This window comes from Uloborus diversus, chromosome 5 (assembly GCF_026930045.1).
Source record: "Uloborus diversus isolate 005 chromosome 5, Udiv.v.3.1, whole genome shotgun sequence".
Lineage (NCBI taxonomy): Eukaryota > Metazoa > Arthropoda > Arachnida > Araneae > Uloboridae > Uloborus > Uloborus diversus.
The window spans coordinates 102,312,823-102,457,001 of record NC_072735.1 but is presented as its reverse complement, the minus strand read 5'-3'; the positions used below and the strand labels follow the sequence as shown (position 1 = coordinate 102,457,001).

Sequence of the window (144,179 nt, the reverse complement as noted above, 5' to 3'; positions counted from 1 at the left end):
AAATGTCGTACATTTCACTCTGATAAAAACAAATCAAAAGTTTCTTTTCTTCCAAAACAAATCGCCGAAACAATGAATTACATTTACGATTGCTTTAAAACAATAATCCTAGACTGAACTGATCAGCTCCTAACGCGCTAAGCGACCACGCTACCGGAACCCAGCCCTTTTGTAAGTGAAGCGGATGTTTTTTCTTTGGCAAAGAAAAATTTAAACTATATCACTCATTATGCCTCATTCATTATGTGCTGGGGGCCTTCGTGGCTTTGTTGCAGAAACTTCGCTTCAAATGCCGGTAAACGTGGGTTCGATAACCTGGGATGCTCTGAGTGGTGTATTTCCTTTCTTTATGCTGAAAATCTTTCTCATAATGTCTTATGTGTGAATAAATGAAAAAAATTCCAAAATCTCGAGGAAATGGCCCTGAATCCTTCCATAATTATTAACTATGGACACGTAAACAACAACAGCAGTGTCATATAAGTTAAAGGCAAGAATTTTCAACTTAATTAAAAATATGGTCATTTTTATAGTAATGAATGAAATTTAAAAGCCACCCCACCGCAGTCATTCCGTCAAAACGCATAAACTTGAATTTGTCAGCCTTTTGCATGAAAAATTATTTAAATTAACTATTTCTTATTGTTACTTCTCTATCACGAAAGTATTCGTCAGTTAAAAGATTGAATTGTTACACAATTTCACAAAAAACACGACTTCACTTGATACCTGGACCGATTATTATGAAAATTGCTATATATATGTATTTTTCCACGGAGAAGGTGCATTGTATGCTCATTGAAGCCACTCGCCACCAGGTGGCACTGCAGAGTAGCAACTTCTGCCCCGTTCAACCGATTGTCATGAAAATCAGTATAATGATGTATTTTTTTGTTGGCGTAGCAACGAGCGTCGGTACAGCTAGTTTTCTGTATAAATATATATGTAGTATACTTATAATTTTGAAATTTGAAGATTTTCCGATTTCCTCTTAATAAAAATAAGAAATGTTAGCTTTTGATTTAATTGCTTGTACATTCAACCTTTTTATTTTGAAGAAATAAATCTTTTTACCTTTCTTGAAAAGTTAAGTGTTCATATTACCTTCCTTCAAAAGAAAGGTCATTTTCAGGGCCAAATATTTTATTCTATGTTGAAGGTGAAGAGGTAAAAAGCAATACAGTATCAAATGACGCACTATGACAAAAACATACCGCCATATAAGTTGCATCATTAATTAATATTAAAAGTTTCATAGAAATGTAAAAACTCGAAAAAGAGGAGCAAACGTAAACAATATTTTCTTGTTTCAACAAGGTAGGAAATAAACAAGTTGCCAAGTAAAGTGACACACCTATAATAAAAAAGTCTTCTTGGCGGATTATTATTGATGGATTTTTTAATGTTGGTTTGTTTGTTTTCAGGTTTATTTTAATCAACTTTTATGTTGCTTAATGAATTAGTTTTCACTTGGCGGATTTTAAAAACTTAATTTAATTGTTTGTAGGATAATATTTCATTGTAACGGAAAATTCAGTCTCATTTTATTGATTGTTTTGTTAAAAATTAAAAAAAAAAAAGAAAAGAAAAACGTACATAGATTTGCTAAAGTAGTTCCTATGTAATTTAGGCTAAAAATATAGGCAAAGACATCAAAAATTCTCGCCAAGTTCAAAATTTTGTCAAACAAAATCACTCTAAAATTTTAAATATTTTACATTTTTTTTTTTTTTTTTGTAAATTTGGGAAAATATTACTTACTACGGATTTTGAATCCAACCTTGATTTTCTGTTATGAAATATCAAATACTTGGAGATTAAAAGGAGCGGTGATATGAAAAATTTAACATGTAACAGGATTTCCGTAAAACAGTAACATGGCTGATGATCGGCCGATGCATGATGACGTCATTTTTCAGTTCACAGGCATTGATTCTAGCGCGGTGATGGTTCGGGACGAGTGTTCAAAAATTTTGGCGCTACAGCCATAACAAAAGTTGCATTAAAATGTAAAAATTCCGCCAAATTAATTTTAGTAAAAAGGTCATTGAGTACTATGAGTATTGACTCTAGTATGGGGATGGCTCTTTTCCTATCGCAGATTGTGGCGCCATCTCAGTTTCTGTGATTTTCTGCATCTTACTACTATTATACATGCAAAAGTTTGTCTGTATGGATGTATGGATGTTTGTTACTCTTTCACGCAAAAACTACTGAACGGATTTTGATGAAACTTTACAATAATATAGCTTATGCACCAGAATAACACATAGGGTAGTTTTCGTCCCGTTATGGGGGGCAAAACCCCCTTAAGGGGGCAATATAACACAATTTTCGTATAAATTCTCTAATATGGGGATGAAAAAATACTTGCACATATTTACATAATAGTCCATCGAATTCTCTGATTTTTCTGCTGAAGATGGCACCTGTTCGAAATTTCTAAGTAGGATAAAAAACGAGTTATGAGCTTTTTAGTTCCATGTTCAAAGGCTTTCCTTAACTCAATACAGTATTTAGTGTATCATTTCAACTCCCTGTCGATAGCGACAATTGTTGTATTATTGACTATCTTTGCTTTTCGTGACTGTTCAAGGCTTTTCTCAACTCAAATCTGGAAGTAAGATTTTGCACAAGATTGGCAAATAATGTATGGATTTGGCTGATTATTTTTCATTTTAATGCAACTTTGAGGCAGTTATTCCTTTTTTTTTATGTATTTGTGTTGACTGGGTGTTTAATCGATCAGTAGAAATCTAGCCAAACTTTTTTTGTGGAATCATTTCAATTCGCAATTCCAACAAACTATAGGGGGCGCTGCAGTCACTGTCTAATGGCGGATGAAAAAACTAAAACAAAAGCACGCTGTAACATATAAATTGCTTCTAAACTTACGAAATGAGAGACATTTTTGTTTGCATGCATGATTTTTTGTTCTTTATTCATTTGAAAAGATTTTTCAAAATCTTGGTTATTCTGACCCATGTAGAAAGAGATTAGAAATCAAAAAGTATTACGAAAGTAAAAAATTAATGCAGGACACACAGTAAGTTGTTCTGAAGCAGCAATTTTCACGATGTTGAATTCGGAATTCATAAATGTTTGGTTCGCTTCGAACAGCATTTTCATTTTGTACCGTTTTTCTATACATTAGTACATATTATGTCCAGTTTCGTGACATTTCCGGCATTTGTTGACATTTTTGTCACATAGTACACAGACGTGACAGACTGTCAAGAGTAACATTTAACACTAGATAATTTATTTTTATGACTATGTGATTGGATATCAAAAGAAATCATCATGCATTTAATTCATTCGTCATGGAAATGATTTAACTGATATGCGAAATCTTGTCAATATACATTATTCTTTTACACAATTTTAAAACCATAACCCTATAAACAGATTTTTTGGCGAAACTCTACCACCGATAATGACAGCTTTTGGAGAGCAATAAAGTTAAGTTGGCGCGATATTTTAGCGATAATAATTCCAAACTTTTATTTTTTATTGTTCAAATTCTTAACATTCTTTCTGGATTTTTCAATATGTTCTGCGATAAATATTTTCAAGAAAATTTATTTGCATACTGTCCATTTCAGTTGGATGCTGTAGTAAGAAAGGTTATTTAAATCATTTATGTGGAATTAGGTTAAGGAAAATAGTAATTTTTCAGCATGGCCCTAGTGTCCAGTCAATGTTGTTAAGTCCGCTTTTTTTCATCGAATTGAAAAACTGATATTTATTCAAATTCACTCAGAACAAGATAAATAAAATGTGTACTCACAGTTTATATCAGATATTTTTGATGTTACGCTGTTGCGAATGACGATTCTAAATGATGAATTACGCAAATAAAAAAAAAATACACATAACAAATTGCTTGTTTTGCCCAAAATGAACACATGGAACGCAATGTTTTAGTTTTTTCGGCAGTTTTGTAAATATCCGCAAGGTAGCGTATTCGAGCTCTGGAGTTGCGAATAGCTAAGGCATTTGGCAATTTTTACAACTGTCGCTGTTTGTGAAGCTAAAGAGTACGCAATACTGTTTCTCGGTTTTCACCATGTAACCAAATATCGCTGTTTCTTTAATATTTCTTTCTTCAAATTTGTTAACACGTAAAATTATTCGCCAACTAAATCCAGAAATTCCATAAACAGCACAAAAAACTTCCATTAATTTGTCTTTGCGCACAATTTCAAACAGTTGCCAAATTTTTACTATTTATTGGAAACATTTCGGGTAGCAACATTTTATAATCACCAGATGTATCTCAGTATTTGGCGACATTATCTCTTCGATGAAAATTAGTTAACACACAGTTTTACAAAGTAGGGAGGGGAAGTCTCATTTAAGGTATCCCAATACTATTAATGCAAATGTAGTAACATTTTAAATTGCAGTAAGAAATTACGGGCGGCTACGTTTTTTAAAAGTTTGTACTGCAATAGCAATGTACAGAAAATCTTAGACTATGTTCGAAAAAAAAAATCTTTTTAAACAAGTGAAGTTTAAATACATGAAATACACTGCCTAATTTCATATTTTAGAAATTCGTCAAATTTGTACATGTTAAGCATCGTTTTTTTTTTTTTTTCGTTTCTAAAAGAGTACTATTTTGTTCTTCATACTTATTGCCATTTCACTTTTATGGGAGGAGCTCTATTTTTAATCACGTCAAAGCGGTGTGCTTTGAGTTATTTCAGTTACAGCAGAGAACGAATAAAAGTAGCGATTGTTTCTCATAATTATTACAGACCCAGTCAACGCCGGGTATTTTTGCTTATTCAAAAGTTGCTACCTTATCCACTTGGGTAAGTATTTTTGAAGTGTTCATGTTCATATAAAAGTAAAAACTCGCCAATCGACAATGTTATCACTCAATGAGTATAATTTTGATTTTTTTTTTGCTCTAGCCAACAGTCTTTGAACTAATTCATTTCTATAGTATAGTAAATAAAAAACAGTTTTAGCTAACGAAACCTTTGTTGTTGTATTTTGAAAAGTTGTTGCTGTTGCTACGTCTAATAAATTTTAGAAACGAAAGTTTTTGACACTGAAAAAACAGCCTTAAGATTTGTTTATTTTAGTTGGCGATTTATTTCAGAAGAACAAATCACGGTTTTCATTTAGCTTGCTTTTGTTTGGCGAACAAGTTTTTTATTAACAGCTTAATTCAATCATTAGGCGAACTACTTTTTATTTTAAAGCAACATTTAGTCTTATTTAATGGTTCGTTTTATCATAAGTCCTTTAATAAACAAAATAATGCATGGTATCGCCAAAAAAAAATTGATTGTAAATTTGATCAAACTTGGCAAGAGTAAATAAAATGAAAAATTATCGCCAAGAAGAAAAATATACCTTTTGAAGCTATACGTCTGCTACACTAATACCTGCAATACCTTTACGATATATATTTTCTGTATAAATATGTATGTAGTATACTTATAACTTTGAAATTTGAAGATTTTCAGTTTTCCTCTTAATGAAAATAAGAAATGTTTGCTTTTGATTTAATTGCTTGTACATTCAAACTTTTTATTTTAAAGAAGTAAATCTTTTTACCTTTATTGAAAGGTTAAGTGTTCATAATACCTTCTTTATTAAAAGAAAGGTCATTTTCAGGGCCAAATATTTCATTCTATGTTGAAGGTGAAGACGTGAAAAGCAATACTATGTCAAATGACGCACTATAACAAAAACATACCGCCATATAAGTTGCATCATGGTATAACTTTGATATACACCCCCAAAAATCACGCGCCAAATCTGGCATTTCCTACGGACTTTTTAGGGTTGCTGTTTCTTATTTTGGTGTTGCCAATTTAGGTTTTTTCAGCTTTTAGGTTTTTGCTGTTGCCAAATTAAGTATTTTCTTGTATTTTGTACCATTTTTTGAGTTTTTTTTTAAAGTTTTGTGACAACTATTTTTGTGGCAACAAAGTTTTGTGTCAACAAAAGCAAAAAAAGTCGCCAAATTTCCGATTTGGGGGGGGTATATCAAAGTAGTTCCTGCATCATTGATTAATATTAAAAGTTTCATAGAAATGTAAAACTCTAAAAAGAGGAGCAAACATAAACAATATTTTCTTGTTTCGCCAAGGTAGAAAATTAACAAGTTGCCAAGTAAAGTAACGCACCTATAATAAAAACTAGTATGTTGTGGCCATCACGAAACTTTCTTCTATATCTTTCTTATAATTCTGATCCCTCCCCATGCTTAACGAGGAAGCAATATTCCCAACGAAAACAAAATTACACATGCCAAAACTTGATGACCATCCCGATTCCTGATTTATCTCAAAAGCAAAGCAAAGAATGAAAATTGAAAATTATTTTAAAAGCCTTGCTTAAAATAATTAATAACATTTATCTGTTAACAAAATCAAGATGGCAACAGTTAAAATTTTTAAATCATTGAGATAATATTTCGGATCATTTCCATGCAATTAAAAGCACGAGCTGAACGCAGACGACAGTCTGTTACGATTTATCTTTCTTATTGTTGCAATTAAAAAGCTATTTTTATCCACACAAATAAAAAAAATCAGCCCCCCCATGGAGCGATTGGCGCCAAAATTAAACCAACGCCTGTTTGCATATTTATTCATATTTATTCCAAATTTCATCCAGAACGTAGCATTACTTCTTGAGATATGGCACTCACAATGGAAAAAAAGAACGTTCGATTGCGCCACCCCCCTTTTCAGCTGTTGACACCAAAATAGAATCATTTCTTATACCCTCTAAGGGCTACTTGTCGATAAATTTTTGTTTGATTACGTTCATTATTTATTGAGATACAGCAGTCACAATTGACGACAAAAAACGTTCTATAGCTCAACTCCCGTTTGAGCTATTGACACCAAAATTGAATCAGGATCTGTACCTGTTAGGGACAACATATGGACCAAATTTTGTTTGATTCCGCTAGTTACTTCCTGGTGAATAGCAGTCAAGCAAAACTCAAAAAACGTCCCATTGCTCCACCCCCCTTGGAGGAATTCAAGCCAAAAACCAATGGGCACAAGTTCACATAGGGGCACATATGTGTACCAAATTTCGTTCGATTTCATGCGGTAGTTTTTGCTGTAGAGCGACCACAAAAAACTGGTCACACACAGACGTGACACACATACACACACATACACACATACACACACACATACACACACACATACACACAGACAGACATTTTTCAAAAATAGTCGAAATGGACTCAGCAGACCTCAAAACGTTCGAATTCGTCAAAATTCCAAATTCGAAAATTTGCACGAATCCAGTACTTTCTTCTATATATTAGATATAGAAGAAAGTAAAAATGTCTTTTTGACGGAATCTTACTGATAGTTTTTACTTTCTTCTATATCTAATATATAGAAGAAAGTATTGGATTCGTGCAAATTTTCGAATTTCGAAGGATTCGAACGTTTTGAGATGTGCTGAGTCCATCTCGACTATTTTCGGAAAATGTCTGTCTGTCTGTGTGTGTGTATGTGTGTGTGTGTCACGTCTGTGAGTGACCAGTTTTTTGTGGCCGCTCTACAGCAAAAACTACCGCATGAAATCGAACGAAATTTGGTACACATATGTGCCGCTATGTGAACTTGTGCCCATTGGTTTTTGGTGCGAATCTCTCCAAGGGGGGTGGAGCAATGGGACTTTTTTTGAGTTACGCGTGCTTGCTATTCCTCAGGAAGTAACTGGCAGAATCAAACAAATTTGGTCCATATGTTGCCATTAACAGCAACAGGTGCTAATTCAATTTTGGTGTCAATAACTCAAACGGGGGTTGATCTATAGAACGTTTTTTGTTGTGAATTGTGACTGCTGTATCTCAAGAAATAATGAACGGAATGAAAGAAAAATTTATCGGCAAGTAGCCCTTAGTGGATATAAGAGCTGATTTTATTTTGGTGTCAACAGCTAAAAAGGGGGGTAGCGCAATCACCCGTTCTTTTTTTCCATTGTGAGTGCCCTATCTCAAGAAGTAATGCTACGTTCTGGTTGAAATTTGGAATAGATGTGAATCCATATGTAAACAGGCTTTGGTTCAGTTTGGACGCCAATCGCTCCAAGAGGTGTTGATTTTTTTTTTTTTTTTGCGAATAAAAATAGCTTTATTAATGCAACAATAAGAAAGATAAATCGTAATAGATTGTCGTCTGCGTATTTCTCGTGATTTTAATTGTATGGAAATGATCGGAAATATTATCTCAATGATTTAAAATTTTTAACTGTTGCCATCTTATGTTTGTTAATAAATAAAATATTTGTATTTAATTTAAGCAAGGCTTTTAAAAGAACTTTCATTTTTCGCTCTTTGCTTTGCTTTTGCAATAATTTAGACATTGGGATGGTCGTCAAGTTTTTTCATGTGAAATTTTGTTTTTGTTGGGAATATTTCTTCCTCATCAAGCATGGGGAGGGATCAGAAAAAAAAAAGAAAAATATAGAAGAAAGTTTCGTGATGGCCACAACATACTAGTTTAATGTTGGTTTGTTTGTTTTCAGGATTATTTTAATCAACTTTTTATGTTATTTAATAAATTAGTTTTTATTTGGCGGATTTTAAAAGCTTAATTTAATTGTTTGGTGGATATTTTTTCATTGTACTGGATAATTTAGTCTCATTTTATTGATTATTTTTTTAAAAATGTAAAAAAAGAAAAGAAGAAAAAGCACAACGTACATACAGATTCGCCAAAAGAGTTTCTATGTAATTTAGGCTAAAAATTGGGTCAAAGAATAACATAAAAATTCTCGCCAAGTTAAAAATTGCGTCAAAGAAAATCACTCTAAAAGTTTCAGTAATTTACATTTTTTTTTAATGTAATTTTTAGAACTTAATTTACTACGGATTTTTTGAATCCAACTTTGATTTTCTGTTTTGAAATATCAAATACTTGGATATCAAAAGAAGCGGTGATATGAAAAATTTAACATGTAACAAGAAACAGGATTCCCGTAACACAGTAGTATGGCTGACGATCGGCCGATGCTTGATGACGTCATTTTTCAGTTCACAGGCATTGATTCTAGTGCGGTGATGGTTCGGGACGAGTGTTCAAAAATTTTGGCGCTACAGCCATAACAAAAGTTGCATTAAAATGTAAAAATTCCGCCAAATTAATTTTAGTAAAAAGGTCATTGAGTACTATGAGGTATTGAAGTTAAAATTAATCCTCCAAATTAGTGAAACAACACTCTTAAATAACATTAAAATTGCTATTAAAATGTAAATTAATACACCAAAACGTTAGTGCATTGGCGAATTATTTAAAATTTTTATGAAATTTTTCATTTCCTTTTTTTTCTTTTTTGTGTGCGTATTTTTAAGGATTATTGATGCTAATTAGAATTTCATGGAATTAATGTCTCTATTTTAATGGCGACAATGAAGAATATTGTTCTTTCTTTCTTTCTTTTATTTTGCGTTTGTTTTTATATTCTATCGGACCTGTACTGTTGAAGATTTTTTTAAATAATCATGCCTGAGATCATCAGAGGGAAATGTCATTTGAAAACGCGAATAGAGACCACTCTAATAGATACTTTTGGGAAATTTTTCTCTTTGCGAAATGAGAAGTTTTTGTGTTATTGTCCTCATTTGAATGGAAACTTTAAAAAAAAACTGATATGCTTACTCTGATTGTAACGGTATTTTTACTATGAACTTTTTTAAATATTTTAATCAGGCCCGTTTACGTTATTTAGAAACAGTTGATTTCCTTCTAATGGGGATTTTAAAGGTTTGATGTTCTCACTCTAAAGGGACATAATTAGAATCAGGATTTCTAGTGATTGTTGTATTTTGGACGATATCTCCGGTAAGAAGCTATGCATTATACAATAATTTAGATAGCCGATGTAGCGCTGGATATTATTTGACGGAGATCGGGATTATAAGGAAACTGTTTCACTTTATTTAAGAATAGTTGACATCACTCAAATTGGAGTTTTTGGGAATTACCCAAACTAACTTCGTTAGAACTGAACGTTTTCGTGATTTATTTTGTGTGATTTTTTGGGTGTCTTTCCAGTTTCGCCGACATTTCATTTACTCCCCTTCCCCCTGATTTTCAGTTTTAATCTTACCTTTTGATACATTTAAAGGGGCAGGCAATTTGAAATATCGGCGAAACTGGAGACAACCCATTTTTTGGTAACTATTTGACCTCTGCCTGTGTTGACCGTTAACTTGAATCGATTGAAAAAAAAACTACATCAACGTGAGCGAAGCCGCGGGTAAAAGCTAGTGTAGGAAATAATTCCAGCGATTTTTACGGCCAGTTAGTATGAAGTCGATGGTAACCTTTCCATGCCTATCTCTTAATGAAGTGAATTGAGTTCACTGAAATGAAATCAAATAGAAACACGTGACATCAACTGCAGTATCAAAACAAAAAGTTTTCATTGTTTTCCTCAAAATGTACATTTTCGTAATCTGAGTTTAAAAAGTTTTGACATGTGGAAAACGATACTATTATTTGTGTTTCTATACTTCGCATACATAACGTTAGGAGGGATTATTTTTCTTCTTCTTGAACAGGCACGGGAGTTTAATATTACACAATTACAACCACGTAATACAACATACGAGTTTTCAGGTGAGATATGTATATGCATGAAGCTTCCTGTTTTATTTCAGACGCAGAAATATATTGCACTCATAGAAATGTAACGTATGTAAAACCACAGAGCAGGAGTGTTATTCCGACATTTTAGTAGATAAATATTGTTTTTAAAATCGGAAGTTGTAAGAAATATAATAGACTGTAGAATTTTTCTAACTAGAGAAGTTTCCTAAAATGAAAAATGCCAAATTGGCAATAATTCCGTTTCTTAATTTACATTACATATTTTAATTTACATAAAGTTAAACATAGTGTTGAATAAAACCAAACTTCGCTACTTATTTTCGTATTGCAACTTTTCCCGTTTTTTCCGAGAAACAGGAATGTTTGCATTGTTTTAGTGCAAACATACAAAACAAGTTGAGGTTTTGGTAACATGTCTGGCTGAAAATCGGGAAAAAAGCCAAATGTTTCAACTTTTGACAGTTTTCACCAAACAAAATGTCAAGCGTATCTAATCACATTAGTAAGCAATAAAAAGCAAGGAAAGGGATATTTTGATGATTGAGATTTTTGCATGTTAGCCAAGTTTACGTTATAATAATCATTTCAGGCTGAAAATATATATGAGCAAAGCCTAAATACATTACCACTTAGCTTTTGGTAATGATAAATTGAAAAGACTGCAAAATGGATTTTTTCTTGTAACCAGCTAATTTCTGACAAGCTCGGTTACTACTTAGCAATGTAAAGAGTCATTTCCTATTTTTATAGAATTAGCAGTATTATGGCTTCCTTTTTATTTTTCGTATTTGGAACATTTATTGATAAATAAATATTTTCTACCATAGTACTACATTTTGGTGGCTATTTTCCGCTATAGTAATACCCGTTGCGTACTTTCTAAATAGGCGAAAACAGATAATTATCGTTTATATGGTCGAAATTTTTGCCCTTCATGTCTTCATTTTTTAAAATTTATTTTTAAGAAAAAAATTTTCGTTTAGTCTCAATAACTTTATCTACTTAATATACGGATTTTTAAATGTTTTTTTTTCAGCTGGATGATTACTTTAATGAATTTTGTTAAGTTATGAAATGGCTTGCTTTTTAAGTATTTGGCTGATTATTTGATGTAACTGTCATAACGTGTAACACTTGGCGCATTTTCAAAATATTTCGCCTCACTGGTTGATACAAAGCGTTGCCAAAATCCAATATTGCTGAAATTAAAAATTTAGTAGTTACTTTTCGAAAAAAAAAACCTCAAGCCGATAAAAGTTACAAAAAACAAACTGTACAAAAAACCGCTAAATTATTAAGTTATGTCACCACAATATAAAGCAATCTGGCAATTTTAGAAAAGGGAATTTTAACGCAAAAAGTTTCATTAAAATAAAAAATTAAAGGTTGATGTGAGAAAATATTCATATTTATGACTACTGTGCAAGTCTACTTAATTTTTTTTACTCAAAATTTCTGTCACTTAGTAACAGAACATTCAATCAAATGTGACACTTCATAAACTATTTTCTGTATTATTTATTAACCAAAATAAATTTTAATGCAGTAATGAATATATCTACTTTAAAAAAACAGATATTGAAGCTGCTTTGTTGCGAAGGAACATTACCAAGGAAAGCATTGAACAAGCACTAGAAAATTGGGATTCATTGACATCTTTTGGATTCATTGATCAAGACCTTCAGCTGAGTGCCTTAACATGGACTTATTTCAATGGATTTTTATTCGCATTTCACTTGTGCTCTACCATTGGTAAGTTCAGATGCCTTATTTTTTAAGTAGCAGAGTGGGTTTGAAGCTACCAAAAAAATAATAATACGAGAGTAAATTCCAACAGAAAATAAAAGTGAAAAAAGACGCCAAGTTCGGTCGAAATTTGGTCCGTAGTAGTCGTTGTGATCTTCAAAATACTTGTTCAGATCGAACGGTACCAATTCCATAGCAATACGACACAGGTATTGGATTGTCCAATGTTCTTAAATTCATTTAGAATTTTTTTTTATCTTTCTTTACTATCGAAACTAAATTTTTCGGCAAGTTTTAGCTGTCAACAAACTGGACTCAAAACATTTGACTACTCCAATTATGAAGTTGCTAGCCAAGTTGGAAATTTGATTACAAAGAAAGTTAAAAAAAATATTTTCAAACAGAATTGAAGATCATTGGACAGTTCAGCATCTACTATGGAACCTAACTCTCCCCCACATCTACAACCCCCTATTTTCTTCATGGTTTGTTAGGATATCCTTTACTTCTGAACAGCTACACCAAAAGTAATGTTCTTATTTTGGCACTTAAATGGAAAAGCATATAAAAATACATACCTTCTTTTTTTCTTTGCTTATGCGGTTGAACAGGTTGTCTTAATTAGTAATTTCGAGGTTCTTTCAATAACTGGATGACTGACGAGATCGCAAATTTTGGGCAAGAATCGTTTGCTGCTGCCACTGTTAGATCTTGTTATGTAGCATCTTTTTTTTTTTTTTATTTTAAAGATCTTAGTTGAAAAAGGTGATCTACCTTGTTTATTTTCAGCCAGAAAGAAGTTTTCAGATTTTCATTGAAAACAAGAAGATAAATTTCTTTTTAAAAACTAAGTGTGGTGATTGGGAATCATCACCGTGAATTGAATTTCAGAGATGTAAATTAATGTAAAAAAGTGTACATGTTTTGTATGCTTAACGTATGCACATTGTCTCAACGAAGGAAAAAAATTTCACCTGAAAAATTTATCCATTAAGGAAAGTATCCATTAAGGGTTAGGGTTAAAATTCCAAATATCAAAATATCACCAAAAATACCATTGCTTTGTTCAAATGTAGAAGAGTAGAAGCAATTTTCACCCGTCATACCTTATCGGGTGATTTTCTAGTTGAAGAAGATTTTCATGCGAATTTTTATTGCTTACCTCAACATTTAGTTAAGTTGTTGTTGCTTGTCCTCATTTGTTACCTAATTTAAATCACAGCTCCAGTGAATCTGAGCATATCGAGCACATAGGATGGATCCACATGTAGACCCTCTTAAGATAATCAAGACAGTCGAGGACATTTTCTGTTGAAGCCTGGTACTTTGGACACGTAGTATAAATTTTAACTTTGTTTTTGCATGTCATAGATTTCAGATGACCACTGCGAAAACTGGATATGACAGTCTGCTGCAGCAGGGGGACAAGGAACCACCAGGATGTTTTTTCTGGTACCAGGAGAGTGTGTGTGCTGATAGGATCCTAGGGTCACTAAGCTTGATGAAGCAGGAATACAATTCTGAAGGTCAATATGAGAGAACTTAGATAAAGCGTTTTCAGACCTGCAGACCTGCGCCACTTTTAGCAAGTCTGTCAGCAATCTCGTCGCCAGTTTTACCATCATAGAATGGGATCCATTGCAAGTAAATATCATGAGAGATGGAAATATTTTTCAGCTGTTCAAAATAGCCACTACAGTACTGCCTCCCCCCCACTATGCCAATTTGAAAGATGTTGGATGGCACTTCAGTTATCGTTCCGGTTTAGTTAAGTTATTTAAACAAACATAACTTGCAATCTGTTACCCAACAACAAATACGAACTTCAGTCTGATTTTGCAACGTTATAAGCAGAGGTATCCCCCCCCCCAAAGAGAGATAGCGTAACCTAGAGTTCTCCAACCTACGGTCCGAGGGCCGGATCCGGCCAGCGAACTGATTTTGTCCGGCTCGCGGGAAGCTTACAAACTGTATTTTTCGGAGCTGAGACAGTCTCGTTGGAAATATAATTGTGATATTTTTAATTACAAATAATTATTTAAATTATTTTTACCGTTATTTTTTATCGTTTTTAATCATTTTTTACTGTTAACTACGAGTGCAGTACCCATCTCTCTTTTTGCTCTTTCTGAGAACAAATCTCTCCGTGCCATATTCTCCCGTTAGTCCCCTGGCATTGGGCATTTCCTGGCATCAGGGAAAACAGGTACTCCATTTTATTACAGTTTTCTACCAGAAAGAGACCTTAAAAATTCATGCTAGAGCTATATTTTCACTTTTTGCATCCACTTACAAGTGTGAACAGACATTTTCAAAATTTAAGTATATATTGAATCTAAGTATAGATCTTCTTTATCAGACGAGAATTTAAAATCACTCTTAATGATCGAAACTACAAAGTTTGTCCCAGAATGGAATGAAATTTTAAGCGGTAAACAAATGCAATCTACTCATTATTTTTTTAACTTTTTAAAAAATTTTAAAAGCTTTACACGTGTTGTGTTCTTATTTATTTCCAAGTTCTTAAACGTCATTAATTCAATAAAATAAATTTGTAGTACATTGCAATAATTTTGTCTTGTATCACTCACTCACTAGCCTTTTTTAAAAAAACTTCACTTTGTTTTGTGACAAAGAATACTTCTTCTTTCAGTTTCCTGAACCATTCTAAATTTTACAAGACTCCCTATTGTTATATTATTACAGATTTACGGGCACTTAAAACATTATTTCATTTAGATAACAGCAAATATGTATAAGGAAATATAGCAACTTAGAAGAAAGTCCAAAATTTTTGAAAAACCACCACTGAGCGCTTAGTTAAAAAAATCGCAATGTACAGGGTGGAGGGGGGGGGGGGCTAACGCTAAATGGACCGTCTGAGCTAAAATATTATTGGACTGGCCCGCCTCGTCTCCAAAAATTTACAATGTGGCCCGCGAGTGAAAAAAATTGGAGACCCCTGGCGTAACCCATAAGAATGCTACGAAGATCTCCTCCAAGGATGAAACCTTAAAGAAGACAAGATAAAAACTCCATAAAAATGTAGTTTAAATTACTTACACGTTGAAAATTTAAATGAATCCCTTCTTACGGGCACTCTTCTCAAAATCCCTCAACGATTTCGCTTGAAATAAACTTCTAGGCGATATTCTAGTCTACTTCAAGCTACAAGAAACTTCTAGGCTATTTCAAATTTTGAGTGCAATTATTTATCGCCATGAATTTTATTATTTAACGTATGCGTTAATGTTTTCATCCGTGGGCACGGCAGTGCTTCCTGCCAAGTCGAGCAAAAACAAAAAAGTCGAATCAAACAAAAGCACAGCCTTATCTTTCTCTAGAAGAACCTCATGGCCCTTTTGACCACGCGTAGCTTTGTTGTGGATACATCTAGAAGTTTAAATTTTTAGTGACTAATAGAACACGCGATAGTGAGCTGTTATTAGAAAATTTCGTTCTATCACGAATAGTATACAAATCATTGCTGTCGAAGCTCTTGAATTTTGCCACTGACAGGATCATCTAGCAGTCACAAAAAGTGAAATTTTTGATTCAGTCAATAGTTAGCATTTAACGGAAAGGTAAATTGAAACATTTCGAGATTTAACTGACGCGATGTAATTTTAGAGCTGCTTTCCATTATTGTCAATTAGTTATAACACAGATGGCGCTCTCTCAATTATTATCCTCTACTAGCATTCCCGTACCCGGCATTGCTCGGGTAATGGAATTAGCTGGGGTTAACAGTGCTTGGTGCACCTAGTTTCGAAAATCCCCAGTAATAATAATTACTTATCTTAAAATATAAAAATCTTCTGTGCGGACGTTTGTCACCATAAGGCTTTTAAAAGGCTGGACCAATTTTGATCAATTTTTTTGTGTGCAAGCATGGTTTCGAAGCGCGATGGATCGAATCGGAAACGTTTTTGTTAATTAATTAATTAATTAATTTAAACATTGGATGGTTATACCTCCTAAATGATTAATATTTATTTTAACCTATTGTTGAGCGAGAACTGAAATAAATATTTAACCTGTTGCCAAAGGACAATAAGAAAGCCAGTTCTTGTTTTTGTAATGAAATTTCCTACTCTGATATGTCAATTGAGAATAGATAAAACATAGAGGGAGAATGAAGCCTTCCATTTCTTAAAAGCAACGATTTTAGGTCCCGAGATATATTTTAAAGTAAAGTACTGGAAGGTTCACGCAAAACGTGTGTTATGTCGTCGTAGTTGAACCATGTGACCGGATCGGTGCTTTAGATTTTCCTAACCAAATGATCAGAAAGTACCGTCCGTACTTAGAAACATTTGTTTCTGGGCTGAAATCCATCTGAGTTTTGGCACCAATGTCAAGAATACGTTAAGGATTATCTAACTAATCAGTACATTATTAAAGGAAAAGATGATAGAATTTAAAGACGAAACAAATTTTATTTTCGTCCAGATAAATTACAACAGGGTAGTTCTGTACACGAAAGATCAGTGCAGTGGGAGATCTTTATCTTTGGTGGAAAGAACAAATTAGGCAATATATGAAGTTTAAAAAGTTTTCGATCAAAAGATCGGAGCGCTAATCGGTCGGACTTGGCTTCGCTCACTGATCGGCTGGATTACAGTAACGTGGTGGCTTGGCGACTTTGGCTGTAAACAATAGAGTTGTGTGATCATTTGTTTACATTTTAAAGCTACTGTTAATGTAATTTATTGCATATTTTGTTTATTTGGCGAATGATTTCCAATTGCAAATAGTTGCTTTTCGTTTTTAAAGAGTTTTTAGTCATTATAGTTGAAGAAAGCGTTTATTTTACATCGTTATGTGGGAGGGGAGGGGAGGGATGAGTGATTTTCGCTTATTCAGAGAACTGTTTTTACCTTTATCATTTTTTTAAACGATATATGTTTTATTGTTTTATTCTTTTTCATATGAGGGATGTTGCAACGGGATTTCCTGTTTGTTCTAGATGGGTAGTTAGTTTTTTACACTTAATATCTGAGGACGCTTTTTATCCTGTGAGTATGGCTGAAAGAACAAACCATCAAGTACGGGAGGAAAAATAGTTAATAAAACAACTGCTCAGTGGGCATTAGATAAATCAAGTTGTAATAAATATACGCATTCTGACACCAAGCAGCTTAAAACCTTTTCTTTTTACTTATTTTTTTCAACAAAACAGTTCAAACACTTGACAGTTTATTAAAATTTTTTTTACTTTTCAATTTACAAAGTTTGAACAGAACAACGTCTGTCGGGTCCTCTAGTTACCTATAATTTTTCCTAATTTTGGGAGGATCCCGGGGTCCCTGGACTCCTTATATATATGCCCTTGTCCATAACCGATCTTTAACTGTTATTAACGATCCTTTTAAAGTATTGATTATATTTGCAAACACAGACCATCCACATTTTATTGTTATACCTATGTTTAAGCAAGAACTTCTTTGTATACAACATTTTTATTTTTTTTTCCTGGTGCTAAAATCATTAAGCTGCGCTTGATGAACTGACTTTGGAGCAAGCTACATAACATTGGCCGTGTGAAAAAAAGTCTTCTCTTAAATCGATCCTTGCTACTTTTAATGTCTGTCCTTGTGACTTATTAATGGTTATTGCAAAGCAAACTTTAACAGGAAACTGCAGTCTTCTAACTTCAAAAGGATAGTCCGCCTGTGATGATGTTCTTAAAACTTCGTTTCTAGTTTTGAAAAAATGAAAGCAAAAGACAGAAACATTATGATTTGACTTGAGAAAAGCCTCGAAGAATCACGCGAGAAACAAAAACAATATCAAATGTATAGTTCGCTATCGACCAAAAGTTGAGTTGAAGTACTGAATAATGATTTGAATGGAGGAAAGCCTTCGAAAATAAGGGATTTGAATTTCAATGACAGGTTTTAATTTCGCAGAAATTAAGAGGTTTTAATTCACAACTCCAACGAACTGTAGGGGGCACTGAAGTCACTGTCTAATGGCGGAATTGAAAACTAAAACAAACGCACATGGTAACGAAGAAAATGCTAAAAGTGTTGTGATTTTTGTTCGTACGTATGATTTTTTCGCTTTATCCTTTTTAAATTAATTTTCAAAGTCTTGTGGATATTCTGGCCCACGTAGAAAGAAATGAGAATTCAAGAAGCATTACTAAACGTCAAAGATTAATGCAAACTACGTAGTTCGTAGTTCTAAGCAGCTATTTCCATGATGTTGAATTCGATATTTATCAATTCTTGATAAAACTAAATAATAATTGTGGCCTGACAAGAACAACAATTAATGCTAGAAAATTCAATATGACATTACAAATTATTATCGAAAGAAGATGTTACTTCTTTGCCTTGCTTGGCTAGCGCTTATTTTTTTTCAATTTGTAGCTGAGTTATTTCTTTCGAATTCCCGAATCGGTTCATTTAAAAATTTTCTGTTTCGATTTTTCTAATTTCTGAGTTACGATTTAATTGTGTCATGTTATGCAAATCATCAACAAAATTCTCACGGATATATGGTGGCAGTTTTCTTTTCAGTTGATTGACCATTATTTCTTTTCACTTATCGAATTCTGTAATCTTACTACCATTTTATTCCACTCATGATAAAAATTAAAAATGGTTTAACTAAAAACGCGAAATCTCGCCAAGGCTACTTTGCTCGCACAATACCAAAATTATAACCCTAAACAAATTTGGCGAAACCTTTCAGCTGAGAATAAAAGGAATAAAGTAAATTCTTTCTAGGTTAAACATTTTTCATTTTGTTCTACGATAATAAATCCAAGAAAATATTTTGCATACTGTCCATTCCAACTAAATGCTGCTGTAAAATATGATTAGTTAAATTAATTTAACATTAAAAAAAACTCATATTCTTACAAATTCATACAATAAAAATTTTTACCTGGTATAACGTTATCCAATTTTGTTAATCCAGAGTTTTCTTGTTTACGCGTCCACCATTTAATACTTTTTTGAAAAAAATAAGGAAAACTAACATGATTTTGAGAAGCTCGAGAATACTCTTAGGGGACGAATTAATTTCTGTAGCTGAAAGCAAACTAAGACACATCGATTGCGTTAATAAATACTCAGAACAAACTGCCTGTGTTTACGTCAACAGACACACATGGAACTAAAACGTGGCAATGTTTTAGTTCCATCGGCAGTTTTGTAAATCACCGCAAGGTAGCGTATTCGAGCGCTGGAGTTCCGAATTAATTTCTCCCGAACTAATTGAGATTTCAAAAAATCCTTTCTTAGTGGTTACTTTCGTAATCATGCGGACATGTCTGCCAAATTTCAAGTCTGAAGCTTCAGCGGTTTCGGCTGTGCGTTGATATATATATATATATGTATATATATATATATATATATATATATATATGTTATCTCAGGACATTGATTTTTATATATTAAGACTAGCATTCCCGTACCCGGCATTGCTCGGGTAATGGAATTAGCAGGGGTTAACAGTGCTTGGTGCACCTAGTTTCGAAAATCCCCTATAATAATTACTTATTACCTATAACTTTTTCTAATTTGGGGAGGATTCCGTGGCCCCTGAACTCCTTACATATATGCCCTTGTCCTTAACCGATCTTTAACTGTTATTAACGATCCTTTTAAAGTATTGATTATCTTTGCAAACACAGGCCATCCACATTTTATTGTTATACCTATGTTTAAGCAAGAACTTCTTTGTATACAACATTTTTAGTTTTTTTTTTTTCTGGTGCTAAAATTATTAAGCTGCTTGATGAACTGACTTTGGAGAAAGCTACATAACATTGGCCGTGTGAAAAAAAGTCTTCTCTTAAATTGGTCCCTGCTACTTTTAATGTCTGTCCTTGTGATTTATTAATGGTTATTGCAAAGCAAACTTTAACAGGAAACTGTACTCTTCTAAATTCAAAAGGATAGTTCGCCTGTGATGCTGTTCTTAAAAACTTCGTTTCTAGTTTTGAAGAAATGAAAGCAATAGACAGAAACATTATGATTTGACTTGAGAAAAGCCTCGAAGAACCACGTGAGAAACAAAAACTATTGAATTCAAAATTCGCTATCGACCAAAAGTTGAGATGAAGTACTGAATAATGATTTGAAAGGAGGAAAGCCTTCGAAAATAAGGGATTTGAATTCAATGACAGGTTTTAATTTCTCAGAAATTAAGAGGTTTTAATTAATTTCTCCCGAACTAATTGAGATTTCGAAAAATCCTTTCTTAGTGGTTACTTTCGTAATCATGCGGACATGGCTGCCAAATTTCAAGTCTGAAGCTTCAGCGGTTTCGGCTGTGCGTTGATATATATATATATATATATATATATATATATATATATATATATATATATATATATATATGTATATATATATATATATATATATATATATATATGTATGTATGTATATATATATGTATATATATTATCTCAGGACATTGATTTTTATATATTAAGATTAAATAGGAAATACCTAATTAAGTCAGTCAGCGTTGTTACATTTTATTACAAATACAGTATATACGAAAAATGGCGATACCACAAATTTGTCAAATGCACTAATTAGTAAATTATCGAAATAGACCGTTTTGAAGATAGTATGAAGATTTTCTGGTTTTCCCAAGCCCCGGAAACATTTCGATTAATGCATTCTTGACTCCTTTCTTCATTTTTGACAAATTTCTTGGCACCTAAATATTAAGAGCTAAAGTATTTTGTCCTATGTTTTATTGAAAGAACAAAATGAAACTAGTATGTTGTGGCCATCACGAAACTTTCTTCTACATTTTTCTTTTTTCTGATCCCTCCCCATGCTTGACGAGGAAGCAATATTCCTAACAAAAACAAAATTACACATGCAAAAACTTGACGACCATCCCAATTATTGCAAAAGCAAAGCAAAGAGCGAAAATTAAAAGTTATTTTAAAAGCCTTGCTTGAATTAATTACAAATATTTTATTTGTTAACAAACATAAGATGGCAACAGTTAAAATTTTTAAATCATTGAGATAATATTTCCGATCATTTCCATACAATTAAAATCACGAGAAATACGCAGACGACAATCTATTACGATTTATCTTTCTTATTGTTGCATTAATAATGCTATTTTTATTCGCAAAAAAAATCAACACCTGTTGGAGCGATTGGAGTCAAAATTGAACCAAAGTCTGTTTACGTATGGATTCACATATATTTCAAATTTCAACCAGAACGTAGCATTACTTCTTGAGATAGGTCACTCACAATGGAAAAAAAGAACGGGCGATTGCGCTACCCTCTTTTTAGCTGTTGACACCAAAATGAAATCAGCTCTTATACCCACTAAGGGCTACTTGCCGATAATTTTTTCTTTCATTCCGTTCATTATTTCTTGAGATACAGCAGTCACAATTGACGACAGAAAACGTTCTATAGCTCAACCCCCGTTTGAGTTATTGACATCAAAATTGAATCAGCACCTGTTCCTGTTAATGGCAACATACTATTTTTGACTTTGCCCAAAAGGCAGGAATTACCATCGTAGCTCCTCCCACACCTACACGTATCACTGTGACCAGCGCATCTACTATTGACTTTGGGATGGTCAAATTGTTTCCCTACAATTGCGAGGTGACTTCGCTTGCAAAGCTCTCCTCGGATCACAACCCAGTCAAATTTGTCTTTGACACGGTTACAGTGAATACTGCACTTCCACATGCCTCTAAACCTGATTGGCCCAGGTTTCGTAAACTCCTGAGCTCCATTCACTTTGATTTTTAGGACATCAATACTGGGACTGAGCTCGATTCTTCTGTTCACAATTTAACTAATACCATTATTAATATCCATTCCAAAACCTCCATCCCCATTTTAAAGCAAAGCTATGCTAAAGAGCTCCCCCTCCACATCAGAAACTTAATTAGGTCAAAAAATCAGCTACGAAAAACTTATCAACTCCGCAGGGATCCTGCTTCCAAGTCCGACCTCAATAAGGCACAGGAGCTAGTTAAACAAGCAATTAAAAGGCACAAAAATGACTCATGGACTCAATATATTTCCTCCCTTACTGCAGACGACACTTCCATTTGGATAGCCGTCAAGCGGCATCGGGGGACGTATAGACACATTCCGCCCATTAAAGGCAAAACCCTTCCAGGAGGCCAAACTGTAACTGCTGTGACTGATATTGAAAAGGCAGAACTTTTTGCCGATCATTTCGAACAGCAGTTCACACCTAACAACACCAGACATGACGAAACTGAATCACTTGTTAACATCACACTACACAATTACTTCACAACTCCACACGCTAGCAACACCCTTCAGATTCAGCCCTCAGATGTTCTAAGCTATGTCAAAAAGTGTAAGAAAAAGAAAAGTCCAGGCCTTGATAGAATCACCAACTCTCTAATTAAAAACCTGCCAATTCGTACTATTTTCTATATTACCCAACTCATCAACAAAATACTCGAGTTGGGTCACTTTCCGCAGGAGTGGAAAACTGCTATAATAATCACTATTCCAAAAAGGGAAGGAGCAACAGCGGAGCCGTCGGAATACCGACCAATCAGCTTGCTCTCTGCTCTCTCCAAAATTACTGAATTCTGCATTCTCAATAAACTTCTTGACTTTCTTGCGAATCACAACATCATACAAGCTGAACAGTTCGGCTTCCGCAGGAAGTACTCTACAAACCATCAACTACTTAGAGTCACAGAACTAATCAGAGAGGCTGAAAAAAATCATCAGAAAACCATCGGGCTTTTCCTTGACATAGCGAAGGCATTCGATAGGGTTTGGATTGATGCGCTAATTCACAAACTTATACGCCTTGGGTTACCTCATGCACTCATAAACATTATCAGCTCCTATCTTATGAATAGGCACTTTATCGTTCGAGTGAGAGAAACTCTCTCAACACCTAGACAGATACGGGCCGGGGTGCCTCCCCCCCCCCCAAGGCAGCCTCTTAGGCCCAACTCTTTACTCAATTTTCTCAAACGATATCCCACACATGGACAACACGCATCTTGCCATTTATGCAGATGACACCTGCATACTAGCCTCCGCTCAGGGACTTTATCAAGCCTTTTCAGCAATTCAAAACCACTTAACACATCTAGATATCTGGCTAAGGACTTGGAAAATCAAAGTTAATGCCAACAAAAGTATAGCTACCTGCTTTTTTACAAGAACAACTGAGCTCCCTCCTATTAAACTACATCTTTATACCGACCCGATTGATTGGTCTCAGCGGGCGAAATATTTAGGCATAACGTTCGACCGTAATTTAACCTGGCGACCTCACATTGAAGAGGTACGCAGGAAGTACCTCACTTCCAAAAAACCACTAAATTGTCTCCTGCACAAAAAAAGCGTTTTATCAACGGATAATAAACTGCTCATTTATAAGTCCTGCCTAAGACCCATTATTACCTATGGAGCGCCCATATGGGCGACTTCTGCAATCTCTAACTTTAACAGAGTTGAGAACTTGCAGAGAGTGATGGTTCGAGCGGCGTGCGACCCTCCCTGGTACGTCCGTACGGACAAGCTGGTGGAAGAGGTTGGCATCCCGACGCTCCACAACTTTTGCAAAAAGCTCGCCAAGAGATTTCACTACAACATCCCCCGTGTTGGCAATCCACTACTTAACATCCTTCCAAATTACGATCCATTGGATCCGGCAAATTCTCGCAGGCCTCGCGCTCTGCTAGCTTAGTTTCAATTTCGAAACGGGGTGAGTGAATTCCTTATCGGGTTCATACCTCGTTTCGACTCTAGTTATTGTGCTACACTCTGGCTGGGAGCATGCTCCTATCTATTTTTCATTTCACTATTTTCTTTTTAAATTTCTTATCAACATTTTATCATTGTCTTAATTTTATTTTATTTTTATTCATTCAAATAGCCTAGAAATCCCCCACGGGGAAAAAAAAGTATAAAACTTTAAAAAAATATGTAGGAAGCGAAACAAAATAATACTTAAACTTATTTAAATAAAGAAGAACTTTAGTTGAAATTTACTTTGAAGAGCCTTCGGCTAACCATTATGGTACTCCCGTTAGAGGAAGCCACATCTCTCGTACATCCACGCAACCATCTTCTGCGCCAAAATAAAGCCATGGCCCCAACCGGGGAACTATCAACATACCACACCAGAGGATAAGGGGCAGGGCCCCAGGTGCCTCAAGCAACGAACTTATATTTCCGTGGCATTTCCATACAATTAAAATCACGAGAAATACGCAGACGACAATCTATTACGATTTATCTTTCTTATTGTTGCATTATTAAAGCTATTTTTATTCGAAAAAAAAATCAACACCTCTTGGAGCGATTGGAGTCAAAATTGAACCAAAGCCTGTTTACGTATGGATTCACATATATTCCAAATTTCAACCAGAACGTAGCATTACTTCTTGAGATAGGGCACTCACAATGGAAAAAAAGAACGGGCGATTGCGCTACCCCCCTTTTAGCTGTTGACACCAAAATAAAACCAGCTCTTATACCCACTAAGGGCTACTTGTCAAAAAATTTTTGTTTGATTCCGTTCGTTATTTCTTGAGTTACAGCAGTCACAATTGACGATAAAAAACGTTCTATAACTCAACCCCCGTTTGAGCTATTGACACCAAAATTGAATCAGCACCTGCTCCTGTTAGGGGCAATATATGGACCAAATTTTGTTTGATTCCGCCAGTTACTTCCTGAGGAATAGCAAGCACGCGTAACTCAAAAAACGTCCCATTGCTCCACCCCCCTTGGAGGAATTCGCGCCAAAAACTAATGGGCACAAGTGCACATAGGGACACATATGTGTACCAAATTTCGGTCAATTTCATGCGGTAGTTTTTGCTGTAGAGCGGCCACAAAAAACTGGTCACACACAGACGTGACACACACACACACATACATACATACACACACACATACATACACACACACAGACAGACAGACATTTTCCAAAAATAGTCGAAATGTACTCAGCACACCTCAAAACGTTCGAATCCGTCAAAATTCGAAATTCGAAAATTTGCACGAATCCAATACTTTCTTCTATATATTAGATATAGAAGAAAGTAAAAAGAGAAAAAAAGGAAGAATTTTCAGTTTGCTTCGTTATTTCAAAACTTTTTTTTTTTTATGAATATTTAGTGAACCGGTGTCAGAAAAATTGCATTCCATGAGGCAGTCGTAATTTTTGAGATACGGTTTTGTTTTAGAAGGATTCCCATTTTATTGATATTTCACGAAACCGTGAACTGCCGGGAAGAAAAGTGAATCTTTTTTTTTTCAAAAAAAAAAAAAAAAAACGAAAGATTGATGATAATGCAAACATCTCACTACACAGGTTATTTATACACATATTTCACACAAAATTATCTTTTTTATTTTTTTATTCCTTGAGTGAGAAAACTGACATTCCCTATCCCAAGTTCCACGCTTAACGCAGTAAGACGTCTCACAAGGGATTGCTAGGCAAGTTTCATGTTCTCAACTAACGACTTGTAAGCTCTTTTAAAGGCTGCAGTTTTAGGAATAGATTCATTTTATTTCTTAAAATCTGTTAGAAAACATTATCTTGAACTTACCTTATACCAGACAACCAATTTAACCTGCAGAACTTTTTTTTCAGTTTTGAGCTTTGAAAATTTAAAAAAAAAAAGAAGAAGAATTTTCATGTTTTTCCTGATTTAAAAATCATTTTTTTTTTCTTCCTTTCTTTTTTTTCTGACGAATATTTATTTGACCGGTGATAGGAAAATTGAGGCAGTTCCATGAGGCAATCGAAACTTTTGAGAAACGGTTCAGTTTTAGGGGGATTCCCTACTAAAAACTTTGGTGGAAAATATCATTTAATTGATACTAGTGTTTGCCCAGGGGTCGAAATTCGACCATATTCATAAATGAATACTTGAGAAAACTTGTATGAATTTAACTATTTCAAGCATTTTTATTTCTACACTTACTCATATTTACTGCATATCTGAAAAGATACAATTTTTATACGGACACACAATACCACAGTTATAATTAATTCCAATTTTCTTTTTACCTGTAATCTCAAAATAAATGGATGAAAGGGGATATTTCGGTAATGGGATCGTTTCTGAAATTTTCAAAGTATTTTTTACTGAAAGAGGGTGCTTAAAAACAAAGGGTTTAACCATTTTTTAAATAATTTGAATAAATTTAATATTGTTAGAAAACTATTTTAATCGGTGCGCAGATTGAAATTAATTTTTTGGCATTAAAAGCGATAAAATTCCACTCATTGATGCCATTAGCACACAGCGCAAATTATCATAACCCGAAAACGTGGTTGAGAACAAACCGTAAATATTTAGCGCGGCAAAGTATATCACTCATATTCTCATAAAAACCACGCCTTATTTCTAAAATCAGACATTCAAAAAAGTTTTAAAAAAAAACTGTTGAGAAAATAAAAGTTTTTTTCTGGCTCAACATTTTTTCCCCTTATTCTATCTATTTCAGTAACTAAAAGTAGTACTTTTGATTGAAGGAAACAACTCCTTTGAGAAATTGTGTGATCGACAAATTGATGGCTTGAATAATTTTATTTTGGATATCATGTTGCTTTGTGTTAACCCTATGCAAATAAATATTTCCCCACTCTTTGTTTACATATGCAAAGGTAAAACAATTTTCACGCTGTTATTGGAAACAAAACGAGCTGTTATTGGAAACAAAAAGAGCTGATATGTGCATCACATGACTTCCTTTTACTCCAATTTAATGTCATTTCCACATTATTGGCAATTTTAATGTGATTCAATTGTTTACACTCAAATATCACCAACAGTGGCCAAATTGAAACCAAATTTAAAATAAATATAATTAAAAAAACATCGCCAAATTTGTCGCTAAGTTGGCGACAAAACTTGTCGACCAAAAGACTGGCGATATATTGCCAAGTGTCCAACAAATTATAACACCACTTGAGTTTACATCGAAATTAACAATGATCTCCCCTCAAAAAGGGGCAAAAGATCCCCTTAGGAACATCCAAATGCAACCAAACGGTAAGGTGTACAACTAGGCCCGACTAGGAGTCTACGTACCAAATTTCAACTTTCTAGGACATACCGTTTTTGAGTTATGCGAGATACATACACTCATACATATACATACATACGGACGTCACGAGAAAATTCGTTGTAATTAACTCGGGGGTCTTCAAAATGGATATTTCAGTTTTCTGTAGGTTCCTAGGCATATATCCACGTGTGGTCGGGTCGAAAAAAAACTCAACATTCATTCAGGGGTGAGAAAAATGGAAATTAAGGCCGATTTTTGAGTGAATTTTTTCGCGAATACAATACTTCCTTTTTTGTAAAAGAAAGTAAAAACTGACGCCGATGGATAAAAATCACTAATTATCCAATTTTCAAAATCTCCCCGTATGAAATGAAGAATCACAAAACTCAATTTATACGTAAAACTTCTGTGTGAACAACGTTACTTATAAAACGTCTACTGTTATTGAGTAAGTTGCTACTTCGTCATTAGAAATATAAATTTCCAAGTATCAAATGAACGAACTCGACTCTTGTCAACATATAAACTGTCCATTCAAAAACACTGGGCTGGTAATTATAGTACAATTTTTAAAAAAGGTCGACTTTGTGATTTGTTTATAGTTAAGGGTGGTGCATAACTGATGTCATAATTTTCAACATTTTCGACCCTCTCTCCCCTTTGTCACCAATGTTTTGCACTTCACTATTCCCCCTCTTCCCTTTGTCACATGTCACACTGTTTTTCATAAACGTTCCTATTAAAAAAAGGCTTGTTGTCACGTTCACACCATTGTATGCTTCTCTTGTCATGTCTTTCCTCTCCCTTGTCACAAACTGTTACTATTTCGTGAACCCCACCTTAAACCGGGACTTCATTTGTGGACAGCCCCTATTTTGTGGCAACCGTATGCAAATATACATTTTCCTACTTTTTATTTTCGTATACAAAGTAAAAACATTTCTCGAGCTGCAATTGGTGCCAAAAATTTGACGCCAATAGATGAAGAGCGCCCGCAAATTTAACAATTGTTGAAATCTCGCCGAATGAAATGATCCTGCAAAACTCAGATTATATGTAAAACTTCTGCATGAACAAGGCTTCTTTTAATAAGTTGAATATAATTGAGTAAGTGGCCTTGACCTCTGCTGTTAGAATTATTAAATTCCAAACAGTCAAATGAACGAATCCTATTTGCTGCATTAAAAATTGTCCACTCAAAAACACTGGACGTCGCACAGTGGTTCAAAACGACAAAAATGCGGAGAAAATTCAATAACTTTGAATGATCTCAAAAACTGCTATGGAAAATTCTTAAAATTATTGTATGGTAATATTTATCTTCCTGCTGGCTGATCGTAATCAATGCGAAACCCCGATTTTACGTCCGCCGAATCAACGTTTCCCCGCGTTTTACGATTTCTATCATCAGATCCCAGTTTTTCCGTGTACTAATAATATTAATTAAACCCGGATGGAAAGTTTGTTATTTACGAATTTCCCGCATTTTCCGTTTTCCCTTGGAAGTTAAAAAAAAGAAAAAAAAATGTTTAAAATTAAGCAACGTGTTTACATCTGTCGATTTTTAAACATATTCCACTCCTTTGAAAGTTAATTCATGAAAACAGAAATGCTACTGCTTCATCCGGTAGCCGACCTTGTGGACCCTTCGGTCGCCAATGAAGATGAACAAGAATAGACCAGTGCCAATAGCTTTGAAAATGGTAAAAAGTCGGAAAAATTTAGAACAGGATAAAACCAGTTAGAAAGGTAAGAAAATCTAATAACATTAATAGGAAAAATAAATTACGGGCGAGCTGAGTTCGGGAAGGGGGGTGTAGGGGGGTTTAAGGGGGGGAAAACGGTTTATCACGATTTCCGGAAAAACTAAGAGTCCTATCGAAAAAAACAAAATTGCAAAGTTGTTGGTAATAAAAAGATCTACAACTTTTGTATTTGCACTTTTTTTCTATAACCTCAAAATATATGCGAAAAATTCAAAAAACCGACCTTTTGGTTTTTTATTTTTATCTCCCACAAAAAAAATTTTTTTTTCACTAAATTTTATGAAAACTTACCTTATTATGTCCAAAATACACTGTAATTTTTTGGATTTAAAATATTTATTTTTTCTCCTTATTTTGATTCAGTTGTAAAAAAGCATCAGAATTTTCAATCAAAAATTCTCACGTCAAAATATCTGATTTTTTTTTAAAAATCGGAGCAAGTTTTCTTCGTTGGAATCTCTACTTTTTGATGGTATAAAAAACAACATACAATACTATGGAAACTTTTTGCAAAAAATGAAAAAAATCAAAAAAACTCGAATTTGAAAAAAAAAAAATCATCACTATGTAAAAATTTTAAGCTCCTTATTAAAATGTACACTTTAATTACTCGAAAAATGAAATTTTCCATGTGACATTGTCACAAACTGAAAATAAAAATATATTAAAATAATTAAAAATCAAGCTACAGCATGCATTTGTTTTATACCCTTCTCATCCATCATTAGACGGTGACTGCAGTGCCCCCTATAGTTTTTTGGAGTTACGAATAGCAAGCTACACTGTAGGATGGGATAAATGAGTAATTTCCGCAATTTCGAACTGTGTAACCTTGAATATTATGAAAAATAATCAGTTTTCCAATTGTGTTTGCTGTTAATTATTGTATTTGCTGTTAATTTAATAAATAGCTTAAAATTTTACATAGTGATGATTTTTTTTTTCAAATTCGAGTTTTTTTGATTTTCTTCATTTTTTGCAAAAAGTTTCCATAGTATTGTATGTTGTTTTTTATACCATCAAAAAGTAGAGATTCCAACGAAAAAAACTTGCTCCGATTTTTAAAAAAAATCAGATATTTTGACGTGAGAATTTTTGACTGAAAATTCTGATGCTTTTTTACTACTGAACCAAAATAAGGAGAAAAAATAAATATTTTAAATCCAAAAAATTACAGTGTATTTGGGACATAATAAGGTAACTTTTCATTAAATTTAGTGAAAAGAAAAATTTTTTATGTGGGAGATAAAAATAAAAAACCAAAAAGTCGGTTTTTTGAATTTTTCGCATATATTTTGAGGTTATAGAAAAAAAGTGCAAATGAAAAAGTTGTAGATCTTTTTATTACCAACAACTTTGCAATTTAGTTTTTTTCGATAGGACTCTTAGTTTTTCCGGAAATCGTGATAAACCGTTTTCCCCCCTTAAACCCCCCTACACCCCCCTTCCCGAACTCAGCTCGTCCGTAATTTATTTTTCCTATTAATGTTATTAGATTTTCTTGCCTTTCGAACTGGTTTTATCCTGTTCTAAATTTTTTTGGTCTCAAACATTATTAGCACTGGCCTAAAGAGGAAACACAACTTGTCTCTTCTTTCCATACTGCATTTAAGAGCTTATTAATAGTGAAAGACTATTTTCTTTATCATAAAGAGCATGAAAAAACTTTGCAAAATAGTATTTCAATCCTGGAAACTGCTGTACTTACTACTTTGGATTCAATGATTCATTATTACTGATTATTTTCAACTTAAACGCCCGGATTCGTAACTTAATGTGCTGGAATGACCTAAATTGGTATGTACAATAATGTTCTTTTCGTAAAATATCGCGTTTTTACCTTTTATAAGCGTCATCGTAGCAACCTTTATAATTATTTTTGTTTCCTTATCTGATTTTTGCTTTCTATACCATTCCCATATTTAATGTTTTTTTTTTTATTTGAATTGACGTTTTCCCATAGTTTATGTATTTTATGTTTGATTCAGGCCACTGAGAAACGTGAAATTGGGGTTTCTGTATAGTTCAAATTTATTTCTAGGTTTAAGGAAAAATATAAATTAAATCAGTTGTATGCCACACGCAAGGTTTATTTATTGCAATTGATACCCTCGAACAATATTTTCTGGCAATGTTGACAAACTGAGAACATCTTTATATTAGAATGATTTCGAAAAGAAATCGGAAATTTCAAACGTTTGATGATTTTCTAATTTCATTGTTTTATGAATAGAATGGTTATTTAACTTTTTATATATAATTATATATGAGTTTCGAAAATTTCTTTCACATATATCTTCTTTAAAGTCATACTAAACGGGTCCGAAAATTGTTATTTCCAAGTTACTAATGCATTGCATGTAGAAAAATGTTCCGCATTAAGCCATAAAGACGTAAATCTGTTTAAAAAAATCCTCAATATTTAATGATGAATATTTCAAGAGCCCCAACTTTCGGAAACAGTAAACAAATGTTTTTAGGCTCTCCTGCAAAGTAGTGAAACTGTGGCATACGTTAGTCTGGAGCATGTCAAGTTTGATGACCAATTTCTTTGATAAAACGCAATTTAGCCCCGTCATAACGTTACGGGTTATTTTCTAGCTTACTATATTGGTGTTTGTAAATAGCGAAAATCAAACAAAACATCTGCCACAACTGCAGTCGCAGCTAAAATGTTGTTGTTTATTCACAGGGAGGATTAAACTATTGATATATGTAAATTTTAGCCCACCGAAGCCGCCGATAAAAGTATATTCCACAATATTTTTCAATATATTTTTTAGTAAATAATGTTTTTTTTTATTTTAGGTAGTTCTCAATTTTCATGAATTTTTAATTTTTAACTACGATGTAATATGCATCCTATAAGTGTGAAAACCCAATTAGAAATGACTTTTATTAAATTTTATTCCTCCTTATTGAACGAATGCATTAAAACTGAAGTATATGAAGCGTACGTCCGAAAAAAGGAAAAACATAATTGTTCTACAAACTTGGTTTATTTTTGTAAAAACGGTTTTTTTTTCAAAAAGCTCTTATGGAGTAAGTTACTACAACTCAAGGGCTAAGTACTTACGGCATAAAATATTTTTTATCTTAAAACTTAAAAATGTTTTTTTTCCGCCCTTGAACCACTGTGCGTCGCAATAACAGTGTAATTTTTTTAAAACTCGTTTTTGTGATTTGTGTACGGTTTAGGGGAAAACTGAAAAACGCACTTTTCAAAATTTTTGATCTCTCTCCTCTTTGTCGCAAAGTTTCACATTTCACCATAACACCTATTCCCTTTGCCACATATCACACTGTTTTTAATAAACGTTCTAACCAAAAACCAAAAGCTTGATGTCCCTTGCTACCCACTGTATGTTTCTATTGTCATTTATTTCCTCCGCCTTGTCACAAACGGTTACAATTTAATGAACCCCACCTCAAAGAGGGACTTCATTCGTAGTCAGTTCCTTGCAAATAGACATTTCTGTACTCGTTTCTTACGGATGCAAAAGAAAGATATTTCTCGTCCTGGCATTGGTGCCAAAATGGATAAAGTTCGCCAATTTCACAACTATGGAAGTCGTTCTGAATGAAATGATGCCGCAAAACTCCCTCAATACGCAAAACTTCGTACAAACAATATTTTTTGTAAAAGTAGGCATGATCTTGCCGCTAATATAAAATTTTCAACAGTCAAACGAACGAATTCTACTTAAGTCAACATATAATTTGACCATGCGAAAGCACTGAATGTCGTAATAATGCGCCAATTTTATCAAAAATTTCACTTTGAGATCTGCAAATACAGGTTTTATTGGAAGCTGGAACTGAAAGTCGTCCCTTACTCCGTAAAATAATTTATTTAAATATTAAAATCGCGAAAACATAATCAAAATGAAAATATTTTAAATGCCCGTAGTTATCCAAAAAGCCTCAATAATAAAAACAAATGCAAGTATTTCATTTCTTTATGCTCAAACAAGAATAGGCAACACCACACATTATCCAGCAATTTCTTCACGCTAACTATATGTCGCGTGAAAACCATATAAAAATGAATTTTCACTAACTTTTAACTGCTCCTAGCGGTGCTTCTAACCAACATAGCGGTTTCGATTTTCGCGCGGTAAAACCGGGTAAAATGTGTTTCAAAGCATTTTTCGCGAGCTTTCCAACCATACCAAGCTCGAAGTATTAAAATGCATTTTTCGTGTAGAAAAAGCGGTTTAAAAAATAAATTAAAACTTAATGTTTCACGCTTCCAACAATGAATTTCAGCAATGGAAAAAAGATAAAATTAAAATTGAGTTTCGCTAACTAAGAAACGCTTATAAGTTTTTTCTAGTGGCTTAAGGTTCTTGGACCTTAGGCGCCCTAACAATTTTTTTCCGCTAGGAGTGTTTTTAAAGAACTTTCCAACCATATTAAATTCGAAAAAATTGGACATCCGTTCTCGTAGAAAGAGCCCTTTAGTACGAAAATGCGTTTTTTATTAATATCTACATTTATTAGCGTTCGATTTCAAAAATTTTTATTGATGACACTAAAACTCAGCAATAGCTACCGAACAAAAAAAGAATGAAGGAAATCGGTTCAAAAACAGAGGAGAAATCGACACCAAAAGAAAACGGCTTGCCTATTAATACATAAAGAACGAAACCATAACCTATTAGTGAGTGCAACAGAAACAGCACAGTCTAGAAATTTTGAAGCAGCAGAATTTAGCATAGCACATGACAGCGGGCAGGAGAGTGATTTATTTTTATTCAAATATATATATATATATATACACAACTGGCCATTAAAATTGCTACACCAAGAAAGTGACATGGTACAGACATGAAATTTTAACGACAGGAAGAAGATGATGTTATATGCAAATGATTAGCTTTTCAGCGCATTCAGACAACGTAGGCGCCGGCAGCGACACCTACAAAGTGTTTAAATGAGGAAATTGTACAGTCAATTTCTCACGTGCAAATTCAATTTGAACGTTGTTGCGTGCTGGAAAATTGTTGTGATGCCTCGTGTAAGAAGAAGAAATGTGTACTAGCTCGTTTCTGTCTTTGATAGAGGTCGAATTGTAGCCTATCGGGATTGCGGTTTATCCTACCGCAGTATAGCTGCTCGCGTCGGTCGAGATCCAATGACAGTTCGCAGAATATGGAATCAATGGGTTCAGGATGGTAATACAGATCGCCGTGCTGGTTTTCAACGGCCAGTAATCACTAGCAGCTGAGAGGACAGGCATGTTATCCGCATAGCCATAGTGAATCGTACAGCCACGTCACGAGCCTTGAGTCAAGAAATGGGGTCATTTGCAAGACAACAAGTGTCTGCACGAACAGTTCGGCGACGTTTACAGCAGCATGGACTGTCAGCTCTGAGACCATGGCTGCGACTACCATTGACACTGCATCACAGACAGAAGCGCCTTTAATGGTGTGATCAGCGACGAACCTGGGTGTACCAACGGCGAGACGTCATTTTTTCTGATGAATCCAGATTCTGCTTACAACATCATGATGGTCGCATCCGTGTTTGGCGGTATCGTGGTGAACGCACACTGGCAGCGTGCATTCTGCATTGTCATACTGATGGCCCCTGGCGTGATAGTGTGGGGTGCCATTGGATACACATCTCGGTCACCTCTTGTTCGCATTGACGGCACTATGAACAGTTAGCGTTACATTTCCGATGCGTTACGACCCGTGGCCCTACCCTTTATTCGACCCCTACGAAACTCTACGTTTCAGCAGGATAATGCACGATCGCATGTGGCTGGTATTGTGCAGGCTTTCCTTGATGCGGAAAATGTTCGACTGATGCCCTGGCCAGCACGTTCTCCAGATCTTTCACCAATAGAAAACGTCTGGTCAATGGTTGCTGAACAACTAGCTCGTCAGCAAACGCCAGCCACTACGGTCGATGAATTGTGGCATCGTGTTGAAGCTTCATGGGTGTCTGTACCTGTACATGCCATCCACTCTCTGTATGACTCAATGCCCAGGCATATAAGCACTGTTATTGCTGACAGAGGTAGTAGTTCTAGGTACTAATTTCTCAGGATCTATTCACCCAAATTTCTTGAAAATTTAATCATTTGTTATTTCCAACATTATAAATGTGTCCAATAAATATTACTTTGCTATCTGCATTTTTCCCTAGTGTAGCAATTTTAATGGCCAGTAGTGTATATATATATATATATATATATATATATACATATATATATATATATATATATATATTTCGCTAATATAAGCATTGTTGCAACACATTCAGTCCCTCATTGTAGCGCTGTAAGTGTTGCTGAAGCGTTTCATGAGGCAATCGTAATTTTTTGAAACAGTTTTGTTTCAAAAGGATTTCCTACTCAAAACTTTGCTGGTGAATATCATAGAATTGATATTTCACGAAACCGTGAACAATCAATAAGTGCAACAGAACTAGCACATTCTAGACATTTAGAAGCTACAGAATTTGGAATAGCATACGCCTGTCTGGAAGGAAAGTGAATCGTTTAAAAAAAAAGAAAAAGGAAAATTAATGATAAGGCGAATACCTTACTATATAGGTTATTTATACAGATGCTGCACACAAAATTATCTTTTACAATTTTTTTAATCTTTGAGTGAGAAAACTGACATTCCCTATCCCAAGTTCCACGCTTAACGCTGTAAGACGTCTCGCAAGGGATTGCTAGGCAAGTTTCGTGATCTCATCTAACGACTTTTAAGCTCTTTTAAAGGCTACAGTTTTAGCAATAGATTAATTTTATTTTTTAAAGCTCTGTTAAAACATAATATTTTTACTTTGTCTTACACCAGACGAACAATAACATGTAGAACTTTCTTTTTACATGAGTTGAGTTTTGACATTCAAAAGGAAAATGAGAAGAATTTTCATTTTTTTTTATGATTTGAAAACATTTTTTTTTCTTTACTTCTTTCTCTTTTTTTTTTGACGAATTGCATTCCATGAGGCAGTCTAAGCTTTTGAGAAACGGTTCAGTTTTTGCGGGATTACCCACTAAAAGCTTTGCTAGAAATTTCATTTAATTGATATTCCACGTAAACATAACCTATTAGTAAGTGAAACAGAAACAGCGCATTCTAGAAATTTTGAAGCAGCAGAATTTAGCATAGTACATGACTGCCGGCAAGAGAGTGAATTACTTTTATACAAAAAAAAAAAAATATTTTTCTAATATAAGCATCGTTGCAACACATTCAGTCACTCATTGTAGCGCTGTAAGTGTTGCTGAAGCGTTTCATGAGGCAATCGTATTTTTGAGAAAAGGTTTTGTTTTAAAAGGATTCCTTACTCAAAACTTTGCTCGTAAATATCATATAATTGATATTTCACGAAACCGTGAACTATCAATGAATGCAAAAGAACCAGCATATTCGATAAATTTTAAAGCTCTATAATTTGGAATTGCACATGACTGCAGCAGGAAAGTGAATTTAAATAAATAAATAAATAAATAAACGAAAGATTGATAATAATGCAAACGTCTTACTACACAGGTTATTTACAGACATGCTTTTCCAAAATTATCTTTTACATTTTTTTTATCCCCTGAGTGAGAGAACTGACATTACCTATCCCAAGTTCCACGCTTAAAGCAGTAAGGCGTCTCACAAGGGATTGCTAGGCAAGTTTTGTGTTCTCAACTAAAGACTTGTTAGACTTTTTAAAGGCAATAAATTTCTTTACAAAAGGTAATAGATTTCTTTCTCCTAGCAATAGATTTATTTCATTTTTTAAAGCTCACTTAAAATATAGTATTTTCAACTTGTCTTATATCAAACGAACTATGACCTGCAGAACCTTTTTATTTACATCCTTTAAGCTTTGACATTCAATAAAGAGGGGAAAAAAAAGAAAAAAAAAGAATTTTCCACTTTTTTCGTGATTTCAAAATGATTTTTTTTTTTAAGAAGAAAAATTGCGTTCCATGAGGCAGTCGTAAGTTTTGAAAACTGGTTAGTTTTAACAGGATTCCCTACTCAAAATTTTGCTAGCAAATGTCATTTAATTGATATTTCACGAAACCGTGAACTATCAATAGGTGCAACAGAACTAGCACATTCTAGAAATTTCGAAGCTACAGAATTTAAAATAGCACATGACTGCCTGGAAGGAAAGTGAATCTTTTTTTTTTTCAAAAAAAAAAAAAAATGATACGGCGAACATCTTACTACATAGGTTATTTATACACATGCCTCACACAAAATTATCTTTTACATTTTCTTATTCCTTAAGTCTAGAAATTTTAAAGCTACAGAATTTAGAATTGCACATGACTGCAGCAGAATTTTTTTTTTTCAAAAATTAATAAATAAATAAATAAATAAACGGAAGATTGATAATAATGCAAACATCTTACTACACAGCTTATTTACACACATGCTTTTACAAAATTATCTTTTAAATTTTTTATCCCCTGACTGAGAGAAATAACATTACCTATCCCAAGTTCCACGCTTAACGCAGTAAGGCGTCTCACAAGGAATTGGTAGGCAAGTTTTGTGTTCCCATCTTAAGACTTGCTAGCCTCTTTAAAGGCAATAAATTTCTTAGCAAAAGGTAATCGATTTCTTTTTCTTAGCAGCAGATTCATTTAATTTTTTAAAGCTCTAATAAAATATAATATTTTAACTCCTCTTATACCCGACGAACTATAACCTGCAGAACTTTTTTTTATATGCTCTAAGCTTTGACATTCAAAAAAAAAAAAAAAAGAGGAAAAAAAAAAAGAACTTTTCATTTTTTTCATGACTTAATTTCTTTTTTTTTTCTTTTTTTGAAGAAAAAGAAAAATTGCGTTCCATCAGGCAGTCGTAATTTTTAAAAACTGTTTAGTTTTAACAGGATTCCCTACTCAAATCTTTGCTAGCAAATGTCATTTAATTGATATTTCACGAAACCGTGAACTATCAATAAAAGCAAGAAACTAGCACATTCTAGAAATTTAGAAGCTACAGAATTTGGAATAGCACCGACTGCCTAGAAGGAAAGTGAATCGTTTTTTTTTTCCAAAAAATAAAAAAAAAGAAAAAATAATGATAATGCGAACATCTTACTACAGAGTTTATTTATAGACATGCCTCACACAAAATTATCTTTTACATTTTCACATTCCTTCAGTCTAGAAATTTTAAAGCTACGGAATTTAGAATTGCTCATGACTGCAGCACATTTTTTTTCAAAAATTAATAAATAAATAAATAAATGAACGGAAGATTGATAATAATGCAAATATCTTAATACACGGGTTACTTACACACATGCTTTTACAAAATTATCTTTTAAATTTTTTATCCCCTGACAGAGAGAACTAACATTACCTATCCCAAGTTCCACGCTTAACGCAGTAAGGCATCTCACAAGGGATTGCTAGGCAAGTTTTGTGTTCTCATCTAAAGACTTGTTAGCCTTTTTAAAGGCAATAAATTTCTTAACAAAAGGTAATATATTTATTTTTCTTAGCAGCAGATTCATTTAATTTTTTAAAGCTCTGTTAAAATATAATATTTTTAACTCGTCTTATACCAGACGAACTATAACCTGCAGAACTTTTTTTTTACATGCTTTGAGCTTTGACATTAAAAAAAAAAGAGGGGAAAAAAATTCTATTTTTTTCATGACTTTTTTTTTTTTTGAAGAAGAAGAAAAATTGCGTTCTATCAGGCAGTCGTAATTTTTAAAAACTGTTTAGTTTTAACAGGATTCCCTACTCAAATCTTCGCTAGCAAATGTCATTTAATTGATATTTCACGAAACCGTGAAATATCAATAAGAGCAACAGAACTAGCACATTCTAGAAATTTAGAAGCTACAGAATTTGAAATAGCACACGACTGCCTAGAAGGAAAGGGAATCTTTTTTTTTCCAAAAAAAAAAGAAAGATTAATGATAATGTGAACATCTTACTACATAGGTTATTTATACACATGCTTCACACAAAATTATCTTTTAAATTTTTTTCTTCCTTGAGTTAGAAAACTGACATTCCCTATCCCAAGTTCCACGTTTAACGCAGTAAGACGTCTCACAAGGGATTGCTAGGCAAGTTTCGTGTTCTCAACTAACGACTTATAAGCTCTTTTATAGGCTACAGTTTCAGCAATAGATTCATTTTACTTTTTAAAATGTGTTAGAAAATATTATCTTGAATTTCCCTTATATTAGACGAACAATTTAACCTGCAGAACTTTATTTTATTTTTTTTTTTCAGTTTTGAGCTTTGAAATTAAAACAGAAAAAAAAGAAGAATTTTCATTTTTTTGATTATTTAAAAACCTTTTTTTTTCTTTCTTTTTTTTGGCGAATATTTATTTAACCGGTGATAGAAAAATTTCATTCCATGAGGTAGTCGTAATTTTTGCGAAACGGTACAGTTTTAACAGGATTCCCTACTAAAAACTTTGCTAGAAAATATCATTTTATTTATATTTCATGATGCCATAATTTATTATTGAGTGGAACAGAAGCAGCACAGTCTAGAAATTTTGAATCGCTGAATTGTTTTAGGAGGCAATCGCAATATTTGAGAAACGGTTTTGTTTTAAAAGGATTTCCTACTCTTAACTTTGCTGGGGAATATCATATAATTGATATTTCACGACTCCGGGAACTAGCAATGAATGCAACAAACCAGCACAGTCTAGAAATTTTAAAGCAACAGAATTTGGAATTACACATGACTGCAGCAGGAAAATGAATTTGTTTCAAAAAATAAAAAAATAAAAAAATGAACGAAAGATTGATAATAATGAAAACATCTTACTACACTGTTTATTTACACACATGCTTTTTCAAAATTATGTTTTACATTTTTTATCCCCTGACTGAGAGAACTGATATTACCTATCCCAAGTTCCACGCTTAACGCAGTAAGACGTCTTACAAGGGATTGCTAGGCAAGTTTTGTGTTCTCAACTAAAGACTTGTTAATCTCTTTAAAGGCAACAGATTTCTTTTTCTTAGCAGTAGATTCATTTCATTTTTTAAAGCTCTGTTAAAATATAATATTTTTAACTCGTCTTATACCAGACGAACTATAACCTGCAGAACTTTCTTTTTTACATGCTTTGAGCTTTGACATTCAAAGAAGAGAAAAAAAAGAGGAAAAACAAAAAGAAGAATTTTTATTTTTTTTTCGTGACTTCAAAATGATTTTTTTTTTCTGAAGAAGAAGAAGAAGGAAAATTGCGTTCCATGAGGCAGTCGTAATTTTTGAAAACTGTTTAGTTTTAACAGGATTCCCTACTCAAAAGTTTGCTAGTAAATGTCATTTAATTGATATTTCACAAAACCGTGAACTATCAATAAGTGCAGCAGAACTAGCACATTCTAGAAATTTAGGAGCTACAGAATTTGGAATAACACATGACAGCCTGGAAGGAAAGTGAATCTTTTTTTTTTCCAAAAAAAAAAGAAAAGAAAAATTAATGATAAGGAGAACATTTTACTACATAGGTTATTTATACACATGCTCCCACAAAATTATCTTTTACATTTTTTTATTTCTTGAGTAAGAAAACTGACATTCCCTATCCCAAGTTCCACGTTTAACGCAGTAAGACGTCTCACAAGGATTCAGCGGTATTGGCTGTGCGTTGATATATGTTATCTCTGGACATTCATTTTTATCTTGATTTATTAATAGGCAAGCCGTTTTCTTTCGGTACCGATTTCTCCTTTGTTTGTGAACCGATTTCCTTCATTTTTTTTGTTCAATAGCTATTGCCAAGTGTTAGTGTCATCAATAAAAATTTTTGAAATCGAACGCTAATCAATGGATATATTAATAAAAAACGCATTTTCGTTTTAAATGGCTCTTTCTACGCGAACGGATGGTCCATTTTTTTCCAATTTGATGTGGTTGACAAGGTCTTTAAAAAACACTCCTAACGAAAAAGTTGTCAGGGCGCCCAAGGTCCAATAAGCTGAATCCACTAGAAAAACGGTCATAAGCGTTTTTTAGTTAGCGGAACTCAAAAAATTTAATTTTGTCTCTTTTACATTGTTGAAATTCATTGTTGGAACATCAAGTTTTAATTCATTTTTTAAACCGCTTTTTCTACACGAAATATGCATTTTAGTGCTTTGATCTTGGTATGGTTGAAAAGCTCGTGAAAACTACTTCTAATAACGTTTACCTCTCGTTTACGGCAAAAAAAAAACGACATCCTGCTAAAATGACTAGAAAAGGATCTAGAAGCAATTATAAGTTAGCGAATATTCATTTTTATTTGATTTTTCACGCGACTTATTTAGCGTGTAAGAATTGCTAAATAATATGTGTTGCCATTTCTCGCTTGACCGTAAAGAAATGCAATTATTGCAATAGTTTTTATTATTGAGGCTTTTTGGGTAACTACGGGCATTTAAAATATTTTCATTTTGATTATGATTTCGCGATTTGAATATTTAAATAAATATTTTTACGGAGTAAAGGAGGGAGGACTTTCAGTTTCGATGAAATTGCCTTCTTCTCATAATAATACCTGCATTTGCTATCAGTACAAACAAATCTCAAGGTGAAACTTTTGATAAAATTGGCGTTTTATTACGACGTCCAGTGCTTTCGCATGGGCAATTATATGTTGCCGCGAGTACAGGTCGCTCATTTGACTTTTGGAAATTTTACATTTAATGGCAAAGGTCATGCCTACGATTACAAAGAATATTGTTTACACAAAAGTTTTACGTATTAAAGGAGTTTTACGGTATCATTTCATTCAAGGAAGACTTCCATAATTGTGAAATTGGCGAACTTAATCTACTGGTGTCAAATTTTTGGCAGCAATGCCAGCGCAAGAAATATTTTTCTTTTTCATTCGTTAAAAAAGAGTAGAGAAATGTCTATTTGCAAGAAGCTGACTACGAATGAAGTCCCTCTTTAAGGTGGGATTCACTGAATTAACCGTTCTTGACGAGGGGGAGGAAATAAATGACAAGAAGGACATATAATGGAGAAAATGTGACACCAAGCCTTTTTTTTATAAGAACGTTTATTAAAAAAAATATGACATGTGAGACAAAGAGAACAGGGAGTATGGTGAAGTGTGAAACTTTGTGACAAAGGGGAGAGGCATCAAAATTTTTGAAAAGTGCATTTGTCAGTTATTCCCCAAACCGTAAACATATCACAAAAACGATTTTTGTTATAAAATTGCACTATTATTGCGATGCGCAGTGTTTTTGAATGGACTTTTAATGTATTAAGTACCATTCGTTCATTTGTCTGTTTGATATTTTATATTTCTAATGGTCAAGGCAACTTTTACTTATTAAACTTTTTAGAAGAAATATTGTTTATAAAGAAGTATTACGTATAATCTGAGTTCTGCAGCAAGATTTCATTCGAGAAGATTTTGATAATTGGGAAATTAGCGCTCTTCATTTATTGGCGTCAAATTTTTGGCACCAGTTGCAGCGCGAGAAATGTTTTTTCTTTGCATACGTAAACAAAGAGTAGGGAAATATGTATTTCAATACGGTTACCACAAAACAGGGACTGTCCACGAATGAAGTTTTTAAGGTGGGGTTCACGAAATATTAAAAGTTTGTGACTAGAGAGAGGAAAGAAATGACAAGAGGGACATACAATGGGGAGAATGTGACAACAAGCCTTTTTTTAATAGGAACGTTTATGAAAAACAGCGTGACGTGTGACAAAGGGAAGAGGGGGTATGGTGAACTGTGAAACTTTGTGACAAAGAGGGGAGAGGTTCGAAAATGTTGAAAAAATGTTACATCAGTTATGCACCGCCCTCAACCATAAACAAATCTCAAAGGCGACCTTTTTTTTAAAAAATTGTACTATTATTGCGACGTCCAGTGTTTTCGGATGGACATTTATATGTTGCCACGAGTACTTGGAAATTTATATGTCTTTTGAGGAAAAAGTTACTTATTCAGTATTAGTAGACGTTTTATAAGTAATATTGTTCAGACAAGTATTTCGTATAAACTGAGTTTTGATGCTTTATTTCATACGGGTTAGATTTCGAAAATTGTATTATTGGCGATTTTTATCCCAATGGAGTCATTTTTTTTTTGTTTCCAATGCCAGCACAAAAAATGTTTTTCCTTTGCATACGTAAGCAAAGAGTAGGGAAATATCTATTTGCATAGGGTTAGCACAAAGCAACATGGTATCCAAAATAAAATTAATCTACCAAGAATTTGACGACCACACCAATTTCTCAATGGGGCTGTTTTCTTCAGTCAAACGTGCTACTTTTACTCACTGAAATTGACAGAATAAGCAAAAGAAATAACGTGGATCCAGAAAAAACCTTTGTTTTCCCGAAAGTTATTTTTTATTAATATTTCAAACGTTCGATTTTGGAAATAAAGTGTGATCTTTATGACGTTACAAGTGATGTACTTTGGCGCGCTACTCCATTGCCGTGCTAAATGATTACCCTTTGCTGTCAATCGCGTTTCCAGGTTATGATAATTTGCGCTGTGTGCTAATGGCATCTGTGAAGGGCATTTCATTGCCTTTGATGCCATGTGCAGAAGCGTAAAAATTGAATTTCAATCTGCGCTCCGATTAAAATAATTGTTTAGAAATATTAAATTTTTAAAAATTATTTGAAAATTTGTTTAAAACGAATGTTTTAAAACTTTCTCTTTCAGAAAAAATGCTTTTAAAATGTCGGAAACGACCTCATTACCAAAATATCCCCTTCCGTCCATTTATTTTGAGGTTAAAAGACAAGAAGCAAAATTGAAATAAATTATTACCTTTTGTTATTGTGTGTACGTATAAAAATTGTATGTTTCCAGATATGCAGTAAACATGAGTAAGAGTAGAAATAAAAATGTTGGAAATAGTTAAACTTATACAAGTTTTCTAAAATATTCATTTATGAATATGGTCGAATTTCTACCCCTAGGCGAACACTAGTATATATAGATAAGAAAAAGTAACATTTAAATTTTTAAAAATCTATACCAATATTATAAAAAGAGCGTGCGGAGTTTTGTGTGTTTATATGTTCGAGGTAATCTCCAAAACCACTGCACCTATTTGAAAAATTCCTTCACTATATGAAAGGTGCTTTCTTACTGAGAGACATACGCTGTAATTCGAAAAAATCCGATAATTAGTTCTTTTTTATTCCAATTTAGGCCCAAATTTCACATAATTTCCCGAATATGGGAGTAAAAAATTACATCGATTAATATTATGTATCGTTGAGAAGGCAGACTTTTCCGCGTACTAAACATTTCGTTTGAATGCTCTAACTCAATTACGGTGGGAGTGATTTGCATTTTTAGCTCGAACTTTTTCAGGGTTAGCTGAAGTTTAGGCACTACTTTCTTCATTAAATCTATCAACAAAAAGTGAAGAATTTTCTCACAGTTTTCTTTTTGACAGCATTGGAAAAAGCGAGATTTTTTACTCCAGATCTGTCTCGACCTATGGTCGAAAAAATTAGCTTCTATCTTCAAAGAAAAACAGTTACAAGCGTCTTTAAACCAATTTCGAAATATGTCATTTTGATTCAGGTTGTCAACCATTTTATTTTCGCGTTTCCATGGTTACTATTTTGATTCCATTGTTTATTTCCTTATTTTGCATATGATTTCTTAAACTAATTTTATTTCATGTTTCCATGGATACGCTTTTAAAATCCATCTTTCGCATTTTAATTTCTAAAAAGTATTTTATTATCTGTCATCATTGCTTCAAAGGGTAATTTTGCATGGTGTTTTTTTTCTTTTATTTAGGCTTGATTGTTGAAAATATGTCACTTGACACAATTTTTATTCTCAAGGTAGACCGCGCAAAGGAGGGCAACGCAGTTCTTAATATATAAAGATTTGAAAGCTTCTGTTAATGTGATTTTATACTTTTTTGTTTGTTTGGCGAAACATTTATTATTGCCAAAGAAAAAACATCCGCTTCAAGCTGGGTTCCAGTAGCGTGGTCGCTTGACGCGTGAGGCGCTGATCACATTAGTCTAGGATTATTGTTTTAAAGCAACCGTAAAGGTAATTCATTGTTTTGGCGACTTGTTTCGAAAGAAATGGAACTTTTGATTTGTTTTTATCCGAGTGAAATGTACGACGGTTTTTTTTTTTTTTTTTCTGACGATGATTGTTGAATGTTCCACTGAATGTTTTTTTTTTTTTCGTTAGACGGATGGATTATGATAGCGTAGTTGCTGGGCGAGTTTGGCGATAAACAATAGAGTTGCGGAACTATTTTTACATATGAAAGGTATTATTTGATGTCTTTTTGTTTATTTGGCGAAATATTGTAAATTACAGTAAAAACCGCTTCACTCGCTTAATATAGTTTTAAAGCAACCCTTAATCTAACTTAATAATTTGACGAAAAGTTTAAAATTCCAAAGAAACTTTAATAGTTTTTTTTTTTTTTTTTTTGAAAAGGTGTGTACTCATTTTATACAAAGAAACATTATTATTTCACATCAGAGGGGGAGGGGGCGTCAATTTTTTTTATTCAACGGACTTCCATTAAATTTTTAACACGGGCATCGCTGTGCGGGTACTGCTAGTAATTAATAAATTCGAATGATAACTGAAATCGTTTGCATTTTATTCATAAATTGTTTGAACAGAATGCGGACGGATAATAGTGTTGATGGTTTAGGGGGAGCTCATGTGCATATGACCATCCCCTACTAGTACCAGCATGAGCAGTTGCTCAACTGTGCCAGAACGCAAGTTACAACGCATAACGAGTTTGCTTGCTGCTTTTGAAGTCGTAACACGCCAATTTCAATCACTAAGTTTGTTTTACCAGAACTTTTTTTTGGCGCTCTAATAAACTTTTCTAAAAGATGAGACCAAATTATAATAACTGATATCATATATTTTAAACAATTCTATTCATATTCATTAACATTATGAACTTGGCTATATACCATACTTTGATATAATACTCAATTTCATTACATAAACAATTAGCAGAAACCACATTTCAATTTTGCGTAGTATAATACGCAACAATTTATGATCTTGTAATTTTTAATTAGAGTCATATTACAATGATTCCTATCACCATAAGTTAAATATCACATGAACCTTTTACAACTATTAAGAATATTAATTAAAATATTTTTGTTAAAGTCATATTGCATAGTGATGTGCAGGATCGTTTAAAATGTAGATCCGCGGATACGGATACGGATCATTTGTGTCTAGATCCGCAGATACAGATACGGATCTCAGTTTTTTTTTTTACACAATTCAACTATCCAAGTGTAAAATTTGTTACGGAAGGTATTCCCGTCAGAATAACTGTTTCTTCAAAAAATGTCATCTGCGACGAAAATATAATCAAGACTATAATTTACTCTTTAAAGAAAACTCCGTTAAAATTGAGGGAGAGTTGGTAGGAACGGGTCAGCGCTGCATTAATACTTGGATATAATGTCAAAAATTATTTCTAGCTTGCTCGGTAGATGTAGGATACACGAGCAAGAGTGCAAAGATGCTACTAGACAGGCTAGAAATAATAATTAGCATTTTATTTCAGCATAAATGTAGCGCTGACCCATTCCACCCAATTTTCTCCACCCGACGGAATAACAGAGCCGGGAACACCTTTACAAAAGTAAATAGAGAATTTAGTCTCACTTTTTTTGAAGGGTGCGAAAAAAAAACCAAAATTTAGAATAACAGAAACCCCAAATCAATAACAAAAACTAATATTAGACTAAAAGTTAAAAAAAAAAAAACACATGTCCCAGAGGGCCGACCTCATATCAAGATGGATTTCATAGAGAAAAAACTTTGTTAACAAACATGAACTGACAGCGAATAGAAATTTAAAAAATTAAGCTTTTTCTCCTTATGTTCCGACTATGAAATCGCTACCAATCACGCGCATAAAGTCTTTGAATTGTATTTAAAATTTACTGAACAAGATTATAGCTCCAACTTTATACAACTTGGAAGTTCTAAATAAATATCAAACGCGGAAAACTTCCTTCTTTCAATTTTTAAGTTTTTACTACCATAATTCTGAAAAACGATAAGTTGACTTTTATCAATATCTCCGGTAATTAAAGTTCCACAAAAAAGGAGGCCAAGCTAAGAACACTTTCGGTCAAGTCATCTTTTGAACGAAAAAAGAACTATCGAAAACAGTTGATCTGTTTAGGAACTACGATGCCACAAATAGACACACAGATAACACTTTAAAAATTTATCACCCGTTCCTTTCGTGACGGCGGGTACAAATTGGCTTCTGAAATGATGTAATGATACCTTATAATGTAAATAGGGAATAAAACCTACTTTATGCGGAATTTTACAATCTTTTATCGAAATATTTGAGAATTTTTAGAATAGAAAAGATCCGTTTAAGATCCGTCAGAAAAGTAACGGATACAGATCTTTATTTTCTCTCGGATATCCGCGAAAACAGGTACGGATAAGGATATCCGGAAAATCACTAATATTGCACCCGATTCCTATCACCATAATTTCCTATCACATGAATCTTCTACAACAATTATATTGAAACCTTTACTGGCGTGTACTGGAGCTGCAACTGAGAACATTGGACTATAAGTGGATCATTTAATTATTTAAACTGTAACTAATTAAGCAAACCTATATTCTCAAAACAAATTTAAAAAATCCGTCAGAAACTGAATGAAATTTTCGAATAAACTACTCCCATGTACTTATAGAGATAATTTGAAAATTGAATACGTACTTCCAGTTTTTAACACTCCGCCGGGCGCAACTGATCTATTAGGCACACCTCGAGTTCTTTAGTTAGCCACGCCCCCTCAATAGCTTCAATCAATGTATATTCATTTTCTCAAATAAACTTATGTTACATTCGAAAATCATGGAAAACTTTTATTTCTCTTCTTTGGTGCTTGTAGTTGACAATTTTTTCGTAAGAAAATGTGAACATGCGTAGAAAAGATCAGTAGATCAAAGTGTGCTTCCCAGGCTCAATGCGCCCGATCATGTTCTACAACATATTGCGCCCGACGCAGTGTTAAAAACACGTCGAAATAGCTTACTTATCGTAAAAACTGCTCAGAAGTGAATAATACCACCCTATAAATGAATTTGAAGCATGCTAAATTTAAATACTCTCTTATTTATTTATGTGTACGTGAAATATACTAACACGTTCAAAGGTTCCCAGAGCCTACATTTTGGGGAGGGGGGGGATTCTCAATTTGTCGCGAATAAAATTCTAAATTTTCCCGAATGTAAAAAAGAAAGCACTTGCATACATAACGTACATACCAACATATATCCTCAAAACAAATAAAAAAAAATCCATCAGAAACTGAATGAAATTTCCGAATAAACTACTCTCTCGTACTTACAGAGATAGTTAATTCGAAAATTAAATACGTAATTCCAGTTTAAAAACACATTGAAATAGCTCACTTATCGTAAAATTTGTTCAGAAGTGAATAATACCGCCCTATAAATGAATTCGAAGCATGCTAAATTCAAATAATCTTATTTCTTTATGTGTACCTCATATATACTAACATGCATTCAAAGGTTCCCGGAGCCCAAATTGGGGGGATGGGGGAGAAGGATTCTCAATTTGTCTCGAATAGAATTCTAAATTTTCCCGAATGTGAAAAAAAAAAGAAAGCACTTGCATACATAACGTACGTACCAACATTAAATGAGAAAAAACATTAGGCTAAAAAATAATTTTAAAAAATTGCAATATTACAATACTGAATTAACAGGATTTTCACATTCAAGTTCTCGGACATGAACTTTAAATTATCATTACATGTTGTAAATAGGGTAGAACCTTGATAATCCAAACTAACAGGGGATTTAAGTCGACAGAATTAGAGAAGGGCATGGATTAAACCAAATAACCTAAAAATTGAGTTCATGTTCATAAACAAGCTACTCTACACAGTAAAAATCACATTTTAAATTTTAGGGATTGAAATATAAACTGCATAAGAGAAAATGGCAAACTAACATTAAAAAAATACCTTATTGTGCTGATTAGCCTTTGATTTATACAGTTTGTGCTTTTACATGGTGACCGGATTAAGCGAAATCAGGTTTAATGGGAGTCCGTTTTGACGAGAGTTTACTCTATTATCAGTTATTTATTTTTTATAAATAAAATGAAATTTGGTCCAGTTTTTCATCACATTCTTAAAGGCGGGAAGGGGGGGGGGGTGCAAAGAATATGCAAAAAAAAAAAATACGCACACATATATGTGTACAGCTACAAGTGGATTTTTTTTCAGTTGTTTTCATACTATTTCGAGCAAGACAACAAATTAAAATGTTTTCACATGCTTTTGAGGGAATGTGAAGACTTGATTCAAATGTCACTCAATTACCGTTTCTAGATTTTATTCAATTCGAAGCATTCATGTCTTCTTAAGAACAATGATTTTTTGCGAAAGTGGAACATTCTATTATACTTCCAAATTTGCAGTTATACATAGTCCGCTAACATGTTTTAAGGTAGGGCAAAACATTTCACTTAAGAACAAACCATTTTTGTCCAAATACTCATACCATTTATAAGTATTAAGTTATACCATTTTTGAAATACTTCTAAAAGCCTGGAATAATTAAGAGTAATTTCAATCATAATCGATCTTCTCGGATAATAAACACAATGATACAGAATCGCAACAGTTAATTCCCAAGATGAGTACGATAAATTACGTCTACAATCAAAATTAAAATAAGAAATGCGATCAAAAAACAACTGAATACTCTCAGTAGAAAAATGTCCACTTACCATGTGCTGCTGTAAACTCTGCTAACTTCATACCAGGAAACGCGTTCAAGTCTTCACACACAGCTAACATTATACTTGAATAGCTGACACTGTGTTCCAAAGTTAATGTCTGTCAGCAGTCATAATAATTATGTCGTATTCTTCTTGAAACGTTCCATCCCTGCACCTCTGAGTCAAAATCCAGTTATTAAAAGTATCAAGTCTCATAGAACCATTTCAGTTCGAAAAATAAGCACGATATCAGATCATAAGAAGGAGTCTGCGTAAAGGTGCAAGTGCAGCGATCATCACCGAATCTTGGTAACACAGAACTGAACATAAATTTCATTTTATTCACAAACTTACAGATTTATCAATCTGATTTTTTTTCCTGCTCAGAGCTGTTTAAATTCATTTTATGCTTGAGAGCTGTTACCCTATTTGAACAATAAGCTGGAAATTTTTCAAATTGACTACGCCATCTTGACTGACGAACGATAGCCTAAATTCAAAGAAGCACCCGCGTCTTCTCGCTGGTCTGACAGCAGGGCGGCCAGTTTCTGAAAAAGAAATTACGTGAATTTAGTAAAGAAAAAAGCATTTTCAACACAATCTCTTAAAATTCAAAATGATATCAAATTGAGTTTGCATTTTACTATTCACTCTACTTTGGATTGACCGATAAACCAAATGAATGGAAAAGCAAAAATCCACGCATGCGCAATAGCTTTCTACACGATATCTAAAGCAGTAATTCCCAGTGGAGGGGATGGCAATTTGACTCTCTAAAGGGAGAAAAAATCGTTAGGGGCGATAGGGGGGGGGGGCTCTGAGTATGTAAGACAAAGCAGCAAAAATAAAAAGCCAGTCAATATGAAAGCTGAAAAATTATACGAAAACGATTGTTAAGAATTACAAGTTAAACTAGAAGTTCCGTCTAGAACTAAACGAACCTACTATCCCGTTTTCACTATCGACTTTTGTTTTAACTAATATTCTAAAAATCAGCTAAAATCCGAAATTATTTCAAACATATTTTTTAAATATTTTAAGCTGATTTCCAGAAATAAAATTCTAGAAATCAGCTGTCTTAAAAGTTAAAGTAGGTGCTAATGTTAAGTTTTTTTGAACTTTTCAAAACTAAAGAAAAATTGCTCAAATAAAAAAAGGAAATATGAGAATGAAGTGTCCTCCCAAATATCATTCGAGTTTTTTTCGAGTCAAACTATTCCTTCAAGAGTTATTAGGGGGAGGGGAGAAGGAGAGGGGCAGAACGAAAAATTGACAGACCGACAGACAAAAGACCGACAGACACATTTCCCCCATCACAATACCCTACTTTTTAGTTTTTAATTTCTCGAAATTTTTTTAATTTATTATTTTTTTACAATTTTATGCACTTTTATTACATTTGACCTGATTGTCGCGGAAAAATTTGAGGCCTACTTTTGCTTGTATCTCAGCAACTAGACCACTTAGAGGCTTCGGGATTTCACCACACGATTTGCTTAATTTTATGGTACAACTTAAAGCTAAAAAATTAAAATTCTAAGATAAAATTATTATTTTGGTTAGGATGGAAAACATGTAGTTCCCCATGAAATGTTTTAATATAAAACCCATTGTTACAAATTGTGCTGCCTTGCAGCAGTTATGTTAATGGTAATCATAATGGAAATTTTGACTCAATGCTTCTCTGGAGCAAGCATGAAATGTATTTACTATGATTGCACTTATAGGATATTTGTCCTCAGCTATACCAGTAGTAGATAATCGGGATAAGTAAAGATACATAGGATCTTTATCACGAGTAACTTGCATGTTTTTAAACTTAAATAAGTTTGAGAAACCTTAATTTTTAAATGGTTAAAATTAAATTAGCACACAAATATATCTTAGAGAGGAACAAGGATTCATTTTTAGTGCCAATTGCTTAAAGTTTTAGATACGTACACAGGCTATTTTTCTTTTAGTATGGAGCATTTTTTGAAAAAATGAAGTGAAGTTTCGTGATGGTAGTATCTTCGTACTTTTGAAATACATTTACACTAAAAAGAATAAAATAACATAATTTAATAGAATAAAAAAAATACTAAGCAGTTTTCTAAAGAAAAAAAAAATTCTGGGGCAAAATGGACAATTTAGTATTCCTGTAGTTTTTAACTACTCCAAGTAAATGACACCACAAACGAAGAAAAGTGCGGCTCAAGTCATTTGAAACCATACTTTTTCCGATAAATACGCATGTTTTAACACTCAAATTTATGAGAAGATAATATAATGGTAAGAAATTCTCTACCTGACTTGAGTCACACTTTTCTTCGTTTGTGGTGTCATTTTCTTGAAATAATTGAAAACTACAGGAATACTTAAATTGTCCATTCTGCCCCAGAAAAGTTTTTTGCCCATTTGAGTACATTATAAAAAGTGCTAAGTATTTATTAGAAAATTATGTTATTTTTGTTTTTAGCCTATATTTTAAAGATACATTAAGCCGTCTTTCATGTTATTTTCTTTTTTCTTTGATTTTTACTAGGAAATTAGGCTAAAAAAAGAAAACAAAAGGTTTTGATATTGAAAAACTGTTTTGTTCAAAAATTACACATTCTGGAGAATACCCATACACACCATGTAGACTTCGCGAGATAAAAAAAATTATTTTAAAATGATTTTTTGAATTCGGGAGACATGACGGTAACCGTTTTATAAGAGATTTCGTGGTACACAGAGTCCAGTATTTTGAGATTTTACTATAGGTATGTAGCTTAAGCACTGTTTAATCCATTCTTCTGAAAAAAAAAAAAACTTTTTTTCTAGGCTACGGGAATATTTCTCCTGCAACCACGCACGGTCAAATGCTGGTCATCCTGTACGGCATCGTTGGTGTCCCTCTTCATCTATCCCTATTGAAGATTTTGGTGGAAGCTTTTTCAGCCAAATTTGAGCAATTATTGTTTTTGATCGAAGGAGAAGAATCAGAAAATTTCAAGAAACGTATCATCGCAATTCTCTCGTTTTTCATACCATGGATTGGAATCCTGTGGATCCTTCCTTGCATTACGTTTATGTTCACGGAAAATTGGAGCTTTATTGAAAGTCTTTACTATACTATCGTTACCTTAACCACGGTAGGACTGGGTGACTACACTACAGGTAAGTTTCTCGTACTAGCAGGGTACGTTCTGTTCTAAAGCAGTTACTGAACTACACAATGTTGTTTGCTGGGAAAATTCATTTTAATAGATTTACCAATTGTTGCACAAATCACCGTGTAAAAACACCAGGCATTATCCCGGTTTCACTGCATGACCTTTGCTACGAATATGGACTCTACTTCTTGTTCTATCAATAAATTGTGAATATTTAGAGATGCAATGCACGAAAACCGAATTCGGGCTCAGTAAAGGACGTATCTTTAGATGTGATCGATACTGGACAAAAAAGTAAATAAATGTTCTTTCTGTAAATTTTCAAAACTAAATTTCTTCATATAAGAGAAAGAACAGGTAGATTGCTGTGAAGGAAAACCACAGTATCTGAACTATTTTATTTATGTTTTTATTGCTTCCTTTTACAAAAAAGGAAGTATTGTATTCACGAAAAAATTTTCACTAAAAAATCGGCCTTAATTTCCATTTTGCTCACCCGCGAATGAATGTTGAGTTCATTTTTCAACCCGACCACAAGTGGATATATGCCTAGGAACGTACAGACACCCGAAATATCCATTTTGACGATCCCCGAGTTAATTACATCGAGTTTTCTCGTGACGTCCGTATGTACGTATTTATGTGCGCATGTGCGTATGTGTGTATGTATGTCGCATAACTCAAGAACGGAATGTCCTAGAACGTTGAAATTTGGTACTTAGACTCCTAGTGGGGTCTAGCTGTGCACCTCGTTTTTTGGTTGCATTCGGATGCTCCAAAGGGGGTGTTTTGCGTAGTTTTGGGGGGAAATCATTGTTAATTTCGATGTAAACTCAAGTGGTGTTATAATTTGGCGGACACTAGGCGATATATCGCCAGTCCTTTGGTCGCCAGTTTTGTCGTCAACTTGGCGACAAATTTGGCTTTTTTTTTTTTTTTAATCTGGTTTCCATTTAGCCACTGATGGTGATATTTAGAGAGTAAACTATTGAATCACATTAAAATTGCCAATAATGAGAAAATGACATTAAATTGGAGTAAAACGAAGTCATGTGATTCACACATCAGCTCGTTTTTCTTAAATATTTTCGTCATCTGTTGTATCTTAGCTTTATTGTACAAGCTTGCTTGCTTGATTTTTGCAGAAAAGGAAACACGAAAAAACGTCCAAGTCCAACATTTCCCTATTGTTAGTATGGAAAGCAAAACAAATTTATTCAACTGTCTCAGAAACTCATTTCTGCAGATACTGCGCTTCACTTTAACACGACAGTAACAGTCCATGAAAGAGAGCAAGTAGAAGCCATATTCCTCATAAAGTTCATGCGATGAAACAAGGCTCTAACATAATTCGAGTTCTGTAATGTGTTTTATGCAACAATTGATCAGTTTGCTACGGTGGAATTACCTTGCTATTAAAAACTAAAACTGAAAAAATAAACAACGAAAACGTGGAGAAACTATTAAGCTTTCATGTAGTGTATTTCTAATACGTTAAGCAACGACTTTGAAAATGTTTACCTTTTCGTCGGGTAGGAGTGGAGTTGGTTTACTTTCGAAGCAATTTTACCAAAGTATCTATTCTAACTCAATAACATTGTGCTTCTCACTGAACTCCTTAAAAAGGCGAAAACATTCTCAAAGTCGTAGCTGAATCTGCCATAGTCGCACTATAATTCACCTAATCTATTTAGTCTTTAGTACTATAGTTCGCAGAATATATTTTTGTATCTATTTATGTATGTCATTTTAACTCCACGATAACGGTAGTAATTTGAAGTTCGACTCAAATGTAGAAAAATTCGTTATTTTTCTGAAAACCTGATAAAACCAATATCAACTGTGAACGACTTAAATTAGATTGAAAAGTGTTTTAAAACGTCAATTATCTGCTATTTTTTATTCTCGGTGACGCACAAAAGGGTATTTGAGCCAAAAAGCTGGCCAAAAGTCGAATTGTCAAGTTAACCGATTGGTGTCGGCCTTAAGTCTCAAAACAGGTGGATAAACATGCCATTATGTGGAAGTGTGAATAGAATGAAAGCTCAAGAATGATATTTGTTTTCAAATTCTGTTTCCATATAATTATGTGACAATGGAAAAAATGTCGGTGAAAAATTACTGCCTTCAACATTAGGAAGTTCTTTTGAGGAAGTTAAACTTTAGAAATAAGCGTTCTGTTCAGTTTTCCACAGTTTTCACCAGGATGCTGCTGCTTTCAAATCAAACGATAATTTGCGAGATCATCTGAAATATGAATTAGCCCCGCAACTATCCTGGCTTTTTGATTGGGATTTTCTGAGAAACGATAAAAAAAGCAAGCGTGGCAGCTATCAATGAATCAGTGGAGCCTTGTGTTAAGCCACCACCAATCTATTCGTCCATTAAAGATGAAGAATTTCTTATGTACGCATGAGCATGGAACGAGTCATACATATGAAAAAAAGACATATGCCTCAAATATTTCAGGTGTCTTGAGAAAAAATTTTTTTTTAGTGTGAAGCAGTGATTTTTAATGGATACACTGGTGCATTACCGACTAACATTGGGAAAAAACATAGAGTGATGTCGCAAATGTCTGAGACTACTGCTTTCTGAAGTAAATGTAGTGGAAACGACTATATAGACTAACTTTTTGCGAAATTCTGAGAAAAAATCAAGATTATTTCAAATTATGATGGAATACATCCGATTCGAAGGATCACTCTTGTACAACTGGATTGGGACGTCTATGCATTAATTTGCTCAATTGCCATCAAAACATGCCAGAATAGCTCCAGACCAGTCACAGTCAGGTACTTATACAGATCTGCTCTCGATTTAATTGAAAGAGATATGTCTGGGACATCGCTGTACGTTTTAATCCCGAATTTATTTAGTACAAAGAAAAATGTTTCAAAATATTGAAAATACAAGAAATCCCTTGAAGGATTTTCTTCTTTTTCTCCATGCAGCCACAGGACGTGATTCCACGTTAGCAGTATTCAGAAAGGGGAAATTTGGAGCTTTCAAGTTGCTACAGGAAAACCTCAATTTATGCATTTTCTGATCTCGCAGTTGAATAGTTCCAGCGTGATCCAGAAAAGGTCACTCAGACCGCAAAAGTGTTCCTGAAACATCTTTTTGGTTGGCGACGACTTAATTCGCTAGACGCCTGACGATACAACCACAGTAATAATTAAGTAACCAAAACTCGTTCTTCGAAATCAAAAACCTGGCAAGTCTTCCACCTACAAGTGTAGCAGCTTCACAGCATTTACTTTGTGTATATCCTTAACTACAACAATGACTGAAGAAAATCACGAATCCATTTGAATGGGGATGTTTTATGAAAGAATGTGGGCTATGCACAATGCTTTCGTCCTTTCCCGTTTATTCGGTCGTCCCCTTCTTCTTTACTTAATGTTTTGTGACAACAAAAGAACCGTAATTATGTGAGACTGTGATGCTAATGAAAACGCAGATCTTTAATGTTCCAAGTTTTGCAAGTACTGTTTTAGTGAAACATGTGAAAATTTAATGTCTGTGCACAGTTTCGAAGATGAGGATGATGACGATGTTGAATGATGATGCTGCTTTTTTTTCTAGGTTTTTACTGAAATTAATATCTTCTCTTTTTATATTTTACAAGTTTTACTGTAAGATATAACATGGCAGTTTTTGAAGTAATAAATAAATGATATTCTGTATTTTTTTGGAAAATTCTTTAAAGGTCACTTATTTTTCCTTATCATATTCTCATGCCAACGCTAGATATTGCAAGATTTCTTTCAGAAATGTAATAAAAGCTACTCGGTTATTCAATAAATAGAACTTATCAATCATTTTTTAGTTAATATTTTAAAAAGAATACCATAAAATATTCTTTGTTTTAGCAGCTTATTTCTGCTGCTTTTTACGTACAAAAAAGAAAAATTTTAGCTTTTGGTATCAAAATAATTGTTTAAAAATTTTTATTGGTTATTTTAGGGTATATATCAAAACAATATCTTTTTTAGAGCATACAGGTTTTTTTAGAACTTAAAAATAATCATTTTTGACCGAGTTATAAGGAAAATAAAAAGTACTAGGCAGCCATATTTGACCCGCCATTTTGGATGGAAGCTCACATGGGAACTTAGGGGACTTTTTAGGATTTACTCTACATGCTATGAGGAACTAATTCTGAAAATATTTCTTAGTTATAAATTTGTGGGGCAAAATATCCTAAATTTACTGGGCGATTTTTGTGCAGGACAGAATGAATTTTGGGAGTTATGTCGATGCATTTGTGGATATTTTACTAGAAGTACCATCAATTACGAGTAGTGACTTTTGGCACAGATAGGATAATGCCTAATTACATGATTCTCAAACTTAATAAAATAATAGTTTAAAAAACTAAAAAAAAACACGCTTTCGTAGCAAAATGAACTAAAAAGTGAAAAATAATCTTCGGATGATAGTAGTTGACCAATCACTTAATTTTAATGTAATACAAAAAAGCGTGGGGTGCTGTCTATTTACATTTTTGCTTGGACAACAAATGGAAGAAATTCAAGACAACTGATAAGAAGCCCCCCACGCTTTTTTGTATTACATTAAAATTAAGTGATTGGTCAACTACTATCATCCAAAGATTATTTTTCACTTTTTAGTTCATTTTGCTACGAAAGCGTGTTTTTTTAGTTTTTTAAACTATTATTTTATTTTTCTGCTTTTTAGTCTTATGTTGGAGAATTATCAAGCGACGAAATTTTTTATAAAACGAGTGCGAGGTAATATCATAAAGTTAAGACAATGGCACCCCGATGGGAAGCTACTGTGAGTCATCGATGTATGTTTGCAGAAATCATATTTAAATTACTTTGAAAATTTGAGATGCATTTGAATAAAAGTTTTGTTCAACAATGGTCTGATCAGCAATGAATTTCCAATTGAAGGCTCACCTAAATTTTGGCATGAAATTAGTTAAAAACAATTATATTTCATGTTCTAATTACCTCGGAACATTGGAACAAATTTTGTCTGATGCAGAAAAATTAAAGGTTTTTGTAGATATTTTTAAATAATTTTTGCGAGCATTTTTTGATGTATTTTTTTTATTTTTCCTTTTTCACATTGTTGGATTTATGCCAAAATATTGATTAAAATTGGAGGAAACTAACAATTAAAAGAGTTAATTAATTAATTTGATTATAGAATGTTGCATTGTCATTGGGTCTGAGGTCGCGTGCAGGATCCGCGTGAGAATCCGATTACAGGAAGTGGGCGAAGTTTGAGCTGCAAGATACATTACAAGATACATACATACATACATACATACAGGTGAAGCTAATAAAAGCGTGTTAAAAATCATGGCTTGGTGCTAATTTCGTGAAATTACTTTACTTACCAGACAGAAAGTACGATCTTAGTTTAATGAAACTTTGTGAGGCATTCTAGCTTACGAAGCATGCAAAAACGGTATTTATGATCCAAACAAGCTTTTCAAGCTCCATGATGTCAAGACTGGTAAAAGTGATTGAAAAAAAAATCGAAATTGTTAATTATTAATTTACCTCAGAGCAAAATTCTTGCTGTCCTTATAACTATGTTAACGTTTTAAAATTATATTTTTAAAATTAATTATGATAAAAATTGTATTTTGTCTTTTAAAATGTTCTGCGTTCCATAATGATTCCTAACAAAAAAAAGAAGGGGGATTTTACGCATACATTTAACTGAATTCTTTAGCAATAGTTTTTTCAATGTAATTTTCTGTTGTCCTTATGATTCTAACTACCACTCTATATACATCACCGCGGGTAATTTAAATTTCAACGCTTATTGCTTAATTATTGCAAATTAATTAATATCAGTCTACAAAGCGTCATCATATATCATTAAGGATCTAAAAAATTATTGTTGAAAAAAATTGTAATAAGCACAGTAATTTCTATATTTTTCAGGGGGACGTCTTGATAGAGGTCTTACTTATGGTGCTTATAAAACGGCTCATTTTTTCTGGGTATTTCATGGTTTAGCGTTCACGACTATGACACTGGAGTACATAGCTAGATTTTACCAAAGACATTTACTATTCGATTTGACTGTTGATTGGAAGAAATGCAGTTTTAAATTTGAACGTATTTATATTGACATTGAAAGGTTAGACTTGCATTATAAACTATTGAAGTTGGAAGTAAGTATTAGTTGCAAATATTTTTCATACTTATGTATAATTTTATCATTTTGTATGCTTCATCGGACATTTTGACTGTTCATTCGAACATTTGACTGTTTTATGATAATTATCTCCCAAATCATTGTTATTTGTTAATTTAGCAGCTTTTATCACCGACTTTGTTCGCGTTAATATAAGTTTAATCAATCAATTCAGGTTGTCTGTCGATACATTAAGCATTAATTTAAAAAAAAATAATAGTGACTTATTTAATTACTCTTGTTAATCCCGCTTGCCCTTGGGCAATGCAATCATGGGCATAAAATAGAGCAGAATCTACTATATTAACATTTGACAGTTATGTATGTATGTAATTAACATTGCTTTGCTATTTTAGCCCGCTTCAGACGGCAAGAAAGCGAAGCCCTGGATGTATACCGCCGAAGAGCTTTGGTACTTCGGGGGAGCGTAGATGTAGAATTAAAAAAAAAAAAAAAAAACCATTCATTGATCTTTAATAATTCTTTTCATACATTTTTTTTATTAGCGCAAGACTTAATAAGCATTCTGTATTTTCACTGAGGAATGAAAACATGTACTCGTAAAATAAAGTGACCATTTTTTTTAAATGGTCATAGTTGCTGAATTGTAATTATAATTCTTAAGGCATTGTTTCTATAAAATTATGTAAAAATTACAGTATACTGACATTTATTACAATTTAATGAAATCTTTGAATGCTTTGCTTTTACCTTCTTTTGCAGGGCATGCGAGCCGAATTCAGTCTCTTTGCTGTGCGCCGAATAACAGCTCACTTAGGCGAATACGAGCAGCAGCATCTTACGCGTCTACTAGACCTCACCAACAAACTTCGATACGAAATTCAGTTAGAATGTGAAGAACGAAGAGAAGAACTAGCGGATCGTTTTAGAATAGCTTCTCCGAAAGTCAAAGAAGCTCAGTCGGACGAAGACCTTGACCCAGGTTGCGCATTGCCTAAATCACATTTACGTGATGATGAGGGCAGTGTGAAAAACGCCTAACCAGATACGCTTAAACCAAAACTACATAATTATCTTATGATACTACATTACCGAGGTACAAGTGATTTACTGACAGAGAGCCACTTGCGAAAAGTCGTCAATTGAACAAAGAAGTCAAATCTGGAAAATGCAAATATATTAGAAATTTAGTTAGAAAAAAATCTACCTGGAGAGCTCAAACATAGAGTAATTTTCACAGAAAAGTAATTACTGAAGAAATTTTGCTAAATTACTTTAGGAATCTATTTTCATCTGTATAGTAATTCAGTCCTTTCGAATTAAATCAATTAAATATTCACTCAAGTATATTCGAGTATTCTTAATCTGTGTGTAAATCGTTACCTTTTCGTTGATCGTAAAACTGTTGCATGCAACTGAATAAAAAGGATTAAAATAGTAGTTGAAAATTACGTACTCATAATAAGGAGTAGCAGGAAACCAGTTATCCCAGCAAAACATAAATGTAAAAAAAAAAAAGTTTGATCGGAATGAGGTTCGAGGTAGACGGTGTCATCGATTTTAAACTTGCGGCACGGTTTTAATCATCGATATATTTTTTTTCGAACTTGCCAAGTTTTAAATCCAATATCAAAGAAAGTAAAAATTGTTTTCTAAATGAATTGAAGAACATGGGAAAATCCAACATCTGTGAGGAACTGCTATGGAACTTGGTAACCGTTTAGATCTGAACTTTTTCTGTCAGTGACACCGTCTACCCGAATTTCATTTCGACCGAACTTGGCTTTTTTTTTTTCATTTATGTTTTGTTGGGATATCATTACTTTTTGAAAAGCTAAATCAAAGGTTATGTTCTAATTTAGACAGTTATAAATGCAAAAGCGTATATTGCAAATATATAATTTCTTTTTTTTTCCCTGATGTTACGGTGTACTGGTTTATAACTGGGGACTTGGCGCAATCGCCAATTTTGGGCAATAATCGTCTGTTTTTCCCATTTATCAGCAAGGCCAAAGTACATTAGCATTTGGTCTTTGGTGTCCTAAATTTGTCAACAATTAGGAAAATTGCTAAGACTCATCTCAAAATCTTTGTGGAATTTATTTTTTGTTCGGGGGGATTATCATAACGTAGGTCATAAAATATGCAGAATTGGCGAAAATATTTCTCTATTGCTGAAATTATTGCTGCCATTTTTGCTCCTCCTGTAAAAATTTGCATTTAATTCGCAACTCCAGAGCTCGAATACGCACCTTGCGGTGATTAACAATACTAAAGAAAAAGGCAAAACATTTTGTTCCACGTGTTTTCTTTGGAGAAAATTACAGGCTTCGGAGAGTTTGTGGTGTAATGTAATTTCAGAGGAATAGAAAAGAAAGTTTCACACTAACACGATGAAATATTGCTCTCATTCATTAAGCTTCAAAGCAAATTATAAGTTACAACATCTGTTTGTTTTACCTTTTTCATCCGCCATTAGAGAGTGGCGTCAGCGCCCTCTATAGTTTATTGGAGTTGCGAATTGAGATCTAAAGTTTTTATAAATTTTAAAGCTGGTTATTTCTGATTTTAAAGGCTTAGCTCTAGATTTGCAATTTTAATTATTTGATGGATCATTTTTCATTTTAGCGGAACTTAAAATATTTTTTAACCGACTTCAAAAAGGAGGCGGTTATCAGTTCATACCGTATGTATGTTTTTTTTTTTGTTTGTCCACTCATAGCGTCTCACCTAGTGAACCGATTTTGATGATTATTTTTTTAATGGATAGAGGATGGCTCAACTTAGGTCCCATTACTTTGTTTGACCATATTTGTTCTTTAGATAAAAAGTTATGGGCAAAAAACAGTAAATTTCCCTATTAAATGATTAAAATCATATTGTAACGAAGTTCGCTCTTTTCATCCGTGGATAACGGTGGCTCAGTGGTAGAATTCTCGTCTCCCACACGAGCAACCTGGGTTCAAATCCCGACTAGGACAAAGTGAATTTTACTAAAATTTCGTTTCTACTGTTTCCCGTATTTTCTCGAATGCTCTATTAATTTCTGTATCTTTTCAAGTCTGGAAAGTTCCAGCACTTTTTCAAGTTGTATATAAGGAGATGTAACGTTCATTTGTGGTTCTGCATAAAGATCTCGAGTTGAGACTAACGAGTATTCGCTTCATTTGGCTTTCACATTGTCTTCGCTATCTTCATCTACGCGACAATATGAAACTCATTGTTATAAAAGTTTGGTGCCATATAACTGTAACATTAATAGTAATTGTAATGATAATTTTGAATAAAGGCTTTTCTAAAGCAATACAGTGATATAGAGCCGCACTTCTTACTAGGTAACTTCTTACTTTTACTGAAATATCTACATTTACATTAAAAAGAATGAAATAAAAAAAATTTGAAAAAAAAAATAGAACCGACTTCAAAATTGCTCTAAAAAATGAAAAATAATTAAACACCATCGATAATACTTTTAAACATAATTTTTGAAGTTGGCGCAAAAACAAAAAGTAAAATCCATCGTAACCATGCTTCGTTCATATTTTTATCAAAAAATCACCCAAACTTAGGAACGAAACATTTATATCGTTACTCAAATATACTGTCATCAATGCGTAATGCATGTGGTAGTGAAGAAACTGGACCTGGTTAAATTTATACTTGTAGTTGAGTTATGGCTGTGAATGATTTTATCGATCGTTTTTGCGCCAACTTCAAAAATTATGTTTAAAAGTATTATCGATGGTGTTTAATTATTTTTCACTTTTTAGAGCAATTTTGAAGTCGGTTCTATTTTTTTTTTCAAATTTTTTTTATTAAAGCGTCATTTTGGTTAGAAATGTAATCAATTTAAAACTTCAACAACCTTGTTTTGGCAACATTTGTCGAGCACATTTGTTTTGATTTATTTGGCGAAATATTTTGCAATCGCGCGGTGAAGTGATTACGCCGTGATGCTCATAAAAAATAGCGTATATTTTTGCTATTTTAGGGAAGATTTCGATAATTGGGAATCTGGCGATATTTTTTCATTGGCGTCAATTTTTGGCTCCAGTGCTTGCGCGAGAGATATTTTCCGTTGCAAATCTAAACAAAGAGAACCGAAACATCTATTCACATAGGGTTACTATATTTGAGCAGGGTTACCAAAATAAAATTACTAACACGAAAAATGAGACGACCGCGCCATATTCCCAATTATCGACATATCCTCTTATTTTAATGTAGTTTTTTGACTTTTTAGATTTTTCCCTTTACATATGCATAAAAATCTTAATGCCAAATTTCAAGTATGTGAGACACTTCGAAATTCGTAAACATTTTGATGAGTGACTGAGTGAGAACGTTAGTCAGTGCTTGTAAAAAATGACACTTTTCAGATCTTAATAATTCCATAACTATAAGAGGTACATTCATGAAATTCAGGATTATAGGTCTGCTATGCAGTTCTATTAGACATACGACATTCCAAGCACGTAGATTTACTAGTTTTTGAGAAATGACGGGGTCAAAAGCAGCTTGAAATTGTTCGTGTAAAATACACACTGGCATATGTTTCGCTGATTTCCGAACTTGGCTGACACACTGCCGATGCTGTGTGTCTAAATCAAAGTGCATCTAAGTAGAGAAATGTTACACAAATGTTAGATTGGATACTGCAGGATCACAGTTTCTTTTAAGGAGTCTGAGGAACCGTAATCTTCAAATTTTCGAATTTCTCGAAAAAATATATGTTATGCATAATTTAGTTCTGAACAATTTGATACCTTATTTATTACCATACGCAAAAAACTTTTCAAGTTATCGTAAAAATGCGTAAGCTTTCCCTATATAGATTTGTGTCAGAGCAGCTGTTTAAGCCTCTTTTTCTCAGGTGCTGGTTTCTCGTTTTGCGTGCATGATATTTTAGAAAGTTTCTTATGTATATTTCCGTAAAGCTTTTCATGCATGTTTGCTTGATTTATTTCTATGATCTGAACCTAAATTTTAACTAAAAATGAAAGTTAATATTAAAAAAAAAATTTCCCCCAAAAATTTTGGAAAATTTTGACATAACTTATAAAATTCCAAAAAAAAAAGAAAGAAAAAATAAATAAAATAAATGATTTAAAAATAACTAAATAAATTTAGGTTCAGATCATAAAAATAAACCATACAAAGACGCATTAAAAGTTTAACGGAAATATATATAAAACTTTCGGAGATATCACGTACGCAAAACGAGAAACCGGCATCTGAGAATTAGAGGTTTAGGGCCTCATGCAAGTGAAACGTTTGCGGGTTGCGAAGCCGCAATTGACGTCATCTGCGATTTGTGCCATGCAAGCTGTAACAATTTCAGCATGCGCCGCCGCAAGTTGCAACTCAACTCTGTGGCAGAAAAAATCTCGCCACAAATATTTGCGAGAGGTTTTAATGGCGGACGTTTTGTTGTGTGTTGCTTGTCGTATTTTATGAACGATGTAAAAGATCCAATTCAAATGAGGAATATGGATTTGGTTAGTTGATTTCATTTATCGGTATAACTTTGATATACACCCCCAAAAATTACGCGCCAAATCTGGCATTTCCTACGGACTTTTTAGGGTTGCTGTTTCTTATTTTGGTGTTGCCAATTTAGGTTTTTTTCAGCTTTTAGCTTTTTGCTGTTGCCAAATTTAGTATTTTCTTGTATTTTGTACCATTTTTTGAGTTTTTTTTAAAGTTTTGTGGCAACAATTTTTGTGGCAACAAAGTTTTGTGTCAACAAAAACAAAAAAAGTCGCCAAATTTCCGATTTGGGGGGTATATCAAAGTAGTTCCCATTTATCGAAGGAAACAGCAAGATATATGCTTAATTAATTGAGAATTCTGCTCGGGTGCATTCAAACAAAATGGGCTGCAAAGGAGTATGCTAGTAATACGTTAAAATCTACATACTCTATTGCTGACCTTTTTTGTTCAATAAAAGCTTAAACTGTGATGACAAGCAGGTAAGAATTGCCCTTCTCTAAGGTATTTATATTTTTTTAAAGTGCTGCTACTGTTAACCTGAGTACTATTAGCGAGAAATTATCAGAATATCTTGATCTAGTTCTATTTTGGCAAAAAAAACTCCATTAAGAAATGAAATAACTTTGCTTTTAGCTACATGTTTTATTCATTAAAGCCGATGGATTTAATTGGAAATCAAAAACAACCAACTGTACTCTAAAGTACAGTAGAACTTCAACTATTCAAAACTCTATGAATCAACATCTTTTTTTCCTTGAATTTTACTTGAGTAAATGTTTATAACAGTCAATAATTCTGGTTTTAAAAGTTCTACTTAATTCGAAAGTTTTCCATTCAAAATGTAAATGTTTTTTTACAACGCTTATCTCTTGTTTTGATTGATGTTTTATCTATATTTTGAATGCTTGTATGCAAAAACTGATTGAAACTTAAGGTACATTTGAATGAAGCGTTTATTGAAAAGAAGCAATTTCCTTTCAAAGTTCTCAATTTTTTTAATAATATCATGAAAAGTATTGTAAGGTAGTCTGAGAATATTGATTCCAAATTTAAGTGAATTTCATTGCTGAAATAGATTTATTTCAATTTTAAAATGAACTAAGGTTAAACTAAGAAATTTAAACAGTCCCATGCACAAAATCTGAAACTATCGGGCTAGGGAAAGCGCTTTCTCCTTCTCCCGCTGGTACAGAACTAGTGTACAATCTTCAGTATCTAGTGTAGTTCTTCAATTGCTTTGCATCTAGCAATGCATCTTCACAGTTACGAGTCGAATGCTTTATCGATCAGGAAACTTGTTTAAACTAAAGCCCTCACAGGGGAGGAATTTTTGTGGACAAGACTGATATTGGGCCAATTGTTTATGCACGTAAATAATGTAGATTTAAGAATTAAAAATCAGTTAAGTAGTGTAGATGTAATAATCAGGTTTCAACTTCTTAGGCTTCAATGACCATGTGAAGTTTGATGTTATTGGAAGGGTTTGTTAAGGAATAAATTGGAATGTCTAAAAATAGATTGTGCATTTGTTAAGTCAAAATGCATGCTTTTATCTAATTTCAGTTGAACATCTGTGATTTTTTTTTCAAGTTGAAAAGGCCGTTACACAATAGGCACTGCCAATAGTTAATAGTTTATTATACAGTCAAACCCCGAATTAACTGGGACCTAAACTTTTATACGTTAAATCAGGGTTATTCGAAATATCCGGGATTGAAAATTTAAAAAAAAAAAGCACTTGCCTTGCCTAAACCCCTAATAAGCAACTGCGAAAAAATATCCATAATTAGAAAGCGTACACTTTTTATTCAGCATTCAACGACTTTTTACATGCTAGTTAATTTGAAATTTTAAACTATCGAGCAATAGATGTTTGACAATTTCCTTGATACTTGACTCGAAAGAGTTCTCTTTCGACTTTATAGAGAGAAGAAAATACTTTTGCAGCCTGCTGCATGTGATACATGTTTTTACAGTTTCCGGGCCATGTAAAGCATTTGAAAAATAAGTTTTAATAAGAGTTTCAGTATTTCTTTCTGTGTCAGAATCACTATTCCTTGGTTGCCACCTCGCCCTCCCTGTCAAAAATTGATGATTCCAAGAAGCCATCTGCTTCGAACAATATGGATTTAGTATTTGGAAAACAATCCGATATTTACTAGTGCAAATTAACAAAGAAATTTTTTTCGGCTGTGAAAAGAATTCGTTATTTCGGGGTTTATTATTCGGTAAAAATGGGTTTTTGCCTTTATATTAGTCAGGGGAAAAGAAAAATTTGTTAAATAGAATTTCATTAAATTGGGGTTCGACTGTTTACATATAGTTTGTTCTAAAACCACCCTCCCTCTTCTTGGGCGCACTTGCGAATGAATCTCTTGAAAAGCAAACCACTCTAGAGATTTATTCAATAACTCAATAACCTCCTGCACATGAAACTTTTGTACATCGCAGTTCCCTGCTCCAATTATGAAAAAAACGGTTCTCATGTAAAAAGAATTTCTTCCTGAAAAAACAGCTATACCCATCAAGTAAAAACTCGATCTTTGTCATGCATTCTGGAAAACACCTAGCATTTATTCTGGTTGGAAGCAGAGGAAAAAAGTTCCAGATTTGCATGGAAATAACCGGAATACGATATAAAGCATGTGTTTTGAAGTTCCATGCGAATGCAGCAAATGGTGCAGTCAAAAAAGAACATAAGTGGAGGGTGTTCTCTCCGATATTTACCTAAAATATTCCCACATTAAATTTAAATATTTTTTTTAATTTTAATAACTCCGAGTTGAAACCTATTAGAATCCTCCCATCTTTACTTCAAGAACTACCAGTGGCGGATTAACCATATCGTAATTGTGAGTGGTTCCCACGGAACAATTCACATGATAAATGCATTAGATATATGATAGTTAACAAACCCCCCAAATTGTAAACTAGCACAGGGACACATAACCAATGTCTCTCATAAACCCACCCATATGATAATTCATGGACACCTTTTACTCAAAAGCATATCATTTAACTGCCATTTACTTTTGCCGGGGCAAATAAAACACATGCTTAGTTGATTAACTATATTGTTGTTCCAGTCAAATACTGATGCAACTGCAAAAAGTAGTTTTACAGTAAAACCAAATATACATAAAACAACCGCATACAATGAAACATATTTAAGTTACTGCCTAGTGGCTGAATGTTGTAAAACAAATCTGTCAATGTTCCTCCATATGAGGTGGCCACGTTTGGACTCGGTGACGACAATAACTCATTTTCAATTAACTTTGTAGTTACGTCAGAGTTCCACCAGAACAGCGATATGTCAAAGCTTGAAAGGTTCATCAAATGCTAACTGCAGGGTCTCATTACTGAATAGGCCATGGCCTAGGACCCCTACTTTTTAAGGGCCCCAGATGGCTAAAATTGTAAGGTTTGATACCAGGGGGGGGGGGCTTGTCTGGCCTAGGAGCTCCAATATCTTAACCGGTCCAGGTTGATTTGTAGAATGAAAAAGAAAATAAAAAAATCTGTCAATGAGCGTGACGGGGCCAACTGTCGATAGATGATTCTGATAAAAGATTTTTTGCTAAGTAAAAACAATACGACACTGGAATACATTCAATATATTTTAAATCTAGGGACTCATTTCCCAACTCGCACCTATGGATGTAGAGTCGTGCCTCGTATAACACAGTTAATTTGTTCTGTGTAGTATCAAAACCGTGTTATACGAGACTTTTTTATAAATGTTTTTTTACTCATATTTTAACCTAATTAATCATGTACATATCATAAATCATGTCAATATGTACCATATTATATCAAAACCATGTTCCGTGTTATATCGAAACCGTTTTATACAAGACCTGGAAATAATGTAAATCAAGGAATGTGTACCGTGTTATATCGAAACCAAGTCATAAGGTGCAAATTTTATAACAGCTGAAATTTCGGCTCAATAGAGCATACAAATGAAAACTGGTAACCAGAACATGCAAAGACCCATTGATTTAGAAACAAAGAGTTGTTATAAACGATAAAACTTAATTATTTTATATATTTCAAATTAAAATTGTTATGCACAACAAGAAAGCAAATTTATAGCATAACAATTGAATTGGTTGATGTTCCTGGTACAGATACTTGCCTTCTTCGACTTTAAGTCACGCTGCAATTTCTTCCTCTTTGTCATATTAAATCATTCCTGTATGTATACAGGGGTATCCAAAAACATGGCACATATCAAAATTTTTAAGGGGTATCTTTTTCTTTACAGAGCCTTTGTGGTATTCAAGGATGAACACATAACAGGGCGTGAGGTATGGTAAGGGATAAAATTCAGTTCACTCTTCCTGAATTTGTTTGAAATGGAGGTTGCACTTCGAAAATAAAAAGTTTAAGACAAGCTTTTGTGATGTAAAGGGGTGAGTATCTGGGGAATTTGAAATCAATCGCAAGGGTGAATCTAGAAAATGTTCAAGGAGGGAGCGGTTGATTTTTTAAACTAATCTCTTAGTACGTATCTGACTTACACTGGAGGGGGGGAGGGAGTACACCAATTTTATTTAACACAACAAAAACATAGAGATCCAAGCAGGTCTCCAAACTAACCCATTTCCTTTCCGTTGAAAGAGGTATTTTAAAATTGCGTTTTAGAACTTCAGTTTTGTAGAAACGCTTTGAAATCCCTTCTCGTAATATGATCTAAGGTTGTCTAAAACTGCACCTTTTTGGGTCTTCAGTTTCAAAAAAATAAAAACTATCAGAGGAAAGTCACTGCACTCACTCCTTCCTGAAACAATACCTGAGATGTTTATAATCACGCCTATAAAACAAATTTTGTAAAATGCCCGGGGAGGGTCTCCAAACTCCTCATCCTAACATCATCAAAATCGTCTGAAATTACCTTTTTTAAACTTCAATTCCAAAAAGTGTCTGGGAGGGAGATTCCTTACTTTAACGTCATCAAGGACTGCCGATTCTTGTGTTTTAGAACTACAATTTTTTTAAATTGCCTGTGCAGTTCCCTCAAGGGGGGGGGGCGATTGCCCCTCCCTTGTAACACACTGACTCATCTCAAAAATAAGGTTAAAAAATGTGTTTCTTTTGTGGCTGTCTTGAATTTTAATAGAACTAATTAAAATGTACCAGGACATCCTACAAATCAAAATGGACAATTTTTGACTTGCGGCAGTGTTGTATTACGTATGCGATATACTGTATCAAGATGCAGTTAAACTCTCTTGAAACGACCTGTGTTTATAAAGAAATCACTGCTACAACAAACATTCTATTCGTTAAGTTTGGTTTGCCATCTAATTACATTGAAAATTTCATGTACAATAAGTACATTAAATTAGGGTCTTGGCTAAGGCAAGCGAAATTTTCTGACCTCTTTGCTTAAAATCTTTGTTGTTCAATATTGTAATTTTTTTTTTTTTTTGGAAAATTATTTACCTTTTTGTTAGGTAGTAGAAGTCCCATTGTGTAAAGGAGAAGTAAATACTAGTTATTTTACATAGAAAAAAAAGCCTGTACATTTTTTTACCTGTGCACATTTTAATTTACTCGCTGATAAAAGTGTTCATCTTCCATTGTGAATTAAAAACTTATTCCGCAATTGTCAATTTTCATTTTCCTTTTTCAAAAACATTCATTTATAAGAAATAAGAATTTTTTTCTGAACATACTAATAGTAAGAGTTCAGTGTGCGTATCAGTAGTAATGTTTTTTAATACATGCAAGCAGTTCTTCGTTTTTTTCACAGTATTGCACATTCACAGCTGTTGCGAATAATGGCTAATACGAACAAATCCGCAGATTTTTTACATTTCGTATTAACCGAGTTTAACTGTACTTTCAAATCTCTGATACCCCTAAAAAGTTGAACAGGCAGGGCCCTATCGACCAAAAGTGATACCCAGGCTGTAGTAAGTAGTGGTATCACCATTCACCAGAAAACCCGTAAATTTTCCATGTAGCTGTTGTGTAATAGAAAAGCAGTCGTGCATTCATGCTTAACAGGTAGAATGAAAGTGGCACTAATATAATGGTATTCAAATTTAAAAACTACCCCTTTCATTCTACTTGTGCAATATATGTTGCACACTTATTGTGGTACAAATTATGAATTCATTGTATATTGCTATCTTGTACATATAAGCTAAGAAAAGCTTCACACGGAAAATTAGTGCACAGTAATATTTATCTATGTTTTTTTTTTTTTTTTTTTTTGAGCAATCACGATTGCTTATTGCTTTCATTTGACTGTTTTTGGCGTTCCTATCATTTTATTTTCCCACCAGCACCATCCGCAGCATGACCGTCGACCGGCCCTCACTCCTATACCAAAAACCGTCTCCAGGTTTCGTCAATATCCTACTTACACGCATACATACACGCTCCTACACACAGATACATATATACACCTACACACACATACATATACCTACACATACACACATACATACACAAACACACACCCACATACACACAACTACCCACACACTCATGCCTGCACACAGACACAAACACACATGCCTACACACAAACACACGCCTACATATGCACACACACTCATGATTGCGAAAAACATAATTTAAATTCAAGATAACAAAATTCAAATTAATTTTTCTCTCTTTTTTTTAAAAAATCTCTTTTCCACCGGTACCTTCAGAAAGTTTTCAAAGGATATCCTTTTTTGTGTTTATATGGCAACTTTAGGGAAGAAGTGATAATCATTTTAAATTAAAATGAAAATTAAGAGTATTCTGTAACACAGCTAGATCTATCATATCTTGTCAACATGGGATAAATGCAGCTGCTTTACTTAAAAAGAAGAACTTATTCAATTGAAGTATAGAATTTGGAAGTATATTGTAGTCTTTGATGAAACTTTTGAAGAAACAATTTTCTGTCAATATGTACAAGGAATAGAATTCAAAAAGAAATACATATGAAATTTCCATTTAGCTTGAAGCAAATAAAACTGAATTATGTTCATTTATGACAACTGAGTTATGTTCACACTGAAAATACTATTTCAACAGAATCTTAAATACAGATCTGAAGTTGCAAATTTTAGGTTTGACAAAAATATGAACTGAAATATTACATAGCTTTGACATGTCAGGGTAAACAATCAAATCATGCATAGAATATAACGATAACAAAGCTTTCAGTGATTGTTACAAGCTAAATAAAACATTTACTAGTATATCACCTTTGAATTCAACCCTAGATCTGTGTCCTTCGAGTGTAAAAATGTAAATTTATTTTATTTTCTGTGCCTACATTTAGAGTTAGGATCACTGCTCGAATGAACTTATCTCTTTATCTCGTTAGTTTCAACATGTATTCAAATATGCTCCTCTAAAAGAATAGACAAAAAAAAAGTTGATTCCTTCAAGTATTCGGTGGATCATGTTGTCAGTTGTTGAAAAAATTAAAATGATTTAGAATTTTAGACTGAAAATGTGTTTTTCCCATTTTGCTCTAACGCTCTCATCTGCGCGGCAACTATACAAATTGTAAACAGCATTTCGCGGCAGCTGGAGATCACGTGATCCGTGAGTATGATGTCACGTAAACAGATCCCCATTGGCTGAGAATCGTTATCATCGGTTGTAGATGCCGAGTAGGAGAAGAAAGTTGCAAATCTGCGGCGGTGTTACACTTGCATCGGATAGTGGCCGCAGGTCGCTCGCAGTCCGCTCGTAATCCGCAAATCGCAACTGCGGAGGGTGTTTCACTTGCATGAGGCCCATAAACAGCTGCTGTAAACATAAATCTCTAAAAGTTTAAGCATTTTTATTATAACTTTGCGTATGGTATTAAAAAAGGTATCAAATTGTTCAGAATTAAATTAGGCATAACATAATTTTTTTTCCAGAAAGTCGAACATTTTGAAGGTTTAGGATCCTTAGACCCCTAAGACCACGTAACGCTCAAGTTTTTGAATGTCTCTTTTGGGTGAGAGGTAAAAACAGCGAAGTTATATAAAAATTTATACTGAGACTGTGACTTTGTGAAACCAATCAGCGTTCACTCTCTGCTGTAATGAATCAAATACACTGATACAATGACCCACGTTAATGTAGTTCAATTGGATATAGTAGTACACAAATCAAAGACACCGTATTTGTCCAAAATTTGCAGTTCTTGAGCAAATGCCAAACAGACTTCCACAAGAAAAGAAAAATATTAGGAAAATTATTAGAAAAAAATAATGAGGATTGGGGAGATCTTTTGCAAAATGTCCAAAACTGTTTAACTCTGTAAAACTAACTGTTATAGAGCCATAACCCGCGTTGTCATCAATCTCATTACTTTTTTGAAAAAAATCCCTTTCCCATCCCATACGAAACGAAGGGCACTCTTTTGAGTACCAAACGATAGTTGTTTATTATTATGTGACTTTGCAATACTCTACAAATGGTGTACTGAAAAGGCCTCCAACAAAACTCACGCATCCTTTTAGAGCTGTTGAAAAACAGTAGTACGGTAAAAGCTTGATATAATATGACAATACACATAATATTCTATGTATGTTTTGGTTTTTTAGTTTTTTATACTTAATTCTTGTAATAACATACTTCTGTGTAATAAAATGAAAACAATGTTTGCAAGATTATTTTATAGCCTTTATTATTATTTTTGAACTTTACAAAACTAATCCTACACTATAATCAGGAAGTAAATTCAAATCATTTTTATCTTTTAAACATAAAGAAATGCATGAAAAATTCTTTATTAGCAAATAAATGTTTAAATTAATATTCGCAAAAAAAAAAAAAAAAAATCAAAGCTAATTCATTTATATTAAAAATTCTGACATGAACTTTTAAAAAATCCTTATTTTTGCGTACTATGCGGGAACCTAAATGCTGCATGAGAGCAAAACCTTTTATTTGACGATTATTACCGGATTATTACGCACAATGTTCAACTTGAAAGAGTTTTAACATTTTTTCTGTTATTAAAAAAACATTAGAAAGCATCGATTTTTTGATGAAAATTATAAACTTGAGGTCTCGTGCGGGACTCCTAAAAATGTTTTGATTCGGTTAATTTGTTTTTATGTAAGATGCGGGGTTGGTAGGGGCAATTTTTTATCAATTTGACAAATTAAACTTCGAAAAAAGGTTTTTTTTTATACACCGTATTGCACGTATGTTTGAAACAATCGCCACATTTAACCGACTTCAAAAAGGCAGGTTTCATCTCTGTAGAAAAAAAGATTAGGCAAGGGTGGAAGAAATTCAACGGTGATTTTTTCTATAGTAAATGTTAAAAAATCTAAAATTGAATGTTTCCAGAAAATGTGACGCGGCAGATAATTTTCATTATTTTCCTGATATCAGCACCAAACAATACATAAAGATCATCGATCAATACTTCTCTCGTATTTTTTTCATCGCAAGCCTATGAAAATTATTACAATAACAAGAATGATGGATTTGAGGAAAGCCATTCACACACTATAATATTGTACTCAATTTGAGAATTATTTATATGAACACATTTGAATATGGCAACAATGGCGTATTTATTTGGCTTCCATAAAATAATTTCAGATTCTTGCTACAAAACCCTAGCACATTAGGTAGCTGTAAAATTACATTTCGGATAGCGTGGCTTATTTGATATACTTTTGTGTGGAACTACTTTGATATACCCCCCCAAATCGGAAATTTGGCGACTTTTTTTGTTTTTGTTGACATAAAACTTTGTTGCCACAAAAATTGTTATCACAAAACTTTAAAAAAAAACTCAAAAAATTGTACAAAATATATGAAAATACTAAATTTGGCAACAGCAAAAACCTAAAAGCTGAAAAAACCTAAATTGGCAACACCAAAATAAGAAACAGCAACCCTAAAAAGTCCGTAGGAAATGCCAGATTTGGCGCGTAATTTTTGGGGGTGTATATCAAAGTTATACCTTTTGTGTTCTTTATAGTATATAGTATTTGTTGTGGTGCAATGGCAATTAAGAGAGTATTAACAGCTGCGTCTCAGTTTGTTTTTGTCGGTAAGTTATTTTTAAGCTCATTTTGCCCCATTTTCCATACTAATTAGTGAACTTCATATGAACGTTTTGAAGGTTTCTATAACTGGGAAGCTTGCCAATAATTCCAATGACCGCCAAACCTTTTTTATGCCAAAGACAAGATTCTAATGTATTTGTTTCTTTCTGATATTGCTCAAATAAGAAAGCGATTATTATCTAAAGTTTGGTGACCTAGCTAAACCAGCACCATCTAGAAACTCCTACTCTGCTGCACTTAATTTAAAAAAAAATAGCCGAACTTAAATTTTTAGGGATTTGTCGGTAAATGAAAGTTGAGCATTGTCATCTTACGTTACACGAAATAGTTTTATTCTGGAAGTATCAGAAAGGCTAACTTACATTAGCTTTTATCTTTTGGTATAGAAAAAATTGAGGACAAAATGGCTAATAAGACTCCCAGTTGTAAAACGTTCCGCTTGTTTCACAGGTTGCATGTTTTATATCAATGAAAAAAAATCTGACGTGTACACCACACTACTTCATTTTACGTCTAATGAAAAAATCATGTTTTTTAATAACAGAAAAGGGTATTTTTCCGTTAAAAGTTCGTATCTTGGTTTTGCCGATTGGCGATATATACAAGTACTTATATGGCAACCTTAGAAGTTAGAAATTTAAGTTGTTGAATGTCGCCGACTACGAAATTCCTAGTTTGCAAGAGCGATTAATAAACTGAAATAGTTCTATGAAAATTTGTGTTTTATGCAGTAAGTCTTTCTATATCCTAACCAGGGGTCGAAGTTTGAAAGACAGTCAGCGCCATGGGAGGTGCTTCTATCTTCCGTGAAAAGAATTCATTAGTGTGATTATTACATTACATTAGTGATTTCACTATCCCAGCTGACTTTGTGTCATGATAACAATGGCTAATCTCAGCTAATTACGTTGGTTTCCCTGTTTAAGGAGGCGATATTTATCGGAAATAACTAATTTTGAGCCGGATTCATTTTTGGTGTCTGGTAGCGTAATCGTTCTATATTTGAAGTTAATTTAATAACGACGGCATTTTCAACTTGTCAAAATGTCATACGTTAAAAACTTCTATGAATATATTTTTTGAAGTTATGATCTAATCTAAACATAACACTTCTCTCATTGTCAAATTTTAACAATGTTATACCATGACAATAATAGTAAACAATCAAATGTATCTTGTAATCATAAACAGAATAAACGACATTCTTGACTAATAACTTGCTATTGAATACGGAAAGGAGTCTAAAATACAATTATTGAGTGTAGTACTTTACAATTTTATTTTTTCAACAGTATTGGAAGGTAGAAAATTCTTAACGATTTTTATTATAATTTTTGTGCTTTCTTTTCGGGCAGACAGAACGTGCATATGTACCAAAGAAAGTATGGAAGTCAGAAACATCCATTTTGAAAATCCCCAGATTAATTACCACGAGTTTTCTAGTGACGTCTGTATGCTCCTAGTTTGTACGTATGTATCTCGCATAACTAAAAAACAGTCTGACGTAGAGCGTTGAAATTTGGTGAGTAGACTGATTCTTGGTGGTGGGGGAGGGGTGAGGGTCGAGTAGCGCACATCTACATTTGGCTGTTTCAAAAGAACACCTTTTACACCTTTTTGGGGGAAAATCAGTGTTGATTTCAATGCAATGTTAAGTGATGTTATAATTTGGCGAGCATTTGGCGATATAGCATCAAGCTTTTGGTCGCCAAGTTTTGATATCCACTTGGCGAAGTAGCCAACTTGGCTTATAGCCAGCTTTTTGGGTTTAAAGCCAACAAGGCTATATTTAAAAGTTGCGGCTAGTTTGACGCAGAAATTATTTTTCGAATCTTATTTCAATTTGCCGCTATTAACGATATTTTGAGAATTAACCATTGAATTACGTTAAAATTGCCGATATTGGGAAATTTAATCTCTGCAAAACGCTGTTTCGTTTCGGTTCGTGTCAAACTAGGGGTGAAAATATTTAAAGTGTTTCCTTGTTTACTCCAAGGCACTATTTTCATTAAATTGGCGTAAAAGGAAGTCATGTGATGTCATCAGCTTGTTTTAAATTCCATATCATTCTCGAGTGCGTACGTTTTCAGCAGTATTGTGTGTTAAATATTTACAATTAATTAAACAATATTTTTCTACAACTTTAAGGTATTTTTCTCTCATATTTTTTGAAGCTTTTAGGACACAAGTAGGAATTCTGCTACTCATTTACTTAGGTTTTCTTTGGCTTGGTTCTTTATTCTTTGTGAGTACAGAAATGGAGAATGAATTAAAAGGAATTAATAGAACTTTAAATTCGTCTCGACTTGCTAGAGGTAAGTTAAATAACTTTTTTATCATCCTTCTTGTTAGCTTTTATTATACTTGTTCTGTCATTGGTTGTTTGTTTAGTGGAACCAACGCTCCCTAGGAGGCGTTGGTGGGTATATGAAGGGTTGGGGGTGGCGGTGGGTTAGTATTACAAAGGCGTTGGTGTGACCAACTTTATAATCATTGCCAAAAACAAACTAGTATGTTGTGGCCATCACGAAACTTTCTTCTATATTTTTCTTTTCTTTTTTTTCTGATCCCTCAACATGCTTGATGAGGAAGCAATATTCCCAACAAAAACAAAATTTCACATGAAAACACTTGACGACCATTCCAATGTCTGAATTATTGCAAAAGCAAAGCAAAAAGCGAAAAATGAGTTATTTTAAAAGCCTTGCTTGAATTAATTACAAATATTTTATTTGTTAACAAACATAAGATGGCAACAGTTAAAATTTTTCAATCATTGAGATAATATTTCCGATCATTTCCATACAATTAAAATCACGAGAAATACGCAGACGACAATCTATTACGATTTATCTTTCTTATTGTTGCATTAATAAAGCTATTTTTATTCGCAAAAAAAAATAATAAATCAACACCTCTTGGAGCGATTGGCGTCCAAATTGAACCAAAGCCTGTTTACATATGGATTCACATATATTCCAAATTTCAACCAGAACGCAGCATTACTTCTTGAGATAGGGCACTCACAATGGAAAAAAAGAACGGGTGATTGCGCTACCCCCCTTTTTAGCTGTTGACACCAAAATAAAATCAGCTCTTATACCCACTAAGGGTTACTTGCCGATAAATTTTTCTTTCATTCCGTTCATTATTTCTTGAGATACAGCAGTCACAATTGACGACGAAAAACGTTCTATAGCTCAACCCCCGTTTGAGTTATTGACACCAAAATTGAATCAGCACCTGTTCCTGTTACTGGCAACATATGGACCAAATTTTGTTTGATTCCGCTAGTTACTTCCTGAGGAATAGCAATCACGCGTAACTCAAAAAACGTCCCATTGCTCCACCCCCCTTGGAGGAATTCGCGCCAAAAACCAATGGGCACAAGTTCACATAGGGGCACATATGTGTACCAAATTTCGTTCGATTTCATGCGGTAGTTTTTGCTGTAGAGCGGCCACAAAAAACTGGTCACACACAGACGTGACACACACACATACACACATACATACACACACACATACACACACACAGACAGACAGACATTTTCCAAAAATAGTCGAAATGGACTCAGCACACCTCAAAACGTTCGAATCCGTCAAAATTCGAAATTCGAAAATTTGCACGAATCCAATACTTTCTTCTATATATTAGATATAGAAGAAAGTAAAAAGAGCAAGAAAAAAAAAAAAAATATCGCAAAAATGTGATTGTTAATAAGTTAAACAAATCGATTTCCAAGCTGAAGGCAAGCAAAGATGCAATGAGGTTTTATGAACTTTTGAAAGTTTAAGAAAATAATTTAAGTTTTGGGGTTATTCCCCGAATTATTGATGCACAAGGGCGTCCATATGGGTGGGGGCAAGTGGGGGCTCAAGCCCCCCTTTGTATTTGAACTTTCTTGCTTTAAGTTTTTTTACTTTCTTCTATATCTAATACATAGAAGAAAGTATTGGATTCGTGCAAATTTTCGAATTTCGAATTTTGACGGATTCGAACGTTTTGAGGTGTGCTGAGTCCATTTCGACTATTTTTGGAAAATGTCTGTCTGTCTGTGTGTGTGTATGTGTGTGTGTGTGTCACGTCTGTGTGTGACCCGCTTTTTGTGGCCGCTCTACAGCAAAAACTACCGCATGAAATCGAACGAAATTTGGTACACATATGTGCCTCTATGTGAACTTCTGCCCATTGGTTTTTGGCGCGAATTCCGCCAAGGGGGGTGGAGCAATGGGACGTTTTTTGAGTTACGCGTGCTTGCTATTCCTCAGGAAGTAACTGGCGGAATCAGACAAAATTTGGTCCATATGTTGCCATTAACAGGAACAGGTGCTGATTCAATTTTGGTGTCAGTAACTCAAACGGGGGTTGAGCTATAGAACGTTTTTTGTCGTCAATTGTGACTGCTGTATCTCAAGAAATAATGAACAGAATGAAAGAAACATTTATCGGCAAGTAGTCCTTAGTAGGTATAAGAGCTGATTTTATTTTGGTGTCAACAGCTAAAAAGGGGGGTAGCGCAATCGCCCGTTCTTTTTACTTTCTTCTATATCTAATATATAGAAGAAAGTATTGGATTCGTGCAAATTTTCGAATTTCGAATTTTGACGGATTCGAACGTTTTGAGGTGTGCTGAGTCCATTTCGACCATTTTTGGAAAATGTCTGTCTGTCTGTGTGTGTGTGTGTATGTGTGTGTGTATGTATGTATGTGTGTGTGTATGTATGTGTGTCACGTCTGTGTGTGACCAGTTTTTTGTGGCCGCTCTACAACAAAAACTACCGCATGAAATCGAACGAAATTTAGTACACATATGTGCCCCTATGTGAACTTGTGCCCATTAGTTTTTGGCGCGAATTCCTCCAAGGGGGGTGGAGCAATGGGACGTTTTTCGAGTGACGCGTGCTTGCTATTCCTCAGGAAGTTACTGGCGGAATCAAACAAAATTTGGTCCATATGTTGGTATTAACAGTAACAGGTGCTGATTCAATTTTGGTGTCAATAACTCAAACGGGGGTTGAGCTATAGAACGTTTTTTGTCGTCAATTGTGACTGCTGTATCTCAAGAAATAATGAACGGAATGAAAGAAAAATTTATCGGCAAGTAGCCCTTAGTGGGTATAAGAACTGATTTTATTTTTGTGTCAACAGCTAAAAAGGGGTAGCGCAATCACCCGTTCTTTTTTTCCATTTTGAGTGCCCTATCTCAAGAAGTAATACTACGTTCTGGTTGAAATTTGGAATATATGTGAATCCATATGTAAACAGGCTTTGGTTCTATTTTGACGCCAATCGCTCCAAGAGGTGTTGATTTTTTTTTTTTTTTTTTTTTTGCGAATAAAAATATTTTTATTAATGCAACAATAAGAAAGATAAATCGTAATAGATTGTCGTCTGCGTATTTCTCGTGATTTTAATTGTATGGAAATGGTAGGAAATATTATCACAATGATTTAAAATTTTTAACTGTTGCCACTAATGTTTGTTAATAAATAAAATATTTGTAATTAATTCAAGTAAGGCTTTTAAAGTAACTTTCAATTTTCGCTCTTTGTTTTGTTTTTACAATAATTCAGACATTGGGATGGTCGTCAAGTTTTTGCATGTGTAATTTTGTTTCTGTTAGGAATATTGCTTCCTCGTCAAGCATGGGGAGGGATCAGAAAAAGGAAAAATATAGAAGAAAGTTTCGTGATGGCCACAACATACTAGTTTTTTTGAATAAAAATAGCTTTATTAATGCAACAATAAGAAAGATAAATCGTAATAGATTGTCGTCTGCGTATTTCTCGTGATTTTAATTGAATGGAAATGATCGGAAATATTATCTCAATGATTTAAAATTTTTAACTGTTGCCATCTTATGTTTGTTAACAAATAAAATATTTGTAATTCATTCAAGCAAGGCTTTTAAAATAACTTTCAATTTTCTCTCTTTGCTTTGCTTTTGCAATAATTCAGACATTGGGATAGTCGTCAAGTTTTTGCATGTGTCATTTTGTTTTTGTTGGGAATATTGCTTCCTCGTCAAGCATGGGGAGGGATCAGAAAAAAAAAAATATAGAAGAAAGTTTCGTGATGGCCACAACGTACTAGTTTTCTATTGTGAGTGCCCTATCTCAAGAAGTAATACTACGTTCTAGTTGAAATTTGGAATATATGTGAATCCATATGTAAACAGGCTTTGGTTCAATTTTGACGCCAATCGCTCCAAGAGGTGTTGATTTTTTTTTTTTTTTTGAATAAAAATAGCTTTATTAATGCAACAATAAGAAAGATAAATCGTAATAGATTGTCGTCTGCGTATTTCTCGTGATTTTAATTGAATGGAAATGATCGGAAATATTATCCATAGACTAATAATAAGAGTAGACCGAGCTTTCTCATTCTTGCTGATGAAGAAAATTGGTTCATAGATGTATCATGTGACTAGTGGAAGGGCTTGGCGAAGACTTTGGCAGCATGGTTGCTAGATGGCAGCATTATCTACAGTTTGGCACTCGACATGTATTTTACGACAATGTGTTTTCATTAAAAAAAACTTCCAGGTGCAGAGATTGAACTGTTTTTCTTTTAGTTATGCATTATTTTGACATTAGTAATAGTTTTTGATCAGTTTTCGGTAACTTTTATTTCATTTGGAGCTGTCAGCGTTGGCGTGAACGAAATGGCGTAAACGTTTTGCGTTAACGCAAAAATGTACTAATCGGTATCTTAAATTGAAACTGTAGGTAAAAATCTTACCGTTTGCTGATTCTTCTTGGTCGCTTGCATCTGTTATTGCTTATAGAGTTATTGAAATTGACTAAAGAAAATGCACAGTACCATCTAAACGAAAAACTCACTATATTAACAAAATATTTACGACTTAGAATAACAAATTTACAAATCGGACTCCATAAAAGATCATTCTTCCGTGTTCCATAAATTCTACTTATTTTATTTCGCGCTGGCATTGATCGTCTGCTACGATTAACACACGCTGTTGCTAGGATATCCACCAGTCACATGGTTTGGTTTATGAGCAGCAAAAGGGTTGCCATTGCTCGGTCTACTCTTATTATTAGTCTATGATATTATCTCAATGATTTAAAATTTTTAACTGTTGCCATCTTATGTTTGTTAACAAAAAAAAATATTTGTAATTAATTCAAGCAAGGCTTTTAAAATAACTTTCAATTTTCGCTCTTTGCTTTGCTTTTGCAATAATTCAGACATTGGGATGGTAGTCAAGTTTTTGCATGTGTAATTTTGTTTTTGTTGGGAATATTGCTTCCTCGTCAAGCATGGGGAGGGATCAGAAAAAAAAAGAAAAATATAGAAGAAAGTTTCGTAATGGCCACAACATACTAGTTTTCTTTGCAAAAATGTAAAAAAAAAAAATCCAGCAATTAATGAATAAGTGATTAAAAATGCCAAATTTTAATAACTTTAATCTTTACTGAAATCGATTTCTATGGGGAAAATATCCTGCTAAACCATGGGGAAAATATCTCAACACCCTCCTTAAAATTTTGCATATGGGCGCCGTTGATGATGCAAGAGTCAAATAGGGTTAAGGGAAATAGAATTTCAATGTTTCAACTTTAGTCTTTTCCCTTTCTTCTGGATAAACTGATCGATAAAATTTTGTGCATTGTCTCCAAGACTTTCTGAGATTAATCGGGTGTGAAAAATTAGATTTTATTATTGTTTGTTGACTATTGAACTCATATTTGCTTTTACCGCAGCTATTATAGAGGAAATTTAAACTCTATTCATTTCCCTATGAGGTTGATGTAGGTATATAATCGAAAGGGACACAATCGGTTTAGAAGTTGAGGAAGTTCTTTTCGGTTACAATTTTTTGAACGCTGTAGTAAGTTAGGTTTAACTCTTCACCCATTTCCCGAATGCTTGTCCGACGCTCGATGTTCAAGAATACGCGAACCCTGTTGACTTTTTCGTCAGTTTTTGAAAACGAAGGTTTCCCTGCCTCGTTGTTAGTCTTCGGCGTCCTCCCGGCCGTATTTGAACGCTTTGTGTCATTCACAAATTTGTGCCGGTACAAAACATCATTCCAGAAAGCTTCCTTAAACAAGTCATGGGTCTGGATAAAGTTTTTTTTTTTTTCTAGTTTTACGCAAAACTTGATTGAATAACACTAATCAATCTCGTTCGTTGCATTTTCACCAGTCAGAAAACGTAACCGACTGCAAAAGATCCTTCGCGTGTAGAGTGATATTTACTCAACTACTACTAGCAGGGCACTGATTTTTGTTGAGCCTGAAAGAACAAGATCAGACGCACATTTTTGGTCAAAACTCATTCTTTTATGATACCGCGGAGCGGCAAAAGTTCGGTTAATTTTTCAATCGCACCCTGTATCTTTTAATAGCAATACAGTCGAACTCGTTTTTACAGAGCCCTGATCTAACGAGAACTCAGTTTTAATGGGGACACAAGAATATCTGGTTGGTACACTGTTAATTCTATGGGAGCAAAACTCGCTTTTGACGAATAAACCCGCTTAAAGCGAGAAATATATTTGTGATTCATAAAATTTTTATTGATATCCAGCAAAATGCTGAGTCTTAAGTTCTTAAAACAAGTGATGATGGCATTTTTTGTTTATTTGTAGTTAGAGAAGCAATGAAAAATTACATATTTGTCTACTTCCAAAATACTTATTTCCGATTATATTGTAGCTCAAATTTAAGATAATTCATATTCAAAAATCTATGACGATAGTAATAAATTATTTTAAATTGTTTCTTAACCAAAACTTCAGATAGAACTGAGTAAAAAGTAAGAATTTGAGCGGAGGGAAAAATACGCACAAATATTTAGATATGTTTATAGGGTGTCCCAATACTTAACCTCTTTAAATCTTTTGGGTATTTTCCTTGTAAAAGCTTGCATCCAATGCCTCAAACTTTTCAAGAACTTGATCCAAATCCTTAATGAAATAATAGTTTAAAAAATTTAAAAAAAAACCACGCTTTCGTAGCAAAATGAACCAAAAAGTGAAAAATAATCTTTGGATGATAGTAGTTGACCAATCACTTAATTTTAATGTAATACAAAAAACTGTGGGGTGCTGTCTATTTACATTTTTGCATGGACAACAAATGGAAGAAATTCAAGATAACTGATAAGAAGCTCCCCACACTTTTTTGTATTACATTAAAGTTAAGTGATTTGGTCAACTACTATCATCCAAAGATCATTTTTCACTTTTTACTTCATTTTGCTACGAAAGCGTTTTTTTTTTAGTTTTTTAAACTAATATTTTATTTTCTTCTTTTTAGTTTAACTTGTTTTACGAAAAAACATTCATTTCAACATTGTTCAAAATCTTTTATATTCATGAAATTTGCCCGAAAAAAAAGCGACTAAAGGTCTCAGGTGGCATGCGAAACGTGGTCTCTCGAACTCCAAAAAGAGCAACTGTACCCCTTAAAGTGTAATAGCCGAGCTCTAAAAACATTCAACTTCTCTGATAAATTGCTTGTGGAGTAATTGTCTAATCCAGTTAATCCATCTCAGTCACCGATGTATGTGTGCGGAAATCATATCTACATTACTTTGAAAATTTGAGATGCATCTTATACATATAAAATCTGAGTATCTATCTATCTATCTATCTATCTATGTCCAAGCTTCTTCTCCCGAACGACAGTGAACTGACCATCGAACCAGGTATCGATGGATTCATAATCCTCCCGTCTTCATGTTTGGCTATTTAACATAATTCTCCGATAATAATTAGCGGAGATATCAATTAAAAACTTTTAATTATGACTCTTAGATCTCAAAATCAAATCACTATTTTTCGAAGGCTTTCCTCCATTCAAATTATTATTCAGTGCTTCAACTCAACTTTCCGGATGAACGCTTTTATTAAAATTTACAGCGTGAAGAAAATCATTGAGATGAAAGATCTGTTGCCATTTCTTTTTCTCGAATATGAACAGGTAAAATTCTTGTTTTTGTTTTAAGGCTTTTCCTGTAATCAGGGTGTTTAAGTTGTTTACTTTTCGATTATTTTGCCGTAATCTGCAGCAAAATTTTGCTGTTTTTTTTTTTTTTTTTTGTTCAAGCCTGATTGTTAAATACGCGTCACATGACATAACTTTCATTTTCGAGGAGGACCGTGCACGTCGTAAAGTAAATGAGTGATTTACAAGTTATTTGAGTTCTTTGAGGGTTTGTACCTGGAAAACGGATTGATGTAATTCTTGTACGACCATGTGGATAGAATCCATCCAAATATTTATCTGAGTGGTATGTTGCATTAATAAACACCCGGGCAACGCCGGGTAGTAGACTATTTTATGTAAAAAGCGGATTGTTATTGTGCCTAAATATTTCCGATATAGTCTATCAGATGTAATTCAGTTTAACGTGAGTAAAGATTATAGTTGATAATGCATATATTTTCCCCTTTTGTGCTGACTGAAAATGTACTCATAACTTGTATCATTGATAACGATTATTTACGTTGATGAGGTGTTTTGGCAAAAATATGTTTTACTGGTGTTTTGCAAACCTTGCTTTACGCGCATTTATTTATTCCTTAACGCGTTAGAAACTAGTGTCAGTGTACTACAAAAGCATCAACTGGACTGCTCTTACATTTTTTAGGTAGCCCGTGCAACGCCGGGCACGCAGCTAGTCTTATACATATAAAATCTGAGTATCTATCTATCTATCTATCTATGTCCAAGCTTCTTCTCCCGAACGACAGTGAACTGACCATCGAACCAGGTATCGATGGATTCATAATCCTCCCGTCTTCATGTTTGGCTATTTAACATAATCCTCCGATAATAATTAGCGGAGATATCAATTAAAAATTATTAATTATGACTCTTAGATTTCAAAATAAAATCCATATTTTTCGAAGGCTTTCCTCCATTCAAATTATTATTCAGTGCTTCAACTCAACTTTCCGGATGAACGCTTTTATTAAAATTTACAGCGTGAAGAAAATCATTGAGATGAAAGATCTGTTGCCATTTCTTTTTCTCGAATATGAACAGGTAAAATTCTTGTTTTTGTTTTAAGGCTTTTCCTGTAATCAGGGTGTTTAAGTTGTTTACTTTTCGATTATTTTGCCGTAATCTGCAGCAAAATTTTGCTGTTTTTTTTTTTGTTCAAGCCTGATTGTTAAATACGCGTCACATGACATAACTTTCATTTTCGAGGAGGACCGTGCACGTCGTAAAGTAAATGAGTGATTTACAAGTTATTTGAGTTCTTTGAGGGTTTGTACCTGGAAAACGGATTGATGTAATTCTTGTACGACCATGTGGATAGAATCCATCCAAATATTTATCTGAGTGGTATGTTGCATTAATAAACACCCGGGCAACGCCGGGTAGTAGACTATTTTATGTAAAAAGCGGATTGTTATTGTGCCTAAATATTTCCGATATAGTCTATCAGATGTAATTCAGTTTAACGTGAGTAAAGATTATAGTTGATAATGCATATATTTTCCCCTTTTGTGCTGACTGAAAATGTACTCATAACTTGTATCATTGATAACGATTATTTACGTTGATGAGGTGTTTTGGCAAAAATATGTTTTACTGGTGTTTTGCAAACCTTGCTTTACGCGCATTTATTTATTCCTTAACGCGTTAGAAACTAGTGTCAGTGTACTACAAAAGCATCAACTGGACTGCTCTTACATTTTTTAGGTAGCCCGTGCAACGCCGGGCACGCAGCTAGTTTGAATATAAGTTTTGTTCAAAAATGGTCTAATCAGCAATGAATTTCCAATTGAAGGCTCAAATAAATTTTGGCATGAAATTAGTTAAAAACAATTATATTTCATGTTCTAATTACCTTGGAGCATTGGAACAAATTTTGTCTGATGCAGAAAAATTAAAGGTTTTTGTAGATATTTTTAAATAATTTTTGCGAGCATTTTTCAATGTATTTGTTTTAATTTTTCCTTTTTCACATTGTTGGATTTATGCCAAAATATTGATTAAAATTGGGGGAAACTAACAATTAAAAGAGTTAATTAATTAATTTGATTATAGAATGTTGCATTGTCATTGGGTCTGAGGTCGCGTGCAGGATCCGCGTGAGAATCCGATTGCAGGAAGTGGGCGAAGTTTGAGCTGCAAGATTCCATTACAAGATACATACATACATACAGGTGAAACTAATAAAAGCGTGTTAAAAAATTGTGAAGAATTTAAAGCTAAACTGCTATCAACATCCACAATGTTTTTTGATATACCGTAAAGCTTCAACCGTTTTTCGAAACCGGGGGTGAAAATGACGATATTTTGGCCAATGAATATTCCTTGAAAGACATCTATAGCGCAAAAAAATGACAATAAGACAGTTCAAAAAAAAGGTACCAAGTTCTATGGCACTGTAGAGAAATTGAAAACAAGCAAGGCAAGTACGTAAGAATTTCAATTATTAATTTCACTATCCCGTTTTTTATGAGTATTCTGTTATAACGAGCATGTATCGTGGTCCCTTCTCTCTCGTTATAAGCGAGTTTGACTTCACTAGCATGTTTTGATATCAAATGGACTTTGGCATTTAAAAGGAAGTATTGTATTCGAGAAAAAATTTTCACTCAAAAATCACCAGTCTTTTGGTCGCTAAGTTTTGTTGCCAACATGGCGACAAATTTGGGGATTTTTTTTTTTTTTTTTTTTTGAATCTGGTTTTAATTTGGCCACTGTTGGTGATATTTAGAGAGTAAACTATTGAATCACATTAAAATTACCAATAATGGGAAAATGACATTAAATTGGAGTAAAAGGAAGTCATGTGAGGCACACATCAGCTCGTTTCACTTGCCATGACGCTAAGAGATATTGAAGTTTTGCTGCATATACAAACCGTGCAACTGGCAGTACATTTGCACATTTCATCAACAATTACTCAGTAAAGTACTGAAATGAAAAACGATTAATCTTTTAAGTATTTTGGTTGCGACTGTACCCCCGCAATCTTAAACATACGCATTTTCTTTTTTTAATATTTTTTTTATAGAGATTATACTAGCAGCAAGAGAAGAAAATATCCCTGATGGTGATACTATAGAAGCTTTTAAACGGAGACATAAAGAAATGTATAAAACGAACGAAACTTGGGGAGACAAGCTTGGAGATTACGTTCTTTTTTCACAAGTTATTATAACTACTATTGGTAAGAAATTGTTTTATTAACTATTTTAATTCCCTACAATGGCTTTGAAGCAAGAGTGTAATCATCTTAGCAAATCTAAAACAGACTCCACATGAGTACCTCGAACTAATAACTAAATTGATTTGTAGCGGACATCCCGAAACTTTCTTCTAAATTTTACCTATAAACGCTAGGCAAAAAAAAAAATTTAAATTTCAAAATTTGTGTTAAATTTCTGCCTAAAATATGTAAACACTCGTGTTTTTTTTTTTTTTTTTCAGTGCTTTACCATTGTGTCTCAAGCCTAATTTTTGGTACAATGGAAGAATTTTGCTGGTGCAACAAAATATGTTTGCTTTTTTCGAAAGTTTCTGAGTAGGAGTATTTTGAGACATTCAAAGTCAAAAGTCATGCTGAATGGACTTGAAACTTAGATTGTTATTCGACTATTATAATTAGGAGAGAAATTACGGTCATTTGAAATAACACATTTTTTTCGTATTTTTTGAGTTTTTTCACAGGCCTATATTTTCAACAGCTTTCAAAATAGAAATCTAAAACTTGTCAGAATTACTTATATTTTCGCATTTCTTATTCATGAACGAAAATCTGAAATGGTCATGTCAAGAAGGTGATTGATCTGACAAAGAATTGTTCGTCTAAAGTTTTGAAAGATCAGGTTGCTAATCATTGATTTTGTAATAATTCTATTTGTCACGTATGATGAAACTTTATGTACTGATTTAGAATAAAACATAGATGGCGTCTGTTTTATCGCCAACATTTGCCACATTTACCTTTTCTTTGCTGAATATAGACGTTTCATTCATTTCGTTCTAAACAAAGTTAGTTAAGAGCATGTTTCTTTGTTTTTAGATTTGTTTGCTGTTCAGCAGAAGCTTTTAGACACCGGCATGGCATTCTGATCAAAAGAAAGTTCTGTCTTTCTTGTTTCAGAGAGTACCAGTGTATTTTTTTATAAATATAAATTTTTATTACATTATCAAAAAAAAAAATACTGATGTCAAAAAAAAAAAAATGTTTTGCCTCAAATAATGTTGTTTATTTATTTATTTATTTATTTATTATTATTTTATTTTTATTTTTTGCCTTCTCGGCGTCAAGCAGGCTACAGTTTCGCCAAGTGTCACATTGTTTTGTTTACCACTACTACCTATTTTCCATTCTCGCATACAGAATAAAGTTTATAAACTCCCTCGTTGTGCTATTTTTCGGTTAATTTATAACTCAAATAAAGTTCTTCATTTTAAGAAACCGTAATAAACCAGTTTTTCCTTCATTTTATTTGAAGGATGAGTAATTTCTTTAAGACAGCCTTACTCGTCGGCACCACCATGGGGAAGAGTTTAGCTTCCTTTAGGAACAAATAAATATCATCTGAAGTTTTATATCCTAAGAAACATTAAAACATGTCTAGCATGAACCTTCAGCAAACCAAAGTTGATAATGTTGCCAATAACTGGAGCACTTTGCTGACATAAGTTGTACCTTCTTTTCCAGGTTATGGCAACGTTTCTCCAAGCTCAAGGATTGGACAGTTGCTCTGCGTCTTCTATATGATATTTGGCATACCCTTAAATTATATGATAATATATCTAACAGGCATGAAGTTTAGAGGAGGTTTCAGATGGATGTTCAACAAGCTAAAGCCGTCATATAATCTAAGTCTTGCTCAGATAATAAGTGGCACTATTTACCACGTAAAATGGATCATAACGTTTTATTTAATTCCATCTGGATTATTCATTTCACTGAAGAATTGGACTTATTCTCAAGCTTTTTATTTTTGCTTTGTGTCCCTTTCAACTATTGGGTTTGGAGATGTGGTATTAGGTAAGTAAAGAAAAAAAAAACACTTTGTACTTTGGACGTGCAGTTTTTATTTTTTCAAGGTTACAGAAGCGTAGGACATATATTACTATTATTTTATCAATTTGTTTAAAATTATATTGTTCTTCTAAAAAGCTCTTTCTCTTTTCTTCTAAAAGAGGAAAGAAAGTGGTTAATCGAGTATATAGGTCAAGTAAAGCAATAACAGGGTTAAGCACTTTATTCAAGATTTTTTTTTTTTTTCAATTTTGTCAAAACAAATTTTGTTTATAAAAAAAAAAAAATTGGTTAATGAAAGATCATAAAATACTCGTATACGACTTAAAATATTCTAATAAGAACAGCATAGCTCTTTTAATATCTGATTAAAAATCGGTTTTGTGAAATAGTTATTATTCATATGTGCCAACCTTCCGACCTGTCTTATTCGATACAAAAAATAATTTTGTCTGTTTGATTAAAAAAAAAAGATGTAAATGTTTGTTTTCTTTAATATGAGTTTGAGTTGAATTTTGAAATGTTCTGTTGTTTTATTTGTAAACAGTCAACTAAACCGTATTTTCATGATTTTTTTCCTTTTGCAGATTTAACATCAGAGGATTTTGGCGAGTTTGTTCACGTCATGCATGTTTTGTTGTTACTTGTTTGGTCCACGTTTGGTGTAGCGTTTACACGATCTGTCGTATTGCACATTTCCTATTATATAACTTATTTTTACTTCCTTCTTCTTCATAAAATTTGCGGAAAACCTAAAAATGTTCAAATTAACATGGATAAAATATCAAATGCACTGACTCAACTGAATTGGGAACTTGCTAAATATACTCCAAAGGTATAAAATTGAAGATCAAGTCAGTATTTTTTTCTTTCAAAACAAGTCATTTCTCTTGTTTTTAGCAGGTCTGTTGAGTTGGTGAAAAAATGTCCGGAAACGACTCTGACTTCGGAAATTTTAGAACCTTCGAATCCGACACCTTTACCCCGAAATCAGTGGTACTCCGACTCCGCAAGCACTGGCAGAGGCACGGGTTTTAAGGAAAAATGACCAACTCCATTACCCCGAAATCAGCCCGACTCTGGCTCGGCAGCCCTGGTTTTTCGGATTTTGTATTTTTGTACGAATATGTATTTTTTAAATTTTCAAAATTGACTCATTTGTATTTAAAAAAATACTTTCGTAATCAGTGTCAGCGTTTGTGCGGAAACACTTTTAAACAGCAATTGCAAAACAAATTGCATCTCTCCAGTTTCGCCGACACGCAATTTCATCCCCCTCTGCTTTTTTCGTCTGCGTATTTCTCGTGATTTTAATTGTATGGAAATGATTTAAAATTTTTAACTGTTGCCATCTTATGTTTGTTAACAAATAAAATATTTGTAATTAATTCAAGCAAGGCTTTTAAAATAACTTTCAATTTTCACTCTTTGCTTTGGCCACAAGTTTCGTGATGGCCACAACATACTAGTTTATACTTATTGCTATTTTAGTTTTATGCGTAAGGAAGAAACTCGATTTTTAATCACGTCAAAAAGATGTGTTTTAAATTCATTCACTTAAAACAGAAAACAAAAGCAAGTAACGATATTTTCTCATAATTATTACTGACCCAGGCAACGCCGGGTATTTTTGCTAGTAATAAATAAATAAGAATCCCAAAAAGACTGAAATCGATGTAGTTTTTTATTTAAGAAAATTAGGGCACTCTACTGAATTTATCTGCTTTTTTTTGTGTACAAGTGTGGGTTGCTCTGAATGAGTGGTTTAACATCTCAACACCCCTAAAACCACCACCCCTGGTTCTTCATTAATATTTTTTTAAATAAGGTTTGGATGCAGAGGACCCCCAAAGAAGTTTGTTTAGGGTCTACATTAGTCAGGCTCTGAAAATCATCACACCTCACGCGAAGCGAATATATGCATAGCAAATACTTACAAGTTGACCTTAATTCGTAGAAGCGTTGTTACTAAACTTGCTAGATATTTACTTCATGTAGTGAATTTTCCTGAACGTAACTGGACTGCAGACTGACTATAGAGCAAATGTGCTGGAAGCAATCCTTGTTTCAAAAGCCTATACTTTGATTTAGAAGTGCAGGAAATGGAGTTAAACTTGCGTATTTTTAGTAAAACAGCTGAACTTATCTGAAAAGTAGAGCTGCTAGAGAAAAACTAATTTCTTATTTTGATTCAGAGCCCCAAACATATCTAAAATCCGTTCTAAAAATCTGGGCCTGATCTTTTTTTTCTTCATAAACTTAACTTTTCAAAATTTGGGACCACTATTTCAAATTTCTAGGGTCTTCAAGGTGTTTGCTTTTTATTATGTGCTCGGGAAGGGGCGGCAGATTTCAAGTCTGGCTAGTGGCGGCGTTGAGCTAAATTCGGCTCAGCTCTCGCAGCAAACCAAAAAGGTTAGTTTTTACAATCTCAATGATATAAATCAGCAAGAGTCAAAGTAAATAATAATGTTTCCTCTCTCAATATATTTTTTTATTATTAAATTGAAAAGGATATGATCAGTAAAAGGGGAGAATACGCAAATTTCTTCTGATTTTCGATGCATCAACTGCGGTTTTTCAACAGTAGCAAATAAAGTCCCCTACAGTGTACATTAGCAAAAGAGAAGAGAAAGATTGAACATCTGAAACTCTTCAAATCTTCAGATACAAAAAGCTTTAGAATCTCAATCTCCAATACCAGAGGGGACCGCGACTCTGGCGACCCTCTTTTTTAGCCTACTTTCCCAGTAAATGTCAGAAAAAGCAGAAAAGCATGAAAGAAGGCTTAATGCATCTTTAAAATATCGCGAAAACCAAAAAAATGGCAAAAATAATTAAAATAATTCAATAAATATCGAAAAATTAAAAATTGGAAAGTAGGGTATTGAGATGGGGAGAAATGTCTGTCGATCTGTCTGTCGGTCCGTCGGTCTGCCTGTCTGTCCCCCCCTAATAACTTTTGAATGAATAGTCCGATTCGAAAAAACTTTATCTTTGTTCGAAAGATCTCGGCGAGGACACCTCATTCCCATATTTTACTTTTTGATTTGAACTATTTTTTGTTCAATTTTGAACAGTTCAAAAAAACTTAACATTAGCGTCTACGGGGAAATTCAAGGCAATTCCGAACTGTGAGGCGAATTTGCTTCAAACAAACTTTATAGGAAAATGCTTTTGATGAAAAACTTGTATGTAAACTATCTTTTTGAATTGAACAATTTTCCGTTCAATTTTGAACTTTTCAAACCCTTAACAATAGCGCCTACGTGGAAACTGAAAGTCATTTCAGTTCTGTACTTGAAGGCGGATTTACTTCAAACAAATTTTGTTGGAAATGACTCTTGACGCCAAACTCCAGAGTTCGACTCCGAGAATTTAGAGGCACTTGACTCCGACTCCGACTCCTGTGCCCGACAATTAATCGGACTCCGACTCCCCGACTTCGACTCTGACTTCGTAGCTTTGGCAAAAATTTATACACGGAGAACAAATGAATGACTCCGATTCTTAAATATTCGACTCCGACTCCATTATCTCAAAATGAGATTGACTTCGACTCCGACTCTGCAGCTATGGTTTTAACTGTGAAATAATTATTGATGATATGACTTGTTTTTATTTTTACGCTAAAGTTTCAATTTAGGTACTCAGTTTTTGGCGAATAAACTCGAAGTCATTTATGTTTCTACATAAAGATATGCGCAGACGATTTTTTTTTTTTTTTTTTTTGACAATGAAAATTATTTCTTTAAGTTGACATTTTATTGTTTTTTTTTTTTTTTTTTTTTTTTTTGTTCTGGTAGGTGCATTAATTCATTTAAAAAAATGTTTTTGGCAACAGGGGAAAAAGACGATTTTTTTTTGATATGATGTATTTATTTTAATGAGCTTATTAATTTTAATTATTATTTTTTTCGTTTTGATAGCTGTTAAAGATTTTTTTTTTATGGAAAAAAAGTATATTAGCTGCTTTGTTTAAAAATTGCTGCTATTTTATTTGTTCGTTTTTTTTTTTCTTTTTTTTTACGCATCTAGTTTTCTTAGACGAATGAGGAATAATTTATTCCTAGAAATCAGCTTCAAGTATTTTAAAAATATGTTTGAAAAAATTTGCGACTTTAGCTATTTTTGAGAATATTGATCAGGTATTAGAAAGCAGTATGGGTATACGGGAAAGTAGGCTCGTCTAGTTCTAGACAGAACTTCTTGTTTTCCTTCGAATTAGTAGTCGGAGGAAATGGCAACCACTCCGCCAAGTAAATTCAACATTGGCGACGAATGCATGTCATTTGTTCTGAAAACCTAAATGTTGGCTTTTGGGTCAAATCACGTTTCCGTAAGTATTTTTTTTTCTCGGCGACACTTAAAAACTGATCGCGGAGTCGAGGTTCTTCTTCTATTATTTATATTATTTGATACTACAACGGCCAAGGCTTTACCCTGATATTTGTTTTTCTTTCTTTTTTTTTTTTTTTGAAGAGGAAAGAAGATTCATATTTGAAGTATGTCGTATCAAGTACACAACAGTGCTGATATAAACCCATGTAGTGACTTTTCTCATGATGTCGGGAGGCGATTGGTAGGGCTTGACCACAGAGAGGTGGCGGATTACCCTGAAGCGGAAACATCATTGGTATCATTTGTAATAGGTGGAATCAGCCAGAAAGCGCCCAGTAGTAAGAGGTACGTTCTCGCTGATCTTATCTTATATAATAATAATAATCAATCTATTACAAATGAGGCAGTGAGAAGCAAAGTGATGTAAGTGGCAAAAATAAAAATTTCTGGGTAACTAGTGCAAATAGTTAGCGAACCTCTAATTTGTTTTGTGGCAAGATATAGTATTAGTAGCCCTGGTAGGTTCTGTTATACAGCATGATATAGAAAAAAATTTCAATGAAAACCTACCTTGGACCCTATGTTTAAACACGTTTTACTCAAAACATGAAGATGTTCACTTACATCCCTTTTTCCTTCTCACCGTCTTAAACGAAACAAATTATGTTTCCGCTTCAAGGTCTTTCGCCATATCTCCGTAGTAAACTTTATCAGATCCATAAATCCCATCCACCCCCTGTTCTAGGTGAAGGTCTTGCTCATGGTGTATTATCCTGTAATCTTTTCTTTCTTGTAATCGACTTGACTGTAGCTTTGTTTCTTCACCAATTGCAGAGCCCCACACTTAAAGTTCGACCACAGAGACTTGAAGCAGTATTTGGTATTAGATAGGATCCGTGAGAACGCGAGACTTGAATGCTTCGTGTTCTCGCCGATTCTACCTACTTCAAAAAGAAGTGGTCCGTTTTCAAGTTCAGTTAGCCTGCCATCTATCCATAGTAAAGCTGTACCATTGCAACATGTGCTTAAACTAACATAGACCGATATAAATGTATTAGAAAGAGATAAGTGCGCGGTTAATTAGTTTTTCTCTGAATATTCTTAGAACAACAAACAATTTATTCTTTTAGACTTTCAAGAAGTGGAAGAAACTGCAACAGTTTGAAGAACTTTGCATACTAACTCCATATCTTGTTACTGAAAATAATCTAAAAGAAATGGATTCCGTTTTAGATCATCTGAAGGAAAAAATTGAAAAAGAGATACGGTCACGGGCAAAGCAAGAAGAACCACCCGAGGAAAATGCTATGCCGGAAGAAGATGTCAAAGAAAAATAATTTTAAATGTGTTTTATTTGTAGTATTTACGTTATTAAATGTATCATATTCTACAGAACCTTAATAATAATTACACAACCCTGTGACTTCTCATTTTTAAAAATCCCGCAGATACAATACATAATAATAAAGTTTGTAACTATCTTCATAAAATACTGATCTAATAAACAATTATGATAGTTTGGAGAATGGGGTTGTTTCCTTCTCAGTCAAAAATACTACTTTTAATCACTGAAATTGATAGAATAAGCAAAAAAAAAAAAAAATACCATGGAACCAAAAAATACTTTCATTTTTCCAACAGTTATTTTTTAATTTTTTTTTTAAATGTCCTATTTTTCAAACAAGGAGTGGTCTTTATGACGTCACAAATGATGCACTTTGGCGCATCTTTCTACCACGTTTCCACGTTATGATAATCAAGAAGCGAATTAAATATTGCGCTATACGCTTGCTATCTACCATATTATCACCAATAGACGTGAGTAAAGATGCAAAATTAAATATTTTGCTCTGTGAATGGCAACAGTAAATGTCATTGCATCATTTGTGATGTCATCGGCAGGAGCATAAACAATAAAAGCGCACCGATTAAAGTATTTTTTTAAAAAAAGTAAACTTAAACAAATTATTTAAAAAATGATCGGATCCTATGTTTTAATGCATGCTATTTCAGAAAAAAATTCTTTTAAAATTTTGGAAACGATTCCATTTAGAATAATTGTTACTGTTATATCGGACTATAATTTAGTGATTTCTCCTCAAACTAACCACCAAACTTCCAATTCCTCTTATGATCGCATTAAAGCTGTTGTTCCAAATTCCTTATCATTCATCTCTCCAATATTTCTTATTTGATAGAACTCTGGTAAATAAGAATATATTTTTAATTAAACAGAAAGATTGAATTAGGTACAAGAAAATTAACCAAGGGAAATTTAAATACAATGTTTTACGAGCATTTGTTGAAAGGGTTGGATGCTTTGGAGACCACGCCTCAATTGCTGTGCAATTGCTTAATCTATTGAAATTGTAGCTTTGAATTTAACCGACAACACAAAAGGGGACTTTTATTAACTCATACATTATATATGTCCCACCCCCCTTTTTTTGTCAAACCATCAATTATGACTGAATTAAGTGATTTTGAAGTCTTTCTTTCAGCACAGAAAGAGCAGCGGTTCTCAATATTTTAGCATTCATCACATAATTTACCAACTTAATCTTAATTACTTCGAAACTTCATAGAAAAAATAAATAAATCATTTTGAGTGATCTTGCTCTAAAGCTACTGTATAATCTTAACAAAACTAGGGAATTTTTGTTTTAAATTCTAAATAATGAAATTTAACAGTTTAAAGTAAAAAGTAATGTTTGAGTTCAGTATGTGGTAGTACTCTTTAATGCTCCACCCACTTTTAGAGTTAACATTCTGCCAGAGTGTTAACTCTAAATTTGGGTGTGCTTCACAAGTTTAGAATCGCTGAAATAGAGGGTACTTAAATTTACAGTTGTGGGAAAGTTAATATGGCAAAATTGTGAAGGATACGCAGATCCTAATCAGATCAATAAGACGCAGCCCAGCCAGGTTACGTTAGCCCCAACAATAGGTTCCCTAACTTTGTTAAGGGGACACTGGACGTTCAAAAGGAAGAAATTTTTGTCACATTTTTGAAATTTTTATTTTTTGAATTTATTTGAATATGAGGACAATTTTGTGAGTTTTGTTTTATTTATTATAGTATAGAGAATGAGTTAAAGTAAGTTTCAGTGTTGTGAAATCAAAATAATTACGCAAGGGACTTTTCAAAGTTTTGTTAATTGTCGTTAAGGTTATTTACATTTTTTTAAATAATTGGTCTTCTAATTAAATTTTTTTAATGAAATTTTATAATTAACTTTGTACTAGTGTTTAAAGTATATGGTTAAAATTTCATGCAAATCCATCAATAATTAAAAAAGTTTGTTTTTAAGGTCCAGTGTCCCCTTAAACTGCGTTAGAAACTTTTATAATAGTTGCAGTGTTCTGGGCATAAACTAAAAATCCAGATAGACTGAGCATTGGCAATGCTTTTATCCAACAGCTGGTTGTTTGGTTAAATGGCTGGCATTATTTTATTTTCAAACTGTCTAAATTAATATATATATATATATATATATATATATATATATATATATATATATATATATATATATATATATATATATATATATATATATATATATATATATATTAGGGTGGTCCTTATTTATATGGGAAAAATTTTTTCGGAATTCAACAAGTGACTCCCCCTAGTTTTGTGACACTATAATAAAAAATAACGTGTGCAAAATTTGAGCTCGATCGGTCAATAATAATACGTGCCCCTAGGCCGTTGAACTTTAACACTTTTTAAAATTTTCCCACAAATCTTCGAAATTTTACTTCAGTCTCAGTACATCGTTTCTCCTAGGTTTGCAAAATATTTTTACAGTGAGGTAGCACTAAAATTAATCTTTATTATTACTTTATATCATCTGAAGATTTTACGTTGAATAAGAATGAAATAATGCTTTAGAAACTTTCCTTAATCGTACGCTTTTCTCAATGTATCTCGATAGTGTGTATTTTTTTCCGATAGTCTTGGACGGTCTGTAAAATAAATTGTTTTTGTGACTCATAATTCGGTAAATTAGTTGCGAAATTCTTCGATTAATATATTGTGCTCCTCTTTCAGTTGTATCATTCACAATTTTCAGTATTTTAACGATCTTTCTTCCTTTTAAAGAGTTTCCTTCATTTTGCCGTGAATCAGGATCAAAAAAAAAAAAAAAAATCTTTTAGTATTTGTAGCTTATCAAACAGTTTTATTGACTCGTAATTGATTCTATGAAGAGGAAGATTTTTACCAAAAAAGTATTCCAAATCATCTACAGTTATATGAAAATTGTTAAACAGTCATCAGACACGTCTTCCTTATCACAAGCATTTTTTTTTTGGACTAGTGTTTTCCTATCTTCAAAGTTAATTCCTTCATCCGATACGCACAAAGCTACTAGTTTATCCCCTAAATGCCATAAGTGATTTATAAATTTTCCAATTACTGCTTCTGCTGCATGTTTGTCATCATTTTGTACGCTGCGAGTTTCTCAGACATATTATATTATTAAAAAGAGCCTCGATTGGGTTGCTGCGAAAAACCATATCTTCATACAGCATTTAATTGTAACTCAGCATTGAAGGGCTTTCTTTTCATGTAAGGTCAATTTAAATTGTTTCCTAAATATAAAAATTTTCAAACAAAAATTCCTTTTGCCACCTATTTGGCTCAGGGATAAGCTCCAGGTTGCCGAAAACATCCCTGTAGGAGGAAATTCACAAGGAAATATTATTACAAGTTATGAGAATTATCTGTAATTTTTCTCAATTCCGCTTTTTACGAACAATAAATAATATGTTATCAACTTTGTCTTTTAGAATTTAAGTGGTATGTGTACTTGATTGAAATGTTATAAGTTCTGAATGATGGAGATCTTTCCACAAAATTTTGAAACGCTTAAATAATTGAATATCTGATCTAGAACTAAGAAAGTCAAGAACTCTTTTAAGGACACACTCTACAGTATGATTTCAAGTGCATGATGATGGCAATCCTAATGTAATATATCACCGTTCAGTTTTTGCTCAAAAAAATTGCATGCACAATTTATACGGTTGGTATTGCAAGCCGTTGTATCAAACACTACAGCTAGAACAGCTAGTAATAAAGAGCTATCATATAAGATATCATAAGCAACTGAAGAAATATCTAAGGAATTCAGTGTAGCTGTTCAATATTAGGACCTGAAGCTATCACGGTAATCCTGTCGGCGTTCTTTTTGAAGTAACGTCTGGATGTAACTTTGTATCCCAGTGAATAACTACAAAATCTAAATTTAAATTCATGAAATTTAATTTTACCTCTCGAAGATTTTCTCTTGCTCTCTTAAGGAATGTACCATTGCGTAAAATATCTGCAACTTCAAAAATAAGGACCACCCTAATATATATATATATATACATTGCTAGAAATATGTTGGGGTATTTAATTGTGACTTTTGGATTTTAAATTTCATTTAAATAATTGACGTATAAATTAAAACATGAAAAGTGTCCCAAGGTACAACACTCTCCCCTACTCAGACTGTAAAATTGTAAAAGTTTATGTTGAAACTTCGGACAATTTTATTATATATCGTTTTATTCATACAAAGAAATCCAAAAATGACTTCAAAATTGTCTTTATGGAAATCAGTAAACCAATGCCTCTGTTGTACTAAAAGCCTATCGCTTTCTTGCTTTTAACACAGAGCAAAAAAGAACTCAAAGCGAATTAGTACAGAGGTCACTGCCATCTGTCGAAGGTATTAGAAACTAAAAGCGGAGAATTTAACAATTGGTTAATATCTAAATTTCTACATAGTATAAAATGAAGTCTCTAAAAAGCGTCTCTGTGTTTAAATGCGCAAAACTCGAGAACTACCTGGCCGATTTCGCTGAAATCTTTAATTTATTTCTGAAAAAAATTTGAATGCCGGTTTTGAAAAAAAAAAAATCGATAAATAGTTCTTTTTTTATTCCTATTTATGCCCAATTTTCAAATTCCCAAAAATTGATGTGAAAATTACCTGCACATATACTAATATTATATATCGTTGGAAAGAGTAGAATTTTCTGCGTTCTACGCAGTTTGCTGCAATGCTCTAACCTACTTACGTTTACTTCAGATCTTTCTCGACCTCTGGACGAAAAATTAAGCTTCTATCTCGAAAGGACAAAAAGTTACAAGCCTTTTTAAGTCAAGTTCGAAAAATCTCATCTCCATTCAAGTTGTTAACTATTTTATTTCCATGTTTAAACTGTTACGCTTCTGGAATCCACCGTTTCTTTCCATCTTTCTCACTTTCAATTCTCAAACTTAGTTTATTTTCAGTTTCCATGGTTACGCTTTTAAAATCCATATTTCTCATTTTAATTTCTTAAAGGTATTTTAATATATGTTGTTTTGTTTGTCAGGGAAAGTTTGCATGATGTTTTTGTTTCCTTTTATTTAAGCCTGATTGCTGAACATTAGTCACTTGACACAATTTTTATTTTCAAGGTAGACCGGGCAAAGCCGGGCAACGCAGCTAGTTTAAAATAATATATTAACAATTTGGTTTGAATTGTTTGGATCTATCGCCATAGAAATTCTTTCGCTGGATTGCCACTGGGTAGTGCTGTTTTACGAATTACTACCATTTACAAATATTCATGAGGCGAAAGTTTGAATCCATCACCGTGTAGGTTCTGTGTTATTCCTTTAGATTAGTTTACTTGTGACGGAAAAAGATACATCAAAATTCATCAAGTTAAGTCTTTATTAACTTTGTTAATGCCCGACATTCCATCACAAACATTCGAATCCTAACTACCAAGATCAACAACAAACTCAGCATTGACAGAGGCAGAACACAAAATTAAAAATAAAACAGTTCGCCGTTGAAAGATTGATTGATTCCCCCCCCCTAAACCTTAACGTCATCGTTAGATTGCCGCTTGACCACAGAGAGATGGCGGATGACCTTGAAGCGGAAAGCCATCAGTATCATTTGTAATTGGTAGAATGAGCCCGAAAGCGCAGAGTAGTAAGAGGCGCGTTCTCGCTCTTGTCGCTGTTACAAAATAATAACAAACAACCTGATGCAAATGATATTTTTGCAACAAGGTCATCCGCCATCTCTCCGTGGTCAAGCTTTAGCGCTATCCTCCGTACCGGTAAACAACACAGGGACAAAGTTTCACATGTTGAGGCAAACGCAATAAGCATTCTGTGTTATAGGGGTGTTGCAGTAGACATAGTAGACAATCAACATTAGTGACAGCATGTCTCTAGTATAGTATTGATTAGCCAACCAAATTAAGAAACTAGCTAAGAGAGCTCATGATTTTTCGCATGGACTTCAGAGTCCAGTGTTAATTCAACCGCAGATTTCACTCCAATGAATGTACTGTATTTTTTGAAAACATATGTAAGCCAACTGCATAGTACTAGAGACACACACATGCAAGCCAACTGCAAAAAAAAAAAAAAGAATTGAATATTTTTTTAACAAAAGTTGAAATAAATTAAAACCTTTACGTAATTAAAAGTCAGGGAATATTTCGATAATTGGGAATCTGGCGCGGTCGTTATATTGTTTGGCGTAAATAATTTTATTTTGGTAACCCTGGTGATTTATAGTAACCCTAGATGTTTCGGTTCTCTTTGTTTAGATTTGCAATGCAAAATATCTCTAGCGCATGCACTGGAGCCGAAAATTGACGCCAATGATGAAAAATCGCCAGATTCCCAACTATCAAAATATCCCCAAAAGTTATCAAATTAATGTGGCATCAGTATTAATTTTGCTTATTTACCATCGAAAAGTGATTTTGTGTTAGTAAGCAGTTTCGTAATGCTAATTTGTAAAATCAGGTTAGAATAAAGATTACAAATCAGTTGTTTCAAAAGAATATGAATCGATGGTTACTACCTTTAAATTTTCTGCTTTTAGGTAAAGGTTTTTAACGTATTTGATAATGTATTACAACAAGGAATGTCAGCAGATTTGTGAGGAAGTTTATTTTGGACTCTATCTTCAACAAATTTTAAGATTGGACCAAATGGGGAATCTTCTGGTAATAAGATATTATCGGTGAGATTTAAAAAAAAAAAAAAAAAAAAAGAGGGGGACATTTCGATGATTTGGAATTTAGTGATCTTCCTTCATTGGCGTCAGTTTTTGGCTCCTGCGCATACACCAGAAATATTTTACTTTGCAAATCTAAACAAAGAGATCGGAAACATCTATTCACGTAGGGTTACCATAAATCAGCAGGGTTACCAAAATAAAATTATTTACGCTAAAAATGAGACGACCGCGCCAGATTCCCAAGCATCGAAATATCCCCCAAAAGAGGGGGGGGGGAGGTCGAACTTTTTTTGCTATCTCGTACGGAAACTTCCTCGATGGATCTGGGCTCAGTTTAGCACTTTTATACTTTTAGTAGGCAGGTTTAAAAGCTTACTGCCGAAATTGTTTGTAATGATTAACGTCTTTGCAGCAGGTATTTCCGTAAGGGATGTATTGTGACAAGTGGAATTTGGGAACTACTTTGATATACCCCCCCCTCCCAAATCGGAAATTTGGCGACTTTTTTTTCTCGCCAAGCAAAATACCTAGTACAAAATACGAGAAAATACTAAATTTGGCAACAGCAAAAACCTAAAAGCTGAAAAAACCTAAATTGGCAACACCTAAATAAGAAACAACAACCCTAAAAAGTCCGTAGGGAGTGCTAGATTTGGCGCGTAATTTTTGGTGGGGTATATCAAAGTTATACCGGAATTTGTAGAGTTTTTAAACCGTTTGAAACAAATATAGTGAAACCGCTGCATTTTGCTTTCAACTCGTATTATGCAGCAATAAATTAAAATTGCTTATATTGATATCACATTGCCATAAATGAGCATTTTTAAACGCTTCAGCAAATCGAAAAAAAATACCCAAAAAATGAAGTAGGCAATTAAAATCAATGAGATTAAACTAAATTAAAACTTTTTTTGCCAAACAAACCAAAACAAGCCAAAATATAACATTAAAAGTTCTAATACAATGTAAAATTTCAAAATTAACAATATTGATATACAAGGAAGTATGGACCCGAAATGACTGCATTTGTTGGTAACGAGAGTCGCCATTTGTTTCTATTTTTTAAACATAAAAGACTAAAACGGCTTTCTTCGCCAATTTGGTGATGTGTTACCAACCTGGCGACAAAAATTTGGCTCCAAATTATAATATTAATTTCTATTTGCATTGAAATTAACCTTGATTTGCCACATAAAGACTGGAAGAGATTTTGTATGCAACCAAAAGAGAAGGTACACAACTGAACTCCTTAAAGAACCTATTTATAAAATTTCTAATTTCTACGACGATTTTTTCTTAGCTATGCGAGATACGTACGTCCAACCGTACTGAGTTCGCATAACTCAAAAAAGTTTCGCGTATACACCCATACGGATATACAAAAAACACGAGAAAACTCGTAATAATTAACTCAGGGTAAACAAAATGGATATGTTGGCGGCCACTTAGGTACATTCAAGTGAAAAGTTTAAAAAAAAAAAAAAAAAAAAAAAAAAAAAAAAAAAAAACATCGTTTGGGAGATGGGGGGGGGGGAGGTGCATAAAATGAAAAACTATGCCGAAATTTGAGTGAAAGTTTTTTCGCAATTTTCTTCCTTTACTATATAAAAGCAAGTAAATAAGCTATTATAAAAAAAAGGTGGAATTTGCTTCTATTCCACATTTGCACGAAGCCATTGCCTGTTTGGTGATAATTTAATAGTTGAAATTGTGACCCTAACACCAGTGGATTAACTACTAAACTCTAGTAGGTACCGTTCATTGTTGACCACTATTTCGTTTCTTCATTCTCCTGCAATGACACAGTCTTACCAGCAAAACAGTTAAGGTACCGGATCGAGTTCAGCCTTGTCACAATAAATAAATTTCCCTGCATGTTAAACATTAACAAAACATAATATCAAATTATCATGCCGTGGCGCGAGTTTCAGTGGTGAAACTCGCGGGTTACTCGATCATTGGCTATTATATATATGAGGATTAAGGTGAAGAGTTACGTTTAACAGGAAAAAAATTACTCATTCGTATACCAAGAAAGCTTCAAAAGCCCGGAGAGAGAAGACACTTTTCTGTTTCTCCTCGTTTTTCGCGAAAATAAGTAAAACAAAGCGCTTAGTGACTCGTCAAACATTTCCAAAATCAATATTGCTGACGATTGAAATGCTATGTTGGAAAATAAAGAAACCCGTTAAATAAGACTTGAAATAAAAAAAAAAAAAAATATGTATATATGTCTCATAAAGTGAACTAAGCCATTAAATATACAAGGTCTGGATGAGTCGCAATGTTTTTGTAAATGTACGATCTGTGTTAGCCTTGATGTATTTTTAATGTATCCGTGTGTATTTTTGTTTTTAATTTAATTTTTGTGACAACAAGAACTGTTGCTGCATTGTTGAAGTCCATCTCGTTAGAACTTAGTTCTTTAGTTCTTTTGTTAGTTCTTTTAAGAAGCTGTTGGTCTATTTTAGTCTTGCAATTTCATGGAGACGTTCACAAGCTCTATGGGTTAGCATAGACTATGGAGCTAAGAGTAACTGCATAAGGTCAATAATTCAAAATTTCAGAAATTTTTTCACTCAATTTTTTGTATTTCTTTGTAATTTGGCACAATGATTGTACCCTTTAAGGTAATCAAAAGTTCAATTTTTTAGATTTTTATCTCTTTTATTTTTTGATTTATGAGACTTTGATTTTTTGAAAAACCTTTTTTTTTCCATGGATGCTTGAACATAAAATGGACGATAACTCAGCACCAAATATCGATAGAAAGATTTGGCAAAAGAGATTTTAAAGTACATTAGTTGCTATTCAATACGATATGCAACATGACTAATTTTGCAAAATTTTTCATTTTTAAAAATTCAAATTTAAATTTAAAATTTAAATTTCTCAGAAAACATATAATGAATTTTTTTAAATTTCCAAATATTTTAACACGCTTTTATTAGCTTCACCTGTATGTATGTATGTATGTATGTATGTATCTTGTAACGGAATTTTGCAGCTCAAATTTCGCCAACTTCCTGCGATCGGATTCTTTTGAATTTTGGCACGCGACCTCAGACCCGATGACAATGCAATATTCTATAATCAAATTAATTAATTAACTCTTTTAATTGTGAATTTCCTCCAATTTTAATCAATATTTTGGCATAAATCCAACAATGTGAAAAAGGAAAAATTAAAAAAAATACATTAAAAAATACTCGCAAAAATTATTTAAAAATATCTACAAAAACCTTTAATTTTTTTGCATCAGACAAAATATGTTCCAATGTTCCAAGGTAATTAGAAAACTAAATATAATTGTTTTTAACTGATTTCATGCCAAAATTTAGGTGAGCCTTCAACTGGAAATTCATTGCTGATCAGACCATTGTTGAACAAAACTTTTATTCAAACGCATCTCAAATTTTCAAAGTAATGTAGATATGATTTCCGCACACATGCATCGATGACTGAGATGGATTAGCATAAAAGATTTTGAACAATGTTGAAATGAATATTTTTCGTAAAACAAGTTAAACTAAAAAGTAGAAAATAAAATAATAGTTTAAAAAACTAAAAAAACACGCTTTCGTAGCAAAATGAACTAAAAAGTGAAAAATAATCTTTGGATGATAGTAGTTGACCAATCACTTAATTTTAATGTAATATAAAAAAGCGTGGGGGGGCTTTTTATCAGTTGTCTTGAATTTCTTCCATTTGTTGTCCATGCAAAAATGTAAATGGACAGCACCCCATGGTTTTTTGTATTACATTAAAATTAAGTGATTGGTCAACTACTATCATCCAAAGATTATTTTTCACTTTTTAGTTCATTTTGCTACGAAACCGTGTTTTTTAGTTTTTTAAACCATTTTTTTATTTGTGTATATTATCTTCATTTGTGCAAAATTTCAAGTTAAGATCTCAATGGGATCACATTTTTATGAATTTTTGAATAAAATTTGACAAGAAATAATGATATTTTTCAGATTCTATTTAGTTAAATATGGGATTTTCTTACTGGTGATGGTCAAATGAGTAGTAAGTAAACATGACTATGCTTGAAATGAACTGCCATGAACTTGTAGATTGGTAAGCCCCCCCCCCCCCCCTCCTGGTTCAACAACTTTAAATTAACCTTTTTTTTCTTTTTTATGTTTTCAAAACTTAAAAAATAGAATAAAATAAAACAAAATGAATAGTAAACGTATTCAAATGTGGTATAAGTTTTTCCGTAAAACCAGACGAACTATATCACCTCCCAACCCCACACAATACGATTAACACTATACTAGTATCGCCCAATATGTTTTCTTTTTTTTTTCATACCAAGTAATTCTTTTTATATCATAACTTCACTAAGTGTACTTGATAAATTCAATATCTGACAAGGAAAGTTATGACTCATTTCATCCCTTACCCCTACACCAACTTTCAATTTCAGAAGGAGGTAAGAAATAGTTTGCCCCAAGAAACATAGTAAAATAGTGTTTCTCCCATGTTGTTTTAATGTTTTTCCATTCTTTTCATACAAAACTATAAATAAATCAAAGTATCAAATCATTTGTCTGTCCGTACATAGCTGTCTTTCTACAACACCTGGAGTGCAGCTGTATTTTCTTTTCTTTATTACTTGGTTTCTTTTTAATTTCTGTTGTGAAGGAGAATATATATATCAAAAGCAGTTATAGATCAAACGAACTTTGAGCATAACCTTCCATGTTGTTAAGCTTCATTCAAGATTGCTCCCCCCCCCCTCCTCACTTTACCATCCCACTTTTCGCAAAAAACAAGCTGCAAATGAGTGTGGTTCTATTCAGTGGAATTCCCAACAATTTTTCTCAGGGTATACTCACGGTAATTCATTATGCACAATATATGTATATTTCATAAACATAATGTGTCTAAAAAATGTTTGAGAGCATACGGCGTATATGGAATATACCCCTCTATTTGTATCTTAAAGTTTTCCCAACTTTTAGTGTTTGTGATCCCCCCCCCCCCTCATTTATGAGCCTCAGTCACTTCTGATGTTTAGCAGCGTTTGTTATTATGATTACTTTTACGTATCAGATTTTTTTTTTCTTTCGTTCTTCTTTTTTTTATTTAGAAAACAGTTTTGAAAAATATATATATATATATAAAGTGGTGGTGGAGTGGGGGGGGGGGGTTAGCAATCTACTAGTTCATGCCAGTTCATTTCAAGCATAGTCATGTTTATTTACTATTCATTTGACCATCACCAGTAAGAGAATCGCATATTTAACTAAATTGAATCTGAAAAATATCATTATTTCTTAAGTCAAATTTTACTAAAAAATTCATAAAAATATGATGCCATTGAGATCCAAACTTGAAATTTGACACAAAAAGAGATAAAATACACAAAAATTTTTGGGAACCTAAAAAAAATCTTCATATGTTTTCTGAAAAATTTAAATTTTAAATTTAAATTTAATTTTTTGAAAATGAAACTTTTTGCAAAATTAATCATGTTGCAGATCGTATACTTTAAAATCTTTTTTTACCAAATCCTTCTATCTATATTTGGTGCTGAGTTATCGTCCATTTTATGTTCAAGCAAAAAAAGAGGGTTTTTATAACAATCAAAGTCTTATAAAACAAAAAATAAAAAAGATAAAAATCTAAAAATGTGGACTTTTGATTAATTTGAAGGGTACAATCGATGACCTAAATTTCAAAGAAACATAAAAATGTGATGAAAAAACTTTCACTTGGAATGATCCAATACCGGTTTAAGTGTTCACAACTTTTATAAGTTACCTTTTAGAAATAAACCACCCAACTTATTTTAACTAGCAGTGCCCGCACAACGATGCCCGTGCTAAAAATTTTATGGAATTCAGTTGAATAAAAAAAATTGACGCCCCCTCCCTTCTGATGTGAAATGATCGTTTTTCTTTGTATAAAATGCGTACACACCTTTTCACTATTTAAGTTTCTTTCGAATTTAAAACTTTTCGTCAAATCATTAAATTAGATTTATAATTGCTTCAAAACTCTACTTAGCGAGCTAAACGGTTTTTAATGCAATTTAAAATATTTCGTCAAATAAACAAAAAAAGACATTAAATAATATATTTTAAATGTAAAAATAATTCCGCAGTTCTATTGTTTATCGCCAAACTTGCCCAGCAACCACTATGTCATAATCCATCCGTCTAACGAAAAAAAACCATCCCGTGGAACATTCAAAAATCATCGTCAGAAAAAAAGAAGAAAATCTCGTACATTTCACACGGATAAAAACAAATCAAAAGTTTCTTTTCTTTTACAACAAATCGCCAAAACAATGAATTACATTAACGGTTGCCTTAAAACAATAATCCTAGACTGAAACCCCATGGAAACATGAAATAAAATAAGTTTAAGAAATCAGATGCAAAATAAGGAAATAAACAATGGATTCAAAAAGCGTAACCATGGAAACGCGAAAATAAAATGGTTGACAACCTGAATCAAAATGACATATTTCGAAATTGATTTGAAAACGCTTGTAACTTTTTTTTCCTTTGAAGATAGAAGCTAATTTTTTCGACCAATGGTCGAGAGAGATCTAGAGTAAAAAATCTCGCTTTTTCCAATGCTGTCGAAAAAAAAAAAAACTGTGGGACAATTCTTTCCCTTTTTATTGATAGATTTAATGAAGAAAGTAGTCCTCAAATTTCAGCTAACCCTAAAAAAGTTCGAGCTAGAAATGCAAATTACTCCCGACGTAATTAAGCTAGAGCATTGAAATAAATTGTTTAAAACACAGAAAATTCTACCCTTTTTAACGATATATAATATTAATATGTGCAAGCAATTTTTCACCCCTTTAAAAGCCAATAATAGTCAATTTACGAGAAAATTGGACCTAAATTTGAATAAAAAAAGAACTATTTATCGGATTTTTTCGAATTATAGCCTATCTTACTCAGTAAGAAAGTGCCTTTCATATTGTGAAAGAATTTTTCAAATAGGTGCAGTGGTTCCGGAGATTACCTCAAACATATAAACACACAAAAATCCGCCCTCTTTCTTTATAATATTAGTAAAGATGGTAACAAATTTGAAACTAATAATCTCTTAGCATTAAACAAATAAATTTCCTACTATAGAGGATAGAAAACTTGTAAATAGTTCATATAACATAAATGGAATTTTAAGCTATGTTTTAGTTTCGTTTACGCAAGTATTACGAGTTTTAGATCAATATTTCTTCGCTGTGAATAATGCGCAAAAGGTACACAAAATTTATTTAATTTCATTATTATTTACATGTTAGTAACAAGACATCAAATGTTTCTTTACATTATTTGAAACATTAATGAAATATTATGTTTTTTTAGCAATCACGATTGCTTATTGTTCTCATTTGACCGTTCTTGACGTTGTGGTTCCTTTTTCAGCTTGGATCAGCGGCTCTGCAACACCACCGCCCACCGGCCTCTGCAGGCGATGCGGCGGCTGTCCCCCGGTCGTGAGCTATCCGCTTTTCCTGGTCGCAGGCGTCCATGTCCGGTACACACACGCCTACGCGCATATACACAGGTCTATGCACACACACAAGCCTACACATGCATGCACACACAACTATACACACGTAACCACCCAGGAGGAGGGGCAAGCTTGGGGGACAGGAGTCGTTTCTAGAAACAATAACTCCAATGAATAAGGTACTGTCGCAACTCGTGATTACGAAATACATAATTTGAATTCAAAATATCAGAATTAAAATTAATTTAATTTTTATTTATTTATTTCTTTTTGGAAAAATATTAGTATTTTATGAAACACAAGGTATTTGACCATGTAAGGGAAACTCACCAGTAGTGGTCAGAGCTTTCGATGTGGCCACTTCAAGGTTTTGATGTTAAAATAACGAATCCAGGTCTCTCAATATATTCAAAAGCGCATCCCCTGGAAAACTTGGAGTCCTATTTTTTCAAATATGAACCTTGAAGTTTACACTACTGAAGCTCTGGCCACTACCGGTGTGTTAAACTTATACTTCATTGCAAAAAAATCTCTTCACATTTCAATATTACATTTGCTTATTGAGCAATCACGATTGCTTATTGCTTTCATTTGACTGTTTTTGGTGTCCTATCATTTCATTTTCCCACCGCCACCCTCCGCACCATCACCGTCGACCGGCTGCTCCTATAGCGAATGCCGTCTCCTGATTGCATCCATGTCCTACACACACGCGCATACATACACAACTACACACACATGCACGCACACACACACACATACACACACATACATACACACATACACATACACACACGCATACATACAGACACCTACACATACACACAACTACCCACACATTCATGCCTGCACACAGACACAAACACATATGCCTACACACACATGCACATACCCACCCACACAAACATTCATACACATAACTACCCACACACTTATGCCAGCACACAGACACAAACACACATGCCTACACACACATACACATAGCCCCTACACACAAACACACATACCCCCCCCCCCCCACACACACGCCTACATACACACACTCGTGATTGCGAAAAACATAATTTGAATTCAATATGTCAAAATTCAAATTAATTTTTTATCTTTTGTTTTCAATTGTTTTCCAGCCTTCAAGAAGCAAGTGATTATTGTATTTTTTGTGTATGTGGCATACCTCATCATTGGTGGATGTTTATTTGTCATGATTGAAAGAGAAAATGAGGTGGAGAGTCTAAAACGGGATATGGATATTTTGCGCCTGGCTCGAAGTAAATTAGATCTACTTGTTAATAATAACTCTGACGTGGGCAAGTAAATGACAGTATCTGCAGAAACGAGTTTTCGAGATCATTTGAATAAACGCATTTTGATTTCAATATTAACAATAGGGAAATGATGGAATATGACGCTTTTTCGTGCATTTTTTTTCAGCGGAAACCAAATATGCAAGCTTGCACAATAAAGTAAACGTACAATAGATACTAAAATTGCAAAATAAATAAATAAATAAAAAAAAATTGCAGTTACTGCCTTTTACTTGCCCACGACAGAACTAATCGAACTTAATATTCGCTACTTTTATCATTTTGTATATAGATGAGGGCAAAACAAATGTATAGCGTTGCTATTAAACATCAGTAATGAGGTCAAATAAATTAAATCCTATGCAATCAGCTAACTGCTCAGTTTAGTCGTTTTTGTAATATGACTTGACACATTTTGGGAACTATTAAATGATACAAACCAACTGTTTTAATTTAAATATAATAGCAAAAAAAAAAGAGGAAAAAAAGACAAAATATAAAAAGGAGTTCCGTTTCTAAAATCTGGTTCGTGAAGTAATGTGTAGAATGTTAAACATCCAGAGATAGAGGTGATTAAAAAAAAAAGACTGTTTTGTGTTATGCAGACATTAAGCCTTAACACCGTCAGTTAGTTTGTACCATTGTTATATGTTTTGCGTTCGAATTGTGTTTTCATGCTGGCGAATTCCCTCAATAAAATTTTAAAGATCTATAAGCCACAAAAAACGTTAAATCTTGTTTTTGTTTTGACTTTTTTTTTCATCAAATTTTAAATATTTCAAATCTGTATCTTACTTAGACCATTTTTACAATTGGAATTATGCATTTGGGACTAATGGATGTGAAAACAGAGGTATTGCCTTTTAAACGGCGACGCGTTGTATACATCTGTACCTCAGAGGGCTACAACACTATGTCCATTTCTTTCCAAAATGACATTACAGAGTTAAAATCAACTTTTCTCATATTTCCTCGAGGCATAAAGCACTATGTCCAAAATCAGTTATTAATTAATGGATATAGCGTATTTTAAAAGAACACCGAGTCCACATTCTCTTAGAGTGATATAACACCAGTGGTTCAAACTACTCTCCTGTAAGGTTATGAAAATGGACATAGTGTTGTATCCTTCCGAGGTACAGATATATGAAAACAAATCAAATGAAATTAGTTAAATTTTTGATTAAATATCGAAATAAAATGTTTTAAAAAATGCATACATGGGTCCTTTTTTTGGTATAGACAGTAACCAAAATGCATAGTTATGTTCCATATTTTTCAGGTATAATTTTGGCAGCAAGTGCGGAGAATATCAGTGATACTGAGACAATTACTGCCTTCAAGATGAAACATATAGAACTAAAAAATTCTACCACAAAGCATGACAAACTGGAGAACTTTTTTGGCGACAAATTCTTTTTCTCCGTTATATTAATTACAACTGTTGGTAAGAACATAATTATGTCGTATTTTATTGTACCGCTTTCCAACTAGCGTTTTTGATACTTTCCAGTGTATCAAAGTTGATTGGTTATAGATGTTAGTTCAATCAGTCATTTCATTCTACAGTGCTGGTAAAAAAAATTCATCACCCTCGCATTTTCACAACAATGGGATTATGTGAGAAGTTTTGGTCGAACGATTAGCGATGAATGCATGAGAAATTCCGTAAAATTTATGAAATAAACATTTAACAGTAGGAATCCGATAATTGTTTACGTAGATCGGGGCTGTTTCCGGGCCAAGGCAAACTGCTGACGCCATGCTCATTTTTTCATTTCTGAACCTGCGATTGAGTTTAGAGAAAAAAATTACTGAACCCCATGTCAATTTAAGTCTGATTGGCAGAATAAAGGTTTTTAAATTCTTACTTTGCTACCAGTTTTGCCCTATGGCACGGAGCAGAATCATCCTGGAAAAAGACGTTTGGAACTGAAGTAAAATGATCTCGGATAGTAGGAAGCAATTTCTCCTCCAAAATGCGAATATACACCTGAGCGAAAGGAAAACGAAACGAAAACCCATGAAACTTGTCATGAACACAAAACTGCACTGAACAAATTGTTTCTTAGGAGAAAAAACTTACTATATAACTAATGAATTAGGATGAGCTATTGCAAAGGAAAAAGGAGCACAGATTGAAACTTTAACGATCTTTATCAAACAAAATAAGGTTAAAAATATGTTACAGCACACTTCATTTTTACTTCCTTTTACAAAAAAAGGAATATTGCATTCGCAAAAAAAATTTCACTCAAAAACCGACCTTAATTTCCATTTTTCTGACCCCCGAATGAATGTGGAGTTTTTTTTTTCGACTCGACAAAACATGGAAAAGTGCCTAAGAACGTACAGGAACGCGAAATATCCATTTTGACGATTTCCGAGTTAGTTATAACGCGTTTTCTCGTGACGTCTGTATGTACGTACGTATGTGCGGATGTATGTTGCATAACTCAAGAACGGTATGTCCTAGAAAGTTGAAATTTGATACGTAGACTCCTAGTGGGATCTAGTTGTGCACCTCTCCTTTTGGTTGCATTCGGGTGTTTCTAAGGGGGTCTTTTGCCCTTTTTGGGGAGAAATCATTGTTAATTTGATGTAAACTCAAGTGATGTTACAATTTGGCGGACACTTGGCAATATATCGCCAGTCTTAAAATTTGGCGATTTTTTTAAAATCTGGTTTCAATTTGGCCACTGTTGGTTACATTTAGAGAGTAAACTATTGAATCACATTAAAATTACCAATAATGGCAAAATGACATTAAATTGGAGTAAAATTAAGTCATGTGAGGCGCACATCAGCTCGTTTAATTTGAAGTTTGCAAAAATTCTTTTTTACTTTTAGGTTATGGTGATACAGCTCCAAGTTCTGAGATCGCGCAAGTTGTATGCATCATATACATTTTTCTAGGAATACCTCTCCATGCGGTGCTCATGCGTTTATTAGGGCTGAAGTTCCATGGAGGATTTAGATGGATTTTCAGGAAAACGAAACTGTTATTAAACCCGACGCAGTGGGGGAAATTTTTAACTGGAATATTCTACTACGGTCTGTGGATCTCGCTTTTCTTCTTCATACCTAGCGTGCTATTCAGAACTATGGAGTACTGGACATATTCCCAAGCCCTCTACTTTTGTTTTGTGTCACTTTCTACTATTGGACTTGGTGACCTGGTTGCAGGTAAGTAACATAATATAGTTAATATAGTTATCTCTGTTTGAAAAAAAAAAAAAGAGGACGTCACATGAGATAAAAATTGGCAACGGAACTTTTGCAAAATTTCGTGTTGTAGTAAATTTTATTTTGGTTTCAATGTGAAGAAAAGATTACAAATATTTAATTCGAATTGAGCAATAACAATTGGCTTTGAATTTGTGTTTAATATCATCATTGTTTGATTTGGTACTAATTGAGAAATAAGGAAAATGAAAGCTATATAGTCGAAATCTTTTGCGCATAAATGAACACAAATCATTTAAAAAAAAAAAAAAACGATTTTCCTTTTCTAGACACATTTTAAAATATGAATTTTGAAAAAAAAAAAAAAAAAAAAAAAACCTCCAGCTTGAGTTTTGCACTATTTTGATTTTAATACCTAGCGAAAGGTCTAATTGTTCTTACCTAAAAAAAAACTTTTCGTGATTTAATAATTTTTCTAAGTCGGTCGGTCGGAAGGGATGCTATTTCAGCAAAAACATTTCATGTATCAAATTAAATTGGATTGGTTGTATGATGATGATGCCAATGAGCACAGCTTAACTGATAGACTCATATTTTAGTAACTCCAAACAATGGATTTGCAATCATTTGCACCACTGAATTAACGATTTTCAGATGCAACAAATGGTAAAGATTTTTCCTGTATGACATTTAAAAAGCCAACATCAAAAACACGACAAAACCTTTTATTAATCAAAAGGCTAGAAATTCCTATTCAGTTGCAAGGTGCAGAAGATTTTTTGTAATTGTGACCAACAACAAGTAGGTATCACAATGAGAAGCATTAAAGCTAAAATAGAAGAGCAGCGGAAACACTTCCATTTGAAACCATTTTTAATGAGGACAATTTCAATTATTGCAGAGCTTTGGGGATGCTATCAATCTCTTCATCCCTTTCATTGGAGACACTCAAGTACCTACCATTGTTCTTCAATAATACACAAGGCGCTATCCACATCTCAGAAATATACTTTAAAATTTTTACTTCCTTTTTCCAAAAAAGGAAGTATTGTATTCGCGAAAAAATTTTCACTCAAAAATCGGCCTTAATTTCCATTTTGCTCACCCCGAATGAATGTTGAGCTTATTTTTCTACCCGACCACACGTGGATATATGTCTAGGAACGTACAGACACCCGAAATATCCATTTTGACGATCCCCGAGTTAATTACAACGAGTTTTCAATTGACGTCTGTATGTACGTATGTATGTGCGTTTGTGTGTATGTGTGTATGTATGTCGCATAACTCAAGAACGGAATGTCCTAGAAACTTGAAATTTATTACTTAGATTCCTAGTGGGGTCTAGTTGTGCACCTCCCTTTTTGGTTGCATTCGTATGCTCCAAAGGGAGTGTTTTGCCCCTTTTTGTGGGTAAATCATTGTTAATTTCGATGAAAATTCAAGTGGTGTTATAATTTGACGGACACTTGGCAAAATATCGCCAGTCTTTTGGACGCCAAGTTTTGTCGCCAACTGGCAACAAATTTGGCGATTTCTTTTTTTTTAAATCTGGTTTTAGTTTGGCCGCTGTTGGTGATATTTAAAGAGTAAACTATTGAATCACATTAAAACTGCCAATAATTAGAAAATGACATTAAATTGGAGTAAAAGGAAGTCATGTGATGCACACATCAGCTCGTCTCTTTTGATATGAAACTTTAATTTTTGTTGTTTGTGACTGGATTTTGTTATTTAGCCATATTTTTAGAACTCAAGGCTATTTTTCGTCAACATTTATTTTTTCTTAGTTTCATTTATTTAACTGGAATGTACATGAAACAAGACGTTTCCTCTGGAACCGAGCGAGACATTTTTCCCGTCTAAAAATATCATCTTTCTAGTATAAAAAGACTATTTTCTCAATAAGTTGAGGCTGTGGGCTAATGGCGAACATAGTCTTTTTAATGTTTAAAACTGACGTCAAACAAAAAATATGCATTTCTTAAGCAAAAAAAAATTAATAAATAAATAAACAAAAAAATAAATAAATAAAAATAAAAAAAAATAAAATAAATAAAAAAAAATGATGATGTAGAGAATCTAATATCAAACTCAGATTTTGTATTTATTAGGGTTTCTCTTTTAGTAAATGTCAACTGAAAAGGGATTTTCTATTGGGAACTCTTTAAATTGAGCTATTTTACCTAACATTTAGGGGCATACTTTTTAGACAACAGAATGTAACATACAACGAAAATAAGAGCAAAATTTTAAATAAAAAATCTTCCAACATATAGTTTCGACCTAAACATGTTTTAAATTAATAAATATACAATTAAAGTAAACGCAGTAATTCAAAGACAGCTAATAAATACATCAGCTTCAAGAAACTTTTTTGGTCGTTTTCAAGAGAAAAAAGAAAAAAAAAATATTTGCTTCAAAATAAATTATTTTTATCAATGGCAAAACCGTTTGCAAATGTTTCTTTAGGGTAAAAAAACAAATTACCTTAGACTTCGTTTTCTTTTTTTTTCCACTGGAAAATCTTTTAAAAAATAAAAAAATAAAAATTTATTTGGATTTCGACATCTTGAATTAAAATTATGTGTTTCGCAATCACGAGTTTGTGTATGTAGGCGTGTGTGTTTGTGTGTGGGGGTATCTGTTTGTGTGTATGGGTTATGTGTATGTGTGTGTAGGCATGTGTGTTTGTGTCTGTGTGCTGGCCTAAGTGTGTGGGTAGTTTTGTGTATGAATGTGTGTGTGGGGGGGGGGGCGGTATGTGTATGTGTGTGTAGGCATATGTGTTTGTGTCTGTGTGCAGGTATGAATGTGTGGGTAGTTGGGTGTATGTGTTGGTGTCTGTATGTATGCGTGTGTTAATGTGTTTGTATGTGTGTGTGTATGTGTTTGTGTGTGTGTGTGTGCGTAGTTGTGTACGTTTGCGCGTGTGTGTAGGACATGGATGCAACCTGGAGACGGTTTTCGCTATAGGTGCAGCATCGTGAGGAGCCGGTCGACGGTGATGGTGCGGAGCGTGGCGGTGGGAAAATAAAATGATAGCACGCCAAAAACAGTCAAATGAAAGCAATAAGCAATCGTGATTGCTCAAAAAATGAATAAACGTAATACAACTGATTAAGAGCAATTTTGGTAAATAGGCCGATATTATTAGTTGATAAAGAAATTAGAACTACTCTGAATAACAGCTTCTATTTTAAGTTGGCTAAGGAAGAATCATTGCAGATCAGTGATAATTCGTACATTATCTGCATCAGGCCGATAAAAAGTATCGCAATTTTTATTGCCAGAAAACTAAGCAGTGTTTTTTTTTTTCACTTGCATCATCAACTTCCAAACTTAGTTATATAATATTTTACGGTTTTCTTTAATGTAAGTTTCACAAATACAGATAATTTCCTGTTTTCTCAGTTTTTGCAGATTAATAATCAGATTCCACTTGATCTTCAAAATTATTGTGTATTTCATCTATACAGATTTTTTGCTTCGCTGGTCGGTTACTACTTTCGTTTTTCCCACATTTTACAAACTGCAGCTATTACGACAAATTGATATGATCCAAATATACCCTCTGCCAAAAACAGCGAAATAGAATCATCGTGTACCACTTGACGAAGGCGGAGTTAAGTGCCTTCGCATGGAAAACGCACAATATTTTAAATTTACGGGGTTAGTGGAGCCCCTCTTTTTAGACACTATCAAAAATAATTTGGTTAAAAGTTGCTATTTCAGTTTCACTTAAGGTAAAACTATACATAAAAGTTTAATGATTATTTCAAATTGTATTAAAAACTTACTTTGAAACATATTTTTGAAAAATAATGCTTGAAGTCCCCCAAACATTTTCTTTAAAAAAATATATATATTTCACATAAGTTCTATGACTCTGAAAAAGTTAAATGAAGCGCTAATATGTGCAAGACGAATCACTGTTATACAATATGACATTTTAAGGTTAAAAAAACGTACAAAAGCTGTATACTTATTTCAGTTTAGGGGGGGGGTGACCCACATAACTCAGTGACCCACTTCCATTAAGCAACCCTAATTTGTAAATCATTTGCGTTCGATAATTCATTAAATAATAATTGAGCCACATACAATGGCTCCCAAAAGTGTTCGTACACTTTGAAATTTTTTAGTTAAACCAAAATAATGCGAAATTGAATTGAAATATGAAGTTCAATACTTTTTCACATCATTCCTATGTCATTCTAAGTAAAACCCTGTAGTTTTTTAAAAATAGTGACGGATCTTCATTTTAAAATGAGTCAAAAAATTAAATGACAGAGCAATAATACGCCACAAAAGTCATCGTACACTCAAATAATTTCGAATAAATTCAAGATTAAAGTTATCTTATGTCGTTTTTTTATTATTTTGCAATCCGTTGACCCTTAAAAGGTATTTGGCTTTAAATTTTTGTTTATTTATTCCTTAATATTGTGCTTATTACTTTAAAATGACTGGTATTCGTCACAATAGTGGTGATTTGGTTTCAAATGTCTCTAAATTAGTTTTTTTTTCCATTCCATAGTAAAGTGCTTGATAAAATGCTTTAAAGAAAAGAATCGGACCGAAAACAAGGTAAGAAAAGGTCAACCGGAAAAAATGACAAAGCGTGATCGGAGATGTACAGTTAAAAAAAATTATGAAAAATACGCATTTGAGTGCTATTAAATGTTATCTGCAGAATTTAGTGAAAAATTTTGCGCTTAATTTTCACCTAAAATTGTTCGCCAAGTTCTCTGATTAGCTGGATTAAGCGGAACCTCTTCCCGCAGAAATTTTCTTGGCTGTGCGAAAAACAGAAAGCTTACAATTTTCGTCGCAAAATCAATGATAAATAAGCTTAAAACGTTTTGAATTTGCGTCTTACTTACGGATAAAAATAAATTCAACATTTTTGGTTAAATTGTTGTATAATTGTGAATAGAAGAAAACATTAGGAACTTAATCTTAAGAACTTAGTTGCACCAGTTAATCAGGAAGGTGAAGGTTTTCCTTTGTGAGGGTGTATATCAGCATCAGGACTTGGTAGTTTGGATTTTTTTAATGAAATAATAAATCATAGTGTTCATTTAAATATTTTAAAAACCATTTAAAACTCTTGGCCAAAAATTTGGTTATCGGAAGAACTTTGTTTTTTTTTTTATCAAGACAGCGATAAGAAGCACAAGGTTTTAAACATTTGCGTCTAGTGCCTCAAAAGTAGCCCTAAAGGTTAGAAAATGCCGCTTAAATCTCCCAGATTTGAGCTTAATGTAACATATTTAGATATATATGGACGCTAGATTACGAGAATAGGACTTTAGAACGAAAATAGATCTAGAAACAGTAAGACTCGAAGTGTGGTTGAACACTTACTCAGAAATTACGCAAAAAAAGAAAGGAAAAAGAATGAAATCTATTCCCAGACGTTTAAAAAGTGTTGTTGATACAGCATGATATTCTACTAATTAATAACTTAATAAAAAGTTAGATTATTTAATAATATATAGACATTCTTAAAGTGTACAAAGACTTTTGTGAGATAAAATTTCCGGCATTTTTTCGTTTTTGATTTTTAAAAAAAAAAGGTTTAATATTTTCTTTAAAAATTCATGTAGTTTTGTTGAAAATTGATCATAGATCTTATAAGTAAATACCTATTCCGAAAGATTACTTCTAACCAATTAGTAGGGTCATATTTCATTGAAAGTCGTAGATGTACGAACACTTTGGGGAGCCACTGTATGTCCCACAGTCCTTAAAGGGCTAATTATACTACTTATTATTAATGTTTTAAAAGTTAAATACACTTGGTTTTTATCTTTTCTTGTATGAATATCAACGTGGAAAGACATAACCATAGGATTTGTATTAGTATGCTTTTTTCTTCCTGGGATCATCATTTATTGCTTCAACAGGATTCAGCTCTCACAAATCATTATTTTGTTTATCTACTTCTAGCAGTGCATTGGACAGTTTTATGCCTCCTAATTTCCATTGTTGGTGTTATGCATATACATCATTTCCGTCGAAGTTATACTGTTTCGAAGAGGCTGTTCGAATAAGGCTGTTTATTTAATGTGCCTGGATTACTTACAACCCTTAATCGTATTCACGTAGATCCATTTTCTCACTAAGCGTTCAACCAGAGAACCAATGTTTCCTGGGTGAATTAAATGTTTCTACAATATTTCTTGTGTATATTCCTTGTATTTGAGCGATTGACCATATTTTTTATTAATGTACTGAAATATTATGCTCAAATAAATATTTAACTTTGCATTGTAGAAGCACAACTGTTACTCCAAGTTAAACGTAATGTACCCGAACCACTTATTGTGTTAAGATTTACAGAAATTCGATTCGCTGGAAAAAGTCCAAGAATCGGGAAACATAATAATTTATGCAGTGAAACATGTGTAAATTGACTACTTACGGTTCACTACTTTAGTGGTCAACTTAAACAGGTGGTCAACTTATAGAGGTTGATTTATATAATAAAGATATAATTCTGTGCCTGATAGTAGCGGTCAACTTAAACAGGTGGTCGACTTACAAGGGTAGTCAACTTTACAGGTTTCACTGTACACGGATAAGTCTTTTACTCTTTATAAGTTACAATTCAACAAACATGGGATACAATGTTACCTTGAAAATGTAAATTAAGCATGAAAAACTTCGATTTTAAGAGCCATTATTTTGAAATTCAGACAAAAAAAAAACGGAAATTTTGGCAGTGACCATTTTTGATTTTCCTAATTTTTTTTATATGTCAAAGTACGTCACAAGAAGTGAACATTCTGAAATTTTTAGCCTTCCAAAAATTTTCTTTCGCTCGTTAAAAATTACCAAAGTTTGAGGTTTTGCAGCGCTGTTTTAGAAAAATTTTATAAGTCGCATTTCAGTGCGCTATAGCTCTTTACAGAAACACCACCTCACGGTTAAGTTTATATTTATTGGTTGTACTGTATCTAGTGATGATGACTTCATAGTTATTTTGGTTGGCGATTGTTGCTTTCTTCAGATAAGGGATCGCAAAGTATGGATTTTATCCGTTTTCGCGCAAGTTTAACCTGCGTTATTTCCCCCTAAATGCCACCCCTTGAAAAAAATTGTGACATATACTGAAAGTGTATACTATGAAGAGAGTAAATAGCACAAAATTTGCTTAAGGTTTAATTTTTTTTAAGGAGAAAAATGCCCTGATTTTTTCAAATTTTCAAAAATTGTGCTTTTTTGATCGCAATTAACTCAAAACAGCATCACTAGGAAAAAAATCTTTTATATATTATGGTACCTGGCTATGTGTAAAACATCATGAAAAAGAAAACAGCATGGGATCTCTTCTTGTTTTCTGGAAAATATTTTTTTTTTGTAGCTCATTTTCTGCGTTTTCTGGTGCGTAAAACGTATGTCTAGTATGCAGATTAGATCTGCTGAAACTTAAAGGATATAGTAAGAATGTATATATGTTTGTATAAAGAAAGAGAAAAAGACTAGCACTACTTTATTTTTCTGATTTTTACAAATTGATGGTATTTTAATTGCAGGTAAATCAGGAAACATAAATCGATATCATATATATGTTACGGCCAAAGCCCGAAATTGGCCAGTTCGCGAATTGGCCAGTCAATTCGCAAACTGGCCAGCATTACTGAAAACTTACCGGCCAAAGCCCGAAATTTTCTTGATTTCGGGCTTTGGCCGGCCAATTCGCGAAGTGGCTAGAAACGATCAGCCAAAGTAGGAAGAAAGAAATGAAGAGCAGATTGTTTTCATAAACTTTTAAAAATGAAGTATTTTGAAATGAGTACTTCGGTGCACAATTTTATCTTAAGTACACTTGGTCCAGAAACAAGCTCAAATATAAATGATACCTCTGTGTGAAAAGTAAGCTTGTAATGCATAAAAATATGATCTCGTCTTATTCTATTCTCATATTTAAGCCATAATAGATATTATTCAGTGAACGTATGATATGTGATATACAACGTGATTATTATAATTATGTGATACACAACATGATTATAATAAAGGGCGTTAATATAATCTTCAGGCTATTACTATACCGTGAGGATTAGATTAACATTTCTATTATCAAAACATGTACTCAAAAATGAGTAGATTTTACTGATTTTTAAGTATTCTGCTTTAATAGCTCATTTTACTAATTTCAAATGAGGAAAACAATTACGTAATGTAAAGCCCATCACTTATTACTACAAGTTGTGAATTTTCACATTATAAAAAACAATTGTGTAACCTACCTTACTCCTTAAATTTGGTGGAAGCATAGCTGCATCTACTGCTCTGGAGTAACTTAACTGATATCACTGGTGCAAAGTTCCACATCGCTTGTGGAAGGTTACACCATGGTAATATAACTATAGCGTAGCGTCTCACTCATTTCTACGTAAGGTTAGACCATAATGTTCTATATACTTACAAATAAATTATTTGAAAGTTTACACAATAGCAAAATTTAAGCTTTCATTTGACTTTCTTGAACTGGTTCTCATTTTCAACTGTAAGTGGACTTATACTTCAAGTTAACTATTTGATGGTTTAAATTAACCAGGTAGTACATTAAATGACCAATTAATATTTTTTCTACACGTTTTAAATTGGAAGTACAAAAGTAAATTAGTAGGTGAAAATACTTGAAATTTCGTTATAACAGTATTTTTAAAATATCATGCTAGAAACCCCTTGTTTTTTGTCTTCTTTAAAACTTTTGCTTTCAATCATTCGTTTATTCAATATTTATTAAGTTCATTTTTTTTCCCACAATCAATATACACCAATTACAAACAAGACGTTTTTATTGCACTATTAGAGGAATACCCAGGACACCGGGTGGGGTCTGAACTCACAACGGGAGTCTTACAGACATGTCGCAAAGCAAGAGAACTGCTCGGCTACAAAGATCCGTTTTCATTTCGCTCATAAGATTTTACCAGCTCGGTGCCGATATTGATCTTTACGCATACATTTTGAATTCTACTGACTGCAGGTGGGACTTACACGAAACATAGCGTAAGGTTCCTCCAACAATTTGAGTTCTTTAAACAGAGATACTACACACTCCAGAATTCGTGAACGTTACACCCGTTTATAATGGTAATCTTACACAATTTTTTTCCAGTGAATGACATTTCGAATTGCATAAACATTTATCCCTCCTCAAGGACGGATACAAGGGAGGGGGGATCGCCCCTTCTTTGAGCGAGATACAGGACCTTCTTCAGGTATATATTTTTAATATTTAAGTTCCAAAAACAGCAAAATTACATAATCTTCGTTGGTGTTGGGAGTTTTCAAGCTTTAAAATAAACGTTAGTCACTCCACATCTCCCACCTAAACCCAGAAGGTCTTGCAACCATTCGGGGGACAAGTAGAGGAGTCTCTGTCTCTCTCACTTGCAGCGCTGTCATACCGGAAGTGACACATGTGCCGTCTACCAGTCAATCTCCGATCTGCCATTATCATTACAGGCTTTGGCCAAGGATTCCCGGCCAGTTCGCGAAATGGCCAGCCAAAGTAGAAAATACAATAATAATTGCAAGTATTACGCGAAATGGCTGGCCAATTCGCGAACTGGCCGTACTTCGGGCTTTGGCCGTGACATATATATATATATATATATATATATATATATATATATATATATATATATATATATATATATATATTGATTTATCGTTTTATCCTATCATTCCTATTTATGTCCATAGCAATGGAAGAAATTTCATGAACAATATCTGCTTCATTTTCCTCTAAATGACTGTTTTTTATATTATCTTCAAGTACCTCTAAAAGGCTGTCGGTTATTGATAAATCAGTATTATTTGCTTATTTTTTTGCTTTGTATATCGGCTAAAAGCAGCTTGAATTTGACTTTTTGTCAGATATTGTTCTTTTGGAATATTTTTATATCTTCAATCATCTTTGTTCTCATTGCATGTTCTACTTGGTCGGGCGTCTGATTTCTCCCGGTTTTCCTACCATAAAGGAACTTTTCTTAAAGAAACTCTCTTTGTTTCATTGAAAATCGTGTACTTTTACGAGTTGGGAGAGCCCACCCCTCACATGAGATTGACAAAATGTTTTCTTTGTTTTCTCCTTGTTGACTGGTAGATGCCTGACCAAGACCATAAGAAACAGAACTCTGAACAGGTATTTGAAGATGACATAGAAAACAGACATTTAGAGGAAAGTGAAGCAGATATTATTCTTGAAATTTCTTCCACTGCTATGGACATAAATAAGAAAGAATTATTTTGGGATTGATACGGTAAATCAATAATAAATAAATAAATATATATATATATGATATCGTTTTATCGTTTTCTGATTTACCTGCACTTAAAATACCATCAATTTGTAAAAATCAGAAAAATAAAGTATTGCTAGTCTTTTTCTCTTTCTCTTATACACATATATATACATTCTTACTACATCCTTTAAGTTTTTGCAGATCTAATCAGCATACTAGACACGCGTTTTACGTACGAGGAACCGCATAAAATGAGCTACAAAAAAATTATTTTCTAGAAAACAAGAAGAGATCCCATGCTATTTTCTTTTTCTTGATGTTTTACACATAGCCAGGTACCATAATAAAAGGGTTTTTTTTTTTCCTAGTGATGCTGTTTTGAGTTAATTGCGATCAAAAAAGCACAAGTTTTGAAAATTTGAAAAATATCAGGGCATTTTTCGCCTAAAAATATTAAACCTCAAACAAATTTTGTGCTATTTACTCTCTTCATACTATAAACTTTCAGTATATGTCACATTTTTTTCAGGGGGTGGCATTTAGGGGGAAATAACGCAGGTTAAACTTGCGCGAAAACGGATAAAATCCATACTGTGCGACCCCTTATCTGAAGAAAGCAACAACCCCCAACCAAAATAACTATGAAGTCATCATCACTAGATACAGTACAACCAATAACTATAAACATAATCGTGAGGTAGTGTTTCTGTAAAGAACTAAAGCGCACTGAAATGCGACTTTTAGAATTTCTCTAAAAAAGCGCCGCAAAAACCTCAAACTTTGGAAATTTTTAACGAGCGAAACAATTTTTTTTGGAAGGCTAAAAATTTCAGAATGTTCACTTCTCATGACCTACTTTGACATATAAAAAAATTAGAAAAATCAAAAATGGTCACTGCCACACCTTGTCTGAACTTCAAAATAATGGCTCTTAACTGCGTATGCACTGTTAAAACTACAGGTTGCATTCGGCACCTTTCAGGGGTGAAACGCTTGTTCACCAGCGGCACCTAATACGGAGCCGAAATTGCACCTCTAACTAGGGTGAAAAACAGGCACCTTTTAAAAAATAGGCAGCCGGGGTGAAAAGAATGAACCTTCGGAGAGAGAAATGGCACCCTTACTGTAGATCCTCCCCCCCTCCCCCGTATTGTGTGCGTTTTTGAATACAGTTGTGTATTTTTCTTTTTTTAATAGTTTTGTTTTGATTCATGATAGTCTACGTTTTGCACACTTTTCACATTGCATGAATTCAGTACTGGAAATGATTAAAACTTGTAATTACAGCATTTGACCATATTTCAGAGTTTTCAACATAGTTAAGAAGTGCTCATTGCTTTAATTCATCTGGTCGTTCTCTACATCAGTGTTTCTCAACCTCTTTTGACCCACGGGTCGGTAAAAACAAATGAAAAACACTGCGGATCTGTGAAATTTTTATCCTTTTCTTAAAAATAAATAAAATAAATAATAATAATTACAATAACTCTCGGGGCGGTAAAAAACTTGTGAAAAAATTCTGCGTACTGATGAGTTTTTTTTTTTTTTTTTACAAAGTAATATTAAAAATGAATAAAACAATAAATATCTACAGACTTTATTTGTTATCAAAGAGTTATCACAAATATATTTAAAGTTAAAGACGAGTAATTATTTGAATAATCATAGTTAAGTTAATGATCATTTAATAATGATCAAACGCACCGAAAGTAAAGTGTAGATGTACTTATGAATTATTTACATGAACAGCCAAAAATATTCTGGGATATTAAAGTTACGGAAAAACAAAATCGTTTCTCAAACGTTCAAAATTTCAATCAAAATAACAATAAAATAAAATGCGCATAAAATTTTTCGACAGTTAAAAATTTAAAGAAACCTAAAGATTTCCTAACACTATCGAATAACCGCTAACAGAAAATAATTCTAACACTTGAACGAAAAAGCAAAAGAAAAAGATAGACGGAGAGAGATTTCTTTTTTATTTTTTGCGCTCGCTACACAAAGCACAAGAATCATTTTTATTTAGGTTCTCACTTGTTGATTATTGAAAATATCATTGCGGTTACTATTTCGGTGATTAAATGTTGCTTATCGAGTACTCAAGAAAATAATGATAGATACATTTAGTAGCGTTTTGTGTGTGAATGATGGAATTTTCACGACAGTAACGGTAACCTGAAAAAAAACAACTAACGGTACTACGGTATCGTAACGGACTAACGGTAACTGAAAAGCATTAAACATACTTTTAACTATGTTTGAAAGCCCTAAAAGCTACAAAGTGATCAAAAGCTGTACTTACTTGTTATTTTAAAAAATTATCCTGCAAAAGTTGAGATTTAATCCAATAGTGTACTTCATTCAATGTGAAAGACGTAGAAGCCACGCGTAGTGCAACCTATCATTCGTCCGCCATATTGAAGTGGTTGAATGGTGAATGTATGCCGGAAGCGCATGCGCCAGCAAGTCATTTAGAGATTGCTTGCTGTTTTGGCACCCCTGTCTACGACTGTCTGCTACTTTCGCACCTCTGCTTTACTTCCTGGCCAGTATGGCACCCTTGGTCACCATGCTTTCACCTTAGGGGGAATATATTCACTCGTCTGGAACCTCTGGTTATAACAGTGTGCAGTTAACTTCTCAATTTAATTATTTTTAATCCACATTCTTAATATATATATATATTAGGGTGGGCCGAAAAAACTTTTTTTGGAAATCTGTTTTTGGATAGTGCGGAAAAGTTGCTATATGGACCCGTTATTACCCATAAAAAATTTCGCTAAATTTGTTTAATATTTAGCCGGCGCTATTTGACCTTGAAAAACTGAAAAAAAGGACAAAAATGCACTTTTTTCAAAAAAAAAAAAAAAAAGGGGGGGGGAGGCAAAAATAAAAGTTTGAAGCTAGTTTCAACAAACATTAGAAGTATCTGTCAGTGCATTAGTTGAAATCCTCAAAGATTTTTATACATTTCGTAGAATATTTGGCTACGCTCCTAAGACTGAAACATTGGAAAAATGAAAAAAAAATAAAATAAAAGTAGTTTCGAAATAAGTAAGTACGTACTGAAATGTTACGCAATACGTTACCTAGAAAAAAAACAGTGAAAATTCAATCAATTTCATGCGACATTTGTACGCCAATTTTAAAAAATGCACACACTCAAATAAAAAAATAGTTAACATAAGATGCTAATTTTTTAATCTTTGGTTCCAGTAGTTTCTTCGGGATAATAAACGGCGCTCAACTACTTCTATTATTCCTAAGTTTATTTTATAACTATTTTATATATATTTGACAAATAGAGCCCTTGAGTATTAAAAAAATGTGAATCCTCTGAAGTCCTTTAAACTGATTAATGAATTGAACGCAAGTATTCTTCTTTAAGAAATGCTGTAATTCTACACCTCCACAGCTGGGAGTTAAGCAATTAAAGGGGTCCTCTCTTGCGTCCAATGTCCACAATGAGTTGCCACTGAGGCATCTTATACTGGAATTGGACGGTTGCACAAAGTGGCCACATTCATATTCTGGAGCTATCGAACAACTTCATAGAGATTGTAAAAAAATCCGGTGGTCAAATTTGATAAAATTGACTGCAATTTTCTGGTTTTGGACATGGAAGATATAAAAAATTTTAATATTAACAACAATATTTGTATAGAATATGTCTTGCCGTAAAAGATGGTCAGTTGTCCTTCAAGCGTGGCTGACAGTAGCCCAGGCAAAGTCAGTCAGTCGAGCGCGATGGCTGACAACTGCAAACCATTTGTTACGCTTGTATATAGGCACTCCAACTCCATCAGAAAATCTTACAATACTTGTAAAGTATGTAATGTTAGTTTATGCTCCAATGTGGTTTGAAATAAAAATAAAACCGAACTGCCAGTACGGCGCCCAACATTTTTGGAAAATGATTTCTCTTGGAAGGCAGTTTCCAGACAACGTTAAGGAGATAATTTTCAAAGTTCTCTCAAGTAATGCATATTTCGCTCATCCTGAACAGCTACTGTTGACAATGTTGTTTGACTCAAGAAAACACATTCGGGAATTAGCTGTTAGGCGCATTCTGAACTCTAGAAATAAGAAGACGAAGAGCTCGGATGGTGTACGATTTTTTGAGCGTCCTAAACTCAATTTTGAAGCCGTTGATTATGTTGATTTAGTTGATTGGGCAAACTGTGTTGTAACAGAGCCAACTCTTACAATGCATCTAAAAGACCAACAATGGAAAGAAATGTGCAAAGAACATTCTACAGAGTTTACTTTCGAGAAATTTCCCTGTCACACGCAAGCTGTGAAACGTTGTGTGAAACTAATAACCGAAGCTGCAATAAAAGTTCGTGGTGAAACTGCACGAGATGGATACATTCGTGCAAAACTTCATGCTAGGAAAGAACTTCCATTATTTGATAACAAGGGACAATATTATTCCAAAAAATAATATTCATTATGCTTGAGGTATTATAAATCAAATTTGAAGATTTCTTTTTTAAAATTTTATTATCTATATATGTAACTCTAGAAAATGTATGATACTATTGAGTGATAATAATTACTATGATTAAAAGTGCTATTTAATTAATTAATCTATGATTTAATTTTGAAAAATAATTTTCACATTGGTTTTTAAAGAAATTCAATATTTTTTCATTTTTCTCCAATTTTTGATGTCGGAAAGGAGCGGTTAAATGCTCATTAAAATCAATGAAACATTTTATGGGCTCGAACTGGCTCATTATATAACATTTTCGGTGCATTCCAGCAAAATATTTGGAATTTAGTTTTTTAAAAAAATTTCGACAAAAATTCATTTTTCTCTTTTTTTACGGTTTTTCAATGTCAAATAGCGCCGGCTAGATATTTTTTAATATCCAAGAAATTTTTTGTGAGTGCTAACTAGCTCACTACGCAACTTTTGCGCGCTATCCAAAAATTGATTTCGAAAAAAAATTTTTTTCGGCTTATTTCGGCCCACCCTAATATATATATATATATATATATATATATATATATATATATATATATATATATATATATATATATATATATATATATATATATATATATATATATATATATATATATATATATATATATATATAATTTTTTGTCGGAAAAAGGAACATTTTGCCCAATTTAAAGCTCAAAAATTATTTAGAAACTACTTATAACCATAAAACCAAGAGTTAAAATTGTATAAAAATCAAAAGATAGAAAAGTGATTTAAGTAAATTTTTTTGCAAGAATAACAAAAGGTTTAAGGGCTATCAATATATAATGCAACGATTTGACGGAGGAAGGGGGGGGGGGCAATCCGAAGTGTGATACTTTGTGTTAAAGGAGGGAAGAAGGGAGGGAGGATGCCAAAAAGTGCAAAATACGAACTGCCCCTTAACATATTATGCTTTCAGCTACAAATGCGCATTTAACCTGGTAAAAGCTATTGTTAAGAAAATATGTCAAAGAAAAAAGCGTAGTAGGAAGAAAAATGAAAGAGGAAACACACACAACACATTTTCTTTAAATCATTTGCTTCTATTATTTCAAAAGCGTAATATAACTTTAAAATTTAGCTTTCATTGAGATCTAAGTAGGGGAATGTTGGGCAAAGTGAACTGGTGAATTATTTACTCTGCTTCTAGCGCAACCTATCTGGTAATATTTTAACTATATAGTAGCACATGTAATGGGTCATTCAACGGAAAAGTCAACCGATTGTGCCGCACGTCACAGTTCATATATTTCATTTAAAAATAATAATTTTAAAGGGTAACGATGGAAATTTTTGCTTAAGATATCACACATAAGTTTGTAATTTGTTAAGCAGAAAAAAAAATTGCTCATTAATATGTTAAAGTATTATTTTTAATGATATGTATGAGAGGTCATGTGCAGGACAAAATTACCGTTTTCCGTGGAATGGCCCTAATCTACTCCAGTCAGGAAAGAAATACCACCGAAGATTAAAGCATATGATAATGTTGTTGCATTCAGTTAAAAAAAATGATACTCATATTGGAATATTTTGTTGCAAGTTAAGAATTAATTTTGATACAATAAAAAAGGAAAGTTATTGTTATGTATTAACGATTTAAATACTAATTGAGACTTTCTAATGCTCTGTGAAGTACTTATTTAGTTAATATTAAGCTTATTTGTATTTTAAGTATTTTTAACACTCAGTCAAGTACATGTGGGGCAGAGTGGATGGAGCAAAGTGAAATAGTTTATTTTAATTACTCGTGCAATCAATTACTAAATCACTTAAGCATTCATCTATTAATTCATTCTTTTACATTCCTTCATTTAGTAATTCACTTATGTAATCCTTCATTTACTTATTTTCTTATTCATTCACTCTTTTACATTAATTTTTATTTTTCATATACAGTAAAGCCTGTGAAGTTGACCGCTTTTTCCGGCCACGGAATTAGCCCTCATAATATAAATCAACCTTTGTAAGTTGACCACCTGTTTAAGTTGACCACTAAAGTAGTGCACCACAAGTGGTCAACTTACACAGGTTTCACTCTATTAATTCACCAATTTAATTTTCAATTCATTGTTTCATAGTCTTTTAACTTATTCATTAAACCTTTTATTTACTGATTCATTTGGTTAAAAATATTTTCTTTAATTGAATAGAAAATGTTTCGTTCCACAAATATTTTATTTTTTACTTTGCCCCAAAGAAAAAAAATGAAAATGTTTAACCTTTTTTTTTAAAGGCGCAAATTTACTGCAAAAACAAGTATATATATATTGTTTCAATGCACGTTTAATGAAAAATAGAATGTTATTTCTTTATGCATTGTAAATTTCAAAATAAATTTCCAATTTATCATTTTTTTAAATGTTTAGTCATCACAACTTTTCACTTTGCCCCTCATTTCCCTACTTTTAGCAAAACTTAGTTCTATAAAACATTGATTTTGAAATTTCTTGAATTTGATTAACTAACACATACTTTTTAAAATTGTGTTTTAGGTTTGACATCGCATCATCTAAATAATGTATTTTATGCCCCATATTTGCTGACACTGTCTTCATGGATAATTTTTGGTGTGACGTTTGTTTCATCGATGCTGGACCGCATATCGTATTATATTAGCAAATTTATATTTACTGGCATTGAAAGTAAGTGTAGAAAGATGGCAGAAGCTCAAGCCAAGATAAAACCTATTTCAAATTTTATGGCAGAATTGAATTGGAATTTGGCTAAATATACACCTAAGGTAATTTTCCTTTTGAAGCGAATGTTTCTATACTTAACATGCGGTTAAGGCACGTGGTTAGGGCATGAATTCGAGGATTCGGGATTAATGCCTACGGTCTCATCATAGATGTAGTATGGTTTGCGTAGTCTTGTTTGCGTAGTATAACACTGTAAAAAATTGTGTTACCTTACTATATAAAATCGGTGGCAGCTTAGCTGCCTCCACTTCTCTGGAGTAACTAAACTGATGATATTGGTGCTTGTGGAAGGATCGACTTTGGTAACTGTAGCGTAACGTCTCACTAATTTCTGCGTTAGGCTACACCAAAATTTTCTGCATGCTTACAGATTAATTGCTTGAAAGGTTAAACATTAGCACAAGTTAAATTTTCATCTGACGGTCTTGAACGGATACTCATTTTTAATTGTAAGTAGACTTATGCTGAAAACTTAAAATTCAATTGCTGAAATTATTCAGATATATCAAATGATAAAGAACTAATTTATTTCTATACATTTTAAATTGAAAGTATGAAAATAAATTAGTAGGTTACATTGCTTGAAATTTCCTTAAAAAAATCATGCTGCAAATCTCTTGTTATTTCTCTTCTTTTCCGCTTTTACTTTTAATCATTCATTTATTCAATACTAGCCGCCTGCGGCGACCAGCTGGTCCGCCTTTTTACGCCATTCGCCTTTTTGCGCCAGAGTTGCCGCCTTCGGCCGCTGCTTAGACAATTTAGCGACGGTATTAATCAACGTTTTTCTCTTCTTTCTCAATATTATCATTCGCCTTTTTACACCGATGTTGCCGCCTTCGGCGGCTGCTTAAACAAAGTTCGTGGCGGTATCAATCAATCTATATCTATGTATATCATTAGTAGTTTGAATAAAATATTTTCTAGATCTATCTCCAGTTCCGTCGTTTGGAATATTTTTAAAGGAGGGGGTACGACGTACTCTTCATGCAAATTTTTTCGAAAAATAACAAAAAGCATTTCCACTTTTATGTGAAAGCATTGTTTTTTCAAAGTCATGGTGTGTGTGGGGAGGGGGGCACTGACACCCCGTTGAAATTCCTTAAATGACGGACATGCCTCTTTCTTGCTGTCCATCTGCTATATCGAACTCTATATTTATCTATCTATCAATCTATACGATCTGCGCATATCTACCTCCTGACAGTACAATCTTTTTTTATTTATATAAGTATTAATTCGAAAACAAAAACATTTTTTGTCCACTCAACCTCTATCTATCTCTGTATCTACCTAACCTAACCGCCAATTCGTAACAGAAACGAAGATCATGCAAAAAATCGCGGACTTTATTTATTTAATCAAAATAGCCCTCAAAAATAAAAGCTCTTTGTTCCCCGTAGTGTTCAAAAAGTAGCGCTTGCAAAAAAAAAGAAAGGTGAAGAGAAGGCGAACGATTTCAGTTGGATCACGTGATGAGGTTAACTCGGAACTCAGCCGACAAGCGAACAGCGCGCGTTGTGTTCTGCCATTAAAAACATTGTAAAAAAAAAACTATTGCGTATTTTTCAAAACTTTTTTCTTCTGAAGAGGGCGGAATGTTTTTACTATTACCAACTAAAATTTTAGAATTCAGTGTTCAATACTTGTCGCAGGATGGGTTTCGAAAAAAACTAAACCCAGAAAAAAATGTAAAATAAAGGTTTTTTCAAAAATCAATAAAAAATACAAAAATTGCTCTATCATCAAAGTTTTTTCAATCATCATATTGAAAACTAAATTTCCTACATCATAGTACAAAAAATATTTGTGTGGTGCTATTGGTTCGGGGTCTGTGAGGTAAAAAGTACTAAAAAGTGCAGAAAAACGCATAAAACATTAAATACCTTTTTTTCTAATAAAAATATCAAAAATCGAAGCCCGAGGTGCACTTTTTCAGCAAAAACTGCACCTGTATACCAAATTTCATCTTTCTAGGCCTTACCGTTTTCCTGGGATGCGCGCCACAAACACACACACACACACACACACACACAAACATCTTATTTTATTACTAGCCGCCTGCGGCGACCAGCTGGTCCGCCTTTTTACGCCATTCGCCTTTTTGCGCCAGAGTTGCCGCCTTCGGCGGCTGCTTAGACAATTTAGCAACGGTATTAATCAATGTTTTTCTCTTTTTTCTCAATATTATCATTCGCCTTTTTACACCGATGTTGCCGCCTTCGGCGGCTGCTTAAACAAATTTCGTGGCGGTATCAATCAATCTATATCTATGTATATCATTAGTAGTTTGAATAAAATATTTTCTAGATCTATCTCCAGTTCCGTCGTTTGGAATATTTTTAATGGAGGGGGAGACACAAACGACGTACTCTTCATGCAAATTTTGTCGAAAAATAACAAAAAGCACTTCCACTTTTATGTGAAAGCACTGTTTTTTCAAAGTCATGGTGTGTGGGGGGGGGGGGGGGGCACTGACACCCCGTTGAAATTCCTTAAATGACGGGCATGCCTCTTTCTTGCTGTCCATCTGCTATATCGAACTCTATGTTTGTTTATCTATCAATCTATACGATCTGCGCATGTCTACCTCCTTACAGTACAATCTTTTTTTATTTATATAAGTATTAATTCGAAAACAAAAACATTTTTTGTCCACTCAACCTCTATCCATCTCTGTATCTACCTAACCTAACCGCCAATTCGTAACCGAAACGAAGATCATGCAAAAAATCGCGGGCTTTATTTATTTAACCAAAGTAGCCCTCAAAAATAAAGACACTATGATCCCCGTAGTGTTCAAAAAGTAGCTCTTGCAAAAAAAAAAAAAAAAAAAAAAGGTGAAGAGAAGGCAAACGATTTCAGTTGGATCACGTGATGAGGTAAGCTCGGAATCAGCCGGCAAGCGAACAGCTCGCGTTGTGTTCTGCCATTAAAAAAATTGTAAAAAAAAAACTATTGCGTATTTTTCAAAACTTTTTTCTTCTGAAGGGGGCGGAATGTTTTTACTATTACCGACTAAAATTTTAGAATTGAGGGTTCAATACTTGTCGCAGGATGGGTTTCGAAAAAAACTAAACCCAGAAAAAAATGTAAAATAAAAGTTTTTTCAAAAATCTATAAAAAATACAAAAATTGCTCTATCTTCAAAATTTTTTCATTCATCATATTTAAAATTAAATTTCCTACACAATAGTATAAAAAATATCCGTCTGGCGCGATTGGTTCGGGATCTGTGAGGTCAAAAGTACTAAAAAGTGATAAAAATAACATAAAACATTAAATAACTTTTTTTCTAATTAAAATATCAAAAATCGAAGCCCGAGGTGCACATTTTCAGCAAAAACTGCACCTGTGTACCAAATTTCATCTTTCTAGGCCTTACCGTTTTCCCAGGATGCGCGCCACAAACACACACACACACACACACACAAACATCTTGTTTTATTATATGTATAGATTTATGAAGTACACGCGCTTTCATAACCAATATACACCAATTATTTATTTATTTCCAAACACAAACAAGATATTTTTATTGCACTTATAGAGGAAATAACACTCTATGTCTCAACCCACAACACGAGACTCACAGACAGGTCGCAGAGCAAGCGTTTTTACCGCTCGACCACTAAGGCCGGCCTTTGCTTCGTTAATTCGTGTTTACCAGCTCTGCGCCGATGATTGGCTTAACGCTTTGAGTTCTACGCAAATCATAGTGCAATGTTTCTCTTACAATTCGAGTTTTTTTAGACAATGATACTACACACTTCAGAATTCGTGTAAACGTTACACCCATTAATACTGGTTATTTCACACAAATTGTTTAGTGTAGATTCACAACTCTGTAGTAAAAGCCACTGACAGCCATTGAAGGCTCAAAACTTGAAATAGACGGGGAAAAGCGTAGTCTACACGGACGCAACGCTGTTTGCATTCAGGGCTAGGGCAAAAGTTGTTGCGTACATGTGGTTTCCAACAATTGCCCGTCTATACTAGAAGAGCTCGTTGCCCTTGAAACCGGTTTCCAGTTAAATGTCTAGTTTAATGTACTACTTTTACGGGTCTGATACCCAAATCCACCTCGTACATTCGAGTAATATACTTGTCACATGACGGCTCGAAAGTTCGGTAGTAGCTACTAGTTGCCATAGGGTACATAGGACTGGGGGAAAATATCTCTCTTTCATACTCTTGTCACACTTTTGGAGTTGAAGAATCATTAGTGATGCTATCTCTTATTTGTTAACTCAGTTATCTTTGTTCATCGTCGACGATCAAAAGCCTTCTGTCCTACACCATGCTTTAACTACCGCAAGGTTATGATAAGTTGTCATGCAAAGAAGTAGATAAGGGTGGCGTTTTGCAAAGAAAAAGTTTACCAGATCTGTACTGATACTGATCTTCACGTATATGCTTTGAATTCTATTGACTACAAGTGGGAATCATATAGCTAGGTTTCTCCAACAATTTGAGATTTAAAACAATGACACTTCGCACTCCAGAATTCGTGCAACATTACCCCCATTAATACTGGTAACCTTACACAATTTTTTTAGTGTTTGCGTTACAATTTGTTTCAAACTAAGGAGAGAAAAAAAAGAACCTCGATTTATTAGAAATGATTTTAGATTTTGTTCATAAGTTTTGCTGTTCTACTTTTGGCACAAAGCCAAAGGTAGAACTTCGCCATTGTCATATTGACACCCCTGATTCATATAGATGCCTGCAATTTGCATGTCAGATGGATAATACTGAATCACGCTGACACTTGCACGTTTTAATTTGAACTGACTTTTCACATTTCGGTCAGAATGCCGTGTATTTAATCATAAAAGTATGTTTTAAAGACTTTACTGCAGGGGGAAGGTAAAGTTCAATGACTGCAGAAATTAGTTTTTTGAAATTAAAAAAAAACGCGACTTGGGTTAAATACCTACTATTAATAGAGAAATGTTGGTATTTGTCGCTCTTTTCGTGCATTATTTTTAGCGACGTTAGTCAAATAAACAAGCTTGTACAATATATCTGAAATACTATAGATCACAAAATTTGGAAAATTTGCATTTACCTCGCTTTACCATCCAACGGCCATATATGGCTGTGTAACTTATTTTGTTAGAAATATAACCCTGATTTCGGATTGACACTAGTGATGATTTATTAGCTGGTACGATATTAAAATTATTGTATTTTTATTATTTTTTTTACCTAAGGGATTTGAAAATTGGAAGGACTTGGAAGATTTCGAGACACTTTGTTTGGAAAACCCGCATCATGTTACACCAGAAATTTTGAAAAACGTCAATGTCATCTTGGATAGCCTCAAAGAAAAAACTAACGAAGAACTTAGCTCAATCAACTTGGAAGACGAACAAACAGAGCTTCCGTTAGATGAATATGCAACACTAGATGCCAAGACACTGGTGAAATATTAAATGTTATTTCATTACAAAGGGCTTGTTATCTCTACGGAACAAAAGTCATCAATGTTTTCGAAAGAGTATTTTTTTAAATTACAGATTTGCATTATTATCAACATTTTATAATTATTTTTAATAAATAATTTGTCATCAAAAGACTGATTTGTAACTAAATTAGGCACTAATAGTAATGTTAATAAATCTGTCACCTCTTTCAGAGTAACTGCTTTCCAAACGTAATACATTACACTTTAGCTCTCAATGTTTTTTAAACTTTTAATTATGTTCAAAAATATGCGACACAAATTAAGTAATCAGAAAGAATCTATTATACAAACATTATTATACAAAACTTCCTCATAAGGAAATAATGCATTTGAGAGCATAAACCAGTGCGTTATTTGCAGCAAAAAAAAAAAAAAACATAGTTCAAATAAAAACGGTGGTGCCTAACTTTTTTTACCGGTGGGCCGCCTGTCCTATGAAAATTCTAACTCCTCGGACGTGTGAGAGACTTCTTTCGTAAGTTCTTCCGAAATAAGCTTCTAGAACATTCTGCACAACTCCCCGAAATAATCTGCTGATACACTATTATTAAGACACATTCAAATTCGCAAAAAAAGAAGAAGCTCTTTGAGGTACTATTTAAGACTGCAGACATCTCATCAGCACATTTAAACAAGATCAGACTCAAAAATTTACTCTAAACTTTTTTTTTAAATGTGCTTGAACCTTTTGACTTTTCCCTGCTTTGGAATTTAAGCTGACAAAGATACTGTGCTTGGATAGTCAAGAATGAAAGAGAATAGCTAAACCTTACGAGGCTTGGCGACGGACTTGGAAATGTTTTTTTTTTTCTTTTCTTTATTTGGAAATTTAAGCGTTTAGTCTTGCCTTATCTTGACAGATTTGTCTACCATTTGTCAACTCTAGCAACAAAGTTGAGTTTTCACATCTAGTGTCAGCAAGACGATAGTTTCAAAGACCCTTGTGAACCTTTGACAATATTTCGTTTTGACAAGTTTTATGTGTGTTTCCAATAAATTTTGTATGAATAAAATTCGCGGTTTAGTTCAGGAATTATATAGATACTTGAAAGTCGCACGTCAAGGAATGACGGGTGAAAATTGCTTCTACTCTTTACATTTGAACGAAGACATTGCCTGTTTGGGGATATTTTGATAGTTTAAATTAAACACTAATTCCACAGTGAATTAAACCTAAACTCCAGTTGGTAACTTTCATTGTTGACCACTTTTTCGTTTCTTCATTCCTTTGAAATGACAGTTTTACCAGTAAAACAGTTAAGTTACCGTATCGAGTTCAGCCTTGTCACAATAGTCTTTTCCTGCATGTTAAACATTACCAAAACATAAATTAGCGAGTTTCATAGTTGAAACACGCAAGTTACTCGATCATCAACTAGTATTTATGTGTTCATAAATGCTTCAAATTTTCCCATAGTCGCAAGTGTTAAATTTTTATCTGCGCGAAAAATGTCCTTAAAGCCTTCAAAGCAAATCCACATCTTTTTTTTAGGATTAATGTGATTATGTGTCACATTTCATCTTGTCACCTATCTTCCCTTTGTCACATGTCACGCTGTTTTTTTTAAGTTTATATTTATCAGGAAAAGTGGGGGCTAAACCTCGCTCTTGTCAGAAACTCACAATTCGTAAATGGCACTTAAAAAAAAACTAGTATGTTGTGGCCATCACGAAACTTTCTTCTATATTTTTCTTTTTCTTTTTTTCTGATCCCTCCCCATGCTTGACGAGGAAGCAATATTCCCAACAAAAACAAAATGACACATGCAAAAACTTGACGACTATCCCAATGTCTGAATTATTGCAAAAGCAAAGCAAAGAGCGAAAATTGAAAGTTATTTTAAAAGCCTTGCTTGAATGAATTACAAATATTTTATTTGTTAACAAACATAAGATGGCAACAGTTCAAAATTTTAAATCATTGAGATAATATTTCCTATCATTTCCATACAATTAAAATCACGAGAAATACGCAGACGACAATCTATTACGATTTATCTTTCTTATTGTTGCATTAATAAAAATATTTTTATTCGCAAAAAAAAAAAAAAAAAAAAAAAAAAATCAACACCTCGTGGAGCGATCGGCGTCAAAATAGAACCAAGGCCTGTTTACATATGGATTCACATATATTCCAAATTTCAACCAGAACGTAGCATTACTTCTTGAGATAGGGCACTCAAAATGGAAAAAAGAACGGGTGATTGCGCTACCCCCCTTTTAGCTGTTGACACAAAAATAAAATCAGTTCTTATACCCACTAAGGGCTACTTGCCGATAAATTTTTCTTTCATTCCGTTCATTATTTCTTGAGATACAGCAGTCACAATTGACGCCAAAAATGTTCTACAGCTCAACCCCCGTTTGAGTTATTGACACCAAAATTGAATCAGCACCTGTTCCTGTTAATACCAACATATGGACCAAGTTTTGTTTGATTCCGCCAGTAACTTCCTGAGGAATAGCAAGCACGCGTAACTCGAAAAACGTCCCATTGCTCCACCCCCCTTGGAGGAATTCGCGCCAAAAACTAATGGGCACAAGTTCACATAGGGGCACATTATGTGTACTAAATTTCGTTCGATTTCATGCGGTAGTTTTTGTTGTAGAGCGGCCACAAAAAACTGGTCACACACAGACGTGACACACATACATACACACATACATACATACACACATACATACATACACACACACACACACACAGACAGACAGACATTTTCCAAAAATGGTCGAAATGGAATCAGCACACCTCAAAACGTTCGAATCCGTCAAAATTCGAAATTCGAAAATTTGCTCGAATCCAATACTTTCTTCTATATATTAGATATAGAAGAAAGTAAAAATTCGAAGCGATTTCTGTAACGTAAGGTGAGTCAAAAATTATTTCCCACAGTGTATGAGTTCCAAGTATAGCAATCATTCATTTAAAGGATTCTATATACCCACAGTTTTTCCGCAGGAGACAATATTAATTCTTCTGGAACATTTCAAACAGGAACGGATACTAATTAAAATTAAATAATGCCCGAAAATGAGGTTTCCCGGCCGAGTTTTCTCTGATTAATAAAAACGATAATGCAAGCAGTTGTGGCAATTGGACAATTGCCTCAAAAGTTATAAGGGAAACATACTAACAGACCAATTTCAATATCTCATCTTTTCTTGAATTTTTGTAATATCTTTGTAATGATGCAATTTTGTTCTTAATTTTTTAACGATTGAAGCGTTTTTTTACTTTCTTCTATATCTAATATATAGAAGAAAGTATTGGATTCGTGCAAATTTTCGAATTTCGAATTTTGACGGATTCGAACGTTTTGAGGTGTGCTGAGTGCATTTCGACTATTTTTGGAAAATGTCTGTCTGTCTGTGTGTGTGTGTGTGTATGTATGTATGTGTGTGTGTGTGTGTGTGTATGTATGTATGTGTGTGTGTGTGTGTGTGTGTATGTATGTGTGTCACGTCTGTGTGTGACCAGTTTTTTGTGGCCGCTCTACAGCAAAAACTACCGCATGAAATCGAACGAAATTTGGTACACATATGTGCCCGTATGTGAACTTGTGCCCATTGGTTTTTGGCGCGAAATCCTCCAAGGGGGTGGAGCAATGGGACGTTTTTTGAGTTACGCGTGCTTGCTATTCCTCAGGAAGTAACTGGCGGAATCAAACAAAATTTGGTCCATATGTTGCCATTAACAGGAGCAGGTGCTGATTCAATTTTGGTGTCACTAACTCAAAGGGGAGTTGAGCTATAGAACGTTTTTTGTCGTCAATTGTGACTGCTGTATCTCAAGAAATAACGAACGGAATCAAACAAAAATTTTTTGACAAGTAGCCCTTAGTGGGTATAAGAGTTGATTTTATTTTGGTGTCAACAGCTAAAAAGGGGGTAGCGCAATCGCCCGTTCTTTTTTTCCATTGTGAGTGCCCTATCTCAAGAAGTAATGCTGCGTTCTGGTTGAAATTTGGAATATATGTGAATCCATACGTAAACAGGCTTTGGTTCAATTTTGACTCCAATCGCTCCAAGAGGTGTTGATTTTTTTTTTTTTTTTTTGCGAATAAAAATAGCTTTATTAATGCAACAATAAGAAAGATAAATCGTAATAGATTGTCGTCTGCGTATTTCTCGTGATTTTAATTGTATGGAAATGATCGGAAATATTATCTCAATGATTTAAAATTTTTAACTGTTGTCATCTTATGTTTGTTAATAAATAAAATATTTGTAATTAATTCAAGTAAGGCTTTGAAAGTAACTTTCAATTTTCGCTCTTTGTTTTGTTTTTACAATAATTCAGACATTGGGATGGCCGCCAAGTTTTTGCATGTGTAATTTTGTTTCTGTTAGGAATATTGCTTCCTCGTCAAGCATGGGGAGGGATCAGAAAAAGGAAAAATATAGAAGAAAGTTTCGTGATGGCCACAACATACTAGTTTAAATTTTTTTTAAACATATTATTGATCCTTTGTATTTGTTTTTATTCATAATTTTTAACTTTACAGGAAAACAAGATAAAAATAAGCATTAATTGAGTCAGATACGTTTTTCTTCAAATCAAAATGGCACAGTAAATTCCTGTTACAACAAATTGAATCGGACCGTAAAATTTGTTCTGAAATTTTGCTCTAAAGAAATTCAATCAATAAATCGGAAATTAAATCGGGACTCAAAGCGTAAGTCGTTGAAACGGATATTTCCGTTGCGTTGGCAATCGGTATTTGTTGTAACGGGACATCTCTGAATTTCAAATGTGTACTGCACGTGACTCTGATTTATAAAAATGGTTATTATTCGTCGGAGCATTAAAAAAAAAAAAAAAACTAGCTTTTTCTCATGCAAATAGCGTTTAATCAAAGAAAAAAAAATGGAAACACATAATTACTGCATTTCTTTAAGTAATTTATTTCATTGTTACTACTCATATTTTATCTTTTTGTCTTTATGCGTATTAAATTCAAAATACAAATTACTTTAGAGCAAGCAAGTGGTCATAATTGTGTTGTTTAAAAGCATAAAGACGAATACTCTCTTACTATTCATGCCACTAAGATAAAGAAATCGGAATATAATTCCACTCCAACTAGAACTATTATGCCATCTAGCAGCTTCTTAACTTATAGTTCCGTCAAGCTGAATAATAAGATTTTCAAGCCCACTATTTCTTTCACAAAATATATTGCTTTATGCGTCACAATTTCTATGCTTTCTCCGTTGAACTGGAATAAAAACGGAAGAAGATATCCTGGAGGAAAATATTTCTTTCGATTTGATGTATTTTTTTCCCAACAATAATTCTCACTGTAGTAGAAGATAAATCAAACGTTTCTGTGCAGAAATTTTATGAATGAAAATGTTTTACTTTCATTTTTTCACGTCATTCTCTCAGAAAAATTTCATTCAAGCCCAATAACATTTTTCTTCGTTCATTTCCCCAAATGTCTCACTGTTGTATTTTAAAGTGAATTATTTTAGTTAACTTCTACTTCAACCCGCAAATCAGTTATGATGCCTTTTATTAAGAAGCTTATTTATGTAAGAAAATGAAAAACAAATTATGATTGGAGAAAGTCCTTTATTTAATTATTATTTTTTCAATAAAAAATTATGCACAAAAAAGAAAAAAAAAACATACGATCCACTTTTGACACTTCGAAAAACTTATATTTGAAATATTTTATATTTTATCAATAAACTGAAAATGAAATGTAACTTGGATTATTTTTCAGAATATTTATCATAATGAATACAATCAAATGGCACCTGTGGTCGTTCAAAAGGATTTTTTTTCTATTTGCAGTTTTTGCATATGTTTACGAGCAAAGATAAACTTTAACCGAGTTTTCCTGAAATATCGCAATATCACTCGTATGGATTTAGTACTCAATACTCCATTATAATCTCATAATGTTTCATTTCACTGTAAAATATAATTTTTTTGTTTTGTTTTGTTTTTTAGTTGTTTACTTATTTTGACGTGTTTTATCTATTAAGTGCTTTTGCCATACGTTTTTATGGATTCAAATATACAAAATTATGTATATTTCTATGGGCTGAACTTAAACGGTAAACAGCTAGAGCTATCAATCAATGAGAATCATGATAGACAGAGAAAGAATATAAAAGCGTACTGTCCAACCACGGATTGCGTGGAATTTTCAAACGTCCAGATAAGACGAATCTATGTGAATAAGGGGGAAAAGTAAAAATTTGATGCGTGTATTCGCTCATTTGAATGAGACTCCTTCTGCAAAAGCTCACATCGGTAAAAAAATAATAGATTCGTCCATTTCCGACTGTAAAACGGATGTTTGTCTTTCCATACAATCCGTGGTCAGACAGTATATGAATAATATTTTTTTTTACTCAAAAAGGTGGAACCAATTCTCTCCCCCCCACATACAACATCCTAACAGTAGTTTTCAATTATTACAGATTGATTAGATCCAGTATTTCAGCATAGTGATTAAGCTAACAATTGATGCAAGGGCGTCCATATATGGGGGCAACTGGGGGCTCAATCCCCCCTTAGAAATTAGAACTTCCTTTGCTTTTGGTACTTTTTCTTTGCAAAAAAGTAAAAACATTTCTTCTCCAGCCATTAATGAATAATTTATTCAAAATGTCAAACTTTAATGACTCTAATCTGTACTGAAATCGGTTTCTGTGGGGAAAATATCCTGCTAAACCATATGAAAAATATCTGAGCCCCCCCCCCCCCCTAAAATTTTGCATATGGGCGCCCATGATATTAAGGTATCATAAATCTTTCGGTTAAAATCAGACACGCAATAGCAGAAGTATCTCGTCTTTCTCGTATGCAAGCAGTAGCTACACAAAATTGGGGAGGAAAGTCTTAACAGATATCGACATAGTTTCTAATCTAAACGATATTCGTTAAATGAAACAACATATCGAATTGGGGCACAATAAATATGGTGTTTGTCTTGTCAGGCGATTGAACTACTGAAAATCCGACTACACACATTCTACACGGTGACATTGAATTTGGATAGTGCTCCGTCGTGTTGCAATCGCACATGTAGTCTGTCGTATGCTGGAAAACAGTTCATAATACAGCGTCCCTGAAGAAACCGTCTCTGATTCAAAAGTTCTGTTAATGTATATAAATGCAGGATGTCGATGTTC

The 144,179-nt window shown here is 33.3% G+C and overlaps 2 protein-coding genes across 2 annotated transcripts; both read left to right on the top strand.

Moving 5' to 3' along the window:
* Positions 1-86,350: 86,350 nt before the first annotated feature.
* LOC129223053 (potassium channel subfamily K member 17-like) lies at positions 86,351-95,412 on the top strand (the record flags this gene model as incomplete). Its single annotated transcript, XM_054857617.1, has 3 exons — positions 86,351-86,366; positions 89,390-89,740; positions 95,309-95,412. Coding segments are annotated over 3 exons (471 nt in total), but the record flags the coding sequence as incomplete, so codon positions are not given.
* Positions 95,413-110,050: 14,638 nt separating this feature from the next.
* On the top strand, positions 110,051-136,995 carry LOC129223052 (potassium channel subfamily K member 16-like). Its single transcript, XM_054857616.1, has 6 exons — positions 110,051-110,093; positions 110,724-110,903; positions 112,183-112,347; positions 113,751-114,086; positions 131,351-131,598; positions 136,774-136,995. The coding sequence occupies exons 1-6, from the start codon at positions 110,051-110,053 to the stop codon at positions 136,993-136,995; spliced, it is 1,194 nt and encodes a 397-aa protein (XP_054713591.1).
* The last annotated feature ends 7,184 nt before the right edge of the window (positions 136,996-144,179 follow it).

Coding starts and splice junctions, on each gene's coding strand:
- LOC129223052 (XM_054857616.1), top strand. CDS start 110,051: ATGAACCTTGAAGTTTACACTACTGAAGCTCTGGCCACTACCG. Junction 112,348..113,750: donor TATATTAATTACAACTGTTG/GTAAGAACATAA, acceptor TTTTACTTTTAG/GTTATGGTGATACAGCTCCA. Junction 131,599..136,773: donor TGGCTAAATATACACCTAAG/GTAATTTTCCTT, acceptor TTTTTACCTAAG/GGATTTGAAAATTGGAAGGA.